General features: G+C 31.6%; 5 protein-coding genes across 6 annotated transcripts in view; 3 read left to right on the top strand and 2 right to left on the bottom strand.

Annotated features, from left to right (window-relative positions):
- Positions 1–485: 485 nt before the first annotated feature.
- Positions 486–22,500, bottom strand: LOC127721806 (ras-related protein rab7). Its single transcript, XM_052228616.1, has 5 exons — positions 22,388–22,500; positions 15,652–15,704; positions 8,467–8,593; positions 6,736–6,954; positions 486–3,612 (listed from the first exon to the last, which is right to left on the bottom strand). Exons 2-5 carry the CDS (start codon positions 15,702–15,704, stop codon positions 3,394–3,396), a joined length of 618 nt encoding a protein of 205 aa, XP_052084576.1. The 5' UTR covers positions 22,388–22,500; the 3' UTR covers positions 486–3,393.
- A 9-nt stretch (positions 22,501–22,509) lies between these two features.
- LOC127721803 (EEF1A lysine methyltransferase 2-like) lies at positions 22,510–37,889 on the top strand. The gene is made up of 6 exons (XM_052228605.1): positions 22,510–22,610; positions 30,649–30,714; positions 31,372–31,489; positions 32,614–32,721; positions 34,347–34,581; positions 37,758–37,889. Exons 1-6 carry the CDS (start codon positions 22,555–22,557, stop codon positions 37,853–37,855), a joined length of 681 nt encoding a protein of 226 aa, XP_052084565.1. The 5' UTR covers positions 22,510–22,554; the 3' UTR covers positions 37,856–37,889.
- Positions 37,890–39,705: 1,816 nt separating this feature from the next.
- Positions 39,706–68,600, bottom strand: LOC127721760 (copine-8-like). Its single transcript, XM_052228560.1, has 21 exons — positions 68,497–68,600; positions 67,306–67,346; positions 61,819–61,865; positions 61,329–61,432; positions 58,951–58,990; positions 58,579–58,652; positions 56,551–56,582; positions 55,994–56,022; positions 54,966–55,069; positions 54,380–54,484; positions 53,364–53,405; positions 51,894–51,969; positions 51,009–51,074; positions 50,325–50,386; positions 49,841–49,993; positions 49,013–49,088; positions 48,529–48,656; positions 47,395–47,497; positions 46,801–46,858; positions 46,089–46,162; positions 39,706–45,109 (listed from the first exon to the last, which is right to left on the bottom strand). The coding sequence occupies exons 1-21, from the start codon at positions 68,568–68,570 to the stop codon at positions 44,909–44,911; spliced, it is 1,689 nt and encodes a 562-aa protein (XP_052084520.1). The 5' UTR covers positions 68,571–68,600; the 3' UTR covers positions 39,706–44,908.
- An 85-nt stretch (positions 68,601–68,685) lies between these two features.
- LOC127721627 (constitutive coactivator of PPAR-gamma-like protein 1) lies at positions 68,686–103,171 on the top strand. 2 transcript variants are annotated; one of them, XM_052228411.1, is made up of 17 exons: positions 68,686–69,586; positions 70,704–70,792; positions 72,122–72,216; positions 72,542–72,639; positions 74,967–75,034; positions 77,739–77,868; positions 84,700–84,821; positions 85,379–85,510; positions 87,712–87,868; positions 88,257–88,518; positions 89,266–89,374; positions 90,004–90,210; positions 91,442–91,742; positions 93,107–93,278; positions 97,076–97,364; positions 97,854–98,014; positions 98,735–103,171. In XM_052228411.1, the coding sequence occupies exons 1-17, from the start codon at positions 68,869–68,871 to the stop codon at positions 98,904–98,906; spliced, it is 3,282 nt and encodes a 1,093-aa protein (XP_052084371.1). In that variant the 5' UTR covers positions 68,686–68,868; the 3' UTR covers positions 98,907–103,171. The 2 variants fall into 2 exon arrangements, with proteins under 2 accessions (XP_052084371.1, XP_052084363.1); XM_052228403.1 differs by having other exon boundaries at positions 91,442–91,760.
- Positions 103,172–111,313: 8,142 nt separating this feature from the next.
- LOC127721773 (OTU domain-containing protein 5-B-like) overlaps positions 111,314–121,896 on the top strand; it is an 11,247-nt gene continuing 664 nt past the window's right edge. The window contains exons 1-10 of the mRNA XM_052228568.1: positions 111,314–111,863; positions 113,243–113,336; positions 113,857–113,921; positions 114,479–114,635; positions 115,545–115,693; positions 116,794–116,856; positions 117,407–117,538; positions 117,978–118,194; positions 118,512–118,643; positions 119,954–121,896. The exon at positions 119,954–121,896 is cut by the window's right edge and continues 664 nt beyond it. Coding sequence (XP_052084528.1) covers positions 111,453–111,863; positions 113,243–113,336; positions 113,857–113,921; positions 114,479–114,635; positions 115,545–115,693; positions 116,794–116,856; positions 117,407–117,538; positions 117,978–118,194; positions 118,512–118,643; positions 119,954–120,066 — 1,533 coding nt within the window. The 5' untranslated portion in view covers positions 111,314–111,452 and the 3' untranslated portion in view covers positions 120,067–121,896. The remainder of the gene's footprint in view (positions 111,864–113,242; positions 113,337–113,856; positions 113,922–114,478; positions 114,636–115,544; positions 115,694–116,793; positions 116,857–117,406; positions 117,539–117,977; positions 118,195–118,511; positions 118,644–119,953) is intronic.

Raw genomic sequence — 121,896 nt, 5'->3', positions numbered from 1 at the left:
TTAATGGCCCCCTCCACTATGGCGGAGGCATAAAAAAACTTTTATATATCCAATCATGATAAGTAAATCAGGCAGCATATTCGGCATGTGCACTTTTGTTCAACTTATTTGCCCTTGATTACCTCTGTACTCATAATTGCAACATCCATTCCTTTGTAGCCCATATGGCCCTCCTTACTTTTTTAAACTGCCCCCCACCTGAACTGTGTTGACAGCAGGGATTTCAATGTTGCAATTCGTGGTCCATAAAGTCTTTCCAGTCTGATCTCTAAGAAAATTTAATGTCTAGAATATTATCTTTGTACTTATGTTACTACCATTGTGATAACATATAACATTTGTAAAACAGCAATTTAAAAAGACAATGAAATATGCCTTAACAAGGTGCTGGCAATCGTGTTGACCTCACCTTGAGGTCGATCTCATGTTCAACCATTTACTATTCATATTCTGATGGCAAAATCATGAAAATAAAACAACGAGGATGAGTTCTTGATTTTTATTCATAATTATCACCTTAAATATGACAGATACAGTAGCATTCCTTTTAGAAGAAATTACTGGTGTTGATAAATTAAGTTTCAACATAAAAGTTACACATAGTAAATAAATATGTATATGTTGGCATCTTTCCTGACAATGAGGCTATATTTTTGCATGACTTGACTTAATTTTACTGTTGGTGGTAAAACTGTTATTCAAGAAATTATCATGAAATATGAAAATAACTGAATTTATAAATTATTTTTACTGATTTTTTTAATAATCAAAACCGATAAAAACTGTATATATACAACAGGAAATATCTCAATAAAATTTTTTTTCTTAAATAGTTTTATCTATTTCCAAAAGATAGATATTTTCCCATCTGATATTCAAATGATTTCAGATTATATAATCAAATACATTTATTACCACATAATTTTATTTCTTACTTTCTATGATTCATGTCACTGCTCAAGTGTGACTGATGTTATCAATTTTACAGTGTAAATTCTAAATTTCCTTTCCAATAAAGCAAACTGAAGTCTGGTCCCAGAAAAAAATACCATGCTTCATGAAAATTAGAACGGGAAATTACACAGACACATTTCACAACACTTAACATGAAACTAAAGACCTGAAATATGTAAAAAGCACTTAGTTTGATGCACTTATATTGCTTGCCAATTCTAAATTAAAATTGAATGGATAAATTTCTTGAAACTAAACAAATATTATTCAAAGCATAAAGCTACAAACTGAATAATGAAGTGTGTTGAAAAATGCCCATCAATTACTATAATCAAAATACAATGTATGTCATTTATAATTAAAATAGTTTTCAATATTGTGTCACCTTATATATGCTTTCCACCTGAAAGGTCCTATAAATTGGTGGAAAACTTAAAAAACACCAATTTGAAAATGTTCGTCTGAACCATTATCAGCTGTTCTGAATGATCATAATAATGTTAAACCAACTGCCTGTCCAATAATTATCTGCCTTAGACAGAAACAAATTATATACAGTGTAGAAGATTATTTTAATTTAATTTGCATTACAAAATCAAGCACAATATATATTTATAGTCCGTGGTATAGGACTAATATTATTTAGGGCAAGTACTTTGATTACATAGTCTAAACATTGTCAAATGACATTTATTCTAAAGGTCTTTTCAACTTAAACCGGACTAATGTTCCAATATAAACAAGAACACTTTGCTATATTTAGGACTGCCAGAAAGAAATTTTGAAAATGTTCAGTTTCTAAGAAGTCATCATTCCAATGAAACAATATCCCTTTCCTTGACTGTATATTAATATAAAGAAAATTTTTATAACAATAACTAAATGTACAATTATTGCCACTAGAAGCATTTTATATATAACTGTATCCCAAACTTGTAAGGAGGAGAATAATAAGACCTAGGCATCATTTGAATATACTTAAATTGATCCTGGAAAAAGATAAACAACGATAAGAGCTTTTGTTTTAAGGGTTATTACAATTAACCACAATCTAAACCCAGGGATGGCCCGAAAAAAAGCTTTCCAAATGTAAGCATAGCTTCTACAGAAGAATGGCCCATTTGATGAATGGAATCCATGAACCATGTATGTTTAGGTAGTACAATCCTTCAAACATTTTAAATAATGTAAATTCCAAGGAATAATGAAACTATAGCATACATAAATATTTTCTATACACAAAATATCATCAATTGTGTTCAAAAGATTACTGACATTAATTAATAAAATAATAATTATTACAAATACAATTCACTATAGGCATGGTAGAGACAATTTATATTCTATATCTGTCATAATAATATTAAAAATCAAATATGTACATTCAAATTTTGAATTGTATACAGAACTATATCTATAGAGAATTGACCAGGAAGAAATTTGCACAAGATCGACATTGCTTACTATTCCTTAACAAACATGCAGCCATACACTCATTTTTTTAAAACTTAGGGATTCATTTCAAATCATGCCCAAAATTTGATAACATCCCTTATAAACACGAAGAACAAAAGTCCCCATTAGTTCCCCCTGTTCTATTAATAGTATGGACAATGAGGTCAGTATCAAGTATATTTTACTTCAAAACTGAATGAAATATTTTCCTCTGTAAAATATCTTTATCATCTTCAAAGCATTTTTGTGCCATGATGGATCAACAAAAGCAGGCATTGTACAAATTCATATCTGATATGATATATATGAAGAGAATATATTATTTAGTTAAGATACTATTGGATGATTTGAATTAAGCATTTCTCCATATCAGCATTTAATAATGGATTACCCATTTATACCAATCAGGATCATTCTACTGTCTGATTCAAGAAGTTCATACGAATGTTTTGCTCTTTTTGTTCTTAAAACTGTCATGAGTTACACAGGGGCAATCTGTTATATCTAGCATTGTCAAATTTTTGGGGAGGGGTGCTACATGTGATGATGAAATATTACAATGAAGACAAAGGATTGCAATATAAAATCAACTAAACCCCAAACATCATAATCATTATTTTATATTTGTTAAGCTTTAATCATCAATATGAGAACTGCAATGATTGCATTACCTCGCAGAATTTGACATATTAAAGCAGAACTATTTTTTTCCTTTTTTAACTCTTTGAAAATTAAATTAGACTATAGGAATAGAAGTCTTGGTCATACTAGGTATAAAATGTTCTTAAATATCACATGAATCAAATATTTTTACTACTGCCATCGCAGGACAATGTTTTTGTTATCTTCCTATGACCTGGGTGCATTTGACCCTGTTTTAATAAAGTTTTATATATCACATTCTATGCTTGCGTTTATGTTCTTCAAGCTGTACACATAATTCAATGAGTTATTTTTCAGAAATAAAAATTATCCTAATAGATATTAACATCCACAACCCTCTTTGGGCTTACCACTGTCATTTGTGATTTTAATTTGATCGGGAAATTCATTATAAAGTTCTACTTCTGTTTCTTGCGCTAATGCATTCTTGGCTACAGTCTGGAAAGCTTGTTCTACATTGATGGCTTCTTTTGCACTGGTTTCAAAGTATGGTATATCTCCTTTACTCTGACACCAACCCTGTGCTCTTTTGGCTGTAACCTAAAGAGAAAAGACCAGTATTAGAACATTTTCAGTTACTTTTCAGGATAAGTGTGAAGGATCTATTGACATGTCAATAGACATACTGTACAGGGTTTTCATTTTTTGTTTTGCCATAAATCAGGCCATTTGTTTTCTCGATTGAGTTGTTTCACATTTTGTTATGTTAGTGCCTTTTATGGCTTACTATACTGTATGAGATTTGCTTGTTGTTGAAAGTCATACGGTTACCTTTAGTTGCTTACATCCACACCATTTGGTCTCTGGTGGATAGTTGTCTCATTGGCAATCATGCTAAATCTCCATGTTTTTATCATAATGGTTGAATAGCATTCAATTTTTATTTGAGAAAAAGGTATATATATATGTATGAATGAATAGTCCCCATTTTGCTTAAGTGCAGAATGCCTGAATGACCACAAGTTATTTCCTTATAAATACAGCAACACATGAAGAACTTATTTGTTCAAAAGAAGAGTGATGGTAAGAAGTCTATTTTAAGAATACTGTAAATTCAGAAATTATTGTGAGGTTTTATTCAATGCCAATAATGGGACTGGATGAGTATCTCAATTAATAAGAACTCGCATTCTGATAACTGATACATATATCTGTATTCAGATTTTTATTAAATCGCAATAATTAAACTTGCTTTTTTGTCCATTTTTCGAAAGTCGCAATAAATGCACGAATATATTTCTGAGTTGACATAAATACTTCTCAACTTTTTCAATAGAGTTTGGCTGGCATTATGTTTAAAATAAATAAATGGAGAATGTGTCCATGGGACACAGAAAATGCCCACACTTGCATATAATGTTATAAAGGGACACAACTAGAGAACTGTAAAAGTGACACCACCCAAATTCGTACTTGATCTGTGTTTTATGGTAATAAGCATTGTGTATATTAAGTTTCATACCATTTGGTTGAGGCAAACTAAAGTAAGAGAACGGAAACCAATTTTGGGATGTGCAGATGAACAAGGGTAAATTTTAATGCCCTCTTTGCCTAGCGGCGGGGGCATAAAAAGTCTTATTAGTTTACAAGTTTTAACAAACTGACTTTTACATAAAAATTCACTTTGGAAAGGATTTTCTGGCAATGGATGTACTCAGTAAATTTTTATTTATATTAGCCCTATTAAAACTGAACATAAAGTACAATGAATTGGTTAATGGGGAATTTCTGAATTAAAAAAAATTTTACACAATTATTTAGTAAGTTCCCTTCAAATGACCATCATATTTATACCTGTAATTGATATAAGGCAGAATAGATTGTTAAATTTGTATTATCAACAGTAAAATTGAATAATGCAGGAAATTAGTTCCAACAATGAAAATGCATTGATTTATAAAGCTTTTGTTAATTTCAAGAAAAATTTCACAAGTAAACTTCCCTCTTTATAAAATATTTTGCATAAACAAACAAGTTTTAGGGTAACATATATATCTATTTAACAATGCATATGTAAATAAACTACTCTGTAATAATATTCAACAATGTAAATAAACTACTCTGTAATAGTACTTGTAGTGACAAATAAAAGGTAGAATTTAAATCAAGTAATCTTTAAAAATAGTACCATACATAAAATCTACTTTAAAGGGATATGGTCTAACTAATATCTTCGTTGCTTCCAGCAGAAAAAAAATTAAATCATTGGTCTATATCAGTTCACAAAAATAAATACAACAAGCATTCTGAGAGTATTGCATGGCAATACATAGTCCCCTACCGGGTAAAAATTCGTTATATGATTATACTGGAACAAAAAGCTAACTTGTTCTATAACTTGTCATGGTGTAAACAAAAAGAAAATATCAAGTCAATATCTTCAAGCGTGGCTAAAAACAGCATGGAAAACTGATTAAATGAGTGAATTTTCAAGTCCAAGGACCATAACTCTGCACAAAATTATCAGACCGAAACAAAATTTCGAACTTGATCTGTATAACTTGTCATGATAAAACTATATATCAATTATCAATCAATATCTTCAAGCATGATGAAAAAAAGTGTGGAAAACACTTTAACATTAGATATGATTAATAATTCTCTAAAAATAGATATGATGTAATACAGTGTATATCTATTTTCCAATTATAATCAAATATAATTAATAGTTCCAAATATTTTTTCTTTTATTTGTCACAAACTAATATAGATTTGTAACTTATCTATAAAATGTCAACAATTTTAATCTACACAATAGAATGTAATATACACATTAATAAAATAAGATTATTATCCTAATTAAAGGATTTCACTTCATAATTTTTTTATATTTATATATAGCATTCAAAAATTAGCTTATACAAAATAACAAACAACCTGCCAAAAAATTCTTCAAATAATTTACCAAAAAATGTCTTTTAAAAAATGAGTTATCTCCCTTCGTACAGAAATATGGTTTAACATAGTACTCCAACATTAGATATGGTCCAGAGTTATGGTCCATAACTCTGGACTAAATCATCAGACCGGAACAAAATTCGAACTTGATCTATTACTTGTCATGGCAAAACTTTATACCAAATATCAAATCAATATCTTTAAGAACGAAGAAAAAAAGTGTGGAAAGCTGATTTGCCAGACTGACAGATGGACAGACGGACGGACAGACAGACGGACAGAGTGCAAACCTAAAGTCCCCTTCGACTTTGTTGGTAGGGGACTAAAAAACAATTGCTAAGTTTGGATTGTTGTGTGCATCCAATTAAATACATTTAAATGTTTCCTACTAAAGACAGTATCAATGGTAACTGAGCATTTCCAAATTCAATAAACTACAAGTTATTATCAATCAATTCATGCAAGATATATTTAAAAAATCTCCGACAATTTTATGTAAATAGTTTTTTGAATAGGTGATAGCACTAAGAGGAGAAAAGCATTGAATTTTATGTTGATAGTTAATTGAATAGGTAATCAAATGTGTTAATATCAGCCTTAAAATATTACAAAATGTTGCAAACTTACGAGACCTTGTGTATTTAAGACTTCTTTTCACATATAACAACTTGGTTTCAATCAACAACAAAAATGGCAGACCATATATGCCATTCTACTAATTAATTCTAAAATATATATTCCATATTCATAATACATTGTACTCACTGCTCTATTTTCTAAATCAATTTTATTTCCTATAACCACAAAGGGAAAATTTTCTGGGTCTCTCGGACTAGCTTGTATCAAAAATTCATCACGCCAACTGTCCAACTGTTTAAATGTATTTGGCACAGTAACATCAAACACTAGCACACAGCAATCAGCTCCTCGATAAAAAGCTACACCTAAACTCTGAAATCTTTCTTGTCCAGCTGTGTCCCATATCTGAAACAAATGGAAAATAGCATATTTAATAACCATTATCATCCTTCCCTTCACCTATATCATCCTGCTCAGTCGCTTCAAAATTTTTGAATCACTGCTTTCTTTGAGCTGTGAGCAGCTTATCAGCAATGTGTGAAGAAACTTTAACAATTTTACTTTTTTTAAACGTAAAACTGTCTTAAGCAGGGTTTTGTGGCATTTTACGAAAAAACAAAAATTGTGGCGATTAAAATTCATAATTGGCGAAAGAAATATAACAGTTCGACTTCTTTTTTCTTGTTTACTTTTTTCGAGTTTCTCAGACTTTTTCCCTGATCAGACAATACTGGGAATTCACCTTGAACTCGTTACGATTTTGAAGGTAAATCAATAATCACCTGATTGAATTTTATAACAATCGTTTAAGCGACGCACATGTTTGAGGCATATATAGTTTAACAACCAAACTTTTTTTAACGATGGTCTGGAAAAGAAAACTATTGTTAAGAAGGAAAATATTCAAAAGTTAGAAAAATCTCTAACTTTAGTCAATATCCTTCAAGTAGACAGGAAGCATCCAATAAACTATTGTAGATGAATCCCATGTTCCCAGCAAAAGTCAGAAATGATGATTTCATGATCTATATTGCAATTTTACAGTATCTTTTAAAAATTAAATGTTTGTTATTATTGAGTATTTATTCATTACAATGTAGATTAAAAAATAAATATTAAGAATTATAATCGACAACAATGTGACAAACTGATTTTTTATTTGTTAGAAAGCAAGGAAATTTTTAACAAAAAATATGTTTATGTTAGTTGGCGAAAAAAATTGAAAGTGGCGAAAAATATATTGTTTAGGCGAAAGAGGTGGCGAAGAAGAAAATCGACCCAGGGGAAACCCTGGTCTTAAGAGTGGGGGCAAACACCAGAAAAAAACATAATAAACAAATAATCTGATTTTTTGCAGAGAGATACAGTAGAGTAGCAGCCCCTTCAACACATTGTGAAGCTTCTTTGCTCATTCCATGCTCTCACTCACCAAAAAGGTTCACTGTGTGTCTCACAGCTTATATTGTACAACATCAATGTGCAGAAAACCTGCTAATCGATAATTATATTAATTGAAACCTACTGAAAACAGTCTTTATACTGATGTAATTCAGTTCTCAAAAGATATCACTGCTGACAACATTCTACACTGTGGTGTCAGCTGTAGAGGAATAAGTGTACTTTAACATGTAATATGTTAGACTCTGATATTCATAAAACTATGGAAGATCACATACCAGTAATATGTTTTGACAGAAAGAAATATGAACACTAAGCCATAAAATGTATATCATTGCAACCAAACCTTTATTGAGATTGAAGTAACCATTACATTCTGATCTTTTTAGGTAACCATCCTATGTAAATTAACAAATTATCTCCCCATGTTTCCTTGTCTTCATAGACATGTACCAATACTTCAAGCATAGTAAAATAAAGTTTGAATTGCATTTCAAGTTAGTGCTACTACACACATACCTGCATTGTAACTAATCTGTCATCTACCATAACCTCTTTTGTGAGGAAGTCTGCCCCGATTGTGGCTTTGTACTGGTTACTGAACTTTTTATTCACATACTGATTCATTAACGATGTTTTTCCAACACTGAAAAAAGATACAATGTTTTAGTTTTAAACAATGTGACATGTTACACAGATCTCTATATTTGTCCTAAAAACAGTATGTACAGTACATGCTCTTGTCTATGACCAAACAATAGCCTTTAACCCTCTTTATACTAGAAGGACATGCCTAGTTGTATTTTTAACATGCTAATTCACAAGGTAACAGTCCACGCGGAGACATGTCAACCTTCAAATGGCACATTATTTTGACTCCAAACTGAACCATCTTTGCTCTTACTCCTAAATGATCCGTGATTAGTGGAAGAGAAGCAGCAAATACAAATTTTCAAGTCCTTTGATTGACCTAACCCCAAAACCACTGAGCCTGTTAGTAAAGTTTTGAAAAATTTACAATATTTCCCTATATCTGTTACCCTCAAAATTCTTTTCCAAAAATCTTGTCTGTAACTTTGAGGCATTGTTTAAGAATGATTATGCCTTATGATATCAACTTTGATCCAGTACTATATCAGCAACATCATAATGTTTTGACCCTACTTTATCAAGTATAATCAGACCTTACACTAACAAAGCCAGCTTCAATAACCTTGCAACAACTATGTTTTTGATCAAGAAAATGGGGAATGTGTCCATGGGACACAGATGATGCCCCTGCTTGCATATCATAAAAAGTTATAAAGGGACATAACTGAAGAACGGTAAAAGTGACGCTACCCAAATTTGTTATTGGTCTGAGTTTTGTAGTAATAAATATTGTGTATAAGTTTCATAACATTTAGTTGAGGCAAACTTAAGTTGATAACGGAAACAAAAAATTCAGCAATTTTTCCTTTTGTAAAGGGGCACAACTCTAGAACAGTAAAAGTGACACCACCAAAAATCAAACTTGATCTGTATTTTGTAGTAATAAGCATTGTGTATAATTTTTATAACATTCAGTTGAGGCAAACTTAGGTTAGAGAACGGAAACAAAAAATTCAGCAATTTTTCCTTTTGAAAAGGGGCATTACTCTAGAACGGTTAAAGTGACACCACCAAAATTCAAACTTGATCTGTATTTTGTGGTAATAAGTTATGATGGGGGCATAAAAACACCAAAATCAATATGTATACCTTCCAATTATTTTATCAACTGTTTATTGAATTCAAAATTAACTGACCAGGTTGTTATTTAGACAATATTTAAAATATATTTTAAAACTAGTTACAACACAGATCTATCTATACACAAGATATACATAACATATGATTGCCACATCAGAGGTGCAGCATTATTTATCAGTTCACATACCACATGTACATGTATTATGACCTTTATCTATTTACATTGCAGACCTGATAACACATTTATTGACACGTTTTATTCCTTTACACCTTTATACATATGTATATTAAGTCATGTATATATCTAATTTACACCATGATATACATGGTTAATGAAAAATGATTGCTTCAAGAATTTGACCTCACTTTAGGATAAAGTGGAGGACATATAATTACATTTAGTGACACACATACTTATATCACATGTATGTTTAAAATTGATTATCACTTTACTAAAACAAGGATGTATAATGGCAGTTCCCACATTCAGTCACTGGCCCTTAACTTTCATCTGCCTACTTAAAAGTTTTTAGTGTTAGAGAGCTCAGTAACTGAACATGAAAGTTCATCTGGACACCTTTTAGTTTTTTTGTCTGTGGAGGCTACATGTAAGTTGCTGACAATGACTCAGGATAAAAATTTAAATTTAAATACAGACTGAACTCAACTCAGATGTAGCTTAGAACATGACTGACAGGAAAATTGTAAATCTGCATCAATGCAAAAAGGTGTCACCCTGTAAACTGCTCATCCATTCATGCAATAAAAATTAAATCAGCAGTACAAAAACATATAGAAGAAGGTTGAAAAACATTTGATAAGTAGTGTATTTTCATAGACTCTGAAATAATGAAAAAGTACAGAAAAATAATTACCCTAAATTGATATTTTGATGTAGGATAACATCTTTTTTTGACAGTTTTTCTTAAAGGGTAATGACCTAAACATGTACATTTGTAATTAAAGCATATTAAGTATGAAATATACATTTACATTATAAAATTTAACCATGCAAATCACATGTCAAACAGGTACAATGATATAGGTGTAGCTTAGTAATTATTGTTTGATGGATATCTTATAACACCTACAATTCTACTAAGTGAGTGGTGACAATATATGTACTATTCTTTATACATAAGAAATTACCTGTCATTTTATTTTTAACTTAAAAAGAAAAATAATTTTAAGAATTGAACATGAACACAAATGTAGGTGTTCAATAAACAAAGATTCAAAACATTGTGCTATGTGTATACAAAACTAGCAATAACTGAAAGTATAACATTTTATATAGGCACATTTAAAATTATGACCAAATAAAAATGTGTTTTCATATACATGTAGGACATCATGCCCTGCTTGCACTATTACTTTTCTTTGTTCAGTGAACTGTAAATTAATATTGATGTGACCACAAGTTCATAGCAAGCTATCTGAAACCAAAACTTGAACCAGAACAGAACGAATGAACATACAGGCGATCAGATGGATGCACAGACTGAAAAACTTAATACCCTCTCTATTATAGGTGGGACATGAAATTAAAGTATCCATTTAACTGATCATTCATCACTCATCAGACATTGTAATTGATCAAGTTTTGATAATAATCTATCATAATGAAAACTTTTAGTTACCAAATCTATTATTTTGTTTGTAATAGTGAAACTTAAAGGGTCATGGTTTAGATGCAACAATCCTTTTCACTTTATAGATATGACATCATAATGATGATTGTCAATGACTGTCATGAATGTAGTTAAAGCAGCAAAAGACAATGAAGTTCATGATAACAAAATTCGCCTAATTTTCACAGTTTTATAGTCATTTAAACTGATGTGGATGTATATAAAATTCAATGTAACATATGTAATTCCATAATCATAACAATTACAAGTACATCTAATGGATTTTAGCAAACATCAACCAATAAACACATTCAAATTATTTATGATGTACGTAAAAAAGGAAGTCTGATTATAAAATTCTATCAAGTTCAGATATCAATAAAAAACAGATTATGGTTGCCTACATTTAATTTTAAACAGATTGTTTTGCTTTGTAGATGTCACATGTATTTTACAGCTACAAATGTAGTTTTGATCATGATTGTAGGTCATTTACTATAGAGCTAAAAAAAAAATTGACATTAAACTTTTAGGACCAACATGTACATATACCAGTAATTATTTCAATAAGGCAAGAAAATTAAAATGTAGGTCAGAATTAACATTTATTGGTTGGGGGTGCTTCCTCTTACAAATTTACATAAATCATTGCACAGGTCTCTTCAATATTGAAATGCTTATTTCATGAAAATGTGATTGATGATCCTGTTTGTATTGTAGGATAAACAAAAGTTACATGATTATTTACACATATACAAATAGAAAAAATATATGTATTGTATATAAGTATGCATAAATAATAGCATTTGCTTACAGCTAACTTTAATCAAATATACAAATGTACATGTATGTATCATCTATGTGTACTTTGAGAGCAAACACCATTTATAAATGACAACGGATATGTTTCAATTGTCGTAACCACAACCACATCCTCTTTTCCTTGAATTTGACATCACCTAATAAGAGTGGTACCGAAATTTATACATACATGAGCAACACAACAGGTGACATATGTGGAGAAGAATCTGCTAACCCCTCTGGAGCACCTGATATCAGTTCATGTTTCTCAGTTATTAGTTTTCTATGTTGTGTTTTGTAGACTTGTCTGTTAATTGTTTTCCATTTTTTGCCATGGGCTTCAACTTATGAGTTTGAATAACCCTTTTGTACAATGTATATTCTGCTTATCTTTTACATATATGTCACATCTGTTCATTTGTGACTTTAAAATATTGCTGTGTCTTGCCTGCGACTGCTGCGGTCAGTGTTAAACTAGAACTTTCACTAAGCAGTACAGATACCCTCTGTATCAAGGAATGACGTAAGAATGTGCTAGTGGATGAAATACAGCATATCAACGATGTTAACATCAAATTTAGACTATTTTCTAATGGTTCATTTGATTTTGTCTCGGACACATGTACCCCTTTAAGAATCATTTGTAGCCTGAATGGCTGTTTTTCTATGAAAGAAATAGATTTCTTCATAACAAGGTTAGTTTTAACAACTTTGGAAGTTGAAAGGGGCATGCCGCCCCAAAATATTTGCCAGACCAGAACATCCTTCCCACATGTACATCTGCTATGTTAGGATCTAATAAAATGCTCCGCTGGGGCGCAGCTTGATACGACCGCAGAGGTCGAACCCTGAACAGTTGGGGCAAGTATGGACACAACATTCAAGCTTGATACAGCACTGAATTTGGATTGTAATTAAATATTTGACACAGCATAGGTTTCTGACACAGAATGAAAGTGGTCTAAGAACTTAAAAATTTTCAATTTACCTATTCATACATGTGATGGACTGTGAAACTCAGATCAGGAGATTGGGAAATTTTGGTCAGGAGATTAGGACTCAGATCAGGAGGTTTTTAATCGACATTAATTTTGTTGTAAATGTAACCGTGTGCTGTAAAAATGGTCTTTTAAAGTGTGTTTTCTTCAACTTTCCATCCAATTTATTATGTTTATAGTACCCTTGTACTTATAAAGTTTCTCCATCTTTATATTCTACATGTTCAATCTAACATTGTATTTTTCCAGTATGTTCTTTAAATTTTTTACTTCATATTCTATAAAACAATCATTGCAACCAGAACATTTGTTTAGCTATCTGCAAATAGTTTTTATTTTTTATTTTTTCTCTTGCAAATAGTTTTTATTTGCAAACTCAAAAAATAATTTTATCTGTAAAATTAGGGTCATAGTTATTATATAAATTTCAATTTAAGCCTTGAAAGGAAGTCTAGAATCCTCAAATAATTTTCAAATTATTATTTTTTTATATGTCCTAAGACATTTAAAATCATTTAATAACCATCCTTTTATGATTATTTGTTCAATTTATATTTTATTTATATTCTTTTAAAAATTTTCATTATTAAAAGGAAAGTAACTTAAAACAGGATAAATCAAGGGAAGTAACCCAATAAATACACAGTTTTTGTTACACAACGGCAGTTAGCCTGAGGTAAAAATCGTTGATTACCTGTATGTTTGACACCCAAGCTGACAAGTGAAGCCATATAATTATGCATGTTAATTGATTTACAGGTAAAATATAACTTCAGGTAATGTCAGTTACACCAGATGCCTGAGATGATATGTTGGGCAGAAATTTTTCATTCATGAAAAATTTCATACACGGGATTTTTTCCTCTTCAACGGGAGGTCGGGAGGAGACCCCTGAAAACGGGATTATTGTACTCCCGTCGGGAGGTTCACATGTATGCCTATTCAAACCATATCATTATTATTTGCTTTTATATATAAATCAGAAATAACCAATTTAAAATGGAAAATGTTAAAGAAAAAAAAATCCCCCCCCAATTTTTTGAACCCCCTTATGATTCATCACCCCCAAACTCAATCCCAGCTTTCCCTTTGTGGTATGGTACCTTGCAGTACAATTTCAGAGAGATTCATACACTTGAACACAAGTTATTGTCTGGAAACTAGAAAAATGCTTGTTTTTTGGCCCCTTTTTGACCCCAAATTCCTAAACGTTTAGGGCAATTACCCCCAAACTCAATTCCAGCTTTCCCTTTGTGATATGGAACCTTGCAGTACAATTTCATAAAGATCCATACACTTACACACAAGTTATTGTCCTGAAACTAGAAAAATGCATGTTTTTTTTGCCCTTTTATGGCCCCTAATTACTAAAATTTTGAGGGAAAACCCCCAAAATCAATCCCAGCCTTCCCTTTGTGATATGGAACCTTGTAGTACAATTTCATAAAGATCCATACACTTACAAACAAGTTATTGTCATGAAACTAGAAAAATGCTTTTTTTTTGCCCCTTTTTTGCCCCTAATTCCTAAAATTTGGAGGAAATTACCCCAAAAATCAATCCCAGTATTCCCTTTGTGATATGGAACCTTGTAGTACAATTTCATAAAGATCCATACACTTACAAACAAGATATTGTCATGAAACTAAAAAAATGCTTGTTTTTTGCCCCTTTTTGGCCCCCAATTCCTAAAATTTGGAGGCAATTACCCCCAAAATCAATCCCAGCATTCCCTTTGTGATATGGAACCTTGTGGTACAATGTCAGAGAGATCCATACACTTACACACAAGTTATGTCTGGAAGTTACAAAAATGCTTATTTTTGGCCCCTTTTGGCCCCTAATTCCTTAACTGTTAGTACCATAACCCCCAAAATCAATCCCCACCTTCCTTTTGTGGTATTGAACCTTATGGTAAAATTTCATTGAGATCCATTCACTTAAACTAAAGTTAGAGTGCGAAAACTAATGTGTATTCGGACGACGACGCCGGACGACGACGACGACGACGACGCCGCCAACGTCATACCAATATACGACCACAAAAATTTTTTTGCGGTCGTATAACAATGTACTAAAGTTTCCTTGTCAATAGGATAAAACATGTAGAAGTTGCCATGAAAAGGCTGGTTCAGATGCTATTTCTTGATCACAAAGAAGTTTCATAACATTCCATGATGATTTGACAAAGTTAAATAATGTTTTAAAAAAAATATTTTTCAATGCTATTGCAAAAAACTTTGCTCTTCTGATTTCATACTGGTTTTTGATCATATACATGTAGATTAATCTTCTGTCAAACTTTTGAAAGTTTAGTAAAGTTCCATCAAAGTTTGACAAAGTTATTGACCTCTTAAAAAAACTTGAACCTCTTACTGAACACAAATATATGTTAATGACACAAACTCCCAGGACAGAATGTGAGATCACTATGTCTCGCTTCTGCAACAAAAAAAGACTCTTCGTCTTTTAGAAAAGTTGAGACTACATACAAAATTATTTATTTGCATTAAAATATTGCTTAAAGTCTTAATTTAACTTACCCACTGTCCCCTAATATAATAACTTTAAGCAAAACCTTTTTTCTTGACGCCATCTGAAAAAATAATAATCCATTAATAAAAGATTGAAATGTTTTTTTTTGTCTACTTCCATTAATATCATATGCATATATTTTTGAACTGGCAGTACAAAGTATCAATCCTTATCTTTTTTTTATTCATGTTTCAACAAGGAATTATTTGAATCTGGAATAATTTTTAATTCTGGAAAATTGATAAATGTATGATGAAAACTAACCCAACCAAATAGAGTTAGCCAGCCATGCATGCATGGATAAGAGGGGGGTTAGTTAATACTGCAATATCAGTGAAAGTAAAATTAACCTTAGCATGGCTAACCTTACATGTATTTAGTTGGGTCAGTTTTCATCATAGTTTTCTTACCAAGATTCAAATAATTCTTTGTTTTTTCTATACATGTACATGTGAGTGTTGATTCTCCTTAAAACATTCAAATTGCAACATTAAAGAGACAGCAGCAACCACTGACCAAATTCCTGACCTTTGACAGGTATACATTTACATGACATGTTTACATTTAGTATATTAGTATCATGAATACAATAATATAATGATGTAGCTACATGTAAATCAATGTCTTTTCAACCCACTCACATTAATTAACAACTAGAGGCTCCTAGAAACCTGAATTAGCTTACCTGGCAAAAATATGCCATATTGATATATTCATTTTTTAATTTATATATGCAGCTTCTTTTTCAGTACCTGGAAGCAAGTATTTAAGGCCAATAAAACCTACATCTTTATTCAGTGTCAGGATCATATTCATTTTGATGAACATACCCAGTGATCGGGAAGGTCTAGTGACATGCGCAAATTGCGCATTTTGACCAGAAATGGCGCATAGAGTGATTAATGTCAGCGCCAGTTTGACGCACAATATTTTTTGCTTCGTATCTAATTGTTTAGATATCATAAAATGTATTTCCGATTATGTTTCGTGTCGCCATATTTGTGTACTAAACTGTGTTAATGTGTTTGCTCCAATGACAGGAGCACCACCTACATTTTTGGGCTGTCTCGGGCATTTTCCTTCATGTTGTGAATAGCAACATGCGGTATATCTGATTACCGAACAAACGTAATTAACCATCATCCATGATCTAAATTTTCAAAGTAAACAACTTTAATTCTGTGAAAGTTGGCTAGTACAGACGAGAAATTTACTCAAATTATAATCTTTTAAGTAAACTTGCTATAATTTCAATTGAAAAACAAAAAGGCTTTTTTTTTTAATACAGTATTTGTCTCCATAAAAGGTGCTTAACTGTCCTTGTCAATTTTTTGGTCTTTGGTTAATTTGTAAATTTTGTAAACATGCCTACAGGGAATTGTTGTTTTGTTATATCAAATAAATGGGGAATGTGTCCATGGGACACAGATGATGCCCCCGCTTGCATATCATATAAAGTTATAAAGGGACATAACTGAAGAATGGTAAAAGTGACTCTACCCAAATTTGTACTTGATCTGAGTTTTGTGGTAATAAGCATTGTGTATATGTTTCATAACATTTGGTTGAGGCAAACTAAAGTAAGAGAACGGAAACAAAAAATTCAGCAATTTTTCCATTTGTGAAGGGGCATAACTCTAGATAGGTTAAAGTGACACCACCAAAATTTAATCTTGATCTGTTTTTTGTGGTAATAAGCATTGTATATAAGTTTCATAACATTTGGTTGAGGCAAGCTAAAGTTAGAGAACGGAAACGAAAAATCCAGAAATTTTTCCATTTGTGTAGGGGCATACAGTACATTCATGAAATTTGGGACTGTTAGACCAGAAGATATTTTGATCATATTCTTACATTTAACTGATATATAAATGTTGCGCTAGTGATCTATTGTAACACTAGAACGGTTAAAGTCACGCCACCAAAATTCAAACTTGATCTGTGTTTTGTGGTAATAAGCATTGTGTATAAGTTTCATAGCATTTGGTTGAGGCAATCAAAGTTAGAGAACGGAAACCAACTTTGGGACATACGTACGTACGGACAAGGGTAAAATTTAATGCCCCCTCCGCTCAACGGGGGCATAAAAACGTTACTCTCTTTTGTTGGTCGCGATAAAATAATAATTATACATGAAATGCTGAGGAAATGTTTGAAACGTCCTCTGATAAGGAACTTCGAGAAAAAAGTATGGCAGTCCACAAAGACCGAAATTTATTGTCAAAGTACCAGTATTAACATTGTAAATAAAGATTCTTGTAAATATCGCCCGGTTTGGGAAAAGTTTTGGCCCTGGTTAAGGTATGATGGCAGCAAAGTGTACTGCAAATCTTGCCAAAAATCATTTCAACTAATTAGGAATTTAATTGTTCTAGATTTCTTATTAAAGATTCATTTCTTCTTTCTTCAATCTTGTGCCACAAAATCTAGATCAGCTACTTTTAGTCTGCCATTGCCATAGTTCTAGTCACTCAGTTTATTGTTTTTGCCCAATATTTATACAGAATAACAGTTGTTCTTTTATCTTTTATTATTTTATTAATTACTACTATGATTGTTCATGGTGTATTGTACTGTATGGTTTTCAGTTTAAAAGAAGTCTGAGTCGGATGTTAGAATAGGTAACAGAAGATAATAAGCAAAATGACAATAATTGACATAAATTAACAAAGGACTACTAGCAGTTACTGACATGCCAGCTCCAGACCTCAATTAAACAGATTGAAAGATTATATCGTCATCATATGAAAATCAAGCACAATCCCTATGGTAGGGGTTTAGTATCATACCATCATAAAATATACGATATTAGAACATAACTCGTATCATGCAAACAACTGGTTTTAGAATAAATGTGTTTATTTCCGATGAATAAATTAATATTAATTCCAAAAATGCCATCTTTAATGACCTGACAACAGTATCGTAACTATATCCATGCATTTCCCTCCCACCATTTAATCATTTTCAGTGTTCTCCCCAGAAATTTCTTATACATGTATCATCCTGGTAAACAGGAAATTATGAAATACCATCTTGTTTCTAGAAACTATAGCATCACATCCATAACACTATCTATAAGAAACTAATTTCAGATAGCATCACATCCATAACACTACCTATAAGAAACTCATTTCATATAGCATCGCTCTCTAGCAATTTTGCATCACATTACCATGATCATGATGATGCGAAAAGGTCCTGAGGAGAACACTGATTTTGCCAGCATTCTTACAAGATGACAAATGTTTTTCTGATCAATTTCATCACCAAAATTTGTAAAAGTTAGAAAAAAAATTCCTCCAAAAATCTGCAATTTTACACACATGACACAGGTGCTTGGGTACAGGATTTGGATATTTTTCTTCATTGTATCCACTGTTATCCAATTTTGTATTTTTATATCATATACTGAACACTATTAACCTTGTCTAACCTTGTTTTAGGCTAGTTTATCCACTCTGAAAATATCCCTTATTTTACTATCCATAGATCTAGAACATACTTAAAAACAACAAGTTAAACAACAAGTTTCTGTAAGTAATTCAGTATTCTCTCCAGGCCGATATGACGCTGCGGTACCGCAGCGCCTTCATAATATTTTTGTAGATCCCGCAGCGTCTTAATTGGCCGCTGTCCATTAATACTTGATCCTGCAGCGTGTTAATTTTCACATTTTCATAATAAATGTTGGTTAAAATTGTCAAGTAACTGATCACCGCTGATGGGTCGGTCAGTGTTACGCAATAACTGATAATTAGTTTTACCTGAGCCACGCTTATCTCAGCCTTATCGGACTATGTTATCAGGTAATAGCGTAAGTGATCATCAAGAAGATAGATATTTTTTGAAGAAAACAAAAAATTTTAAAAACTTCAGTGCAGAAATTGAAGAAATAGATCGCAAATACATTGTATTTACACATCGTGTGTGTGATCACTTGACCATTTATATAACGAATTTTTTCATTGGTCGAGAAGAAGAATCTATTTAAACACGACCAATGAACGTGTTGAATACACATGATAAATTTGAATACACATTGCTAAAGATATTTACGATGAAAACTATGAATGAAAGTATTATTAATTGAAAAAATTAAAATAAAGTTTGATTAAAGATAACGAGGAGTGATTTACTTTAATAGAAAATGAAAAAATGTTGCTTGCAAGGTAAATTCGTCTGAAACTGTCATATTTTTAGAAATAAAATGATCATTGAACATCGATCGTGAATCCGTGCGTCGGGAAATATGTGACAATCAAAACGGGTACAGTATCGCCACAGCTTCTGTATAATGTCACTGGTAAATAATTTCAATGGTTTTAACTTAAACGAATTTGTAAAATTTCGGTTATATCTATCTGCCAAAGATAGTATTAAACAATAATACGCACGGAAGCGTAATGTGAAACTACGGAAACTGGTCAGCTGTTCATTTATAAAAAAAAATTGTTTTAAAAAGTTGTATACCAAATATCTTAACCATATTCCATTTTATTAATTCTGAATGAACATGTTCTCTGCAAATAACAAAGGGGTGACTTATAAGTAAAAGGTAGATGATGGAAGTAGAAGTTTTTTTCAGACCAATGACTTCTAATGAAAAGGGGAATACACCTCCGTCTACACTGTCAGTATAAGCAGATTTCATTGCTTCTCCTAATCCCAACCAAGCTCAAGTTTTAGCAATTGATAAAAGCAAGCACCATGTTTCTGGTTTCAATGACAAGTGGCTGACTGAGTTTTCATGGCTTAGAAATGTTAAAGGGGGTATAAGCAAAAGTTATTGTGAGTGGGGGTTTAATTTTTAACCCTGAAGAGGATAAAGACAAAGTTGAGGAACAGACTGTCCAACAAAATAACACTATCTAAAAACAATATCCCTAGAAGGAGCAGAGAGTAGAGATGAATATTTATATTTTGACTTCTTTAATTGACTGAATATAAATAACTTTTGTGTTTAAAATCAATTTATTTCATATATATATTCTTGTAATTCATTAATACTCTGCATTATTAAACACATAACACAAAGCATTATAATTCATATTGCAGGTCATGATTTATGACTTATTGCTTCAGATCACTCTAAAAAAAGTGTTACACGCCCTTGAATTTTGCGCCTTAAAAATATCCTGGGGAGAACACTGGTAATGGTAGTATGAAAATATTTTTTAATATATATGGCATTTTTTTCTTTCCTAGTCAAACATACATGTACTTGATAATGATCACTTATGAGAACTTTGCAACATGTAATTCTAGTATCAAATCCTTGATAAACATGATCAATATTCACAATAAGGGTACTTGAATCATGAGTGACTCTTAAAAGATAATTGATTTTTAAGTGTAGATCTTCCCATAATTGTATTTTGGAGCTTTTTTCAGGATCATGGTATCAGGATAAGGTGTCAAAGTCATGTAGTTCATCCCTAAATAAGTTGGCGGGGAATTATAGTTATCTCGTACCATTGTAAACTCGTACCAATGTCAACTCGTACCACTAAAAAATAACTCGTACCAATGCTAACTCGTACCACTGCTAACTCGTACCACGGTAAATTCATACCATTGTAAACTCATACCAACTTATTTAAATGCATTCAATTGGTGTTTAATGATGAATATATACTTTAATTTCACTCAATACCTCTTAAGTCTGTAAAATGTATATTATTTGAAATTACAATGACCAATTTGTAGTTCATTTTCCTTGTCTAATTGGATAAATAATGGTAGTGTTGGCAGAATAACAAAGAATATGTTTCATTTTTATGCTTTATTTACCACAATTTCAAAAACATTCATGTATAAAAAATTAACAAAACATCAAATATTACTATTTTTTCTCTCAAGAAAAACACCTTATGTTTTATTCACATATATATCATATATTATTTTGTCTAAGTTTTCATTAAAATCTGGTATAAAATTTAAAGATATTTTAATTTTTTGTATAAAGCTTAAAAAAAATAATCATAAAACATTCATATTTTTGTCTAAGTTTTTATTAAAATCTAGTACAAAATTCAAGTAATTCAACTTTTTTTATTAAGTTTACCCAAAAAAATCTTAAAACATTCGTATTTTTTAATATATTTTAATGGTACGTAACGAGTTTGCAGTGGTACGAGTTCTGATTGGTACGACTTCCAAGTGGTACGAGTTTACGTTGGTACGAGTTAACTTTTTTGGTACGAGTTTACATGGTACGAGTTTACAATGGTACGAGTTAACTTGCTTCCGTTGGCGGGTATGATAATGACTGAAATATTCTGGTTAGACTTGACTACTGAAAAGCTTATGGCACCATACTTAACTGTAAGCATTTTCTCCAATTGTCATAGTCTTTCTTTTAATGTCAATCTTTCATTGCAGAAAAAAGAAGAAACTAATATATAACCTAAGCGCTAATGATCAGGATCAGCTGATCAAAATCAAATTATTCAGGTCAAGTTTCTACCATGGGTAATTTATCGTGATTATAATTTTGGTATTTAATTTTGATAGAAAATATCTCCCTCGCTTGCAAAAACTATAGATATTAACGTAGTCTAATGAATACTATGATGTTGTATAGTTTGTTGATTAGTTTATTTGTCCTGTTGATCAACATTTAGTAAAATAAAAACTAGGTGTCATTGAACAGTGGTTGTTTGTGTTCCTGGACTATTTCATGACTGAAATTTGCGGTTAAACTTAAATATGAGTACAGATCTAACTTCTGAATGAAATTACCTTGTTTTTGTATGCGAATAGATAGGTTACTTCAGCTGTAAGATCTGTTAATAATCAAAACTCCTACAAAATGGCGCAGTCGCGTGACCCATATTACGTCAAAATTTATTTACTTCCGGAATTTTTTTTCGGAAGGTCTCTGACAATATCGCGTGTATGTTGTTGACATGTCAGGTCCTGGGCAACGTGATTTTGAATCATCATCATTAGGCACTATTGAACAGTAAGCACGTGTGAACAGTAGCAAATGCGTATTATATAAACATTATGATGTCGGAGGTTGTCACTTTGTAATTTTATTGATTACATGGCCCAATTGATGAATTGTTATAATTGGGCGAATTATAGTTATCTCGTACCATTGTAAACTCGTACCAATGTCAACTCGTACCAATGTCAACTCGTACCACTAAAAAAAAACTCGTACCAATGCAAACTCTTACCACTGCTAATGTAACAGCCACTATGTTCCGTCGGTTACTTTGTTCCGGCGGAACTTTTCAACTACTTATTTCGTTCCGATGGAACTTTCCAACTAGTTGTTTTTATTCCGAGAGCAGTCGAAAAGTTCCGGAAAAAAATAGCTAGTTGAAAAGTCCCGGAACAATGTAGCTAGTTGAATAGTTAACCGTAACCCTTACCCTAACCCTAACCCTAACCCTAACCTAACCCCAACCCCAACCCTAACCCTAACCCTAACCCTAACAAAGAGGATCTTTGTGACTAGTTGATAAGTTCCGTTTGACTTTTGTGGCTAGTATGTTTATTCCCCTTTGAAAAGGTTCAAAGATAATATGTTGCGCTTTTACTTTGCATCAATTCTCCAAATGGAACTTTGTGACTGGTGATAAGTTCCGTTGGAACTTTTGGGCTAGTTTGTTAGTTCCTGTTTTGACTTATTTGCCAAAGAGGAACTTTGTGGCTAGTTGATCAGTTCCTTTTGACTTTTGTAATCAGTATCTTGGTTTCCCTTTGAAAGGTTCAAATATAATATGTTGCGCTTATACTTTGCATCAATTCTCCAAATGGAACTTTCTGCCTGGTTGATAAGTTCCGTTGGAACTTTTGGGCTAGTTTGTTAGTTCCGGTTTTGACTAATTTGGCAAAAAGGAACTATCTAACTAGTTGATATGTTTTGTTGGAACTTTTCAACTAGTCACTTTGTTCCGGTGGAACTTTTAAACCAGAGGAAGAACAAAGTAACTAGTTAATATGTTCCTCCGAAACTTTTCGGCTAGTTAGTTCTTTCCGCCCGGAACTTTCCAACGTCGGAACAAAAGAGCATTTACACTAACTCGTACCACGGTAAATTCATACCATTGTAAACTCGTACCAACTTATTTAAATGCATTCAAATGGTGTTTAATGATGAATATATAACTTTAATTTCACTCAATACCTCTTAAGTCTATAAAATGTATATAATTTGAAATTACAATGACCGTCTAATTTTCATTGTGTAATATTGGATAGAGAAAACCGTGGCAGATTGGCTTTGTTGTCTCCCTTGAATAGACTCTTTTTTAAACTTTTACTGACCACTATTTGATATAATTTTTTTATCATTCCAAATCAGTAACATTGAATGGATTTGGGTACCAAAAAAAATCATAAAACATTCGTATTTTTGAATATATTTTTAATGGTACGAGTTTTCAGTGGTACGAGTTCTGATTGGTACGAGTTTACGTTGGTACGAGTTAACTTTTTTGGTACGAGTTTACGTGGTACGAGTTAACTTGCTTCCATTGTTATGATGCCAATATGGTAAAGTTGTCATTAGACAACGAATGATAGAAATCAGAGACATATAATATGTATTATATGTCTCTGTAGAAATCGAAGCTGATGACTCTTCCAGTTTTTCATCCTCCTGCACATTAATTCATATAGACGACTTTAGCACTTTCCCATACATTTCCTACGTCACATGTTTTTATGTCACAGTAAGCCGTACTGAGAATTGATTGTTCAATGAGAATTCTAGTCACTTCAGCACCTGGTTAAATCGGCACCTGGTTAAATCGGCACCTGGTCAAATTGGCACTTAGTCAAATCTGGAATTGGTTAATTTCGGCATCCACAATTAACATTATGTTTTGCAAGTAAACCATAAAGTCTCTGTTTTTCATGAAAAAGAACAATTTAAATTACAATGGTAAAATCAGTTTTTATCTGCATCTGTGGATTTTTAACAACAGCTTGTGTAATGGCTTCTTTGTTTACTTTTTTTTTTTAATTATAAAAGATCAAAATCTATCTGAAAATTGTTAAAACAATAAACAGATTATTGTTTGTAATAGATAAATTCATAAGTTTTTTAAAGAAAGCCAACTGATTATTGCTTATTGTGTATTCTTCCAGCTTAATAACATGTGCTGAATTTTTTAAAATGTACAAAATAAACCTCTGAAATTTTGCAAAAAAATATATTTTAAAATAAAACGAAAATCTATTCTCAACTAGAAATGACAGATAACGGTAAAAATAAAATAAGTGCCAGTTGCATTATCATTTGCTGAATTGACTTTAAATAAGTGTCGATTTGACTAGATGCTGATTTAACCAGGTGCCGATTTGACTTTTTCTATAGGTGCCGATTTGACTCGTACCGTTCAATGAAGGGTCAACCAGTGCAAGGACAAAAGCGGAGACAACTCTGAGTCAAATCAGACCAACTAATAAGTCAACTAGTTGTCTATAATGACAATTAATTCAGACAAAATATTAAAAAAGGATTTGAAAGAACTATACATGTTATATATAAATGATTATCAATTATTAAATGACTTAATGTTATATTTTACTTGATAATATCATTTGAATTTGCAAAACATATTAAAAAAATGTTTAATGTGAATTCAAATTTTTACTTATCTTTATCAATTTATTATAAAACTTAATTTACACAAAAAGTGTAGTTCTTTCTTTGATTTTGTGTGTCTTGGGTTTTACTTAGTGCTAAATTTATATGTAGCTTGTGTAAATGACATACTTGTTACTAATGTTACCTGACTTGAAATTATTTCTTTGATGAAATAAAGACGTGTTTGTGTATTATATAGTTATAGTCTTATTTTAAAATTGGAGTATGCTTGGACTAATAACAGTCCTTTAAAAATAGTAGAGGATATAACATATGTCAAGCAGAAAAATAGAATCTACCAAAACATTACATTTAATCATACAGCTTTCATACATCAGAAATAAAAAAAATCAAGGGAGCGTCATTCAATCTTCAACAATAGACAGATGCATGTCAATACAAATTGTCCCAAGTCTAAAAATTGTGATATTGAATTGTCTATATAGATGTCTCTTCATAAACAGTCCGAGTTGTCTTTTTCGTCATTTGTATACTCTTCAGACACAGTCTTTTTCATTAAATTATTTATATAGCCAAAACTCTATAGTCTAATTTTATACTTGTTTGAATTGGCATTATAGACGGTCCAAGTTGACTAATTGGCAGTCCGAGTTGTCTTCATAGACGTCAAAGTTATACCCGTGCCGAGGACGTATATTAGACTCCTTGAACGGTGTAACTCATTCATAGAAAAACTCAAGATTGTTCTATGCAGATTGTCATTATCAATGAACATCAAAGTACAAATTACAGTAATATTAAGTGCTGTCTTGGCTGCAGAACCGTAGCTCTTAGGTTCTATAGATTTTTTTTGACAATTTGGAATCATTTGGTCCGCGAATTGTCAAAAAATATCGAAAGGACCTAAGAGCTACAATTCTGCAGCTAGTGCTGTCTAATCCACATTTTGGATTTAGAGTAGAGTAGTTTTTCCTCAAAGTGTTTAATGATTTTGTAAGACCAAATAGCATTGGAAATAAGTTGTGACAATTGATTTGAATATTGCTGAAAATGGTTATAATGATCTGTATATAAGCAAACAGCTTTGCCTTCAAATTCCAACTGAAATAAGCTGTTTTATCTCAATGTATAAACCCTGTTCTTAATTACTGAATTCCTTCTAGCTACAGTCACTATGAAGAACAATAAAAACGCTTACTTCATCATGTAACATGGAAATAAGTAATGCATATTCACTTGATGACTTTAAGGCATGGTGAAATATGAATAAAGGGGTATATGCCAATGAGAAAGAAACCCAATAAAATACAATAAGTAAAGACATCTAGAAGTCAAATATTACCTTCAACAAGACTGACAACCTCTAAATTGTCTCAAATCTAGACAATAGAGATATCAAAGTGTATCATTTTGCTTCAATCAGAAATGAAAAGGCATTTTATAAAGATGTGTTCAACAGTGTATATAAAAATATGGAGATGTGGTATGATGATCAATAAGACAAGTATCCATAGACCATATGTGTGAACAATTACAGGTCACTATCTGGCCTTCAACAATGAGCAAAATTTATGATGTTTAGCAATTAAGTCATATGTATAAAAGGCCCCAAATAGGAAAAAAATGTAAAAAGAGAAGACCAATGGTCTGATTTAATTTACAACGTGAACAAAAAATCAAATATTGCAGACAGCAACCAACAAAACCACTGGATTACATGTTCCTGACATGGGACAGACACACAAAGAATGCGACCAGGTTTAACATGTAAATGAGTGCACAATGCTTGGCTAACCAGGGACAGTGATGTAACAACACTTCATACGAACAAACTAAAAATCAGTTTGATACTTAGTACAAATACAAATAACAAAAAGACAAAAGACACCTGGCACCTTTTAAGAGCACTTGCAATTACTGAAAACAAGTTCTAATATAAGCATAATTTTAACTAATGATTAAACAATGTAGGTCCTATACCTATCTGTTAAGATATTTCTTATTGGACAGGATGATACCATATAACTGCTAAGAAGCAAAAACTAGGTAATCGCCTCATTTGTCTATTTAATAGTAATATAATGATAATAATAACGATAATCATTTTTGAAAGAAAAATCAGTTATTGATTTGGGGATGTACGGCGGGCGGGAGGCTGCCAAACAGTGTCCGTTCATTAACATGAAAACGCTTTGACGAAATCTTTTAAAATTTAGATATGTTGTTTCCTGTGACTAAATGAAGGTCAGGTTCAATTTTCCTGATTTTAGCTGTTCTCGTTGTTGAGTTGTAGACCTTTCAGTAGCAAAAGTGAATTTTATTATATCAGTGTTCTCCCCAGATATTTCATTTAGCATCCTGGAAAACAGGGAAATTTGAAATACCATCTTGTTTTTAAAAATTATAGCATCACATCCATAACATAATCTATAAGAAAACCAATTCAGATAGCATCATATTCAAGAAATATAGCATCACATTACCATGATGTTATAAGGCCCTGGGGAGAAAACTGTATATGATTTTGAGTTATTTCCCTTTGAACAGAAATGGTGGAATTAATAAGTATTTTTTTCTATGTCATTTGGTCTCTTGTTTATTTTGAGTTATTTCCCTTTGAACAGAAATGGTGTAATTAATAGGTATTTCATCAGAAATTGAATTCCTGTGTTCTTTGATATGCTGATTCTAATAATGTACTTAGATTTTGGATATTGTACGCGGGTTATTCAGTGTGCACCACATTTTTGATGTTATTTCTTCATAGACAGAAAAAATATTACAGTCATTTCTTATAATTTAATTCTAAATTCCATTTTAAACCTGAGTAAACCATGAAAAAACGTTGATGACGTCACCGTCACATGACAAAATAATGTCTATGAGCTAATAAACAAAACAACGTCAGCCAATCAGAATACGCGTTACATCCAAAATTAAATTATTGGACTATAATAGGTAAATGTCCAATTTCAAATTTTTCAGTTGTTTGACCACATTCCTTTTGTGTCACAAACCTATTTGTTTTAAGCTTAAATGTTGTGTCCATACTTGCTCAACTGTTCAGGGTTCGACCTCTGCAGGAAAATCCCGTTTGCTGTCACTCTGACAGCCTCTTGTTTTTTATTTAAAAAGGATAAACACAGTAAAGTTGAAAAAATCAATCTTTCCTTAGGCCCAAACATATGGGGTCTCATCCCAGATCCCACTTATTGTTTTTGTCAGATTCCTGTTTCGGGCTTATCACTGTAATAATAGCACTTGTAATTTAACTTGTCCAGCTCGTCTTTGTTTCCCATTTTCACGCACAATAATTTTACATTCAGGAGTCATGCTCACAAAAAAAATCGGCCAATCCTGCATCACACTAAGACCCCAATGAGACCCACTACATATAATATAGCCAAAAACAGATGTTAGCACATAGTTAATTAATAGTTCAATGTTTCATAATTAATTATAAAACAGTTAGAGATGTACATGTAATAAAAAAATTGTGAAAAAGATATTATATACATATCAAAATAATACATTTGGTATTAAAAAAAAAAGCCAGCATCTTATCACCTCATGGTAGTGTGCTTGTCTCAATACTTAAGTTCAGTAATAATCTGTTTTACCATGTCTGATTTCATTTTACACAAAAAAGTCATGTGATAACGTCAGAAATCAATGAAATGTTGGGATCAGTATAACATCGTCTGCATCAAAACATCAACATATGGGTGCTGTCACCTTACAGACTTAGGTTTTCATCAGGGTGAAGGGTTCAAACTAGTAGTGTGGTTGACTATTTGAAGTGGAAATCTATTTAATATATTACATTAGTTTAATTTGCCTGTGTAAAAAATAGGCTTGTACATAGAAAATGTCATGTGATACCACTTTTTCAATCTCCACATTGAAACAATAGTGAGTTTCCTTCGAAGATGGATCAAGCACAAGACTTTAAAAAATGACATTTGCTGCTTTTCAACCAGGCTAACAGAATTGTTTAGTAAGAGCAATTGGTTGCCTGGGAATTAAGATAGGGTGACATATGTTGTTCATTGTTGTTTGTGCATTTAATTTCCGAGTGGTTGGTGTGTGTGGTCTGCTGAACGTTCAAATATTTTAATTATTTTCTGTTATTCTTTTCTAAATGATAATATGACAAACATTTGCAAACTTTAAACAATTTTCATGCCCCCCGCTGTAGCAGAGGGGGCATTAAGTTTTACCATTGTCCGTCTGTACATACTTCCCAAAATTGGTTTCAGTTCTCTAACTTGAGTTTGCCTCAACCAAATGTTATGAAACTTATACACAATGCTTATTACCACAAAACACCGATCAAGTTTGAATTTTAGTGGCGTCATTTTAACCGTCCTAGAGTTATGCCCCTTTATAAATGGAAAAATTGCAAAATTTTTAGTTTCTGTTCTCTAACTTAAGTTTGCCTCAACCAAATATTATGAAACTTATACACAATGCTTATTATCACAAAACACAGATCAAGTTTGAATTTTGGTGGGGTCAATTTAACCATTCCCGAGTTATGCCCCTTTATAAATGGAAAAAAAATGCAAAATTTTTAGTTTCCTTTCTCTAACTTAAGTTGCCTCAACCAAATGTTATAAAACTTATACACAATGCTTATTACCACAAAACACAGATCAAGTTGAATTTTGATGGCGTCACTTTAACCATTATCGAGTTATGCCCTTTATAAATAAAAAAATTGCAAAAATTTTAGTTTCCATTCTGTAACTTAAGTTTGCCCCAACCAAACATTATAAAACCTATACATAATACACATTTATCATTATTGAGTTATATCCCTTTATAATGTTGTATGCAAGCGGGGGCATCATCTGTGTCCACGGGGACACATTCTCCATTTATTTTATATATTTCACTTGCTGTCTAATACGTAAAAAAGTTACCACATTAAATGCTGCATTGATTTGTTTGTCTTGTACAAAGCATGGCATATTCCTATTAAATAAGTGTGATCTATTGGATGAATAATCATGATACCTTATCTTTTAAAGCTTTACTGGCAATGAACATCAAAGACAGAATTAACAACTCATCAACACAAGTTATTAAAAAAAATGAATGGATGTTTGAAATTAGAAAGACAAATCATAGCATCATATGTTATTTGGGATCTCTACAAGGGATATAATTTCTGGTAGTATTTTATATCCCCATAGCCCATATTCCCTGAGAACCCTGAATAACAATTATATTATACTGGAGTGTAATTACGATTCTTATCTTTGTTTTCAGGGTTTTTTAAGTCATTTACCTTATCAAGGTAACCAATCAAGTTGCAGGATCAGCTGGTTTAGTTCTCTCCAGTATAATATATATGAATGTATGTACCAGTTCATTTTTCATTCATATTGATACATATGGATAAACTGGCTTCCTCTTATTTCTTTTTCAGCTGGGATTCCACATATGAAATAGAACTAGAAGCCTTTAAAGATATAGGTGATGTTGGAGAGATATGGTACATTTTTATGGAAAATATAGGTTTAAAAAAGTTCACTTTTTGTAGGCTTTTGATAGGACCAGGATTATGTTGTGGTATATTTATATACTTATATTTGATATACATTTTGTACTATGATATTCATATATAGAGCCAGGAAAAAGATGGCAATAAATGAAGATGTTCAGTATTGATGATTGAGCCGACAAACCAACAACACAAATGAAAACAAAACTTTTATGTATGTCAAATATATTTTAAAAGTTTAATCAAAGCTTTTGAAGGTAACTTGCATATTGTTTTATTTCTTGAATGAGAAATAAATTCAAACATTATGTAAAAATAAGGAGATGTTGTATGATTGCCAATGAGACCACTATCCACCAAAGTTCAAATGAAGTGGATGTAAGCAATTATAGGTAACTGTACGGCCTTCAACATGGAGAAAAACCCCTTTTATTGAAAGATACAAATGAATGAGAAATGATAAGCTGGCCCTGATATTCCCAAAATAGTAACAAATGCAACCTTTGTTTATGTACCAGCTTTTTGAATTAATAATGCAAACAGCAGTATTTTAAGTTCTCCCATAAAATGCTTTTGATGGAAGCAGCAGGTTGTAAAAATAAAGATTCCAAAAAATCAAGAACTTTTAATACCTGTTTAATATTCTAGGTTTGGAGAGGATAGCCAGGAAAGAATACTGGATTGGATTGAAGATAATGAGGAAATAAAAACAGATAATTCCATAATAGATTTAGGCTGTGGCAATGGAATGCTTCTTGTAGAATTGGTAGTTTGCTTATTGTCGTGTCCATGAAAATTGTTTTACTTTATTCTTCTTTACTGATGACTAACATGAGTAAAAATTTCTACTATACTTTTCACTTTCTTTAAAGTCATGAATGATATTATCTCCTTCAATATCATTCAAATCTCCAATAATTTTTCAAACACAGTTATTTGTTCTCATCATTAGAATTTTTGTTTTCAAGAGTACAATACTATCAGCACTGACAAACATGACATCACCGCTCACTCTTGAAAATATTCATGGTTTATGTTTCTTTTAAGTTACATATAATGCATTTCCCTAAATTTCTTATTAAAGATGACAATGCAAAATGTGTAACAGTATCTTTTCTATATGATGAGGATACAAATACTAATATACTGTAAATTCAGAAATTATTGCATGCATTTATTATTGTGATTTTTGAAGAATAAACAAAAATGTGAGTTTATAATTATTGTGATTTTAGGAAAAGCTACATACAGATACATGTATTTGATATCAGAATGCGAGTTGTTATTATTGCGATACTAAAGTAGTCGCATTATTAGCATTGATAAAAACGTCGCGATAATTTCTGAATTTACAGTACCTACATACTTGTTATAATATATCTTTGAAACTCAAATGTAATAATGTACTGGAAGAGTCAGGATCTTCAAAGTTTTAACTTTTGCTCTTTTATTAGGACCAAAAAGATTGAATATTTACAAATGCTAATTGACAAAGTATGCTAGAAGCATATGAAAAATACACTTAGTTGTAACAGACAAGTACAAAATGGTTTGCTTAAAATGTCTATGAGGATATCCCCAAACATATCCTAGGCTCTTGTCTGAATACCCTATTTATATGAACAAAGTATGTTGGATATACATCATTCAGTCAGCAATCAAAAGAAAACATCATAAGACACTCCTTTCCAAACCTAGAACAAATGATAGCTTGATTTTTAACTATCCATCAAACCCTTATTTGTATTAAGATAGGAAATTGGAATCATCTTCATGTATAGAAAATATAAACATTACAATTTTAAAATAAGCCATGGAAATCATATTAGATATAAAATGAAATACACTAACTATATAAGTGATATTAACAGATTTGTTTTAATACTTTAGAGCCAGAGAAGTTACGGTAATTTGACAGGAGTGGACTATTCTGCTGGTGGAATAGAATTAGCCAAGTCTATAGCTGAAGGCAATAATGCTGAAAATATAAAATATGAAGTAAGGATATTTAACTTTTTATTTTTATAATATAATATCAAGCTGATTAATGTTCAAAGATTGGTTAAAGCAGTTTACAGATTTTACAATCAGTCAAGATGTCAGTATTTAGAATTTAGCTTTTTGCTATGTAGATGTTATTATTCGCTCTGCAAATACGTTTTAGGTGAGTATATAGGAATAGCCATGTCTGTCTGTCCATGTACCTTGTATTAAAGTGCCAACTCCTCGTGAAAGGTGAGATGGATATTGATGATCTTTACACAGTTGATTTTCATACATTTTTAGATCATTTAGAATTTATAAAGGTTAGAAAAATAATTTACACTTCAAAGAGATCTGCTGGAAACCTCATACACTGGACAGAAATATTTTAAATCTTGCTTTTTGAAATTACTCAATGCCCCTTCTCTTCATTCTTAACAAAAATTTCTTGATGATATATTTTTAACAGTTTTTTTATGCAGATCATCAAATTTTAAAATTAACTAATTTCCTAGTAACAATGATTTCATTTTCAATGTCATATGATAATTGATGCACACTATAAATTTTTGCTTTCTGATAGTTTTTCATACATGCAGTCAACTAATGATTATCTGCTGAATCTTAATTGGTACACAATCTCCTTTTAAGAAAATTTGTTATGAATATAATCCACATTTCATTCTAGTTTTAATATTAATACAATGCATTGATTAGTCATTTATTTCCCCTGTCACAATTGATTGATTAAGTTAAACGCATTGCTGAGTTATTTTTTCAGTCTTTTGCATTATATTTTTTAATTAAATACATTTGTTTTCCATTGTTGGGCAGTTATCTCCCCTGTCACAAGTATGTTACATTGCAATCCCAATACAAGCTTCTGTCACAATCTATTGTCTGTTCTTATTGCAACTCAAGTTTAACTCTTTGCTGTGTTATCTTTCTCAGCCTATTGCATTATACTTTTTAATTTAGTACAGTAACTGTTGTTGTCCCGTATTGAGTCAGTTACCTCCCCTGTCACAAGTATGTTGACTATTTTTAATGCATTAAAATCCTGTAACAAGCTTTGAAATACAATATTTTTTGTCACAATTTGTTGAATGTAATGATTTAAATGGAAATTTCATCTTTTATATCAGTTATTATTTTTTCAGGTACGTGCATGTATTATGATACTTTTGGAAACACAATGTTGATTTATTTTCTTAAGAGATTATCTCCCTTGACACAATCTGCAATTTATCTATTTGTAAAAACGTTAGTTTATCTCTTCTATCATCATTTTACTTCATAGATAAATCTTTAATCTTATTGGTTAATTTTCATCCCTGTCACTCTAGATTTTGTACTTATTGGATAACTAGATGTGTTGTTATTCAATTCTCTCTTTGTGACAGTCTTACTTTCTGTTCAAGTCTTACGTGGAGTAAAGAAAACTTTATTTTGAATCAATCAAAAATATTCTGGATTAGTAAAATAAGATCACATAACTTCCTTCATTTGAATGAAAGTCGCAGAAATTAACTGAATTTTTGTTTATTTTATTGAAATCTTGACGGACCATTTGCTGTTTTTTTGCAATCCAACATGACATAAGACCCCCATAATAAGTATCATGTTTACCTTTTTTTCAGGTGGCAGATTTGATTTGTGATGATGCAAACAAGAAATACACATGTCTTGGTCATACATATAAAGTATGTGTAGATAAAGGTACTTATGATGCCATCAGTCTGATGCCTTCAGATGAAATACCAGCACGACAATCCTACCTCCAAACACTGAAGAGGTTAATGACCGATGATAGCCTCTTTATCATTACCTCTTGTAACTGGACACAAGATCAGCTTGTAGAGTTCTTTGGATCAGGTATGAAGATATCTTATATTTTTTGTATGCAAAAAACTTGTAAATAGGAAGTGTCAGGGTTTTAATATTGATGTACCACGGATTCATTTATTTTCATAGGTACCAATTTTCTTTGATTGAGAGGAATTTGTATATGTTGAACATTTGAATTTGTGGTTCAGCTTTACCAACAAAATATGTGAAAATTGGTATCCCATAAATATCATTGAATCAGTAAGTGTTTGGCGTTATTTTCTTGTATCTATACATGTGTAAATATATAATTTTTTGTACATCCGCAAAAAATTTGCGTTCGTATGATGCTATCGTCGTCGTCGTCCGAACAAACATTTGGTTTCCGGACAATAACTTTAGTTTAAGTGAATGGATCTCTATGAAATTTGACCAGAAGGTTCAATACCACAAAAGGAAGGTTGGGATTGATTTTGGAGGTTATGGTACAAACAGTTTAGGAATTAGGGGCCAACAAGTGGCCAAAAACAAGCATTTTTGTAGTTTCCGGACAATAACTTGTGTGTAAGTGTATGGATCTCTCTGAAATTGTACCACAAGGTTCCATATCACAAAGGGAAGGCTGGGATTGAGTTTGGGGGTAATTGCCCCAAACGTTCAGGAATTAGGGGCAAAAAAGTGGCCAAAAACAAGCATTTTTCTAGTTTCCAGAAAATAACTTCTGTTAAAATTTATGGAACTTTCTGAAATTGTATATTTTTCCTGAAAAGAAAAAAAACTTCAAAATTTCAAAAAAAAATGGGGGGGGGGGGGCATTTTTTTTTCAAATTTTATTTTGGGGGTTCATATTTTTTATTCTTCAAAATTTCTGATTTTTTTTGAGATGGGGGACAAATTTTTTGGGGGGATTTTTTTTCCCAAAAATTTTCCATTTTACATTGATTATTGTCCCGACTGCGACGAAAGTCGCAGTACGCAAGACATAGGTATTACTATCTGGCGGCGGCGTAAACTATTTGTATAAAGCTTTATATTTCAGAAGGTAAAAGACCTGGATGCTTCATACCTTGTATGCAGATACTTTATGTTACGAAGTTTCCGTCTGTCATATGCCCATTGTCCTTGACCTCATTTTCATGGTTCAGTGGCTACTTGAAAAAAAATTACAGTTTTTTTGTCATGTGAATTTCTCACTTATTATGAGTAATAGTATATGGGTTCCTTGCATCGTCTACATGTCCATCAGACAGGGTTAACCTGACCTCGACCTCAATTCATGGATCAGTGATCAAGGTTAAAGTTATGTGATAAGGTCCATTTCTTAGATACTACAAGTCACAGGTCAGCTATATGTGGTGTATGGAATGATTGTATGGGGAACATGTCAGACTGGCAGGTTTCATCTGACCTTGACCTCATTTTCATGGTTCATTGGTCATTGTTAATTTTTTGTGTTTTGGTCTGTTTTTCAAGTATTGTAAGCAATAGGTCAACTATATTTGGTGTATGGATTGATTGTAAGGTGTACATGTCTGTCTAGCTAGTGTCATCTGACCTTGACCTCATTTTAATGGTTCATTGGTCAATGTTAAGTTTTTATGTTTTGGTCTGTTTTTCAAGTACTATAAACAATAGGTCAACTATATTTGGTTTATGGAATGATTGTTAGGTGTACATGTCTGTCTAGCTGGTGTCATCTGACCTTGACCTCATTTTCATGATTCATTGGTCAATGTTAAGTTTTTGTGTTTTGGTCTGTTTTTCAAATACTAATAGCAATAGGTCAACTATAATTGGTGTATGGAATGATTGTAAGGTTTACATGCCTGTCTAGCCAGTATGTTCTGACCTTGACCTCATTTCCATGGTTCATTGGTTAACATTAAGTTTTTGTGTTTTTACCATAAGCAATGGGTCAACTATATTTGGTGTATGGAATAAATTGTAAGGTGTACATTTTTTATCTGACCCTGACCTCATTGTCATGGATCTTTAAAAATGTTAAGTTTATGTGATACTTGTAGTAAAATCTTTATCTTTAAGACTTTCAACATAAAATCAATGGTCAGTAAAACAGGAGAGACATTTCAGCGTGTGCACTCTTGTTTCTGATTTATATATAAAAGCAACAAATACTGATATGGCAGGAGATACACACCAAATGGTGTGTAAATTATTATATATAACAGATTAAGTATTGTGCAACAGCACAGTATTGCGCAATAGCAAGAAATCTTCAATTGAAAATAAATACAAATCTTTTAACCAATTTCAATGGGATTAAATTAAGTCTTTAATTTTTGGGGGTTCTAACCTTGTATTACTATTTTGGTTATTGGGCCCCATTTTTAAATTGGTCTACATTGAGATCCAAAGGGTCCAAAATTAAACTTTGTTTGATTTCATCAAAAACTGAATTATTGCGGCTCTATGATATGCTGAATCTTATTGTGCATATAGATTTTCTATTTTGGGCCCTGTTTTCATATTAGTCCATATTAAGTTTTGAAGGGTCCAAAATTAAACTTTGTTTGATTTCAACTAAAATTAAATTTTTGGTGTTTTTTATATGCTGAATCTAACCATGTTGTTAGATTTTGGATATCAGACCATACTAGGTAAATTAAATGTCCCATTACAAATTTTTAAGATCTTTGACCACATTTATTTTGTGTCAGAAACCTATATTATGTCAAAAATTTGATCACAATCCAAATTCAGACAGTATCGAAGCTTGAATATTGTGTTCAAACTTGCCCCAACTGTTCAGGGTTAGACCTCTGCGATTGTATCAGGCTGCGCTCGGCGAAGCATTTTATTAAACATAAAAGAACAAGTTAAAAGGCAGGGTTCTTGGTCCAACAGATATTTCATTAAGTCTGTATAGACATTAACTTTTTTTTCAAACATGAAAAATTGAAAAAGACTTTTTGGTAATCATGCATAATGTTCTATCATCTAACATTTTTTTGAATGATAGTTGACTCATAGATACCACACCTCTTTTTAGTCAGATGAATGATAGTTACAGAAGAAATATATTTCATTAAAATAACTTCATCTTTTTTGACTTTTGAATGTACCAGTCATCTATGGTGAAACAACATATTAAATAAGAAGATCAATCTGCATGTGCAAAGTTTAAGATCTGAAATTAGTGGTCTCAATGTAGATTTTCAATAATTGTCTTCCTATAATGACTCGTACAATTTTTTTTTTTTTAGATTTCAAGCTGCATGACAAGATAAAGACTCCAAGTTTCCAATTTGGTGGAAAAACTGGAAATACAGTGACATCTTTGATATTTAAATTGAAATCATGATATATGTGCAATAAATATATCAGTCTTGTTTTTACATACAGTGTTTAAGCCATTTCAATTGATATTTTATTGTGTGTCTTTTTATACTGTAATGTTACACCATTATTTCATGTTAGGGTGAAGGTTGGCGCCTGTTAAAACGTTTAAACCTGCTGCATTGTTTTGCACCTATCCTAAGTCGGGAGCCTGTTGTTCAGTGGTTGTCGTTTGTTGGTGTGGTTCATAAATGTGTATGTTTCTCATTTTTTATATAGATTAGACCATTGGTTTTCCTGTTTGAATTGTTTTACTCTTGTCATTTTGGGGCCCTTTATAGCTTGCTGTTCAGTGTGAGCCAAGGCTCTGTGTTAAAGGCCGTACTTTGACCTATAATTGTTTACTTTTTACACATTGTGACTTGGATGGATAGTTGTCTCATTGGCACTCATACCACATCTTCTTATTTATATTTAAATTAGTAGTGAACATGATCTAGGACATCTTCTTGAGAAAAACAATACTGTAAATTAACTTATTTTCGTGATATTTTATTTTGTATTTGCCCATTTCTAGCCGACTAGGCAGTGATTTAATTTCATGATTTTCAGATTTACTGATGTAGTTAAACAAGAAATGATCCTAGTTTTACAGATTTGAGACAATTTATATTTGCGTTATTTTCCCTGTTCATCTGTCCTTCCAACAAATTTTTTCATCACTCTTTTCTCAGAAACTACTAAACAGAATGACTTCATATTTAGTTAGCAGGTTGACATCGATGAGTTGTAGTAGTTGAGCACTTTTCAGATCTGTCAGACAACATCTTCCTGTTTACCGTTTCATTGTACAAGTATTTTAAATTACAATTATGGGTATGTACCATGTGCATTCTTGTTTTTGTCTCACCTGCAACAGTCATAGAATGCATAAAAAAGGAATTACTATCCAGCAGCTGTGTAAACTATTTGTATAAAGCTTATTTTTTAGAAGGAAGAAGACCAGAATGATTCATATCTTGCATGCAGGTTTCTTATGTTAAAAAGTTTCTGTCTGTCATATGTCCATTATCCTTGACCACATTTTCATTGGTTAGAAACTGCTTGATAAAAACATTCTGACTGTAGACAAGTATGTATCACAGACACTTTAAACTATAAGTCAACTATATTTGATGTATGGAATGATTTTGAGGTGTACATGTCCCACTTGCAGGTTTCATCTGACCTTGACCTCATTTTCATGGTTCTGCAAATAGTACAAAAAAATTTAATAAATTTGAAAGCAACAATATAATTATTAGATATTTAAAATAAAGCTATGAAAAAATAAAAAAAACACGGGTAAAGTTGAAATTTTAAAACATTATATATTCTTGTTGCTCTTCTCAATTATGATTGAAATAGATCGCAAGTTATACTTAAATATTCATGACTTAAATGAGTATATTTTCTAATTTTTTGTGAAATTGGTCCCTGGTCTAGCAATTTCATGGTCAGTTTTGATGCTTTGTACTTACAGAGGAATTCTTTCAAGAGATATCAGTTTCCAGATGTGGAAGATTTCCTGTTGATCAGGCTACATCAAAGATATAGTATGAAATACTTGATTTACATGGGAATTTATAAAGATAAATCACATCCCACTTCCAAAGCTTGTGCTGAGTATTTCTGTTTTTTCCAACCGGAAAAGATTTATACAACACTTCAAAATTGTCTCTATATCCTGTGGATGCTTTGCTGCTACACCAAATGGTCTTTAATAGATAGTTGACTCTTTAGCTATCATACCACATCTCCTTATTTTTGTCAATCTGAAAAGCTGGCTTTTGATTAAAATGCCCTAAGAAGAAGCACAAAATACAAATTTCCACAATATTTTGGTATACTTTATTAAAATATTGTACAGATAAAAACAATACAATGATATTCAACAGTATACGGGTAAATATTGTATGGTAATGTAACACAATCAAATAAAATATAAGGATATTCAACAGTATAAGGGTAAATATTCTACAATAGTGAATCACACAACTGATAACAATGGACACTATTTTAATAAAAGGAATTGATGAGCATTATGGAGTGGATATAAATAACATCTACAAACAGTACTAAAGTTTGACATTCAAACTTCACGAAGTAATAAAGGAATATGATTTTATTTCAAAAATCTTTAATAACTCTAAGCTGTAAATCTGAATAATTGGATCTACATTAGTATATGTAGTTTAAATTTATGCTTATACATGTAGTAAAAGCATGGTTCTTCAAATAGATATACAACCAAACCTGTTTAAACTAAAACTTGCATGTTTACCAAAAACATGTCTAAAAACATCTTTTTTATATTATTTCTGACATGATCTGACCACCTGTCTAATATGGACAACATTGTTAGTCCTAATAAATTCTGTTCAGAAAAAAAAAAGTTTCACTGTAAATGAGTGCTTCCAAAAATAGATTATGATGTATTGCGTATTGTTACATATTTGTGAATGCTAGTCTTTATTTGTTTACGAATAGCAGTTTGATAACCAAAATATCATCTGAAATTTAGGAATCTAAAAAGTTGTATCAAGCCTAATAATCAATCTAGTCTATTACAACACTGTTTAAAATGATATGACTTTCTCTACAACCTTAAAAAATAATATTTAAAAAAAAAAATCTTTACCAAGACAGTGGATTTCACAATGGTTGTCTAGCTATATAATCAAAGTAGTTAACTGATTACATCTGACAATCACCACTTTGGAAGGTGTTTTAAAAGTCTTTCTCCAGTTAGTTGTCACACTAACACAGTACACTAAATTTACTGACAAACTCAATCACAAGCCATTTTTTCTTCTTTTTTTTGACAAACCATCAATAAGTTAGCAATATAAAACTGACAGCCATGAAATAGAGGGAATCTATAAAGAGATGCATTAAACCCCCAACAAACAAATAAAATACTGAAAAGTGTCATGGATGTTCTTAGTTTTAAGTCCTTCATATTATTGACTACAAATAATAAGAGCCCCTTTCCCCTGAATAAAATCAATTAAAATTGAAATTTGGCATTGCACTACATAAAATCCAACCGAAAATTAAAATGGTTAATTAAATTTTCATTTGACGTGGAAAAAAGCTAGGTACAACCTTGGAAATTGGAATGTGAAACAAATACAAAGGAACTAACATAAACAAAACAATAATATTAATTAGAAGAGTGACATAATTAGAAAGGTTCCCATTCACTACACACCTTACTACAAATAAATATTTTCTAAGAGCTCATCTTCCATTCTTCACTACAATTGCTAGCTTTTCTGCCAAATGTCAATATCTTTCCCTAACATTAATAATCTTATTGTTATTATTTTGAAAAATGAAATTTAGCTATTGAAAAATGATTTCTGGAAAAATATTGGTATTTTTTTCACACTTACATAGCATTTAATCTACAATGATCACAATGCCCTTTAAAGTGTAAGATTAATATTCTGAAACCGTAACTGTAAAAACATCACTTTTGATAAAGCTTTAAGTAACAGTCATAACAACATTGCATATGCCATGAAATTCACCACCATGTGTGACTCATTATAAAAATTAACAACCTGTTTAACAGCTGATATAAATACTAATGATATATTACTGATAACATTTTTAAAGAGGCTAAAAATAGCCTTTATAGTCAAGAGTCAAATACCTCATTTTCAATACGATTAACCTAAAAGCCTAAAATTTTATCATCATGCATCGGATTGTATTTTTGAGCTACAGTAAGCATCAAAATGATAAAACTGTTCATTGTTTATGTTATTTTAAAAGGAATTTTAAAAAAATTGTCATGTAGGCTACCCCATTCTAACCGTCTTTAAAAAGCATTCATTTAAATGCAACAGATGCACACTTCAACAAATGAGGTATATTCAGTGAAGCTGGAAGACAAAATGCTTGCGAATTCAAAACCTAAATGTTACGAGTTGAAAAAAAGAAACTAAAACTATAACACAGAAATGAAATGGTGTATGAATAAATTAAATTTGGTCCTTTTACAATAAAGAACAAATAAGAATACAAAATTAGAAAACTGATTCTCTATAATTGTGTAAGTAAAGAGGTAGGAACAAACAAATATCAACATACATAACAGGGTTTCAAAAAAATAACTTGAGTCAGGCAGTCACTTTTTTTAAATTCCATTTTTTTAAGTTCTTTTGTATTCATAACTTAAGACATTCAACTCAACAAAAGTAACCACCGGGGAATCCAGGCAAGAAATTTAGACAAAACAAATGAAATCGATTAATTTGAATTAAGTCATTGGTTCTGTAAACTGACTGTAGCTTGTATTTTGATGGGGAGGTTCTGCATTTTTTATTATTACTTTTATATACCAGATGTTGACTTAAAAGTGATTACCCTTGGAACAGAGACGGAATCTATGAAATCTGTGAAAATTTTTGTCAAGGTTCCTCAATTTTTTCACATTCTTTTTTCAGTAAATACTGATTAAGATAAGCATACCTTTGCACATGCTCTATTTTTGGGCCTATGTTAGTAACATGTTTTTGCTTATTTTTCACTTCAAATCCTTATTAATATATATTTCAGTCTGGACATTGTTTTGACAAACTCAATCATAAATTCCTTAAATTACCATTTAAACATGAGAAACAACTTCAAAAAGTTTGATTGATGTCTGAAGAATAGGTAAAACTCAGTTGTCTGCCAACCTAACAACCTTTGTTAGTAGCTGTTTAATGACCGGGTAATTTAATAAGGGCTTGTTTGTATGGTAAATACTATCTAGAAATTAGTTGATGGTATAAAAATCAACCCATTTCCAATTATTCATTGATTATTGTAAAGTGAATAATTAAATCAGCAGATTTAAACAAAGGACACACAGTACATCAATATGAGTTTTATAAAATATTTTGAAAAATTAACACACAATAACCTTATTAATCATTGACACATCATATTTACAAAACTGATTTCTTTTTTAACACAATAGTAGCATAGCATGATGAAAGATTTTGGATAATAATTATAATTTGTTATAAGAAACTTATGCTTTCATTCAAAGTTTATACATTTATTAAAGTTTTAGTTTGTTAAATGTAAAATAGTATCAAAATTTTACGCAAATTCATCTAGGATTAAAAATTTTCTATACAATTTATACACAAATATAATGCTAAAGGGGCATTAGCTGTCAAATTCATGTTCACCAATTTTGACTCAAATTTTCATATTTGATTAATAACATACTAAAACGTATATACAAATTACGAACAGTCTGGTATATACAAATTACGAACAGTCTGAAATAAACAATTAACGATGATGGACTTGATTACATGTATAACGTGTGTATTTTAGTCTAGACACCATCTTAACCTTCGAGATGACCTCTGAAGACTGCCAACGGTCATATAACCTGATATAGATATAAATATAAATAGATATCCATCACGTGCAATTGGTTTTTTCTAGGTCTGTTTGATTTCATGTTATAGGTTAGAAAATACTTTAATCATTGATTGATTTTTTTTGTGGATTGAATTAGACAACAAAATGGTTTACACTTGTTTCACTTTCAATTTTGACATTCTTTTCCTTTTGACAATTGAACACACCAAGTACATGCGTAACGAATCTCCAGCTAAGGGGTTAAACTGAAGGTCACATGAATACAGATTCAAAGAGGTTAAATTATTGACTTGCAAGTTTTAATAATTGAGCCAAACTGACTGCTTGTAACGAATTTTATATAAAAATTCCACTTTTATGAATACTTGAAACAAAATGGAATCATATTCTATTTTTTGGTGTAAATTGTAGCTTATGCCCCTTTAAAGAAATATATAATTTTTATTAACTGAGACTACAAGAAATGCCCTAAAACATTTTAAAAAGCTATTTAATTTATAGGTCATTGTTCTGAACTTTCTCAAAATTCATACTGCTGACTGTCGTTTCCATGTAGAGTCAATTTATTCCTTCTCACAGCTAAATAATTAAAATTTCAAAAATCAACATTTGCTGTGATTTTTCAGTACTTTCACTTTTCCTAAACTTGCTCCTAGTTGACAAGGAAATAGGTACTCTAAAACACTGTCTTACCAATAAGTGCTTACACATGATAATATTCAAATGATCTTATATTACAAAACAGGAAACTCTAAGGAAATCGACAAACAAACATCTAATTCTTGGTTATCTGTTCACAATTCTTGTCATATTCAAAAACTGTACAAATTTACATTATTATTTGGCACACCTATTAAGATTGTTCTTTTAAATGACAATTCTATTACAAATATGCACCTTTTTAGTCTACATATATGTGACCTATGTAACTAACTTATAACAAAAACTTAGCACATAAATAATATTTAGAAAATTGCAAAAAATATCATTGACTGATCTACAGATCCATTTTATACTTCATTTCTCTATCAATAGAGATGATTTGATGCACCATACAGTTCATATACTTTAAATAGGACTAAATAAATAAATAACAATATTTCTTATTATATTTATAATAATATTCATTTCATTTATTATAATATCTATAATATTAATTTTATAACAAAATGTAATTAAAAATGTCTTTTGGATTTTTTTTGTGTTGTTTCATTGACATATACCCCACATATATTAGTAGATTAAAAAAGTAAAAAATAATTGAAAGGGGGAAAAATTGCCCATGTCATTGTAAATAATTTAATGAAAATACAATATTAGTAGTCTGCATTAGATATTTAAACAACTAATATGTGACAACCTTATTTTGTAAATTTTCGCCTTGAATTTTTTTCAAATATGCTCACTTAAATATGACTATAGACTATAATTCATGCATTACAATAAAAACATATTTTTTTCATCCCTTCAAAATCATATTATATTATCTTAGTTGCAAATCACCACCATCTGAACTAATATGAGAGGGATCAAGATCAAATGGCACTAAATCAGGACCAGCACTATTTATATGATACTTCAATATATAACGAACATTTTAAGATCTATTTCATTGACCTGGATTTTTTTTTTACAAAAGTCTAAATCATTGCTCGGATGCTGGAAGAGATGTGACTGATGATATTGTCAGTTGCCTCTGTAGTGGTGGTTTCGGTTTGATGTTGCGTGTTTTCATGTACGACAAGAACTGGTCAGGAATTTCTTCTAGTACCTCCTTAGCCAACATAGCCTGAAGAGCTGCAGGACTGTCTCCTTGACGACCAGTAAAATTTCTCATTGGAACAAACTGAAATGATAATTACAAGGTATATTTGAAGCATAAAATTTAAAATTTGACAGCAATAATTCAAACTGTGATTATGACTATCTTTTTTTAAGGAGTCCGATTAACAGGTCTGTCTTAAATTTATAAATAAATTCTTGTCATACAAAAATATCAGTTTAAAATCCCTAGAAAATGAAAGGACATCTGATTATATAGTTTAATTTATCTTAAATGTGATTAAACATTACCAACTGCATATGCTGTTGACTTACAGTAAATTTGAATTGTTGTAATTGATATTTTTTCAAGTCAAACATTTTTACTCAAAATAATATTTTTTCTGTGTGGAAATATATGAAGGAAAAACATATGAAGAGTCATTTTTTATATAAGATGTATGCCCAGAGTCTATATCAAACCTCAAGTCTTCAGCTCTTTGGCTGATATCATGACACATTACAACCATTCAATACATTAAATATAGTTGACCTCTTGCTTACAGTATCTGAGAAATGCACTAAAGCCAAAAAACTTAACATTGACCAATGAACCATTAACAAGAGGTCAAGGTCAGACAAAACCTGCCAGACAGCCTTTCTTTAAGCAATCCCCTGACCATGAGAATGAGGTCAAGGGCAATGGACATATGACAGACTAAAACTTTGTAACATAACACATCTGTATACTAGGTGTGAAGCATCCAGGTCCTTTATCCCTTGAAATATAAAGCCTTATACAAATAGCTTACACTGCCACCATTGTTGACACCTTTGCCGCTGCTCTCTTGTAATCCCTGTGTCTAGCGTTCTGTGAATTGTGTTGCAGGCAAGACAATAACAATGTCATGAAAATATCCTGCTTTACACTGACCAAAATTGTTTTAAGTTGATTGTCTCATCATTTATTATTTTAATGATCAGTGAACAATAAGTTATCGTCATTACATTATCAATTATTCAGTTATTTATTAGTTAGGAAAGACTGACAACCTATATTTTACCTGCACAATATCTCTTTCAGCATGTTTTCCTCTTGATGATAACCTTACATCATCTCCATCTAGAATATCCATTGCTAAAATGATATAAAAATACTATTATCACTAATGCACAGTATTAAACAACAATATTCCAAATTAATTTGCAGACATATCAATGTGGTATACGTTCAAAGAATTCCTGATTGAATCAGAAAAAAAACATGAAAGATGACATCTCAAAGCTCTGAAACTTGCAAGCGACCACAAATTCCATCATCTATTTTGGACTCCAATGCCACAAAAATTTAAAAGCTCTTAGTAATAATATCAATTCAGTGGATTCACTAAAATTTGATGGGTACTAAGATTTGTTGACATTTTTTTCAAGCATTCACTGAACCATGAAAAAGCAGTCAAGGTCAATGGACATATGACAGACAGAAGCTTTGTAACATAAGGTATCTGCATACAAGGTATGAAGCATCCAGGTCTTTTACCTTCTGAAATATTATGCTTTATTCAAAAAGGTTAACTTTGTTAACGCCACCTGATTGTAATCCCTTTGTCTCACATTCTGTTGCTAGTGAGACAAAAACTGCAAATTCAATTATCCTAAACCAACAAAAAAAAACAGATAAATCAAGGGTATATCAATTTTACAACTGAATCCCTTTTTTTCAATTTCTAAATGAACCATGTTCATTTAAAAATTCTTAAATCTGTATAAACTAACCTTCAAAATCAGCATCACCTACACCAACAATAATTATGGACATTGGAAGACTAGCAGCCTGAAATAACAACCATGTAGTTTATTACAATTATTTCTTATTTGCCTGATCGATTTTTCTAATTTCATGTTGTTTGCATAACTTCAGTAATAACATTCAAATTTTAATGTGTGCATTGTTAAATTTTATGTAAGATATATGAATAGACAATAAATTTGTTTTTAAACTTTTCAAAAATACATGTCAAGAAGTTTTTCATGGATGTAAAAAGGCTTGTTCTCTTCTCTTAATTGGTCAAATTTCATAACAACATCAAATTTTGTTTTTCTTTTCTTGTTTTGCCCATGTAAAGCCTCTGCCCATCATAGAAATTAACTAAGTACGATGATCTCACAATAAAACACTACATTTTTTGGTAGATAATAAGAGTTCTACCTACATATAAAACATCATTTCAAGATTCTATCACTACAATTTGTACCATTTCTACATTTTCATCTGTTAAATAGCAATTATATAGAATGATTACAGAAAGTTATGTTTTAAAATTTTAAAATTGTCTTTAAATGGTAGATGACACTTATGTAAACACTTACATGAACTATTGCTTCACATGTTTGTGGCATGTCAGTAATAATACCATCCGTTACAATGAGCAGAATAAAATAGTCACTTCCTCCTGCTTTAGCTTCAGCAAACCTAAAATAGATATTTTTGTTGGTTATAAATGCCACTTTTCACACATTAATACAATAAATTTTATGACAGTAGGTGTTGGAAGAATCTGAAGTGCCTCAGAAAAATCAAACACCTATGTTAAGTAACTGAAAATTTTTGTCACACATCAGTAGATCAAGTGCACGATGCCAATTTTGCAAACAAATGCAAGGTATAGTTATAAATAAAACTGTTAATACACAGATGTGTTTCAAACACTGTCCTCTGCTTTTTGGACTGCAAAAGTGTCTGACATATTACTAAGGGGTGAAAACCTACTTTCTGAGTGAAAATGAGTATAGATGATAATGTACAATCATACTGTATATCAATTTTTTATCATAGATAGTTTTTCATAAAAAAACACAAAATAAAGTTAATTAAAGTTTTTAAACATAATTTTTAAATTAACTAATGCATGACTGAGTGGGTTGGCCTCATATTTTGTGAATAGATGAGATGCGTTGATGGTAATGCAGCTGTATACCAAATGTACTTTTGTTTTGCTTATTTATCAAAATTTTGTTTTTATAACTGTAATTTACTTATACACTATATTCTTCACATACAAAACAACGAACTGCTTACAAAATGGAATCAACTAAACCTTTAGGAACCTAGAGTCTATAAATTTTTCGTCCCGAAAATGCATGAAATATTTGCCACTGGATGTTAAGCAAACATCAATAAATCAATCTATTAATTTTTTAACTTTATTTTTGTAGATGATTGGAGTAATTCAAAAAATATTAAAAACATCAGCTAGAGTCTTTGACTAAACAGAATGTATCTATTATGTGATATACAATGTAAACAATATAAGAAACTACAGTAAAATCTGGCTGAACAAAACCCTTCAGGGATTCAATTTCGTTAAAAGAGGTATTCCTTTTCAGAAAGCAAAACTTTTCTCTGTTTCTCTTTTTAATACAAAAGTCAAGCTTGTACTACATTTTCTGATTATTCAAGATTTGGACAAAACATAGTCAACTGTACTTCATAATGGAACTTACCTGGACACATGATTGATACATGGAGCAAAGTTCGTAGGACCATATAACTGTATTGAATGTAAGGCTTTATTGTAAGCTTCTAAAACACCTTCTATACCTGTACAGTAAGGATTATTTGGGTTACCATTCTGAAAAAAAAAATATTGCTTCATATTTTTATATATGTAATAGTCTAATGCATGAAAAAATTCATATGAAATTATAACGTTTATTATTTTCGTCTTTGGGCCAGGTGAGCTATAAATGAAGATACTAATTGCTAAAATTGCGACAGGATAGATTTTGCAAAAATGAAAATTGGCATTCTAAATTATGATTGCTTTTTTGTCCGTATAATTTTCTGAAATCCAAATAATTCACCTCACATTTTTGTCAATTGTTTAAAAATCGCAATAATATATATGCATGCAAAAATTTCTGAATTTACAGTATGCATCCCTCATCAGTTTTTCTTACATCAAACATAAAAATATTATCAACTTACTAATGCAAATTCATGAGAAACAACGCCATCTGGAGGTAGACGAGCACCAAAACCAAGGACTGGAAATAATTTATCACTGAAAAAAATCAAAACATACATGCAATATCAAGTCTAGGTCAATTGTGAGACTAATAGAATATCAATAGGCCACTTCATGGTTACTGCAGCCATATTGAATAGGGGCAGATTTTTTGGATAGAGTTGGAAATAGTTAGAAATTTTGGGAAAACCTATGCATGTTACCAAGCAACTGTTCTATTTCAATGATGTCTTCTCATATTTTTTAAAGCATTTTCACTTCCATTATGAAAATCTGCCCCTTTTCAATATGGCTGCAATAACCGTAAAAAGGCTTATTCCTTTTTGAAAATATAAAATCTAAAGTCATGTGAAAATATGTTGGATATTTAAAATTGACCATGTAAAATGGATATTTTCATTGTTATTGTTACAAATTCATAACTTGAAAAGATATTCCAGGTATTTTTTTAATAAGTTTCTGATCTTTCAATTTTCTATTCTAAACAGCAAATACCACATAAAAGCAGAAAATATTAAGGCATAAGTAAAATAGATGAATATATCCCCTGCATTAAAATTTCTACATATGCAGTATATCCATATCATATAAAGTGATGTTACTAAACTTAATCCAATAATTTTCCATCATTTAATATGCTTAAAGCCTAAAGTATTTCTTTATATTTCTGCATCAATAAAAGATAAAGGTATTTAATATAAAAACATATTTTTTTTCAATTTATCACAAATACAATTCATTTCTATATACAGACAACATATCTTTATTTGTGGAAACTTTATACTTACCTATCATAATCTTTAATTATTTCCCCAACAGATCTAAGTGCTGTTTGATATGAATTTGGTCTGTATGGATTCATGTAATGTAAAGATGAAGGAGATTTTGGATCCCCATTAGAAGCTGTAAAATCTACCGCAAATGAACAGTTTAACTGTGTCCTGTAATAGTAATACAAAATGTAGATACAAAGTCCAGTTATAGACAAAACTGAGGAATTTACAAAAAACTGTGCCCATAGATAGATATGTATTCAGTCTGTTTTACAGCAAATGATTGAAGACAGCAATTCGACAATTTATCTAATGTATGAATGTATTTACAAAATATAGTGCAATTGAATAACAGATAAAATTCATTCACCATATAAATTAACAGACTTATAAATTTTGATAGATTTAAGGCATGTACAAGTATGAATGGCAAATTAAATAATAGAAATATATATTTTCCTAACTTATTAAAAAAATAATTAAGAGTATAATAGCTTACCCTCCTCTAACATAATCCAAAAATGTATAAACTTTCTCCATTTTACAACTCATTAATTCTATCTGAAAATATATAATTCTTACCATTGTAATAATCTTTTTAAAACTAACTGATATACACTTGGGCCATTGGTCTTTTTATGGAAAGTTGTCTCATTGTCTTCTTTTTAATTACAAGTCAATCAACTTTCCATATCAAACAGTGGTTCACATATTAACTTGAGACTTGAGATAAGATTATGCAAACTATGTGCTTCAAAAAAAGGAATTATAATGTTATGGCATATCTGATGCAAAACCTTATTACACAAAAAACATGATATATATGAACCATTCTTATGACATCATTAGTCAGAAATGTGGATGCAACATTTTTTTATGTCTTACAAAAAACAATTATAAATGAGAATTCTATCATTTTCATATACCACTGAACAAGCCCAACAACCAAATAGTTCACAGTGTTCAATAAAAAATTCTTGATCACAATTTTCTTGTACAGTTAAAACCATTTTGAAACTGAATTTGTGATAAAATCAGCTTAAAAGATTAATGTTTCGACGTTAAAGCCATATGTCAGGTTCCATCATGTTCAGATCATTTCGCTGACTCAACATAAGAGAAGCAGTTGTTATGTCACACTGTGTTCAACATATTAACAGTGCAAATATACTTGTAAACTCACCACTCCTGAATTTGTATATGACTTTCCCTTCTTTAGTTTTTTGTCCCTCTTCTTTCCATTGATGCACTGTAATAACATTAAGACAGATACAATGGCATGACATTTTGTTTTGAGTAAGTTTATGTATGTATTTGAATAAGGTGTTTTAAATGTAGCATCTATGTAAGTTTTCCTTTTGTTTTTAAATTTGTAAAATACTGAAAGTTAAAACCCAAACCTAAAGGGAAAACTATTACCCTATAATTTACAAAATTATGTATGACGTACATATATAATGTATCAAATTATCCAAGATGAAAGACGAGTCATTACACTTTAATTAATAAAATTGTATATTATACATGTATATAAGTTAGCAAAGGACCAGGGATAATAAAATCCCTTTTTGTTCTCATTTTATCAATATTCTCAAACTTTCATTGTAATTAAACTTATTTTAAGATGTTAATATTTTTTTTTTAAATCAGTTTTACTTCCAAAATGTTTCAATTCTGACATGATGTAATATTGAAGTGGTATTTGCCAAAATTCCCTAGAATAAGATAAAAAGAAGCAATTTTTCAGGTTTGTAACAAAATCAAGTGAGACCAAAAACTTGCCCTTCAAAGACATATTTTGACAGCAAAATTAAAAGCATATTCAACTTCTACTTGATGATGGAAAACCAATTTTTCCATGAAAATACCACAAACAATAACATACGATTTGATATTACCAGAGTTTAAGGAACGTTTTCACCCAGTTTCAAAAAGTTTTTTACCTGAATTTTCGTGGTGAGAAGGGGGTACAAACTGTGTACCAGTGCGAACTATACAAGGCTGATTTTTATCTATAGTCCTCTTATGACTTTTGAAGGAAAGTTCATATGCTTCAGTAGGAAATTACCTCAAAAATATTTTGCTGGCTTGGTCCTCTTGAAAGTTCTCTCAATGTTGTTTGGAATTCTCCAATAAAATCATGGCTGAAATATACAAATATATGCAATAAGCAAACAATTCAATAGTGGTTTCAAATGATTACAATCAATTGAATTGTTGTATTACACAGATAGTTAACTTTCTTAATATACAAACACATTTTTTTTCAGATCACCACTTCCATTGAAACTAAGAAATATTATCACAATAATCTTTGTAATATGTATACAAGTAAAACCAATTGGAATCAATCATACTTGATCTTTACTCTATAAAATATGAACAAAAGTGTCAAAGGCAATTATACATATATTTGTGTTCTACAAACACAGTATTTTAGTAGGTACAGTCAGGATTCTACTTCGTCAAAATTATCTCCCCATTACACCACCTAATTTTACAATCGTTAAAATGGAAGCCATTGTAGGGATGACGTGCTGTCAATTAAGCTCTTGAAAACTGATAAATTTACCCACATAGCATCATTACGTTCCTTGTATGCCAGTTGTATTTTCAAAGAAAAATGTATCTACTAGCTATTGAGCATCAATCAATGTGCTTTTATGCCTTTAGTCAACTTAAAACTATTGTCTGATCGGTTGTCAGGGAGAATTTTCGAAAGTTCAAAAATATTTAAAAAAAAATCTTATTAGATATTCAGTGGAAGGGCAGACTAAAAATGTTCAGACGTTGAAGACTAATAACCCTAGATAACACACACAAAAAATTATGTGTTTTTTTTTAAGTTATGCATTTTTAAGATCCACTTGTAAAGTCTGTTGTCAAGTACTTTTTAGTAAAAATTTGTTATTCAAACACACCTATTCTGTTGTTATGACTCATTAGAAAGGTATTTCACTTGACCAATATATTTCATTTTTAGTACTGTGAATATTTAATGTTATTATATCAACCTGTAGCCTAAATATATAAAAATAATAGAACCTGAAGCAAGATAATGTATCAAATATTTTTTATTTATACGTTATCAAGACAAAATTGTAAACTCAAACACGCCTGAACATAAAAAGGTATACTCGACTTTCTCTATTCAATGAAGTTTTTGCCTATATGTAGGATTTTTTCTAAAAAAAAACTGTCGCCAGGGGCAGAGATGCAAATTAATGCTTGGAAAAGGTCCATCTTTTATCTTTCTGCAGAATTTTTTTCGACAGATTTTTTTTGGCGGAATTTATGCTAATGCACAAAAAAGATCCAAATGTATTTGCACCTACCATAGTGGACTGTTTTGTGAAAATTTGAATTAAACAAACATTTTTGTGTAAAATCCTTAAAAGCTGGTGCCATCTGCGCTGTAACAGCTTCAAAATATTTTATAACTGCTTTATCTTTGAAGGTAAATTACAAGTTGATTGTTTTTTTAAACAATTCTATGTAAAAAGATAGTCTACAAGTATCTTATAAAATAAATACCTACCCTCCATCTGCATCCCAGTCATAGCATTCAACTTTTATGGACCTGTGAAAATATGTAGCATATTCAATGGATGTCAAATATATTCAGTAGTTCAAGTATTGTTCTTTGTCAATATTTTGCAAATCTGTAATGACTTACAACTTTAAAGAATCATGCCTTTTACCACTAGTTTAACTGGCCAGGGACTATTTGATCAGAAATTTTTTAAACTTAAGAATCATTCAAGTAAAGTTTTGCTTAACTGATCATTATTACTTTTTTTTTTATAGTTTTCATGTAAAACAAACACCATAAACACAAACAAAATCTGCATCATTTAGACTCTGTTTGATATTCATACCACATCTTTTTATTTCATAACTAAATAATTTAATTTTGGATGTAACACGTCTTCTGATTGGCTGAAAGTGTTTTGTCTATCAGCTCATAGACATAATTTTGTCATGTGACCGTGACGTCACCAACGTTTTTTTTCAAAATTTACTCCTTTAAAATGGAAATTAGAATTAAATTATAAGGAATGACTGTAATATTTTTTCTGTCTATTCGAAATAACCTAAAAAATGTGGTGCACACTTTTAAATAACCCGCTACGCGGGTTATTCAGTGTGCACCACATTTTTGATGTTATTTCTTCATAGACAGAAAAAATATCACAGTCATTCCTTAAATAAAGGTTCATTTCATTATGGGAAAGAGTTGAGAGGAATATTTACAGCAGATTAAAGTTAACACTCATTCTTATAGAAAGAAACATTTATGATTTAGTATTCCCCTTTTTTTCGTGAAAAAACAGTTCTACCTCAATTGGTAACTAGAGACTTATAAAAAATTAAAACAACACTTTATAAATACTGGAGTTACCTCCATCAGGAATGCTCAAAGCTGAATATTTGAAAACCAAGGATGTATAAGAACTGAAACAGTTGAAGAGCTATATTACCAAAAAGTGCCTAAAAATAATAGCCAAATCCATCCAAGGTCAACTATTTCTGAGGGACTTATAAATGTATTACCTGTCATAATCCCCATTACAAAGTGCTCTGACTGATATAGTAAAAGGTTTCCACGTTGGATTCAGTGTCTTTTTAATAACCTCAGTTCTGTGAACGACTGTAAACCTAAAATAAAAACGTTGAAGTAATAATTTCTCATCAATTTCACTTGAAAATGAATCCATGTAGTTCTGTGGAAAAACTTTAAAAAAACTTGCAGTTACATGAACTGAAAATGTTGAAGACTTGAAGTTTGTACTACAATATTTTTCTGACATTTTTTTTCCGGATGTAATTGGCCTCATCTTATAAGCCAGATCAGCCTATCTAAGATTAAAGTATTCAATGCTATTTTTTTTATCATTATTTCTAAGTTTTAAAATAAACAGTGACTGTTGTGATCTAAGTGTCCTGTTCAAAAAAGATCTTGATAGCTGTCTTCTTACATCTGACCTTTAGCTGAAAAATCTGATCATGTTGTTTTTTACTGATTAACAGCTGTTCTTCTACTAAAAGACTACTACTATAAAACTCAGTCTTCTGTCACATTTCCTTTCAAAGTTATTCATCACAAACCTCTTCTATACCTGAATAATATGTAACTTACGAACGGTCTTCATTTGCCCTTGAAAAGGTCAGGAAAGGATCTGATTTTCCAAAGAAATCTTTCTTATCTAACTTTGAAGCTCTAAACTGGAAATTTCCTTGTTCCTACAACAAATCAACAGAAAGAATAGTTGAAATTCAAAACAATTTCCACTATTTTTTTTCCCTGCAGTAATAGAGAAGTGATACAGAAATAACTGACTTCTGTCAACCTACATTCAAAGAACTCCATGCAGTAAACATGGTACTTTTCCATACCATCTGCAACTACCCAGCAAGAGTATCATTGTCCGGATTCATTGATCCTTCAGCAACAACCCAATGTAAAGTTAAATAATTTTGCTTAACATTGTGTTACCAGATAAAACTTGTATGACAGGGAACATTACACTCCAATTGTGCTAAAACTGAAATGAAGCAGTTCTTAAATCTAAAAGTAAGAAATCTTTTTTTTTATCACCTTCTTCTCTGTCCTGATAATCTCCATCTTATAATTTATAAAAAATTCCTCTGAAGTAGTTTCAACCTAGATAAGGTATCCTAAATTTTCCACATGGAAAATGATGCCCAAAATCTTTTTTCCTTAAAGGTTCTCTAATTACATAAACACTTTTAGTTCAACTGGTCAAAAACCAGGTGAATATTGTCATCATTAAATTCTTCTGTTTTCTGTTACTTGAGATTTCACATTTTCATCTTCTTCTTGATAACCACTTTACAGAATAAAAATTAACTTGGCATCTAACAAGATCATATCCATGTGATTTTATTTTGTGGTGTTTTGTTAACAACATTCATTGGCATATTCTAATCTTTGATATGGAGTCAAGGAAGTATCGATCATTTTATGACTTCACTAACAGAACCTCTTATGAAGTAAATACTCTATTCAGCTATGAAAAAGTAGCTTTCCAAGGTTATCAATTCAAGCTCATGAAAGCCTCTTGTTTTAAATAATGATAAACAATTCTAATATACTATCACATTTAGCTTTTTTGTGTGCAAGTTAAGAAAATCTCATATTTTTACCTTACAGCTGCTCAATTCTTCTACACCAACTGAAATAATACAATAGTATTTGTGTTAACAATAGAATGTCAATAATATTTTATCTAATAATCAAATTATTTCAATTACTATATTAAATGTAGCAGGAAACTAAGTGTGATACCTTATATGAAAAAAACTGTTTTACAGATCTATAGGTAAACTGCTACAATGCAATATTCTCACCCAAACACACCTTCGTGCCTCCACTACCCAGTGGCATTTAAAATAAAGTACACTTACTTACTAGCTCATTGTATAATAAGTACTAATTATTCATGAAACTTTTGACACTGGAAGCAAACCACTATCAATCTTAATCTCTTTAAATTCTTTGTTATTTCAATTTTCTTACAAACAGCATTTATATTATTACCACATTCTCATTTACCAAGCTTTAATAAATATCAAAATTCAATCAGCAGAGTTGACTTTCACATTTATTTTAATAATACGAAAATCTCGATAAGAATAATGGTGTCGAACATCTCTTGTATTGTAAATACAACAATAATTCTGAATTATTTCTATATGCTTACCAATTATAGTCCCACTGTTTTTCTTTGGTCCCCTGAAAAATTCAAAAAGTTTTCAATCATATTAACTACCTCATTTAAAATAAAAACAATTCCATGAATGAAACCTTTCCAAGTAATTAATGTGTAAGATGTTAATGCAATGAAAAATGAAGATAAGTAGTTTCATTGCATTTCACTTGTAACAGTAATTTTCATTGGATGATCTCAAATATTTTTAGGGAGTATAATATTCCATAAATTTCCTTCGATTACTCTGGGCTATGGTAGATGATGTTTCTGTTTATCTAAACATTCATTTGACAGGTTTAATTTTAGCAACTGCATTTAAAAAGGAATGATTGAAATCTATTTTAATACTTGCCAACATCAATCTAACAATCAACAGTTGAAAATACAATGTTGTAGTTTGCCAACATCAATCTGACAATTTACTGTTGCACAAAACATGTTCCTTCACTCATTCATTATTCAATATTTTCATTTTCATTGAAAATTAAGCCTTTGAATGAAATAAAAGGGGTGAGAAAAAAAAATTTTGTGGGGGGAGGGTTTGGTCTTATAGGATGACTGGGTCTGGCAGAAATTAGAGCAAAATCTTGGTAAATTTAAAGCAGTAAAATGTGACTGATGTCTAAATTTAAATCGGTGTGTGAAAAGGGGCTTCTTTGAAATTGTCTTTTTTATGGAAGCTTATCAAACCTCACTGAATATTTTGTCAATGTGTGAGATCCTCTGGAAAAAGACTGTAAACATTAAACCTATACACTTTCAAATAAACAAGCATTCTGTGAGTATTGCCTGGCAATACATAGTCCCCTACCAGTTAAAAATTCATTGTACTGGAACAAAATGCTAACTTGATCTATAACTTGTCATGGTGTAAACTATATAACAAATATCAAGTCAATATCTTCAAGCATGATGAAAAAAAATGTGGAAAATTGATTATTTGAGTGAATTTTCTAAGTCTAAGGACCATAACTCCGCACAAAATCATCAGACAGAAACAAAATTCGAACTTGATCTGTAACTTGTCACGATAAAACAATACACCAAATATCAAATCAATATCTTCAAGCACGAAGAAAAAAAGTGTGGAAAACTGATTTGCCAGACTGACAGATGGACAGACAGACAGACAGAGAGTCCCCTTCGACCTAGTCAGAAGGGGAATAATAAACAACATCACCAGACAAATTTGTAAAAGCATCAAGGAAGCAATTTAAAGCTGAACAACGCAGACTTAAACTTTGTCAGGAAATATGTCATATTTGATATGATCAGATATGGATTGAACTACTTTATTCTAATTGACAGTTTTGCCTGCTATTATAAGGATAACTGGATGTTTGCAGTTTACTTTTAAAGTAATCTACTCTATTATAAATTGAACTGCCTTTTTTAGTAAAATCTAAATGTTATCAATTTTTATTATTGCGTCCATTTTTGTGGCTTTTCAACTAAAGGCAACAGTCAATTTTCCTGTGTAGTATATAATTAACAGATCTGCATTATTATCGCAGGATTCTCTTCTCCTTGTGGCTAATTATCTATTTCCTGCATGAAGAGATATCTCTTGTTTCACACTGAACAGAGTGTGATATCAACAAGTGACAACATAAATGCATCAATTTGTGGGCTTATATTGCAATATGAGATTGTGACATTACCACTGATTGTAGGTGTAAATGATTACTATTAAAGGTCACAAAACACTACTCTGTCTACTAGGCAACAGTTTATTTACTTCCTGTTTTTGTGATAGTGTCTGCATTATCATTTACTAGATTGTCAGGACACGGTAACTGAATTCTCATATCAGTCTGACCCTGACAGTTGATGTGTAACAACAAAATAGGCCATGCAAAGAGACATTTACAATAAGAAAAGTTTGTTGAGCATCTCATAAAATAGATATATCACAAAATATATATTTTGTGTGGCATATAATCATTTCATTTTTTTTGCAACAACCAAATCTGTATCCCTTCTGTTTAAACAAACAAAACATTTGAAAATAAACCTTACAGAAGTCTCCTGGTGTATCTGGTCCCTGAAGCAACAATCTCTCCAAGTGTACATTCCATTCTTCCTAAAAAGTCCTGCAAATATACAAATTCAATCAATATGTATGTTGGAAAAAAATAATTTAACTTCATATATTATAATAGTATGGTACTTTATGAATGTTTTCATATTTTAAATAAAAAAGAAAATGATTTTAAATCTCTGAAACAATTTTTTACAAAGTTTGGTTGATTATATAATAACTTCAGCAGACTTTTTTTCTGTGCTAAAATTTCTCTTTATTGATTTCATTTCTCAATTTCTACTGATCAATCATTAATGATAATTGTATTATTTATAGTTGCACTATTAATTTCTGGTACAAATACTTACATGTTTCGACAGGTCAGCTGATTTGGAATCAACATCATATCTGTAATGTAAATATAATCAATCATAAAACACAAAAGGGATCAAGGTCTTTACAGAAATATATGTACTGGTACATTATAGCACAGCTGAATAAATTTAAAAGCATGCTACAGATCCCTTAAATATATTTTTGAACCTGCTTATTAATTTTCCCACTGACATTACTGACAAAAGTCAATTCAATGAAACTATGGCAACCATGAGACAGGGGAAAGTCGGGAATGTCGTTAGTGCTTTATTAAAATATCTGAGATAGAGGTATATTTACCTTTCGAACATAGTGCTCTTTTGGGCTTAGTAAACAAAATGAAGTTATCTGAATAAACTTTTAAATACATCAAGCAAATAAAATGCTCCGCTGGGGCGCAGCTTGATACGACCGCAGAGGTCGAACCCTGAACAGTTGGGGCAAGTATGGACACAACATTCAAGCTTGATACAGCTCTGAATTTGGATTGTGATTAAATATTTGACACAGCATAGGTTTCTGACACAGAATGAATGTGGTCTAAGAACTTAAAAATTTTAAATTGGACATTCACCTATTATGGTCCAATATCCAAAATCTAAATACATGGTTAGATTCAGCATATCAAAGAACCCCAAGATTTCAATTTTTGATGAAATCAAACAAAGTTTAATTTTGGACCCTTTTGACCTCAATGTGGACAAAGTTGATAACGGGGCCCAAAAATCAAAAATCTAAATACATGGTTAGATTCAGCATATCAAAGAACCCCATATATTCAATTTTTGTTGAAATCAAACAAAGTTTAATTTTGGACCCCGATTTGGACCAACTTGAAAACTGGGCCCATAATCAAAAATCTAAATACATGTTTAGATTCAGCATATCAAAGAACCCTAAGAATTCAATTTTTGTTAAAATCAAACCAAGTTTAATTTTGGACCCTTTGGACCTTAATGTAGACCAATTTGAAAACTGAACCAAAAATTAAGAATCTAAATACACGGTTAGATTCGGCATATCAAAGAACCCCAATAATTCAATTTTTGATGAAATCAAACAAAGTTTAATTTTGGACCCTTTGGACCTCAATGTGGACCAATTTAAAAACGGGGCCCAAAATCCAAAAACTTAATACACGGTTAGAATCAGCATATTAAAGAACCCCAAGAATTCAAGAATAAAACCCCATTGAAATTGGTCAAGAAATAAGCAATTTATACGAAGTATCTTCTTTTGCAAAATACTGTGCAATTGAATATTTCTTGCTATTGCGCAATACTGTACAATTGACAATTTCTTGCTATTGCGCAATATTGTGCTATTGGATATTTCTTGCTATTGCACAATACTATGCAATTGAATATTTCTTGCTATTGCGCAATACTGTACAATTGACAATTTCTTGCTATTGTGCAATACTGTGCAATTGAAAATTTCTTGCTATTGCACAATACTTATTATATAATAATTTACACATCCTGTTTGGTGTGTATCTCCTACCATATCATTATTATTTGCTTTTAAATATAAAACAGAAATAACCAACTTAAAATGGAAAATTTTAAAAGAAAAAAAAAAGGAAAAAAAGAAAAAAAAAGGAAAACCCCCCCCCCCCCCCCCCCCAAATTTTTCGAACCCCCTTATGATTCATCACCCCCAAACTCAATCCCAGCCTTCCCTTTGTGGTATGGTACCTTGCAGTACAATTTCAGAGAGATCCATACACTTGAACACAAGTTATTGTCTGGAAACTAGAAAAATGCTTATTTTTGGCCCCTTTTTGGCCCCTTATTCCTAAACATTTTGGGCAATTACCCCCAAACTCAATTCCAGCTTTCCCTTTGTGATATGGAACCTTGTAGTACAATTTCAGAAAGATCCATACACTTACAAGTTATTGTCATGAAACTAGAAAAATGCATGTTTTTTGCCCCTTTTTTGGCCCCTAATTCCTAATATTTTGAGGCAATTACCCCCCAAAATCAATCCCAGCATTCCCTGTGTGATATGGAGCATTGTGGTACAATGTCAGAGAGATCCATACACTAACACACAAGTTATGTCTGGAAGTTACAAAATTGCTTATTTTTGGCCCCTTTTTGGCCCCTAATTCCTTTACGGTTGGTACCATAACCCCCAAAATCAATCCCAACCTTTCTTTTGTGGTATTGAACCTTTTGGTAAAATTTCATAGAGATCCATTCACTTAAACTAAAGTTAGAGTGCGAAAACCAATGTGTCTTCGGACGACGCTGGACGACGCCAGACGACGACGACGCCAACGTCATACCAATAAACGACCGCAAAAATGTTTTGCGGTCGTATAAAAATGAAAAAATAATAATAAAACAATAACTTTTAAACTTACATTTCAAATTTCAGTTTTTGACTTTGTTCAAAGTAGTAATGCATCACAAATTTCTTTACAAAGTCTGGATTCAAGTTATTCCAGATAATTTCAGTTCTTCCCAACTGAAAAAGAGAAACATTATGTCATGTTGCAGAAAAAAAAAACTAAATAACTTCTAGTTGCTCATTAAAAATGTGTTCAAACATAAACAAACAGATCAGTTATTAAAGTTTAAGTTTCACGGGGAAATTTACAAAATTCCACTGAAATGTATTTCACATTTAGAAGCTGACACTTTCAAGGTTGTAGGACAAACTTTGTTGTCTCATATAGTGTTCTCGGTGCAAAATTGACATTTACTTTATTTATAATTATAATATTTTTTATTTGTTAGAATCTGATACTCCCTGAGTACTAAACTTTTTTTATAAATTAAAATCAAATCTAATTCATGATTGTTCATGTTTTAGTGTTCTTGTAAAAGATTTAATCTGAAATATATGCATACTTCTCTGTATTGTTTGTTGACATTATCCATCTCAAACACCACACCAACTAAAATAAAAAAATTTAGAAATTAAAACATGTTAAATGTAAAGTGTTTTCATTGGCAGCCCAATTTTTTCAGTATACCATATATCGAACCAGTCTATATTGGCAAAAGGAAGAACTTGTGTTTAAAGTGTTTAATAACCAAATCAAATTGGTAATTGGCAAATAGACTTTTGTACACCCAATAACGTCTTTATGTGATGCATATATGTGCCATATAGTAGAAGCATATGTCAAAGGATAGAAAAACAATTATGATCCTGTCAAGAAACTGACCAAAAGAATCTATAATTTAGACCTTAAGATCAAAGGTCAAAATAATACAGGACAAAACGGCTTAAGGGAAAAAAACACTTTTTTTACAAGGTATTTCATTTAGCATCCTGGTTTGAACAGGGAAATTTGAAATACCATCTTGTTTCTAAAAGTTATAGCATCACATCCATAACATGATATATAAGAAAACCAATTCAGATAGCATCACATTCAAGAAATATAGCATCACATTACCATGATGCTAAAAGGACCTGGGGAGAACACTAAATTAGTCAATATAAAAAAATAATCAACTAACTAGTAACTTAAAAACTGACACCATAAAAAACTTAATGCTGATCACTTAACCTGGAAAACGAGGTCAAACTCAGGTGACTCCTGTCAGATGAAACATGTACAATTTACAACCATTCAATAGATAAAAAGTCGGCCACATTATTAATGAATAAATGGGTCACTGTTCGCAATTGTTTCTCCATAGGCGGTAATGGTAACATTTTCTTCTGTTGCTCAGTCCATATCGTTAACTTGGATATGTATGATGCCTCGTCTCGAAGCTGAGACATTTTCACATATGTGGTTAAATTTTCGGGGTACAAAGTGAGATTACTTTTTCCGTAAATTAGCAAACCCCGAGAATCCTTTCGTGATGCGGCTCCTCGTGATAAATAAAATGCTCCGCTGGGGCGCAGCTTGATACGACCGCAGAGGTCAAACCCTGAACAGTTGGGGCAAGTATGGACACAACATTCAAGCTTGATACAGCACTGAATTTGGATTGTAATTAAATATTTGACACAGCATAGGTTTCTGACACAGAATGAAAGTGGTCTAAGAACTTATAATTTTTTAATTTACCTATTCATACATGTGATGGACTGTGAAACTCAGATCAGGAGATTGGGAAATTTTGGTCAGGAGATTAGGACTCAGATCAGGAGGTTTTTAATCGACATAAATTTTGTCGTAAATGTAACCGTGTGCTGTAAAAATGGTCTTTTAAAGTGTGTTTTCTTTCCAATTTATTATGTTTTGTACCCTTGTACTTATAAAGTTTCTCCATCTTTATATTTTACATGTTCAATCTAACATCTTTTTTTTTCAGTATGTTCTTTAAATTTTTTACTTCATATTCTATAAAACATTTATTGCAACCAGAACATTTGTTTAACTATCTGCAAATAGCTTTTGTTTTCTTTTTTTATCTGTTTTTTTTTTTTTTATCTTTATAGCTTTTGTTTGCATACTCAGAAAATCATTCTAACTGTAAAACAAGGGTCATAGTTATTATATAAATTTCAATTTAAGCCTTGAAAGGAAGTATAGAATCCTCAAATAATTTTCAAATTATTATTTTTTTATTTGTCCTAAGACATTTAAAATCATTTATTTACCATCCTTTTATGATTATTTGTTCAATTTATATTTTATTTATATTCTTTTAAAAATTTTCATTATTAAAAGGAAAGTAACTTAAAACAGGATAAATCAAGGGAAGTAACCCAATAAATACACAGTTTTTGTTACACAACGGCAGTTAGCCTGAGGTAAAAAATCATTGATTACCAGTATGTTTGACACCCAAGCTGACAAGTGAAGCCATATAATTATGCATGTTAATTGATTTACAGGTAAAATATAACTTCAGGTAATGTGAGTTACACCAGATGCCTGAGATGATATGTTGGGCAGAAATTTTTCATTCATGAAAAATTTCATACACGGGATTATAATTTTCCTCTTCAACCGGAGGTCGGGAGGAGACTCCTGAAAACAGGATTATTGTACTCCTGTCGGGAGGTTCACATGTATGCTATTCAAACCATATCATTATTATTTGCTTTTATATATAAATCAGAAATAACCAATTTAAAATGGAAAATTTTAAAGAAAAAAAAGGAAAAAAAAATCCCCCCCCCAAATTTTTTGAACCCCCTTATGATTCATCGCCCCCACACTCAATCCCAGCTTTCCCTTTGTGGTATGGTACCTTGCAGTACAATTTTAGAGAGATCCATTCACTTGAACACAAGTTATTGTCTGGAAACTAGAAAAATTCGTAAGGGTTCCGCGGAACCCAGTGTCTCGCCTACTTTTGCTGTTATCTATGTTTTCAGTGTGATAGGGGAATGCACATAATAGATTTACAGTTAATGAAATAAAACGTTTGAAATGTATGAAAAAAGTTATGCTTGTAAAAATGAATACAGTATGGAATCAAATCTATAGATTTAAAAAAGAGTTGAAACATAAATTGATTGAATGAACAAATGATAAAGAAGATAATTTTTACATTGTTTGATGATTTATCCCTTAATTCAGACGACGACAGAATGTAGGATCGCTATGTCAACAAAAATGGGGAAAAATTATTTAAACTTTTCCTCTAGATACTATCTTTTGATTGTAAGAAGCTTCTGTCCAAGTTTGGTAAAAATCCAGGATGGTTTATGAATCTAATAAATGTTTTAAAAACTTTAACTGGAGACTGTATGTAATGTTAACTGGAAGAAAAACTAAGTCTATTTATAAGTAATATACGGAAAAACAGGAAATAAATTTTTACAAAATTTCCTTCTAGATACTAGCTTTTGATCATAAACAAGCTTCTGTCCAAGTTTGGTAAAATTCCTGGATAGTTTAAGAAAGTTATAAAAATTTTAAAAACTTTAACCACAGAGTGAATGTAATGTTAACTGGCAGAAAAACTAAGTCCATTTATAAGTAAAATACGGAAAAACAGGATTTTTTTTTTCAAAATTTACTTCTGGATACTATCTTATGATCATAAACAAGCTTCTGTCCAAGTTTGGTACAAATCCAGGATAGTTCAAGAAAGTTATTAAAATTTTAAAAACTTTAACCACAGAGTGAATGTAATGTAAACTGGCAGAAAAACTAAGTCCATTTATAAGTAAAAAATGGAAAAACTGGAATTTTTTTTTAACAAAATTTACTTCTTGATACTATCTTATGATCATAAACAAGCTTCTGTCCAAGTTTGGTACAAATCCAGGATAGTTTAAGAAAGTTATTAAAATTTTAAAAACATGAACCACAGAGTGAATGTAATGTAAACTGGCAGAAAAACTAAGTCCATTTATAAGTAAAATACGGAAAAACTGGAATTTTTTTTTTACAACAAAATTTACTTCTGGATACTATCTAATGATCATAAACAAGCTTCTGTCCAAGTTTGGTACAAATCCAGGATAGTTTAAGAAAGTTATTAAAATTTCAAAAACTTTAACCACAGAGTGAATATTTGTGGACGCCGCCGACGACGACGACGACGACGACGCCGACGGAATGTAGGATCGCTATGTCTCGCTTTTTCGACAAAAGTCGAAGGCTCGACAAAAATGCTTGTTTTTTTGTCCCTTTTTGGCCCCTAATTCCTAAACGTTTAGGGCAATTACCCCCAAACTCCAACCCAGCTTTCCCTTTGTGATATGGAACCTTGCAGTACAATTTCATAAAGATCCATACACTTACAAACAAGTTATTGTCCTGAAACTAGAAAAATGCTTGTTTTTTGCCCCTTTTTGGCCCCTAATTCCCAAAATTTGGAGGAAATTACCCCCAAAAATCAATCCCAGTATTCCCTTTGTGATATGGAACCTTGTGATACAATGTCAGAGAGATCCATACACTTACACACAAGTTATTGTCATGAAACTAGAAAAATGCTTGTTTTTTGCCCCTTTTTGGCCCCTAATTCCTAAAATTTGGAGGCAATTACCCCCAAAATCAATCCCAGCATTCCCTTTGTGATATGGAACCTTGTGGTACAATGTCAGAGAGATCCATATACTTACACACAAGTTATGTCTGGAAGTTACAAAAATGCTTATTTTTGGTCCCTTTTTGGCCCCTAATTCCTTAACTGTTAGTACCATAACCCCCAAAATCAATCCCCACCTTCCTTTTGTGGTATTGAACCTTATGGTAAAATTTCATTGAGATCCATTTACTTAAACTAAAGTTAGAGTGCGAAAACTAATGTGTATTCGGACGACGACGCCGGACGACGACGACGCCGGACGACGACGACGACGACGACGACGACGCCAACGTCATACCAATATACGACCACAAAAATTTTTTTGCGGTCGTATAAAAATCCCTTTTTTAACACAATAAGTTCTTTGAAAATTTAATACTTTGAACACATTTAATTATAATAGCTCCATAGTTTTTACACATTTATTCTATGTTCCCCTACTTTCTATATCAACACAAATGGTTAAGCTCAGTCACTTGTTTATTATAGAAACGTGTCAAATATCACTACACAGAGATTTTTTGTTTACACAAAACTTTTGAGTTCCTCATTTTGAGGCGCATTAGGGATATTGACCCAAATGAGAGATTGACCTTAACAAGAAAACCATATGATGACCACTGAACCATGAAAATATGTCAAGGTCAGGTCACTCCTTTCTGATGGACATGTGTCATTTGGTCTCTTGTGGAGAGTTGTCTCATTGGCAATCATACCACATCTTCTTTTTTATATGTACACATAACAACCATTCAAATAGACAAAATAAAGTTCACATGTTACTGATAGTAAATAAGAAATTGACCAAAGCATGAAAACTTTAAATGTTGATCAATAACCATGAAAATGAGGTCATGGTTGAGAGGATCATCTATATATGCAAATTGAAAATATATCTCGTCTTTTTGAAGCATTATACAATTATTTGTCTTTGTTGACACCAAGGGACTTCAAAATAATACACTTTACAATCTGAAACTTTTATCTAAGGGGAGACAATAAAGCACTGTTAAACATATTTCCATTCATCATGATCTAAAAACTTATTTAACATTCTTCCATGTGTTTATCTCCCCCTTACAACCCCCAGTAATTACATTTTTTTTATATCTCCCCCTTAATACCCCCTGTAATTACATTTTTTTCCTTAAAGAGGGGCGAAAGATACGAAAGTCGAAAATAAACTGACAGCACCATGGCAAAAATAGAAAAAGACTAAAAGACAAACAACAGTACACAAAACACAACATAGAAAACTAAAGAATGAGCAACACAAACCCCACCAAAAACCAAGGGTTATCTCAGGTGCTCAGATATATGTTTCAATACTGCTTATTCTTGAACATTAATATATTTTTATTCATTAATACAACATGTACTTACTTGGGTCTGATTTTGAAAATACATCTGAATCTATTAGATTTCTGAAATGACAATATAATTGTTAAGAAAAAAATCTAAAAAGTGTAAATTGTAACATATAATCTTCCTGGTATAGAAAAGCTTGTTAGTCTTCCTCATATAGAAAAGGTTGTTTGTAAGGTTTCAACTTTTAAGATTTATTTCTGTGTACATGTATTTACATTTTGAATTTTTTTTTAAACATTTTTAATATATGCTTTTGGCTTTCCAAACTTTTGGTCTCAAACTACCTGATGATATGAAAGTTATTTCAGAAACAGGACAAACATGGAAAAATTAGAGGATTGGAAAAGACTGAGTTGACAGTGCTAAATAAACATTTGGTCAACTATTAATATTTAAAAGATTACTTCCAGACAGATTCATTGTCAAGAAAATATTTAGGGAAAACTTAAATCAGAATTTATGGCAGTATAGCAGTACTGGTAATCTATCAGTAATAAAACAAGAGGGCTGAAATATCTCACCTGCTTTGTTTATCATATTTGAACTTCATACCATACACCTAATATTGTGGAAATTGAAAATTCCCCAATGAATCATAAAAATGAGGTCAAGGTCAGATGAACCCTGCCAGACAATATGTACACCATTCAATTATACCATTCATCAAATAAAGTTGACCTTTTGCTTATAGTATCAAATAACAGACCAAACCACATAAACTTAACATTGACCAATTCAATGAACTATGAAAATGAGGTCAAGGTCAGATGAAACCTGCCAGTCCAGTCAGGCATGTAGGCGGTACAATCATTCCACACACCAAATATACTTGACATATTGCTTAGAGTATCTGAGAATCAGACCAAATCAATAAAAACTTAACATTGACCAGTGAACCATGGAAATGAGGTCAAGGTCAGATGAAAGCTGCCAGTCGGACATGTACACCTGGTAATCAATTCTGTGATTATTGTCATTACACCATGTAAGTTTAATTGGTGGCCTTTAGAATTTATTAATCTAACTTTTAAACTTGTCTTTTTACGCATTTTTTAATTCATTTGTTTATGTCAAATCAGAGATGTTGATTTCGAAATGTTTATTTTGATGCACAAATAAAAAGATGCATTCTCTAAACCTTTTTCTATAATGAGCTTGGCGTACATTTTTTTAACATTTGTGAGTATTAATGCAGTTAATCCTTACCGACAAGAAATCGACAACTCGACTAGAGTAGCAGGAGCTACACCTGTTCCTGGTTGAAACGTATTCTCTGCCATATTATTTTTGTTTACAATTTCACTTTTCAAATTCTCTAGACTTTACTGAAAGTTGATAGTACAAGTCAATTTATACCGAAAGATTTCGAAATGCAACATGGGAAATCCATCCGGGCCTTGCGTCATCAACACGCATGTCAAAGGGTGTCAGAGCCGCTAGGAAGAAGCACATGGCCGCTGAATGAGGTCAAATTCCTTTCATTTTCTTCAATTTTAGTGCTCTGTTTACGGAATTTTTTCTTTTGGCATATAAAAACTAATGAAGTAATCATTTAACTTTGGAAATAAGGTAGCAACTATGGGAATTAAATCTCTGCAAGATTATATTGAGACGCACTGCTCTAGTGCCTGTGTGTCAGTTGATTTGCTGAAAATATCTAGGGGTTTTGTACCAAAAAGGCGTGGCAGGTATCCAGGTTCATCCAGATTCTGCCTTGTTGTAGATGCAGAGAGCTGTTTAGATCGACTTTATGGAGGCTACTTTTCAGACTGGGTATGTGGGGGTCAATGGAATAGGATGACATCTTATTTAAACAGCCTAATCCAGGCTTGTCAAGCAGCTAACATGGAACTGGTAGTTTTCTTCAATGGATCCTTGGAGAGTCAAAAAATGAATGATTGGTTTGCAAGTCAGAGTATGGAAAAGAAGAAGGTACAGTCCATCTTGCGACATGTTAACAACAAAGGAACACCACCTCCCAAAATTTGGTGGATCCCACCAGTGTTCCTACATGGTGCGCTTAGAATGGCATTGCGACAGCTAGGTGTTACTGTTGCATGTTCCATGGATGACCATGAGCAAGAGGTTATTGGTTATTGCAGAGAACATGGGCTTCAAGGAATCCTTGCACAGGATGCAGTATACACAATATTTGATCCACCACGCTATTTTTCATCACACAACCTGAAACTGACCTATAAAGGTTCTTTAGAAACCAAAGAATACATCATGGATGAAATTGCAAAAAATCTTAACCTGAACCCCAACAGATTCTGCATATTTGCAGCATTATTGGGTAAGTTTAGGGGTATGACCACTAATCTGAAACTTACACAAGAAGCCATTTTGAAAATTATACACATACAAAATTTGTACACTGAAAATAAATATTGATGGGAGCTAGATCAAGCTACAGTATAATAAATGCATAATGATAATTTTATTTGCAAAGTAAAACTGTAACCCCATATAGGTCAAGCAAAAAAAACATAAAATATAACACAATATTAATGCAACAGTCAAGAGTTGCAAGTTAATATAAAACTGAAACATAGTTATATTAATTTAAGTTTTGATGAACATGGACCGTATATTCGCAACAAAAGATCGCTTTATAAAGGTATCAACTAGTACTGCTGAGTGCTGTCAAAAGTTTAGATTCAGTATGTAAAAGTTGTTTTAGCTGGAATAGTGGTTAAGAATTGAAGTGATTTTTTAAAATAACTGATCTCTTAATGTTGAGTTTACATTTTGTAGTTTACAATCTAGAAAAAAATATATTAAACATCAAGTTTATTACAAAATTTATATAACCTTTGGTCTCTATATACAGATGGGAGACGAAGGGAATGGGAAGAAGCCTTTAATTTTAGGCGAATACAATAGGTCAAAGATAACTGTTGCAAAAAATGAAAATATAAAAATGGTTTCCAGATGTTAGCTTGATTGGAAGAAAATAATATAGGAAAGGGATGGACACCTATTGATTTTTGGGTGAAAGGTCAAGGTCTCTGTTACTAAAAATAGAAAAAAGAAGTTTGGTTGAAGTTCAGTGATTTATATATATATTTTTTTCATTCTTTAGAAGTAGTCTGATGTTATAGTTCAGGTAAAGTCATTCATTCTGTAATAATTTTATAACAATATTGTTCACTCTAAAAAAAATTAAGAACCAGTTACTGTGTAACAGTCGATTCCGTCCGGTTTTCTAAACTTTGAACAAGCTATATTGATGCAAAATGAAATGAGCTTGACATTATTTTTGGCAGAGATAGAACTGTAATTGAACATATATTTATGATTTTTTTTGTTATATTTGTGTACTTCATGTACATGTTTATCAGTTATCAGACTATTGTACACGTATTAAAGTGGGTATTAACAGTTAGAACTATATGTTCCATTATTTCCAGGAAATCACATCCTACCAGATGCAGACTTGTATGACTTCTACAGAAATTTACTAAACAGCACACAGCCAGATGGTGGACAACCTATTAAGGTATATTTTCAGTGATGTGTTCATATTATGAATTAGTCCAAAACATTGTTTTGACTCTACCTATTATTTCATTTATTTAGAGGATGGTATGATGTTCGCAAGACTGACTTGTCTGTGGTTGGTGCTTACATTTAAAGATAATAGCTAATCAGTCAAGTTATGTTCAGATGATAATAACAATATCCAGAAGAACAAATTTTATTGACATTTTTCATTTGGCCTGTGTACACTTAATTAAAGGAACGATAATGCAATCTTGGGTCATTCAAGCTGGTGTCAGGGTGCAATTCCGGCTTGCAGCTTTCAATGCATTCAAGCACAATTCATTATTTAAATGGAATAATGTTGTCTTTTTCCATAAATATTGTTTTGCACATTTACATATAATTTTATTGTTTACAAATATTTCTATTTAAATTTTAATGATTATTTTTTGAATTTTGAATTTAAAACTTTTACCAAATAAATTGTTCAGCAATAACTAGTGCACATTACAGTATTCATAGAATAATGGAAAAATTAAGTCAGACAGATAATCAGAGTTTGCAAAGGTGTTTGGTGTGAATATTTGGTCCAGGTGACAGTTAAATTTCTGAAAAAAAAATCACTATCAACATAAAAAAGACAAATTTTTCGGATCATTTTGAAATTATTGGTGTTTTACTTGTTTTGACTATCACACTGGTGCAGTCAGTAATCACCACAGGCTATTTAATTGGAATGCTCCTCCCTTTTATTTTTTTGAAAATATTTCTTAATCAGTATAATTTTCATTGAATAAGTTTGAATTTTTATTCAGATTTTCCTATGGAATTCCAGGTATTTATTTGGGGTTACAGTTGTTTCTTATGACTTATGAACTGTTAAGCAAATGTGTTTCAAATTTAAATATCATGTTATTACTGATGACAAAATGAGGTCAAGTTCGATATTGAGGATTTTCCGTTTTCCTGTTCTGTCATTGATTGGTTCGAAAATGACACTTTTCAACTTTAATATATTGTTACTATTAAAGTCAAGTTTGATTGATGATTTTAACTATTGCCATTCGGGAGTTGCGACCCCACATTGCCTTAAAAATTACACATGTAAATGTAATAAAAATTAGTCGCGTCATTCTGACAGCCTCTTGTTTTGTCATAAAATTAAGATACATACATATATAATCTATGAGTACTGTATCGCAAAATGTATGAAATTTTAAAATATTTTTTAAAAGTTAAAATATAAACTCCACCGTTAAATGTTATCTGTGGTGATCCCTGGGCCATCATGTTCACAAACTCTCGAGTTGTCAGTAGTTGTATTCTTCAAACTTTTGTCTTGCAGTTTACTCCAGAGAATTGTATTGAAGCAGCTGTAAAATTTGTTCGTAATTTAGCATCAGTAGATAATTTGGATACTGTTGGAGAACAGATTTTCAGGTATTTGACTTGTCTCTGATTTATTCCTTTTTCCAATGTTTTTTTTTTTGAGTTGTGTTTAATTTTATCAGCATTAAAAAGAAAGCATTCTAGTCTTAGGTTTAACCAAAATCAATCTGATAATGTTCACAGTATTAATTCTGAAAATAATCATTGTTTAAACTTTTAAGAATTACCCTGTCATATATATATGTATATGTAATATCTAAACAAATTTCCTATTCATTTGAAAAATTTACTGCAACAAATGAAATGAAAATGTGTTAGAAATTTGTGATGTACTGACTGATTTGCATTTCTGAAGAAAATGAATTTGCTTTTGCAGGAAGAAGACAGAATTAATTGCTAAATTCAAACAGTGTGTTCAATATTACCTGAATGGTACCCAGGATGGCTTTCTCAAATACAGACCACCACAAAACAGTAAGTTCTGTTGTTTATATGCAACAAAGTTGTAGAAGTGTATTGTAGTATATTTGTTTGTGGTTTCTTTGCATAGATGTTACAATTTCTTTCAGTTAAAACAAGGATTTTAAGACTTTATAACCACTGTTTTAGCCTGTTTCAAAATATACAGTAGTCCGCCAACCTGAGGCTTTTGAATAAGTAATAAGAGTAAGCCTGGTATAAAATTTTGTTCAGTAAGGAGACAGGCTTATTAAAAGATACTGATTACCCTCTACAAAAACGCAAGTAAAGTGGAAATAATTTCCAATGAGAGACATAAAATTGACTGGTCTAAGGAAAAAGGAAACACACAATAATGAATAAAATATAAATTTGTTCTGACTGATTTATCTCCATGTTGTCATGGTTGTGAGGGTAAATAGTATTTTTGGTAGTCTAGTGGATCATTTTTAATCCCACTTAGTAGTTATGGCTTGAATTTTAGTTTGTCCCTCGAAGCAAGGTATTTCATGATCCATTCAATCTTCAAATATCCTACAATGGTTTTTTATGGTGAAAATCAGAGGAGGAACGACACCTAGGTGCTTTGTGCAAAAATTTTCAGGTCACATGGTACGATTTCAGCTTCTGTTTTGTCAATTTCAAATATTCAAAAAGATTGATTTGTACATGTCTTGATATCAAATGTACTCTATTGCAGTCATATAAAATATAGCAAGTTTTCTCATACAAAATTTAACAATGATCGAAAATTACTTTGACATAAAATATTTAATGTTTTTATGCCCCTGCCGTAGCGGAGGGGGCATTAAGTTTTACCCTTGTCCGTCTGTACGTCCCAAAATTGGTTTCTGTTCTCTAACTTTAGTTTGCCTCAACCAAATATTATGAAACTTATACACAATGCTTTAACCACAAAACACAGATCAAGTTTGAATTTTTGTGACATCACTTTTACCGTTCTAGAGTTATGCCCCTTTACAAATGGAAAAAATTCAGAATTTTTCATTTCCGTTCTCTATCTTTGGTTTGCCTCAACCAAATGTTATGAAACTTATACACAATGCTTATTACCACAAAACACAGATCAAAAATTTTAGTGGTGTCACTTTTACTGTTCTAGAGTTATGCCCCTTTACAAATGGAAAATTTGCTGAAATATTCGTTTCCGTTCTCTTAAGTTTGCATCAACTAAATGTTATGAAACTTATAAACAATGCTTTTTACCACAAAATTCAGATCAAGTACAAATTGGGTAGCATCACTTTAACATTTCTTCAGTTATGTCCCTTTATAATGTTATATGCAAGCGGGGGCATCATCTGTGTCCCATGGACACATTCCCCATTTATTTTACTTCTTTTTGGTAAATTATATCATTAAAGATTATGTCCCATAATGGCGGGAATTTGTATTTGATCTCTGTAAAAATACAAGGCACAATTTTTTGTTAATATTTCATTAATTCGAATGTGAAAATCATTGACATTTATAGCAGCTAAATAATATTGTTTATACAACCTTGCACATAAAAGGTCTCCTTAAGTCTCCATCAGTTGCTGCATAGTAAGTCGTTAAAAAACGACGATTTTCAAATAAATTGTCCAATTATATTTGTCAGATCCGTGAATAAATACGTAAAAAATAGTCACAAAAACCATTGTTTTGTGTATTTTAATTATATTAAAGACAAAATGAAACTTGTTCACCAGAACCATGTAAAATAGCTTTTAAATTTTTTTGTTATGTATTTTTTGCATTATCTTTAGTATTTTCTCAGGTTTTTTTTTGTACTGATAAATTAAGAAATTCCAATGCAAATGTATCGATAATTTCGTATTTAATAAAATTTTGTCCTGAATAAAAACTGAAAATCAATTAAATGAATTCATTAAGGGAGTATTCAATTACTGTACATGCCGTACGAAATAAGTCCATGGGAATTAGCAGAGTTAATAAAGGAATAAATATGTATATTCCCAACAAATAATGACAGTTACCAAATTTGTTTATTATATACATGTAAGAATATTGTATAATAATTACAATTGTATATTACTGCTCATGTTTATGATCTCATTCAAAAATTTCGAGTGTCCAGATGTTCACACCATGACTGGTTGTAACAATTACAAATGACACATTATCACTGCGACCGATAGATAATATAAGACAAATCTGCGTGCAGAGTGTCGTCCCTCCTCTAGGTGAAAATGAAATATGTAAACATTCTTTGTTTTTGGAATTTCACAATCACTTATTTTAATTACAAAATCTACAGTGCAAAAGTTTTTTGATATTTTTTTATTGATATGCTTGAAAAAAATAATCTGATATTTTAGTTTCAGGCATGCCAAGACAAAGTGGTTATCCTGTACAGCATACTGTTCAAACAAGAGCACCAGGACAGGTATGCTTATAGGTTGCAATTCTGTAAATATAGACAATGCAATTTCCCATAGGAACTCCCTTTGCGGCTAAAACTGTGACACTTTTACTATGAAGTTTCGTGAAAAATAATATCCCAGAACGGAAAGTTTATATGCACTACTATTTTATTCAAAGGTCAAAATATAGGGCTGTGCGGCATATTTTCAACATTTATATGCCCTGAACTTCTTAGAGTTTAAACTTATACTAAAATTCTATACTACCCTTACCTTCATATTTGGACCTCCTAAGAATTAAAATTTAGGCGCTACCATGTTTTTCTATACTGGTTACATTCCCAAGTGATGTCTCTATGAGATGAAACACACAGATCATAAATGGGATTCAGTACATTAACAAATTAACATATCTATGAATATTATATATCTCCCCAAAAGAGGCGTGGTTTGAGAAACAGCTGTATTTACAAAGTGCATCCTATAACTTGACTTGACAAAACATTTCAAGCATTGCAATTTTGAATTGTACAATAATACAATTTTCTGAAAACTTAGTTATTGTGAATAAAAAATAATGAGAACTATCAAAGCTGTTGTCAAGAATGCATGTCATTGAGACTAATGATATTGCTGATGAATTTTAATATTTTTATACGACCGCAAAATTTTTTTTGCTGTCGTATATTGGTATGACATCGGCACATTGGTTTTCGCACTCTAACTTTAGTTTAAGTGAATGGATCTCTATGAAATTTTACCCTACGGTTCAATACCACAAAAGGAAGGTTGGGATTGATTTTGGGGGTTATGGTACCAACAGTTAAGGAATTATAGGCCAAAAATAAGCATTTTTGTAACTTCCAGACATAACTTGTGTGTTAGTGTATGGATCTCTCTAACATTGTACCACAAGGTTCCATATCACAAAGGGAATGCTTGGATTGATTTTTGGGGTAATTGCCTCAAAATTTTAGGAATTAGGGGCAAAAAACAAGCATTTTTCTAGTTTCATGACAATTACTTGTGTGTAAGTCTATGGATCTTTCTGAAATTGTACTACAAGGTTCCATATCACAAAGGGAAAGCTGGAATTGAGTTTGGGGGTAATTGCCCAAAATGTTTAGGAATAAGGGGCCAAAAAGGGGCTAAAAATCAGCATTTTTCTAGTTTCCAGACAATAACTTGTGTTCAAGTGTATGGATCTCTCTGAAATTGTACTGCAAGATTCCATATCACAAAGGGAATGCTTGGATTGATTTTGGGGGTAATTGCCTCAAAATTTTAGGAATTGGGGGCAAAAAACAAGCATTTTTCTAGTTTCATGACAATAACTTGTGTGTAAGTCTATGGATCTTTCTGAAATTGTACTACAAGGTCCATATCACAAAGGGAAAGCTGGAATTAAGTTTATGGGTAATTGCCCAAAACGTTTAGGAATAAGGGGCCAAAAATAAGTATTTTTCTAGTTTCCAGACAATAACTTGTGTTCAAGTGTATAGATCTCTCTGAAATTGTACTGCAAGGTACCATACCACAAAGGGAAGGCTGGGATTGATTTTGAGGGTAATTGCCTCAACATTTTTGGAAATAAGGACCAAAAAGGGGCAAAAAAAACAAGTTGAGTTTGGGTTGATGAATCATAAGGGGGTTCAAAAAATTGGGGGGGGGGGATTTTTTTTTCCTTAAAATTTTCCATTTTAAATTGGTTATTTCTGATTTATATATAAAAGCAAATAATAATAATATGGTTTGAATAGGTAAATTAAAGATTTTTAAGTTCTAAGACCACATTCATTCTGTGTCAGAAACCTATGCTGTGTCAAATATTTAATCACATTCCAAATTCAGTGCTGTATCAAGCTTGAATGTTGTGTCCATACTTGCCCCAACTGTTCAGGGTTCGACCGCTGCAGTCGTATCAAGCTGCGCCCAGCGGAGCATTTTATTAAGACTGGAATGTTAAATGGTTTATAAGTACTAGATATATACTATATAAATAACACATAGCTGAGAGGGTGATAGAGCAGATTGTTACCCCGAGAAAACATTATCAACTGAGGAAAGCCAAGGTTGACAATGTCTTTTCGAGGGGTAACAATCTGCTCTATCACCCTCTCAGATATGTGTTATTTAATTTATCATACTGAATGTTCTGTTATTACTGTCGATTAAATTTCAAATTCAAAGTAATAAACTATGACGTCTTGTACATAACCATCCGTATTTAATAAAGCGCACACTTGATCAAGCGTCTCCGTGAAGGGTAATAGAGTATTTGCCATAGGATAGAGTCGTATTTAATAAAGCGCACACTTGATCAAGCGTCTCCGTGAAGGATAATAGAGTATTTACCATAGAATAGAGTAAATTAACACCCTCATATAAGCCAATCAAAATATTGCATTTTTACGTGAAGTATAATAAAAGGAAATGTCACATTTCTATGAAAATGAAAAAAATATATATATTGATTGTTCAAACTTTTTTATAACAAATTATAAAATTTTTTGATATATGGTTGTGTGATTGCAAATTCCACTACATACTTGGAATGAATTTTACATGTTTGTTTTGCATTATAGTCAAATATGCTTATCATACAGTTCCGTAAATGGTCTGCAATATGACCATGTATTAGGGCTCTTCTTCTTGTATTAGTTTTCTAGGTTTATCTGTCTTTCACAAGTAAGAAGGGTTGTTATGTAAAATTATATGTATTTCTAGGAGGGACAAGGATATGCAGGAGACCAAGGACCTGCACCACAGATTGTTGTTGACCCTCCAAACCAACAGAACTTAAACAGCATGCAGTCAGGTTGGTCGTCTGATAAACCAACAGAGAAAGGTGATGCAGGTTTGTTTTCTTTATTGCTGTTTTGTTCATAAGGCCAAAATAAATAAATAGTGTGTTTTCGGTATCCCGACCCTACCTCCGTTTCCGACACCAACCCTAAACATTTCATTGACAAAAATGTTTAAAAATATTAAAATTCCAGATTTTTCGGTCTGTCCGGATCCAATTATTCGTTTTGAATACTACAGATCTTCAAAACGTTTGATAATAACAACCAATATGGATAAGTAAAGTGTTTCAAGGACCAAGATTTTAGATAAACAAACATGGCTTTTTGACAACCGTGCAGTGCATTAGCTGTAAAATATGTGAAATGTGATCACATTGGTGCAAAATATAACATTGATTTTATGGATAATTACGATATGATGAATTTTTTTGAAGAACATCATGAATCCTGATGGACCAATGGACGAAAAAAATATGAAGTTGACGCATTTTGCTCATTTTCTATGCACAGGTACAAGACGAGATTTTGTATATATACTGAATACTGTATTCAGTATATTTATATAATAGTTATTGAAGAACTGGTCATTATCGTGATATATAGACTGCCCACAGGACAGTGGTATTGACTAAGACAGCGATAATGACTGAGCCCTAGGCGAGGTCATTATCCCTGTCGCAGTCAATACCACTGTCCTACGGGCAGTCCATGTATCACGATAATGACCAGTTCTTCAATAACTTTTATGTTTATTTCATTGAGGAACCATGTTTTTAAAAATTCTCATAAATTCAAATTGTTCAAAGCAAACTCAAGTTATTGTACGATTTCTATAGGAAAGAGTGAAGACCAGTCATAGTGATAACTATAAGTCACTGCCATTCATTTAAGTGCAATTTTTCAGTATATGAATACAAAATAAAGTTTTCTATAATTTTATAGTTCTTGTTGCTGAGTAGTTTTTTGTCGAGCCTGCGACTTTTGTCGCAGAAAGCTCGACATAGGGATAGTGATCCGGCGGCGGCGTTAGCTAACTTCTTAAAAGCTTTATATTTTAGAAGGTGGAAGGCCTGGATGCTTCATACTTTGTATATGGATGCCTCATGTTACGAAGTTTCTGTCAGTCACATGTCCAATGTCCTTGACCTCATTTTCATGGTTCAGTGACTACCGTAGAAAGGCTTGTATAGTCCGTGGTTTTATTCTCCAAAATTGGACCTTCCAGACGGGGTGCGGACTATAGAGTACAATAAGCAAGAAATAAGAGAAAAATTTCAATTTCGCGGGCGAGGTGGTTTGTTTACGTTCCGCCATCTTTGTTATTTATATTGTAGAGGGCGCTCTTATCATTTTTCAAACTAATAATTTTAACTCATCCATATTAATAAGTTATTTCTATTCAATATCAAATTAATACTGATAAATATAAAAACTAAACCTTTCATTACAAATTTCTCGTTTCTTTTCAATGCATTGGTTGAAATAAACTGGTATCTGCTTGATTGAAACGATACAAACATAGTGAAAAAGACAACCGTAAACCAGTTTAGAATTTGTAAACTACAAAACGTAATCGGTCATTGTTCGTTCCGTTTTGGTGTTTCATACTGACTAATATGGTTTGTATTAGCTTAAGACCCTTCAAACATTAATGTGATAGATATATTAAAGACTGTTTTACAAAAGGATGGAACTGTTTTACTTTCAAAGTCGTATTATAGTGATATCTGTTATGTACGGATTTCGACTCTCACCGGTTAATTTCTTCTTTTACACGTGCTTTTTAAACTTCCTGTTTAAACATACACAAGTTTCTAAATTGTTTTTTAAGTGAATTAAACTTATTTTAACAATCATGAAGCGTTCTAGAATCATTTACAAGCAGTTTCAGCTTCTGTTTGATGATGGGAAACAGGGTTTTCCAAGAAAATACCGCAAACGACCGCACAGGATTTGAAATTACCGGAGTTTCATTAGACCTTTTCTAACAGTTACAAAAAGTTTTTTTACCTAAAATTTCGTGGGGAGAAGGGGGTGCGGACTATGTACCACTGCGAACTATACAAGCCTTTCTACGGTACTTGAAAAAAAAGTACAGATTTTTTGTAATGTTAAATTCTCTCTTATTATAAGTAATAGGATAACTATATTTGGTATGTGCGTACCTTGCAAGGTCCTCCTGCCCTTCAGACAGTTTTCACTTGACCTCGACCTCATTTCATGGATCAGTGAACAAGGTTAAGTTTTGGTGGTCAAGTCCATATCTCAGATACTATAAGCAATAGGTCTAGTATATTCGGTGTATGGAAGGACTGTAAGGTGTACATGTCCAACTGGCAGGTGTCATCTGACCTTGACCTCATTTTCATGATTCAGTGGGTTATAGTTAAGTTTTTGTGTTTTTGTCTGTTTTTCTTATACTGTATGCAATAGGTCTACTATATTTGGTGTATGGAATGATTGTAAGGTGTACATGTCCAACTGGCAGGTGTCATCTGACCTTGAACTCATTTTCATGGTTCAGTGGTCAAAGTTAAGTTTTTGAGTTTTGGTCTTTTTTTCTAATACTATATGCAATAGTTCAACTATATTTGGTGTATGGAAATATTTTATGATCTATTTGTCAGTCATGCAGGTTTTTTTTTTACCTTGACCTCATTTTCAAGGTTCATTGCTCAGTGTTAAGTTTTTGTGTTTTGGTCTGTTTTTCTTAAACTATAACCAATAGGTCAACTATATTTGTTGTAAGGAAGAATTGTTAGCTGTACATGCCTGCCTAGCATGGTTAATCTGACCTTGACCTCATTTTCATGGTTCTTTGGTCAATGTTTTGTTTACTTGGTTAATGTTAAGTTAATGTGACAGTTGTAATAAAGCTTTATATTTAGGACTATCAACATAATATCAATGATTAGTAAAGAAGGCAAGACATTTCAGCGTGTGCACTCTTGTCTGTAGCAGACGTGCCTTTCAGTTCACCCATGTTCCAAAAGTCTGAATCGCGATTGCGTTTTATTAAAGGGACATCACTCTAAACAGAAACCACGCCCCACTGGTCATTAACATGTAAAAGTCCATTAACGACCGGTTTTCTGGTGCGTTTTTTTTTTTTTATACGACCGCAAAAATTAAAAAAAATTTTGGTCGTATATTGGTATGACGTTGGCGTCGTCGTCGTCGTCCGAAGGCACATTGGTTTTCGCACTCTAACTTTAGTTTAAGTGAATGGATCTCCATGAAATTTTACCATAAGGTTCAATACCACGAAAGGAAGGTTGGGATTGATTTTGGGGGTTATGGTACCAACAATTAAGGAATTAGGGGCCAAAAAGGGGCCAAAAATAAGCATTTTTGTAACTTCCAGACAATAACTTGTGTGTAAGTGTATGGATCTCTCTGACATTGTACCACAAGGTTCCATATCACAAAGGAAAGACTGTAATTGATTTTGGGGGTAATTGCCTCAAAATTTTAGGAATTAGGGGCCAAAAAAGGGGCAAAAAACAAGCATTTTTCTAGTTTCATGACAATAACTTGTGTGTAAGTGTTTGGATATTTCTGAAATTGTACTACAAGGTTCTATATCACAAAGGGAAAGCTGGAATTGAGTTTGGGGGTAATTGCCCGAAACGTTTAGGAATTGGGGGCCAAAAAGGGGCCAAAAATAAGCATTTTTCTAGTTTCCAGACAATAACTTGTGTTCAAGTGTATGGATCTCTCTGAAATTGTACTGCAAGGTACCATACCACAAAGGGAAGGCTGGGATTGAGTTTGGGGGTGATGAATCATAAGGGGGTTCAAAAAATTTGGGGGGGGATTCTTTTTTTTTCTTTTTTTCCTTTTTTTTTTCTTTTAAAATTTTCCATTTTAAGTTGGTTATTTCTGATTAATATTTAAAAGCAAATAATAATGATATGGTAGGAGATACACACCAAACAGGATGTGTAAATTATTATATAATAAGTATTGTGCAATAGCAAGAAATTTTCAATTGCACAGTATTGCACAATTGCAAGAAATCTTCAATTAATATTGCACAGTATTGCGCAATAGCAAGAAATCTTCAATTGCACAGTATTGCGCAATAGCAAGAAATATCCAATAGCACAATATTGCGCAATAGCAAGAAATTGTCAATTGTACAGTACTGCGCAATAGCAAGAAATATTCAATTGCACAGTATTGTGCAAAAGAAGATACTTCGTATGAATTGCTTATTTCTTGATCAATTTCAATGGGGTTTTATTCTTGAATTCTTGGGGTTCTTTAATATGCTGAATCTAACCGTGTATTAAGTTTTTGGATTTTGGGCCCCGTTTTTAAATTGGTCCACATTAAGGTCCAAAGGGTCCAAATTTAACTTTGTTTGATTTCATCAAAAATTGAATTATTGGGGTTCTTTGATATGCTGAATCTAACCGTGTATTTAGATTCTTAATTTTTGGTTCAGTTTTCAAATTGGTCTACATTAAGGTCCAAAGGGTCCAAAATTAAACTTAGTTTGATTTTAACAAAAATTGAATTTTTAGGGTTCTTTGATATGCTGAATCTAAACATGTATTTAGATTTTTGATTATGGGCCCAGTTTTCAAGTTGGTCCAAATCGGGGTCCAAAATTAAACTTTGTTTGATTTCAACAAAAATTGAATATATGGGGTTCTTTGATATGCTGAATCTAACCATGTATTTAGATTTTTGATTTTTGGGCCCCGTTATCAACTTTGTCCACATTGAGGTCAAAAGGGTCCAAAATTTAACTTTGTTTGATTTCATCAAAAATTGAATTATTGGGGTTCCTTGATATACCGAATCTAACCATGTATTTAGATTCTTAATTTTTGGTTCCGTTTTCAAATTGGTCTACATTAAGGTCCAAAGGGTCCAAAATTAAACTTAGTTTGATTTTAACAAAAATTGAATTTTTAGGGTTCTTTGATATGCTGAATCTAAACATGTATTTAGATTTTTGATTATGGGCCCAGTTTTCAAGTTGGTCCAAATCGGGGTCCAAAATCAAACTTTGTTTGATTTCAACAAAAATTGAATATATGGGGTTCTTTGATATGCTGAATCTAACCATGTATTTAGATTTTTGATTTTTGGGCCCCGTTATCAACTTTGTCCACATTGAGGTCAAAAGGGTCCAAAATTTAACTTTGTTTGATTTCATCAAAAATTGAATTATTGGGGTTCTTTGATATGCCGAATCTAACCGTGTATTTAGATTCTTAATTTTTGGTTCGGTTTTCAAATTGGTCTACATTAAGGTCCAAAGGGTCCAAAATTAAACTTAGTTTGATTTTAACAAAAATTGAATTTTTAGGGTTCTTTGATATGCTGAATCTAAACATGTATTTAGATTTTTGATAATGGGCCCAGTTTTCAAGTTGGTCCAAATCGGGGCCCAAAATTAAACTTTGTTTGATTTCATCAAAAATTGAATTCTTGGGGTTCTTTGATATGCTGAATCTAACCATGTATTTAGATTTTGGATATTGGACCATAATAGGTGAATGTCCAATTTAAAATTTTTAAGTTCTTAGACCACATTCATTCTGTGTCAGAAACCTATGCTGTGTCAAATATTTAATCACAATCCAAATTCAGAGCTGTATCAAGCTTGAATGTTGTGTCCATACTTGCCCCAACTGTTCAGGGTTCGACCTCTGCGGTCGTATCAAGCTGTGCCCTGCGGAGCATTTTATTTCAGTTAAAAGACCAATGGAATTTTTTACTAAAGAATAAAGAATGTCATGTGGCCCCTTGTTATCAAATAAGAGAAGCTTATTCTTGACCGATATGAAATAAATTCATATATTAACAAAATCTCGTTTTGTACCTGTGCTTCTTTGGACCTAAAGTCAGAATCGTTTCAGGTTGGACAGACTGTATCTGTTGGTTTAATAATAATTGGCAAATGATTTTAGAGTAAAATGAGTTCAATTTACTGCTAAAATCAATCCAGCTTCTGTTGTAAAACACACGCTTACAAATGTTGTATAGAATTGTGTGTTGACGCAACATAAACGACTGTTAATGCTTTTGAGTTAATGACGGCAAGGAGGCAGACAATGTAACGAGAAAGAGAAAGCTTTCCCCAATAGGCAGACATGGTGTATGATTCATGTTCATTTATAAATGAATCTGACCCAGCACCATGTCTACTTTTATTCTTTTTTATTTTCTCTGGCTGGTCCCATAACAATTTATACAAAAAAAGGAAAAATTTATTTTGATTTTATCAAGAGCTGTTGAAATATTTGAAGACGTTAAACCAAAATCTCTCCAGTTGAATTTGTAAATTTGATTTAAAGTCAACCGAACCAAGCTGTTTTAACTGGGCAATGTTATTTTTAAATGCCTAACTCAAGGGAGAATTCAATTAAACTGACTTATTGCAAGAAAATGGGTTTATAAACACTTGTATGATTTATAATGTAAGCCTTACTTTAATGTTGATGGTGTATATTTTTAAGCAGAGCTGTTAAAAATTATTTGTCCTTATTTAAACATCAAAAGAACATATTCCCAGTGTGATTTTGCCAAAATACCATTTCAAATTAAGATATGAGCATACAACAGATTGAATTTTAAACTTTATGTCACTAAATGATATTTTTATTTTGGAAAAAAGTATTGATAATTCCTAAGCAGACTCAAAATTTCTGTAGTTTTTACACTCAAAGATTCTTTTTAATGTTGGCATGACGACTGACAACTAAACTTGAATGATTGAATGCAGGGACTCTTCATGCTATGTTAGATTATTAATAGTATTAGTAACAAGCGAACAGCGTTATTTTGGTACAAGCAAACATTTATATTTTGATGGGGAGGTTGACTGAGTTTACTTAGACATATCTGAACTTTAATCTTTTCAGGTATTCCATTAAAACCAGAGATGTTAGCTGCCGCTTCCTCTTCTTCCAGCAGCAGTAGTGGATCCAGCCCTAATCGTAACAGTCCTGAGGTTGGTTGGCCTCAAACTACCAAAGTGCAGGGGGTAAGCTTCATAGCAAAGGGGAAAAAAACAATTAAACAGCAAGTTCTTATTTCATGTTAAAATTGATCTTCCTTCAAGTTTCATAATTTGCTACTTTATGTTAGAGTTGAAATAATATAGCATGCAAATCAAGAGTTTAAATGCCTTACTTGCAAACTTTGTTTGGTTGTTTGCTCAGACAATTGCTTTACGTTTTTAATCCATTTCAAAATTGGTTAACTTTACCTTTCCTGTACCCCCTTTAGCCCATGCTTCTTTTTATCTTTCAAGTGCCTAACTGGAAAAACCTTTGTATATAGTAAACCGACTGTTACTCCACCTACCCATTGAATTTAGGTGTCAATCTTAATTACAATTGTCTGAGCAAACAACCAAACAAAGTTTGCAAGCAAGGCATTTAAACTCTTGATTTGCATGCTATATTATTTCAACTCTAAGCAAGTAACTATCAGTCTAGTTTCATATTTGTTGATCATCATTCTTATAATTAAAGCATTTTCATTCATTTGAATTAATTTGGAGAATTTTGACTTTTAAAATAAATATATTTCATTCAGGTTCAGAAATCACCAACAGGACAACCTTCCGACTCTAGAATTCCACAAGTTCTGCCTGAAATAATGAGAGTAGCAAGTGAGAGACATCAAAAAGGACTGATGTGTTCTTGGATTTACCAATTATTATCCCAGGTGAGATGTTTGCACAATATCATGCATACTTGCAAAAATTCCATGTAATTTGTCCGTATACTTATAAAAAGTTTTCTTATTTCACATCATATAAACTTTTTTTGAATATCAGTTTTGTTATTTATTGTTAGTTTTAGAAATGTTTCTGTTTTGGAAGTTGAAATTTATTTATAGTTAAAATTTGAAGCATAAAACAGGCTATGGTTCACAATATTTTATATAAATATCTTGGAAAATATGAGAGACATATATTTCTATAAGGAGCAAACTATTGTTTGCCTGAATTGACCTTTAAATAAACAAATGAATTTAGATCTTGGTGGGAAAAGTTGTACAGTGGTACATGTACATGTTAATTTTCCACAAAGATGTAATTTCAACAACAAAAATATTGCAAAAAATATATTTTGCCCTTTAGCATGTTTAGGGGCTATATATTTCAAATGGAATTGGGTAGGTAGGAAGGGACATCCAAAATTGCCCCACAACCACTTGCCTTTGTCACGGTTTGTGTAACTTTACAATCATAAATGATATCAAAAAATAAAAATTCCTTTTCTACCCTCCCATATCCATTTAAATGGAATAGCATTTATAATGGTTGTACGACAATGACAAGATTGCATATTTTGAAGAATTATCCAAAATTTGTAATATATGCTCAATTTTTACACATTGATTGTTTGGTGATTGCTGTACACCGCATCAGCACAAAAAAGGCTATATCGCGGCGAGAGCTATTTCAAATATTAAAACATGATCTTTTTTTTTTTAAATCCAGCCAAAAAAAACAAATATTTAATAGGGGAATTATCCTAGCATACACGAATCAGCTTCATATTTGACAAAAATAGATATCCAAAATAATTAGTTTTTATTGTCAAGCCTGCGACTTTTGTCGCAGAAAGCTCGACATAGGGATAGTGATCCGGCGTCAGCGTTAGCTAACTTCTTAAAAGCTTTATATTTTAGAAGGTGGAAGGCCTGGATTCTTCATACTTTGTATATGGATGCCTCATGTTACGAAGTTTCCGTCAGTCACATGTCCAATGTCCTTGACCTCATTTTCATGGTTCAGTGACTACTTGAAAAAAAAGTTCAGATTTTTTGTAATGTTAAATTCTCTATTATTATAAGTAATAGGATAACTATATTTAGTATGTGCTTACCTTGCAAGGTCCTCATGCCTGTCAGACAGTTTTCACTTGACCTCGACCTCATTTCATGGATCAGTGAACAAGTCCATATCTCAGATACTATAAGCAATAGGTCTAGTATATTCGGTGTATGGAAGGACTGTAAGGTGTCATCTGACCTTGACCTCATTTTCATGGTTCAGTGGTTATAGTTAAGTTTTTTGTGTTTTTGTCTGTTTTTCTTATACTGTATGCAATAGGTCTACTATATTTGGTGTATGGAATGATTGTAAGGTGTACATGTTTAGCTGGCAGGTGTCATCTGACGTTGACCTCATTTTCATGGTTCAGTGGTTATAGTTAAGTTTTTGTGTTTTGGTCCGTTTTTCTTATACTTTATGCAATAGGTCTACTATATTTGGTGTATGGAATGATTGTAAGGTGTACATGTCCAACTGGCAGGTGTCATCTGACTTTGACCTCATTTTCATGGTTCAGTGGTGAAAGTTAAGTTTTTGAGTTTTGGTCTTTTTTCTTATACTATATGCAATAAGTCAACTATATTTGGTGTATGGAAATATTCTATGATGTACATGTCAGTCTCGCAGGTTTTATTTGACCTTGACCTCATTTTCACGGTTCATTGCTCAGTGTTAAGTTTATGTGTTTCAGTCTGTTTTTCTTAAACTATAAGCAATAGGTCAGCTATATTTGTTGTATGGAAGGATTGTAAGCTGTTCATGTCTGCCTGGCATGGTTCATCTGACTTTGACCTCATTTTCACGATTCATTGGTCAATGTTTAGTTTCTTCGAAACTATAAGCAATAGGTCAACTATATTTAGTGTATTGAATGATTGTAAGGTGTACATGTATTTCTCGTTTGGTTTATATGACCTTGACTTCATTTTCTTGGATCATGTTAAGTTTATGTAATAGTTGTAGTAAAGCTTTCATTTAGGACTATCAACATAAAATCAATGATTAGAAAAGAAGGCGAGACATTTCAGCATGTCCACTCTTGTTTACATTGAACATAAAACTTACTTGCTTTTTGTACTAATAGGGAGAGATCAAGATTGCAGTTACCCTCGAAGATGACATCAGTCGAGAGTTACCAACAGGAGTAGAACTTTACAGACCTATCAGACAAACTGTTTACTCCGTCTTATTTAACCTCAACAAACAGAAAATTATTCATGATAACCAAAACAAAGAACAAGGTAAAATATATCTGTTCGGGATCGATTCTGACAAAAATATGTGTCAACTGTTTCAGTCCTATCCACCGGTATTTTTATCTCTCTTTCAACAAATTTTCATTGCAAAACCAATCACAGTTAACATATAAATTGAACAAAATTTGACAGCTTTCATTCATACAATTAGATTTTTAATGTGACTAATTTTCAGAGTTTCTCATATTAAAGCATATACTATGCAGTAACTTAATATGTAAAACATGTCTAGAGCTTTAGGATACAATTTATAGAATCTTTGTGGTTTTGGGAATTTTGTATAAAGAGAAACAGTCCTTTGCTACTTATCTAGGATGAAAAGGAGTAGACTTAAAAAACGTACTTGCATTATTTTTATTGGATTTTTTTTCAGCCCCAGATTTTAAAAAGTTTGAAGTACCAGTAAAAGAGTGGATCATAAGACGTGGAACAACGAAGATCCAATGTGAAATGGTGACAGCTTATCCAGTTGATTGGAAAACACCAAGTATTGAACGTATGTGGTTAGGAACCAATGTAGAAGATAAAACAAGAAGATTGAGGGCATTCCTTACCTGCATGGAGAGTGACACTCCTCTGATGCTGAACACACAATATGTACCTCAACAGCTGTTGTTGTTATGTTGTGTCTTGAGGTACAATTTTGTAAACAACTGTCAATTTCATAACAAATTCAGCAATTTCCTACTTCTAATCTGAAATTCAGAATACTTTGAATTTTGCTGTTTAACATTGGAAAGGGTGAACATGGCAAAAAAAAATTTACAATTGTATTTTTGCTTATGATATACCTCTATAATATATACAGGAATTGAATTGAGTTTTCATTTTTATCAGTAGGAGATGATATTAAATCCCACTTGAAGAAATATGAAACTTGAAAAAAAGAGAGAAAAAACATAAACAAAAGAGATGATTGATGATTGTATCCATTGTTACAAAGAATGATTTTAGACACTGGAAACATCTTTCTATAATTAGGTGCATTTGAACTATCTCGGATCAATTTGATAAACCAGTTGATTTAAATTTGTCTTGTATAATACAAATTTCTCTTGACACCAAATCCTTTAGGAACATTGCACTTGGCATTTTACATTAAATTAATAAAGAGACTGAACACTTAACCTTGTTGACAACAATGTTTATATGCCTTAGATAGTTTAATTTTGACCTTTTACAGTTTTGTTTATGAAAATTTAACTGTCTTGAGTGAATACCTAACTTTAACAACAGGGTAGTGTGGTAGAATATAAATGTCTTAGATATTCTAACATCGTTAAATGAGGACAGTGGAAACTTTGATATTAGTTGTTACTACAGTTATATAAAAGCACAAGTAATTTAAGTGTCTATAAGCTGGATTTGATATTTAATAACAGGTTTATATTGACAAGAGGAAGAATTTTACAGAGACAAGAATTAGATGCTTTCCTTGCCATGAGTGTATCTCCATTGTTACATGATGTACAAACCATGCAGGATCTCAAGGTAATATTATTAGCTGCAGAATATGCAATCGAAACACTAAACTTTGTAGTTTTACCTTTACCTAGGAAATCAATAGTGTAACTGATTTGAAACCTCTACCCCCAAGTTTCTGATAAAGAGAGGAGGTTGCTAGATACTATTAGATATCCTTAGCTGCAGAATATACAATCCAAACACTAAAATTTGTAGTTTAACTTTACCCAGGAAATCTATAGTGTAACTGATTTTTAACCTGTAACCCCAAGTTTGGATGAAAGGGGAGGTTGCTATACTGGTAGACCATGAATTTTTGCTGCATTTTTCTCAAACTTCAAATCTGTGCTTCCTGACATTTTTATCATGCTTAATATGAGATGCGATTTCGTTTGGGTCCATCGCTCATCGATTTCCTGTTTCACTTATACTTGTAGTGGGGTCACGAACAATAGCTCACAGTACATCTTGTTAGTTCAATTAGCCAAAACAAATTGAGATTTATAAAAAAGAATGAAAAAATTTGATATTGAAGATACAGATAACTAGGCTTTATTATTGAAAATCCCTTTGGATGTGGAAATCAATAAATGCAATGGTTGGTTAGTGATTTTCACAACATGTAGTTTTATAAATTTATCATTTTTCTGTTTCAGTTGCCAAATGTGTTGCCAAGAGGAATCCACTTAGCTTCATTGTTTATGTCAGGAGTGGAGACAGCAGTCTTTGCCAATGATGTTTGTGGTGCACCAATCCCATGGAATATGTGCGCTCCATGGCATTACTTTGATGGCAAACTTTTCCATTATAAATTACTCAAAGCCAACAACAATACACCATTGATAGATATGTGTGATGGACAGGTAAGATAATCAATTGTTCATAGATGAAGACATCAAAGTGGTTAATAAACAAGGATCCGGAAATTTTTCCACACAATTTTGGTCATTTTGAGATGATTGAAAAGTTGGTGCCCCTTTCCAAATTGTCGATGTCAACTTGACTAGATTCATAGCATCAACGAACTTGTATTGCTGTATCATCGCATTTACTAAGTAAATGTCTTACCATTACCATGAAGAACATTTTAGGGAAGGCAATAGTTTAAAATTGAAATGATTTTAATGACTCAAATTGGTTAATCTCTCTGACATTGCTTACGTTTCTTTCGATTTGACAAAAGTTAAAACCGGAAGTTTGTGATAAAGTTAAAGAACGAATAATTCCGGATTCATTTCTGGGATTTGTTTTGTTTATCAAATTGACAGGAAATCGCAGGCTTTTTATGGCTTTTTATTCTATTACCTTTACAAGTGTTTGAATGTAACAGACAACAGTTGCACTTGTTTAATTTAGCATGAAATCAATTTGCATTTTATGATTAAATATTAAATTTGCTGAAGACAATTTTACGCATGCGTATTATATAGTAAATAAAGCACATGAAAAAATACTTTTTTCTCCGTAAATTTAGGTTTAATTTTTAAATCAGATTTGATGATTGTCTTTGCTGAAAAGTAATTAAATAATGAATACACTTGTCAGGGAATTTCAATTTTTGTTAAGATATTATTCTGAGCTTGTGATCACTGTCAGGAGTGAATTAAAACCACAGGTAAAAAGTGATAAGTGATCATTAGCCAATGTTTCAAGGAGGCATTGATATAGATATTAGGAGGGCCCTCAGGATTATCAAACAACTGGAGTGGCAGTTTTATTACAGGAAAGGGATTATAAACAAAAACAAGTGATAACAACTTACACAAGACAGTGCAAAATGGTGATTAAGAAATCCGATTTCAAACATTGAGTCAATGAAATGACCGAAATTACTTCTTTAAAAAATAAAATTTGTCCTAAATCCCAATTACTCATTTAGGACAAATAGTTTCATCTTAGGACATGACTGGCATATATGACCGTTTCCGGACCCTTGTTAATAAATAGTGTTGTATATTTTACTGTGTTCATGGAAAAATCAGAAAAGTACTTAAGTACAGAAAAAGAATTACAAATTATATTATATATGTTCATGAATTTGATTTTTAACTTTTATTGCTGAATTGAATTTTGGAATGATTATTTATTTTAAAGGTTGACCAAGTTCTCAGAGTGGAAAGAATGCGTCAGGCCATTATGGAAGGCCTTAAAGTGGAGTTTGCCCGTCCCCTTCTTCCTTCCGCTGCTATGTCCATGTATACCAACTATCCATTCAATCAATTCGCAAATCCAATGGGCATGTCACCTGCTGGTATGCGAGGTGGCCATGGAATGCGTGGTGGCCATGGAATGGGTGGTGGTCATGGAATGAGTGGAGGCCCAGGCATGCGTCCTGGTATTCCTGCTGGTATGGGACAGCAGCCTAAGTCTCCAGGAAGAGGGAGGGGAATTCTGGGTAAATATCAAACTAAAGGTGCGGTATATACCCTCTATCATTTAGTTGCTTTCTGCAGTTGCTGTGTTTTTTGTTTGTCTTTCTTTTTTACTCATCCGAAATTTTCTTCATCGCCTTATTATTATTCTTTCTAGAAGTAAAGCCAGTGGTTGATATAACTTTAAAACAAATAAGATATGGGACAGAAGTAAATGAATTACATGTATTACTAGTTTAATGATGTTCTAAAATTTAAATCTTACTTATCTTCAGAGTTTAGTTTATTCTAATATTTTCAGATATGCCCATACACTTGATAAGTAAAACAAAATCAGTAAGGATACTGTGGATTCATTTAAATTCCTGGGTACAAATATTTAAGAATTTAGGAAAAATTGTGTTTTCGTGAACACTTGATTTCATGGTTCAGTCAAATTATTCAAACAAACTTGTAGGAAATATGTTTTTTGTTCAAAACTTGAAGTTGTGGTTCACCTTTACCCAAGAAATATTTAAGAAAAAAATATTGCTAAACACAAAGTAATGAATCCACAGTATTTTGAGTACAGAAATTTCTGATATTATTCAATGGACTTTTCTGAAATAATCACTCCAAAATTTCATGTGTACTGGTATTTTAAGTTACCTTTCACTGGCATTATTTTCATCAGTTTCTAGTTCTTGCTTGTTTCATGTTTTTATAAGATATACTACAGTGTTTCGTCCACCAATTCTTACAGAAATTATTAGTTATTAAAATATGTGTTTGACATAGAGATCCATTTGTGTGAATCAGTGTACTCACTATTTTTTTTTTAGAATTTATTATTCTATTCATAAATTGTAAAAGTATAACACCAGTAATTCTAGAATTTAGCATTTTGGAAAATTCAGGCAAAAACACTGTGGTCAAGTATTTTCATTTGCTTAATTAGTTTCATTATTTGCCTCTTTTTTTTAATACTGTTAAGGGCTGTACCATAAAAACATACACGAGACCCAGGGAAGGCACTTCCAAATCTCAACTATGGGTGGGTGTCATCTATGTTTTTGCATAGTGGAAATGTCATCGAAATTTTAATTTGCCTCTACAGGTGGTTACCCCATTTTTAAAGTGCCTTCCCTGGGTACCATGTATGTTTTAATGGAACAGCCCTAAGTATTTGAACTGGCTAGATGTGGTATATTATTTTGTCTATTGTCATTATTTTGTTTCCTTTTATCTTTGATAACAATGTGAACAAAAGAAATGAAATAATTTTCTATGCACTTCACAACTTTTCCAGACAACTGCAATTTTAAGTGTCAATAAGCAATTTAATGGTTCATAAGTTGCTCTTGATGTTTTAACTCACTTTATTAAAAAAAAATCATGTGCACTACAGGACAGTCACCAATTGATGCTCGAGGTGGACAGCTTGAAATAGCTGGAGTAGTTGTCGGAAGCTGGGGAGCCAATATACCAGGCAGCAGAGGAGGTAATGGTGGAATGGGATCTATGTCACCTAGGGTAATGTCAGTTGGAGGTCAAGGTCAGAGAAGAGGTTATCCTCCCAGGTAATATTAATGGAAGAATAAGTGTAATTGTTACTTATACAATCTTAAAAACTACTTTTAAACATGATTGTCATTATAGTCCTCTGCAGGGGACAGAGAAATACCATCTGCCCTGGCTTTTGAATGCTCTCGCATGTTTAATTCTTGCTAAATTTTATATCAGCAATGTCTCATACAAGTTAAAAAATCTGTGCCAAACAACTAATTTAAATGTAGTTATGCCTTGTGAAATATGAATATGGGAAATTACATTGTTCAAGCTCTCTAGCATACATTTTTTATACAACCGCAAACAAATTTTTGTGGTCGTATATTGGTATGACGTCGTCGTCGTCGTCGTCCGAAGACACATTAGTTTTCGCACTCTAACTTTAGTTTAAGTGAATGGATCTCTATGAAATTTTATCATAAGGTTCAATACCACAAAAGGAAGGTGGGGATTGATTTTGGGGGTACCAACAGTTAAGGAAAAAGGGGCCAAAAATAAGCATTTTTGTAACTTCCAGACATAACTTGTGTGTAAGTGTATGGATCTCTCTGAAATTGTACCACAAGGTTCCATATCTCAAAGGGAATGCTGGGATTGATTTTGGGGGTAATTGCCTCCAAATTTTAGGAATTAGGGGCCAAAAAGGGGCAAAAAACAAGCATTTTTCTAGTTTCATGACAATAACTTGTGTGTAAGTGTATGGATCTCTCTGACATTGTATCACAAGGTTCCATATCACAAAGGGAATGCTGGGATTAATTTTGGGGGTAATTGCCTTCAAATTTTAGGAATTAGGGGCCAAAAAAGGGGCAAAAAACAAGCATTTTTCTAGTTTCATGACAATAACTTGTGTGTAAGTGTATGGATCTTTATGAAATTGTACTACAAGGTTCCATATCACAAAGGGAAAGCTGGAATTGAGTTTGGGGGTAATTGCCCTAAAAGTTTAGGAATAAGGGGCCAAAAATAAGCATTTTTCTAGTTTCCAGACAATAACTTGTGTTCAGGTGTATGGATCTCTCTGAAATTGTACTGCAAGGTACCATACTACAAAGGGAAGGCTGGGATTGATTTTGGGGGTAATTCCATCAAAATTTTAGGAATTAGGGGCCATAAAAGGGCCAAAAAACAAGCATTTTTCTAGTTTCAGGACAATTACTTGTGTGTAAGTGTATGGATCTTTATGAAATTGTACTACAAGGTTCCATATCACAAAGGGAAAGCTGGAATTGAGTTTGGGGGTAATTGCCCTAAAAGTTTAGGAATAAGGGGCCAAAAATAAGCATTTTTCTAGTTTCCAGACAATAACTTGTGTTCAGGTGTATGGATCTCTCTGAAATTGTACTGCAAGGTACCATACTACAAAGGGAAGGCTGGGATTGATTTTGGGGGTAATTCCATCAAAATTTTAGGAATTAGGGGCCATAAAAGGGCCAAAAAACAAGCATTTTTCTAGTTTCAGGACAATTACTTGTGTGTAAGTGTATGGATTCTGAAATTGTACTGCAAGGTTCCATATCACAAAGGGAAAGCTGGGTTTGAGTTTGGGGGTAATTGCCCTAAACGTTTAGGAATTTGGGGCCAAAAAGGGGCCAAAAAACAAGCATTTTTCTAGTTTCCAGACAATAACTTGTGTTCAAGTGTATGGATCTCTCTGAAATTGTACTGCAAGGTACCATACCACAAAGGGAAGGCTGGAAATGAGTTTGGGGGTGATGAAAATCATAAGGGGGTTCAAAAAATTTGGGAGGGGGATTTTTTTTTCATTTTTTTTCTTTAAAATTTTCCATTTTAAATTGGTTATTTCTGATTTATATATAAAAGCAAATTATAATGATATGGTTTGAATAGGTAAATTAAATTTTTTTAAGTTCTTAGACCACTTTCATTCTGTGTCAGAAACCTATCCTGTGTCAAATATTTAATTACAATCCAAATTCAGTGCTGTATCAAGCTTGAATGTTGTGTCCATACTTGCCCCAACTGTTCAGGGTTCGACCTCTGCGGTCGTATCAAGCTGCGCCCCAGCGAAGCATTTTATTGTTTGTTTTGAAATTTATATAGAAAGTTTATATCAGCAATGTCTGGGATGTGTTTGAAAATTAGCGCTTAACAATTATTTTTACAGGAGTTTTCCCTTAGAAATGTGTATTCTTTAGTTATTGCATTGTTAGCAAACTTAAATGTACAATCCTTGCCAGATATTTATGAAATTAACATCAAAGTTTTATATTAGCAATGCCTCAGACAAGTTTGAAAATCAGTACCAATAAATATTTTATGCCCCTTGTAAATATAAATATACTACAGAAAATTGCATTGTTAGTACTCTCACATGTACAATTCTTGCCTGATTTTTGTGAAGTTTAAATCAGCAATGTCTTGGACAAATTCGAAAATCGGTGCCAAATAAATATTTTTAAGAGAATTATGCCGCTTGGAAATATTAACTATAGAGAAATTTGCATTGTAAGCATTCCTGTAGGATGGTTTTGAAATTTTGATCATAGATTTATTTAAAGAATGTATTGGGTGAGTTCAAAAATCCGCACTGATCTATTATTACAGGAGTTATCTCTTTGAAATATAATTTATATTAAACATTACATTGTATTAAAGCACTCTCACACCTATATTTCTTGTTGAATTTTTATGAAGTTCATATCAAAGGCTATATTGGTAAGGCTTTGAAATAGAAATATATATATATATATGGAAAATAACATTGTTAGTGATCTCATGCCTACATTTCTTGTAAGATATTTATTAAAAAGTTAAAAGAATTGTTTTCTCCTATTTATTGCTTTTGGACAGATAAGATATGTGAAACACAGGGACATTGGAATAATGTTCTTTTATTATTAACATTTCAATTTAAATGTTCAAATAAAAGATCATTAGATTGCACAAATTGAACACATTAGTTTTCGCGAGTAATTTATTTTCACAACTCTTGCATGTAGCAACATACCATGAATACATATGGACATGAATAAGTCAAACTGTAATCTCCTCTAGAATTAATACATCATCAAAGAAAATTTCAGGGGAAATTGTAGAGAAGTCGGTGGGAAAGAGCTAAACATGAAAATATGTTGGTGTACAATAACCAATATCAGATAATGTACTTTCAGTGTTCATTATAGGGATTAATCTATATCACAATTAATGGGCAAATATGTACTCATTCTATAAACTTTCTTACATGAAAATGTCACCATATGGCATGCACTTGTGAAGAGCATGCCAGTCATTTGAAGGTGTAATACCACCATTGATTTTCCCCTATTAGTCTTTGTTAAATTTGCACTTTTCAAAAAATTGTGCAGAATTTATCTTTGTTTCAAATAAAGAAATACTTGGCATGAGTAAAGTTTTATCCTGTCCAGTACTATAGAAAAAAATTCACATAACATTTCATTGCATATAAGAAAATAACCATCACTGGAAGTTAACCAATCAAATTTTCCCCCTTTTTTAACCTGTGTACAAGCTTTAGTAACCATGTAACCTCAAGTTTCCAAAATATTCTATAGAAACCCCAAATAAAAAAATAATGGTGCTTTGAAATACCCAAGATATATGTTTATGACCCAGAAATGTTTTACTGCAATGAAATGTAGGATCAATTACCTACAACTGTCAAATTCAAGGGAATATTTTTTTTCAACCTATTTTCATATGCAACCGGATGTGACGTACTATGATTTGGTGGTATTACACCTGAATGATAATATAACTGTCGATCAGTTAAAAGAAAGAATTATTGAGACTGCAATAAATTAACTTTACTGCTGATTAATTTCAGGGGAGGAGGAATGATGGGTAACAGAGGAGGAGCAGGAATGATGGGTAATCGTGGAGGAGGCATGATGGGTAATAGAGGAGGAGGAATGATGGGAAACAGAGGAGGAGGTTTGATGGGCAATCGAGGTGGTGGTATGATGGGTAATAGAGGAGGTGGAATGATGGGTAGACCACCTCCATTGATGGGACGTGGCATGATGTTCAGAGACCCAGGCTTTGGTAGAGATGGAATGAGGCCCAGAATGGGTTATCCACCTGCTTATGGAAGAGGAGGGATGAGATACCAAGGGGTAAGAAATTCACATACAACAGAAAAATAGCCAAACTATTATTACTAGTACTTTGTAGAGGAAATAAATTAGGTCAACATTTATTGTGTACAATTAACGCTTTGTTGCTGCAATTTAAATGTAAAACATGGCAGGTGTAAAAGCACAGATAAAAATGATTAGTGATCATTAGCCTGATATGCCTAAATCAATTTTCAGCTCATTCTTGATATTGTGTAATCAATTCCTCATGTATTTTTTCAACCCACAACCTTCAAACTTGGTTGAATTTTGGTATGTTCATTTAAGATGTTTAAATTTTATGATTTTTATCTGTTTATCTAACATCTCATGGGAGACTGCAGTTTTGCTAGCATTCAAAAACATGCTCTCTAAAAAGTATATTAAATACTAGAGTCATTGCCATTTACACAGCATTTCAAGATGTACTGCAATCTAACCATTGAAGTCTTTCAATTCTTATTTTATATTTATTTTCATTTTCTACAGATGATGTCCCCTGAGCGAGGTTACTACAGAGGAAGAGGTGCTATAAGTGGAAGAGGAGTGAAAAAGATCCGAGTCAGACCAAGGGTTTACAATAATAATAACAAGAGGGGTGGGAAACCATCAGGAGGAAGAGGAAGAGGTGTTACTGTGGAATCTGATGGGTAATTGACTAAAGATAAATAACAAAATTCTAAATGGAATGTCCCTTATCAAGTGGCAAAATCAAAAGCTCAAACATATCAAAGGAATGGAAAACAACTTGATGATTGATTAAAGAATAACTTAATCTGCTTGCTTTGTTCTGACTAAAAAGGTATAAAGGAGATTTGTATGATGACAAATGAGACAACTGTCCACCAGAGACCAAAGGACGAGGAGTAAGCACGGTATAGGGTTCAACAATGAGCAAAACTTGTACCTTTTAGTCAGCAATGAATTGTCCCAACAATTTAAAAGAGAAAATTAAAAGCCTTATATATGATAGTATTTCCTATACTCATAACTGGAAAAGAAAATAATAGAGAGTGGATGTATATGAAACAACAAATTTCTGATATACTTGAAAATAACCACCATAGTAATAGAACTGTTCTTTTATTGTTGTTCTTCTATCAAAGAAAGCAATAAAAAACAGTGTTAACAAGAACAAATTTATAGAACTATTAGACTGTTTTTAGACTCATTGAAATATGCATTTTAATGACACTTCTTCCTTAACTGTAAAAAATGAACTTTTTAAAAAAAGGTATTAAGGGGCCATTAGTAGCTAAAAAAAAAATCCAACATAGAACCTATGAATAATACAGCTTTTGCATTTAACCTCATCGGTATCAAAATTGTTATCTATTTTTGAATAATATAAAAAATTCTTTATTTGATAGAGAGAATGGTAGCATTACCATAGCTGTAAATGGCGATAACAACAAAATAAATGGTGTATATGATGATGCTGAAGAAGTGACCACACCTACTGCCAAAGGATTACCAGAGGGCATTCAGAGCCCAGATAGTGGCATTCATGGTGACAAATCCTCAACAGATATCACTGCCTGATTATACTAATGACTGTTCAATATTTTGTGGAATTTAAGTGTTACTGATGAAACTTATGGACTTATGATTATGTTTTAGTTTCTCAAGGCCAGTTCTTATATATTCTTTTTGTATTTGTATTGATTTCTGTAACTTTTCATAATTTATTTTCAAATGTTCCGTTAACTACTGATGGAAAAAAAACTTGTACATTGGTAAATGGTAGACATTTAGTAATGATGTATATTTCTTATTTAGTTTGTCAGTTTTATTCTATAATTATCTTTTCAAGTATGGTTAAAACTGTAATTTAGCTCTGATATTTATTTGGTGAAAGTTGATCATTACTGCTAATGAATGTTTCTTTTGCAACACTGCATTCAGCTTGAGAAAAAAAAACTGTAATTGGCAACTTCTGAGAATAAAGGTGTTTTTATTAGAAGATAACTGAAAAGTTTACTTCTATGTTATAATATGAAGATAACACCTAATTTTTATTTTTCTGTTAAATTAGCAAAGATTTGTTTGAAATATTGGTTTCATTTCTTTTTAAATTGACAAATGGTTGATTTTGAATTGGTTATTTTGATACTGGAAACAATGATTAATCTATTATTTTTGTCTTTCTACTGTTAAAAAATTGGTAACACTTATTTTCATTATAGTACTAAGTTAACTCAATTAGAATGCACTTGCCGAAGAAATTTCTCTCTATTTTTTCTTGTTTTTTGTTAAATTTTTTCATATATTTACATTTTTATAATGAACAAGTGCTTTCTAATTGAATATATATACATTGTTAACGTGGATGTTGATTTCGATCAAATTTATGAAATTTCCCTAAATCAGCATTCAAGTAACATGTTGAAGACGATATTGTCAGATCAGCTCTTATGTCTTTCAGTCATTTTTGCCTTTTTATCGCAAAAAAAAAAAAATGCTGTGAACAGTCTCTTCATCAACATGTTCAAAGTTTGAATGATATTTGCAATAACTGTCTTTCAAATGTCATTCAAACCGATTCTTTTTTGTTATGGCATGTTTACTTTTGTAGCATTGCCTTGTTGCATTTATACATATATTTTTTTTTTCAATTGTTGTCTATTGACAACGCAAGTCCTCGGGACTAAAATGCCACAGGAAACAAACGCAGTCATGTTAAAGATTGTTTGAAGTGATCCTGCATTTGTATGCATGTGATGAATGTCTTTGTCAGCCAAAATTTGTGTTTTTTGACTGCATTTTACAAAGAAGATATTTTTGTAATTTCATATATTTTTTATGGAAACAGTCTGAATGGAGATCGCTGAAAGACTTGAAAAAGGGATATTGAAAGATTGTTTTAGAATTTTGAATTAATGATTAATAACACTATAAAATATTGAAAATAAAATTTCCCAAACTTTCAAACATTGTTGTTGGGTAAAAGTATTCTTAAATAAAGTTTAATCAGATAAAGCAAGCTAAAATTTTAAATTAATTCACTTAAATATCTTCCTTGAGTATTTAGTAGGGAAAATGCATCACATTGAAAAAAAGAGTAAAAATGCTGTAAGGCTCTAAAAACATAATTTAATGTTACTTCAGGACTGGAGTGAACTATGTAATTTAAAAGTTTTAAGTTGAATATCACAAGAATGGAGTTCCTTCTGCATCATTTGAAGCACAAAGGTATATTTGTGCTATAGAAAACCTATTGGAGATTTCTTGTAATCAAGAAGTGGTGCATAGTGAAAAAGTTAAGGTGTAAAATGGGAGGTTGTATCCTTAATTGGGTTGAGTTTGTTCCTAATGGCTATTTAATATGACTAGGTAAAAAAAATACAAGTAACGCAATATTAAGACAAAAAGAATATGTAAAAAAAATGTCAAGATTGCATATTTGATAACCTTAAAGGGGAAGTTGGTCAAAAAAAGATTTTTACTTCTCGTCTTAAAAGTTTGAAAATTGAAAAACTGATCAATGGTGAAAATGATGGTAAAGAGATATTGATCAGTGTGGGCAGTTAATGGGAAAAAAAACATTCTCAGTTTATTTTGTCTTTGATAAAGCACACACAAGATTTCAAGACAAAGGCAATATAATCTGATAAATAGATATTTGCTAATGCCCATTATAAAAGTTTTTCGAAATCCAGTTCCATAATGGATTGATATCAAGACACTAGTAAGGGTTGGTCATGCCCGTTAGTCTTGACTTTGTATATTTTTTGGGGACATAATTGTCCTCTTTTATTTCTTTGTATTAAATTTTGATGAACTATATTTGTAATGATATGAAGTTAAAACATATTCCTCATTGTATAAATGATTAAAATCTATAAATAGATAATATAAATATTTTAGCATTTCCAATTAATAAAATGTTTGCATGAAATTTTTTGAGGAAATGCCACATGAAGCTAGAAATTTGGCATGGCAATTTTTTGTAGCACCTTGTTTTGAACATTTTTCTAAAAAGTGAAGAAAAAGATTTATTAATCAACGGGTCAGCTTAATTTCTAGCTTCTTTTTAATGGTTTCTTTTTCACATGTTTGAATATTGAAATTTTTTGGTTCGTTTTTAATGGCTTGCTTAAACATGGACACATTTCCATGTTGATTTATTATGCTTAGGAACAAGGTACCTCAGGAATAAAGCAATGTTTCAGAATGGAGAGTTGAGAGAAATTAAGGGTCACTGACCCTTGGGCAAGTGTATTCCTGATGTATAAAATGTCCTTTAATAGGAAGAAAAACAAAAACAATTTCATTATTCTCATTAAGGTACCCCTATTCATTGTTTATATTAATCTTTAAAATGGCTCTTTATAAAGCCATGATCATGTATTTCACTAGAATTTGGTTTATTATTATAATACATGTTATATTAATAGCTCATTCAATTATCTTGTGTACATTTAAGTAGGGATGTAACTGATAATTCAGTTACTTACTCTCAATCTGAAGTTTTTTGAACAAAATGTTAACGGAATACTCTTGATGCTAAAATATCAGATTTAATCTTAAAACTTAAAGAGAATGTTCAGCAAGAAAGAAATATATATTTAAAAGTAAATATTATACGTAATGTTATTGATAAATTTCAATTCAATTTAATTTTAAGAGGATTTTAGAGTAAATAACTGAATTAACAGTGAAATAAAATATTTTTCTGTGGAAAATAAACTTGCATGTATGATTACAGGTTTGAATGAAAAGGGCCAAATACATTTTAAACATGTTTGTTCTGTAGTTTGTGAGAGTTAACCTGGGCAGATTGATGGTTTAGATCTTGTTAGAAAAGGGATGGAGCTATCACCTATCCAGACTTATCTGTCATATTACATAACTAACTAGAACACTAATTCTTACATGCAATTGTTATGCAAAAGGTTGTAAAAAGGTTAAGTCTTTTATAGTAATTAAGATTTAGATAAATTAGAGTTCTTGTTGAGTTAGGGTTTTTTAAGAGCGCTCCAAAAAAAATATAAAAAGGTAAAGTGAAACTACTCACAGAGGAACAAAACTAAAAATGGTCAAGAAACTAAATATTGCAGTTGTTTTTCCATATTAATTGTAAATATTTTTGATTTGGAAGTTTTGAAATACTGGAATTTCTTATGTATTCCTATTATATTGATATGACTGATATCTTTTGACAATGTATACTATCAAATATTGTACTTTTGGAAAGCTTACAGTGTTTAGATAATAGTAATCAATTATTGTATTATTAGAGTTTGGTGGCTTGTCAAGTGGTAAATTGCAAAATATTCAGTAAGGGAATGACAACGGAAATGACCCACAACAAATGTTTTAAGGTTGAGTTAAATTTTGAGACCAAAATATATTGTGGTCACATCCAACAAGCATGGAAGTTCTATTCATGAAATATTAACTGCTGGATGTAAAGTAAAAAAAACAACCAGTCAATCAATCCAACAAGCATGATACCTTAGGAAAATATATATATACTTATTAGTTTAAAGAAAATGTTAAGTTATTGTTAAATGTATAATTACATAATGGTAATTGGGTAGTTGATGAAAAATTACTGAGTATTTTGTAACAAAAATTGTCTTGTTCTGTGAATTAATCTGTTAATTGATTGAATATTATACTTTAAGGTGGGATTTAATTAGGAAGGAGTTAGCACAAATGCATAAAGTAGGGATATACTGCTTTAATGAATATTGATTCCCTATCATATTGGCACAAAAAGTGATTAAGGAAGAAAAGATGGTTATGGTTTTGATGTTAAGACATGGACTGCGAGTTTTTGAATAAATGTTGTTTTTGTGGAATTGTTTTGTTTTTTATACTAGTGACATGCAGTCAATATAAGCTTTGACATACTGTCCATGTTAGCTTTGTTTAAGGCTCTCACAACAATTGTGGTCATTCCAAAAGACCAAGTAAGGTTACAAATATTTATTGTATGAAAAGAATGATATATAAAACAGGTACAATACACTCTAGGTATGACAAGATGATGCTCACTGGTTTATCTTTATCCATAATGTTGTTCAACCTTGCATCACAGTTTAGCTCACCTTGCACATGGGAAGAATTTGAGCAATTGCCATCACTTGTGTCGTCTATTGTGTTTAACCAATTTTTTTTTTTTGTCAAATCCTCTAAAAATTCAAAGCCAACTTAAACCAAACTTGGCAGGAATAATCATTTAAAGTCCTTTTTAAAGTCCTTTTTAAAGTCCTTATTTTGTTACACTTGGATGATTGACTACAAGAGGTACTTGCTATATGATCTATCCCTGCTCAAAAAGAGGTGAGTATATTGGATTATTTGTGCTTCTGACATTAAATCTGTAGTTTCTTCATTTATTGCATCAAGATTTGTCAAGTTGTGCTATCCTGTATATCATGTTTATACAGTTCTTTGATATTCTACTTTGCCATTTGTTTCATTCAACTGCAAAATACTAATAGTCAAAACATTGATCGATGGTTTAATAAGAGAGCAAATAGTTCATAGTACTTCTTACCAATTCTGATCAATCCATTTTCAAATTTTTTCATCTTTGAATTTACCAAACCAATTCTTGTGCAAGTTTATAGGAATGTTGATTGTATAGATTGCACATGGTGCAATGGTTACATAACAAAGGTAGCATCATTGAATCCTTTGGATTATCAGAGAAACTACAGGGATGATATGAAACGATCTTGCCAGGAATAATGTGCTAAATTTTTATTTTTACTTTCATGTTTGACAACCAAAAAAACATGGCCTAACGAATTTATCTTGCCGACTATCTTTAACACGTGGCATTTAGACTAGTGGCCTATCAAAGTGATCAAGTCTTCAATATAAAGATCCTACTTCCATTGGTCACAACTTGTTAGCTTTTAATGTGTTTTCTGCATTTATTTCAATCATTCATAAATCAATTTCTTCTTCTGTTGTCCGGGTGAAAAGTTTCAGATTTTTTAATGCCATTTAGTTTTTATGAAAGGACGTAACACCACTACTAACCATGTATTAAAATAAACCATGCCTACTAGCCCAATATTAAATATACAGGGTCTCCATGAGGTCGCTTTTAACCAATGATATTCCTAGAAATGTATAGGAGGTAAGATAATACCCTGTATGAAGGATCACTTGTACACATTCCTTGTATAATTCCAGTCAAGTGAATAACGGTGCACTACCATCATTGCCATAGGTAAACCATCTTCTAATGCACCAAAAATTATGAAAATCGTTGAAAAGAGAAGGATATACTGATGAACTTGGGGATGTAAAATACATATACAAATGTAAATTTAGAAGACAGGCTTTCTCACTAATTGTGAATGCCATTGATTTAACTTGAATTTAACGTTACTTTAGCAGGGTTAAAAAAAATCATAGCATTTGGTCTCCTGATTTCTATATGTTGAAACATAATTCACTGAATCTTCAAGCGAGGATATATATAAGTTTAGCTCAGTATAGCTCATTTGACTTTTGAATTCTTTGAGGATATCATGGAACCATTTACTACTTTAGAATCTTTTATGATTTGTCGCATAGTTTGATTAGTTCTCAATAGAAAAGCTTTTTGCAATAGTTTAGATTTGTGTTAATCTTTAGCCACAGTTGCAAGTAACCCACTTTTCACTAGGATTACCAAACATTTGGTCTTTTTGTCTCGCCTTGACGGAGTCAAAAAGCTAGACTTGGGTATGCTGTTTCCAGCGGCGGCAGCAACAATGTATTAGTTTGTGATTAGGTCTAGTTCATGGTTAACCATTAGTGGTAGGTCAATGATATTTGGTATGCAGATATATTAGCATTGGCACATCTCATTACCGTGGAGATTATTTGGCCCCGTCCCCTCAGTCAAGGTCTATTCACTATGAAACTTTGCTTAGTTTACATGTATTAGTTTGTGATTAGGTCAGTTTATGGGGAACCGCTAGTGGTAGATCAATGATATTTGGGATGCAGTTGTATTAGCATTGGCACATCTCATTACCATGGAGATTATTTGGCCCCACCCCTTCAGTCATGGTCTATTGACTTTGAAACTTTCCTTAGTTTACAGGTATTAGTTTGTGATTAGGTCAGTTTATGGGGAACCTCTAGTGGTAGGTCAGTGATATTTGGTATGCAGTTGTATAAGCATTGGCATATCTCATTTCCATGGAGATTATTTGGCCCCACCCCCTCAATCATGGTCTATTGACTTTGAAACTTTTGCTTAGTTTTCATATATTAGTTTGTGATTAGGTCAGTTTAAGGGGAACTGATAGTGGTAGGTCAATGATATTAGGTATGCAGTTGTATAAGCATTAGCACATCTCATTTCCATGGAGAATATTTGGTCCTTACCCTCAGTCATGGTCTATTGATTTTGAAACTTTTGCTTAGTTTACATGTATTAGTTTGTGATTAGGTCAGTTTAAGATGAACCACTAATGTTAAGTCAATGATATTCGGTATGCAAATGTATTGGCATTTGCAAGTTTCCTTTCCATGGAGATTATATAACCCCACCCCCTAATTATAGTTCATTGACTTTGAAACTTTTACATAGTTTACAAGTTTATGTTTGTGTTTAGGTTTGTTTAAAGGGAACAACTTATTAAAAGTCAATGGTATTTGGTTTGCACTTGTATTAGCATTGGCACATCTCATTTCCATGGAGATTGTTTAGCCCTGTACCTTCAGTCATGGTTCATTGACTTTGAATATTTGCATAATTGCATAACTTAACATGTTAAAGTATTGCTATTTTAATTTCAATATTTGCATTATCAAAATAACAAATAGGCGAGACATATCTCTGTGTTAACAGTTTATTTATTGTACCATGTCTTCATTTTCGTCCTCGTTCTGAACATACAAGAAATATTTGCCACTGGGTGTTAAACAAGCAGCACATAATATTTTGTCCCTCTTTTTCCTGCCTTTTACATAGTTTTTATATCACTGCTTTGTCTAGCGAGACTTATGGGTAATTTACCAAGCAGTAACAATGACGTGAGCCATAACTGTGTGCACGGTCAACAAAAAGACAATTTTTCAGAAATCAGTTTGGCATCTGGACTTGACAATTTCAAAATCCCAATGTTCATGATTAGGTCTATTTCTTGGTAACTATGCATCATAGGCCAACAATTTATATTTGGGAGTCTTTTTGTCTAAATATGTCTTATGACGTTGCCTTCAATTTTACCCCCAGTGGTTTAAAATCAAGTCGGTGTATCGTGTTCCAACAATATTTGGAAGGAGTTTGTCTGTTTGAATTGGTACATGTCTGCACCTCATTTCCATGCTGAACATGTCAAGATAAGTAAGATTCTCTATTAACAAATAATAACATGTTGACAGTATTTGGTTGTAACGATCGAGTTTTGAAGTATGCAAAATGGCCTTGTCCCTCTCTTCATACTCTTTACTTGTTGGGTTGATTTATCTGAAAATTATATGACAGTTAACAGTATTTTCGTGATTAGACATTAAAAGTGAATTTGCATCTTATTTTTATTTGAACTTGACGTCGATGCCAAAGCCCTTCGGCCTTGAAAATGATTCTAATATTGCAGCATTTCAGTATTTTAACTTTCCTCCACTATCGTCTATAGTTACATATTACATGTACGCAAGTCTAATTCTGGTTAACCTTATTGTTTTACCTTCTTACGGTCTGTTCTTGAAATATCATGAAATGACATACTAGTATGTTGTTTTGCTCTGCTGGCAACTGTTCTTGTGTAGATTTATAAAACATCGCTTATTTATCGTGTACGGTAGCAATTGAAACCACTAAAATACTACCATATATTGTTTGAAAAGTTTTGATTAATAACACCACTTTTGCAAAACATATTTTTGTATATTTTAGTAGAAGACCATTTGATATTCTGGGGATGGGGAGACTTTTCACTTTCATCTGTTGGTATGCATGCTTATTTTTTCCAAGGCAATGCCGCGCAAAAAAAATATTTTAATTTTGTTCACAATAGTTTCTTGCATTTTGTGTTGCAGAATATTCATTTTCAACCAAACAAACAAAACAACCTTAACATGATATATATCTTATGTTACGTCAACAAATTGTTGCAATATTCAATTCAATTTCAAATTGTTTGTAGATTTAAAAGAGTCCAAGGACAATCGATTTTTCGCTTTTTGACCCACTAACGATCTTGCTGTATTTTGTAATTTAATAGGGTTGTAAAAGCGTTGATCGTGTGGTATGAAAAATGTGCTTCGGTCAATGTTTGTACACTGCAATAAAATTACAGTCAGAAAGAAGCATTCAATTCTTAAATATTACCATAAAATCTGAGTGCAGAAAATAATTTACTATATTTGTTTGCAATGGGTATCATTTTTCCACGATACGGGTTATACCCCCTAGATTTGAGATTATAATTTGTTAAAGGCTTTGATCAATTTATGGCAATTATAATTATCCCCGTTGAACTGAAAGCATTTTGGAAATGAAACTAATACATCTTTGAAATCTTAGAATACTCATAAGTACTACAAACAGTATGCTTTGAATTTTATACTGTCAACAGAATATCAACATCAAGAAAATGATAATAATTAACAATGACGGCCTCTATTACCTACCTTTTGTATTTATTGTTATTTTGTTCTTAGTGTGAACATGCGTGAAATATTTGCCACTGAATGTTAAGCAACCATCAATCAATCAATGCACTCTGATAACTTTGAAAGTTGGATTTAGCTGGGAATAATACCCTTCAAAGTACGTTAAAGGTCAATGTTCATATTAACTTACTACTTTCTTGAAACGATTGTCTTATTAGAACAAGTGGTGATTGACTGTCATACCCTGACTTGGTACAGAATAGTGGCTGGTCTAACATTTGTTTATAATGAAGAAGGTGTAAACTAACCAAGCTCTGTTCTTTGCCTGTTAATAAATTACATCAAATTTTGGAGGAATGCACCCCACAATTCCATATTGCAGTCCTAAGTATGAAATCGTCCAAATTATAATTGCATATTGTTATTCTAAATTGTTTCCCAAAATTGATCGCCCTGAAGATCACAAAAAACATTTTATTAAAATTAAATATGTCAATAAAGGTTTTGATTTTGTAAATATTGGCAGTATTTTTAATGATTATTCTGTTAAAGAAGAAATTCCTGGCTATTTTGATAATACTGAACTCCCTCTTATTTGTTATGTTTACAAAAAATCTACCCGGAAATATGTGTTTAACTACAGCGAAGTGTGTAAAGATGTTAATATCAGTGACAATACACCTACCTCATGGAATTGCCCAGTTCCCATGTTATAACAGGAGACCTTAACATCGTTCGTGACCGAGAGATGAAATCATTCCTCAGTAAAGGACCTAAATATCGTCCCCCGTCAATTATTAATTGGAATGAGTGTCGTAACATCATTCACGACTCACTCCGTACTTACTGCTCTAAATGGATAAAACGAGAAAAAGCTGACAAGAAATCATTACTGATTCTTTTTTTAATTCGGTAATGAACAGAGCCCAATTTCCCGTATCAAACATAAGCTAAAAGAACTCGCCAAGGAATATATTTTTGTCACGGCTGATAAGGCTGCTAACAATATCATTATTGTTTGACGTAAATTTTACATTGATGTTCTACAAAAGGAAGTCACGAATTCACCAACATTCCAACTGACTCCATTTTCGGAAAATGACATCTGTATCAAACATAAACTTTTAGCTACCTCTTTACAAGCAGAACCAAATACAATGAAAGTTCCAACTATGTACTGGCTTCCGAAGCTGCACAAAACTCCTTACAAAGATAGATTTATTTCGTCTTCAAGCCGTTGTTCCACTACTAAACTATCTATTCTACTTACTAGTACACTTGGTACAATCAAAAACCTGGTAATAAATTATTCAAATAAGGCCTTTGAAAATAGTGGAATTAATTACTTTTGGAGTGTCAAAAATTCGTTGGAAGTACTTGATAAATTGCATGCTTATATTGGTGATTTCGAATCTGTTCAAAGTTTTGATTTGTCTACCCTATATACCACGTTGCCTCATAATCTTATTAAGAAAAAGTTCACACACCTGATGAAATGGTCATTCAAAAAGTCGGAATGCGAATATATATGTTCAAACTCTTTTAGGTCATTTTTTAGTAACAACAAATGTTCAATGTCAATTGGACCTGCTTTGATACTGCAACTGTCCTTGAATTTTTACTAGATAACATTTTTGTTCGCTATGGAGATTCCGTATATCGTCAGGTTATCGGAATTCCCATTGGGACTAGCTGTGCACCACTTATTGCGGATCTGTTTCTGTATTGTTATGAGTTACAATTTATGACTAAACTCAGCAAAGACCCATCGAAACAACATCTGATTCAAAAATTTAATAACACTTTTAGATAGTTAGATGATATATTGGCTCTCAATAATGACGACTTCAGTATGTACACTAGAGATTTATATCCTGCCGAACTAACTTTAAATAAAGCTAATACTAACAATGAACACTGCCCTTTCCTTTTAACGGGAAGCTTAATACCAAAATTTATGATAAAAGAGATGATTTTTCATTTCCTATTGTTAATTATCCATTTTTAGATGGTGACGTTCCCTTGTCGCCATCTTATGGTGTTTATATATCTCAACTTGTTCGATTCGCTCGAGTATGCAACAACGTACTTGATTTCAACGAAAGAAATCTCTGTATTACTGAAAAATTATTACACCAGGGTTTTCGATATCACAAACTGGTCAAAACATTTACTAAATTTTATCATCGGTACAAGGACATCATTCGTAAATATAAATCAACATGCAGCTAGACATCTTATACGTTTATGTATTTCACACCCAATATTTTATGGTAATATTCTTTACAAAGCACAAAAATGTCGGCATTCACCTCAAAAGCTAACCAAACCTTTAAACAGACTTATTCGGAAAGGATATAGTTACGTACGATACTGTTATCGAGTCATTAAGGATTGCATATTTTGGTATTAATATTGATTTCTTTTAAACTGAGTTTTACTGTGCGTATTGCTATGTGTTTCTTTATTCTACATTGGCTAGAGGTATAGGGGGAGGGTTGAGATCTCACAAAACATGTTTAACCCCGCCGCATTTTTGCGCCTGTCCCAAGTCAGGAGCCTCTGGCTTTTGTTAGTCTTGTATGTTTTTAAATTTTAGTTCATTTATATGTTTTGGAGTTTAGGGTGACGTCCATTTTCACTGAACTAGTACACAATTTTATTTAGGGGCCAGCTGAGGACCACCTCCGGATGCGGGATTTTCTCGCTGCGTTGAAGACCCATTGGTGGCCTTCGGCTGTTGTGTGCTCTTTGGTGGGTTGTTGTCTCTTTGACATATTTCCCATTTCCATTCTCAATTTTATAATTTCTACAGCGACAATAGCGGAAGAAGATTACTGAATATGAAAAAAATATATATTTAATATCTCAGGTTTATATTTACAGACACATTTTTGTTCCAATATAAAAAAATTAAAATAAGTCATTAAAATCAAATTATATTGTTCAAAATCAAACTTACAAGCAGACCAACTTTGGTTGAGTTCAAATCTAGAAAAAGGTTTTAAACATTATTAATCAATAAAAATGTATCTTCATGCTTGACCATCATTCATTCCGTTGGTTGATATAGCCGAGCGTTTGATTTTGTCTGGTTTTATGGACTCACGTTCCCATTTTTGAATTTACCTCGAAGTTCTGTATTATTATTAATACTTTTTACCATCAAACTGACTGAAAATTAACGTTTTATATCAATTAATGACACAGGTTTCGCTATTTTATTTTATTTGAGTTAGACTTACTATTAGCACAATTTTACCTTTTAGTTGAATAAAGATACTTGCTGGCGACTTCTGATAAAATATTCTTTTCTGGAAATATGATAGACCAGTTTACCGGAAATAGTTGAAAACCAAAATATTACGCATGACGTCACGTACCAGACGCCATTGTCAATATGCAACTTAGACGAAGGGCAATATAATTTTGATAATTACGGGAATTAAAGGGAAAACCAATAAATAGTGAAATAAAATTTAGTTACACAGATATATATTGCACTGAACAATGACTATTTTACCGAAGAAAAAGCCAAATAAAGATAAAAATGAAACGGAAACTACTGACCATTCATCACTGGGTCATTCACATACAACCAGCGAAAACCGACACGAAAAACCAAGTCGGGGCAGAAATTCGCCAACAAGATGGTTGCCGTCCACTTCACGGGACGAACTTCTACCTGGGCAAGATCCAGGCGGATCTTACGAAGGGTTTGATGCTTCAAACAGCAATAAGAGGCGTCACAGGTCATCGCCCCATAGAAGTGTAAGAAAACACAGACTACATAATCACCAAAGATCAACACCACATGCAGCTTCATCCTCTTCACAGGCAAATGAGTATGAAGAAACAATTACTGGACATAATAGTGATGATGAATATGTACCACCAAAGTGTCCAGATAATATAGAAGAGGTGTGCAAGTTTTTAATATTGTAAAAATTGATGTGTCTGTTGTCATAACAGAAACTTGACCAATCAATCTTCTTACAGTGAACTTTTGGGGAAGATGGCACTATATTGCTATTTTGTTACTTTCCCTTATTATTATGATAGCACTATACTTCGTCCAATTCTAGAAATGATAATGTAACCTTGTCATGCTTTTGACGAGTTTTGTCCACTAGTTTATCATGAACATGGTGATTGTTATGATATTGCACCTTAGTCCAATTTCTTTATAATAAATGGGTAAATCTGGTTGACCCTAAGACTTATTGGTAAATGATGTATTTGAACAAAAAAATTTTAATGTGATTATAAAATGTGAGCAATGTGACATATAGGAGATTCCAATTTCAATTTCATAAATTAAATGTCCAAGTTGACCTAGGGTCATTTGGGAGAGGGGAAACACATCATACATGTAGGACATTGTGAAGTATAGATATATGTTTTGTGACATCAAATTTTTCTGGGAAAAAGTAACAATCATGACAATCATGACAATTGGAAGATCATGTATTGGAAGTAAAAATTAAAGGAAAATGTAGAAATTTGAAAGTCGTCTCTTACTGGTAATGGAGCAGCCCAGGTGTGAATCACTTCTGGCAAACTTAGTACAGAACATTGTACTATAATCTCAGTGTTCTCCCCACAAACTTCATAAAGCATCCTGATAAACGGGGAATTTTAAAATACCATCTTATTTCTAGAAATTATAGCATCACATCCATAACACAATCTATAACATAATAATCTCAGATAGCATTAGTATTTACATTCAAGCAATATAGCATCACATTACCATGATGGTAAAAGGCCATTGGGAGAACGGTGAATCTTTTTATGTTGGAAATTTCAGGAAAGGATCAAGACATCAAAATTTGAGAACTTGGTCATATTTTGTGTAAATCATAATGCAATGCTTCAATTGACTTTGTTCTATCCCTTTTTGAACCTGTTAATTAATTATGAAATTTGTTTCTTTTGTTGATGCAAACAAGTTACAATCGTAATGCATATTGTGTTTAAATTTTTTTTTTATTGCATACCTTTCAGTTTTCTCATTGAAAAAAAATCAAAGCTCAGGATGTCTCAGACAAACCAAATTGACCCGTAATTACAATTTTTTTAACCTAAGATTAAAATTGACAAGCTATTAGAATTAAAAAGGCTTAATTAATCCAGGAAGCAGCTCATTGATATGGAATTACGGAGAATGTATTACATTAATGATCCAAGATTTACATGTTGTGGAACTTCAAATAACTGTGGTTAAAAATTCTAAATTACTAGATAATCATTAAACTGTAATTTTATTATATTTTACATAACAATTTTATATAATTTAGCTTGAAAGTTGGTTTGAAACTTCATTAAAAGAACAGAAAGGATTTGTTATAAAGAAGATGGGAGAAGATGGAGCATGTTTATTCAGGGCAGTTGGTTAGTAACATTTTGTAACAGAATTTGTTTACAATTTCAAAGAATAGGAAACAACTAGGGAGGGTTTAATACCCAAAATTTGCCCTAGCTGCCAAATCTGAAAGTAGTGGCCCACAAATTCAAGATCAGTTAACCCAAAAAAAAAATGTCAGTGACCATGGCTGCTGACCAATGCACAAATAACTGCATGTCAACTGATTGTTTACATATATAATTTTAAAACTTGTAGACTGGATCATGAAATCTTGAAGATGACACATGTACCATAAATGTTATAAAAATAACTTTAAAATCATAATTATTATTCATTTCTCTGTTCAAATTTCAAATTCACGCTGTAAATGGTTCACAACCATACCAGTAATAAATCTATTATCTGTTTTTATGAGATATTTTCACTGTTTGAATTGAATAGTTTTACAATTATCACATTTTGACTATGCTTGCAATTGCTACAGCATTTGTTAAGTACTATAATAAACTCTACTAACATGTCTAATAATTCACTATTTTGTTAAAGCTGACCAGATTTATGGTGACCAAGAAATGCATGGAGCTGTCAGAAAAAATTGTGTTGATTATATGGTAAGTAAATATTTTTTGGTTAATTGTGTCACTGAGTTTCTGTCTCATTGATATATGTCATGTTTTACCTTTCATTCAAACTAATTTTGATAATTCTAGAGTTAAAACTGAAAGTGCCATACAATTGATAAAAAATCTAAAGATGACCTAAATCTTTTGTGAAGTTTTAAATTGAATATTATATGGATGCTCAAACAGTATTATATAGTTGTTTGAATTGTCATATAATTGTTTGTTTGTGTTGAGGGTTTTAATACAAAAAATAATGGCAGGTTGGACTGCAAAGGAAAAGGTATGATAAGGCCACTTTTTTAGCCTCTTGAATTTAAAACCATAAAAGGTGTATGCATTATAAATATTTTTAAACATTCAAATTCATGGGTTAGTTATTAATTAATTGAAATACATTTAGCTAAATCCAGTAACTTTAGATAAGATTTTCTACACAAAAGATTCCAAGTCTTTTTGAAGGTTCCTGATTAATGTTATGTATACTGAACTAGGGGAAAAGGTGTCTTTTGTGATCCCTACAAATGTGTATAACATTTTTATTACAGGCAAAGAATGCTGATTATTTTTCACACTATGTCACAGAGGACTTTACAACATATCTAAATCGTAAAAGACTTGATAATTGTCATGGGAATCATGTAGAAATGCAAGCAATATGTGAATTATTCAATAGATCTATTGAAGTTTATCAATATAGTCTAGGTTTGTACTGTAATTATATATTAAATAGTCCTTTTTCCAATTACCGGCATCGTTTCCAATTTTAAAATATTTTGCAAAAGCAAGGAAATTGTTTTTCCTACCTATGAATTGTTTCTGTTTGAAATTTTTTTTAAATTTTGGAACAAATTTGGTAATTGGAAAGGTGCTATTAAAGAGAGTCAGTAGACTTCCAACAAAGTTAACTCTTTGCACAGTGCTAATTTTCAATATCCTGTTTTTAACAATATTGCTTAGACGATATGATAGGCTTACTATTAGATTGTGTTAAACACTAAAATTTGACAACAAAAAGGTAGCAATAAATTATTTTCAAAATAAGCTGCAATTGAATTATTTTGTCTGCTGGAATGAAATGGAAGGCAAATATTTTCCTTTTTTTGCACAGTTATTGCCTTCATTTGAATTGCAAGTAGAATTTGTTAGACGTCACCGAATACTAGTTGACTTGCCTGCAAAATATAGGAGTCATTCGATGTCATTTAGATGGAAATTTGTATACACTTCCATAAAAATAAACAATACACCAACAATAAAAACCAGGACACTATGCAGAGGTATATGAATAATTTTTAAAATGTCAAGCACACTGTATAAAGTAAAGAAACAAACAGTTAAAAGCAGAAATGACTCAATTTGCAAGAAATGAACCAAGACCGATATACAATATATAATATGAAGAAACAAACCAATCATAACAGGTTTTTTTTAATTTTTATTTATGTATTTGGTTTGTCCATAATAAAAAGAGTTTTATAATATCCAATGAAGTCAAATATTGAAATCAAGGATTCTCAGCTGTAAAAACAAATCTCAAAGTTATATTTTAATAAATTGACTAAAAGCTTTTCTTTATTTTTCCTTCTGTATTTGTTCAATTTTCTATTACAGAACCAATAAATACATTCAGCTGTTCCTACAAAACAGATAATGAACCGATTAGAATAAGTTATCATCAGAATACACACTATAACTCAATAACGGATCCATATAAAGCTACCATTGGTGTTGGTCTTGGTCTACCAGGATTTCAACCAGGGGTATGTATAAATAGTAAGGATATAAACATTGTATGATGAAAAAGATGGATATGTTTTATAATATTGGTTATTAAATTTGGATGGGTAGAAGTAAGCTACATGTACCTTGTGAAATTGAAAGTTTAAAAAAATCATATAGTTATAGGACTTTAACATTCAGATTTTGAGGCAATTTTGCTCATGTCCATACTAACTAGAGTATGCTGGTATCAAATTACTTCAAACTTTATGTTGTAATGATTTGTAAAAAAGTAAGCTCCCTTTTGAACATATTTAGATTTGTCATTCCATTTTTATGACTTTATTTGTCAATTTGTCAGACATCAGACAATTTTTCACATAGTCATACACATAGTTTGAGTATGCTTAAATCATTTACTTCAAACTTTAAACTGTTGAATGGATTGGTGAAAGTATTCACCTTTTCTTTTCAGAAAATTTTTGGATAGCAGGACTGTTGTGGCGTAGGGGGCATTAAGTTTTACCCTTGTCAGTCTGTACGTCTGTCCTTCTGTACGTACGTACGTCCCAAAGTTGGTTTCCGTTCTCTAATTTTAATTTGCATCAACCAAATGTTATGAAACTTGTTCACAAACCTTATTACCACAAAACACAGATCAAGTTTGAATTTTGGTGGTGTGACTGGTGTCGCATTAACTGTCGAGTTATGCCCTTTTACAAATGGAAAAATTGCTGACTTTTTGTTTCTGTTCTCAAACATATGTTTGCCTCAACCAAATGTTATGAAACTTATACACAATACTTATTACCACAAAACTCAAATCAAACACAAACACAAAGGGTAGTGTCACTTTTATCGTTCTTCCGTTATGTCCCTTTATAACTTTATATGATATGCAAGCGAGAGCATCAAATGTGTCCCATGGACACATTCCCCATTTATTTATTTTTTTTTAATTCTCATGCTTTTTACAATGTTTCATTTTATTCAAATTTGATATATATACAGCGGTCATATCTTTTGCTGTTGGCGCAGCTGTTTATTATACTAGCTCAACTAGTTAAGCAAACATTTGCTGATAACAGTCAAATTTATTTTAAATATTATAATTTCATCTTGTCTTAATTTCTGTTCACAGTTAGCTGAGAAAAATCTTATGGGTGATGCTGTACAACAGTCTGAAAACACTCATATAGAAAAGGTATGGTCTTCATATAGGTTACATTGTATGTACTGTATAAGATAACTTCTGTTTTAATAAAAAAACAGTCAATAAATATGAATTGATGGCGATGTTGGAGTAACAGTGAGTACTTTCAGTATTTTCAAATAGCACCATGGGAATTGAAAAAAACATTATTTCCCTAAAACTACAGCACCACATTTATAAAAAATCAGATAGCACAATGGTAAGTCAAAAATTCCTGTGTAATTTGTAAGGTTTGACTATTTTCTGTTATGTACTATCAGCTGTGTACATTGGTTTGTTAGTTTGTTAGTCGATATGTGTTGTTAGTAGAGTTACTGAGGGAAAAAAGAGAAAGGACAAAGTATTACATACAGACTTGTGACAAATCTTTGTTTATATGTTTTGATGATGCTTATGTTTTATGTTCTTTGAATGATAGCCAGACAGCAGTTTCAGATTTGTCTTTTAACAATGGCTGCTCTTTACACACAGTGTGACAGTGCAAATAGTAATACAAAATGTATGTGTATAAAAGGTTGATATATTTTTTTAATATTTTCAGTGTATGTTAGAAGATAAACTGAAAGAAACAGACTGGGAAGTTACCCAAGAAACCATAGAAGAACAGGTGGCAAGAGAGTCTTATCTCCAGTGGTTGATGGACAATCAAAATAGGGCAAAATCTCATACTTCTGTAAGAAACTGGCAAAAAATGACATTTAAATAAAACAATAGGTGTTACCTTATTGTTTGGGTAAATGTTATTTCTATTGCATTGTTTAATTTTCATTTGAAAAGATATTGCTATTCAATTGAACAAATTATAAAAGATTTTGAAATTGACCCTGTAGGTTCCATAAAAAATTTCTTGGAGATATCATCTACTTTGAAACTGTGTGAATTAGATACTTCTACATGTATATCACAATGCAGTTAAAACATTCTGTTGATCTGTACATTTATTTCCCAAAATAATGGACAAAAATCTATAAGGTGTATAGACTTGATTGATATTGACACAGACAAATCTGTGGCAAATATTTATATGTAACACACGTGTATGAACTTATATTTCTATCACATATAGAGTACATCTTAAGAAAATTTTGAAAATGTGTTTTATTGTATTTTAGACAAGATCAGCAAGTGCTACATGTACCAGTTGTTTACCAAGTGCTACCTGTAGTTCATCCTGTGATTTAATGTACAGTGATAAACCTAGCTCTTCTGAAGGGAGGATGGGAAGATCTCCTCGTAACCGTAGTAACCCTAATTCACAACAAAACAGCCCACAACAGGTTGATATTCCTGAACATCATTCTCCAAAACTTAGCGAACAAGGACGAACAGGTAAGTTTAATTGCAAATGGGTCCCTTATAAAACTTGTTTCTAGAAGTAATTTGCATGCTACAGTTATAATCATGTTAAATTTGATAGAGTCTCCCATAAATAGAACCAAAACAAATCAGTGGGTATTGAAGTTGTTATGCTTTCTCTGTGTAAAACAGCAGGGAATCAATTTCCGGTGAAAGCAAAGTTTTAAGTCTAATAATCTACCATTTTGATACTCAGCTGTCTCACACATAGAACTTATATTTTAAACAAGTCATAATCAAAAGGTAATAATGTACACAATTTCTATAATTTATAACTTTGTTGTTTCAAGGTTCACCAAAAGCACATCCTGAAGTAGAAGCTATGGAAGCCACAGTTTCTATACCCCAGGGAGCTGTTGGTGGTGTTTTTAGCTTTGATGAAACCAGTTCTTTGATGAATCACCAGTCTTCACTGCTGAGTGGTTAGTATAGACATTGCTATAAGTGCTAATATCTTTTCCCTGTTTAGTTCAAGTATATATATAACTGTTATGGCACTTTCTTGATTGGATATAGGTTTTTAACAATTTTGATTTCTTTTACTGTATATTTTCGGAATAACTCGGTGGGAGTCAGCAGAAAAAAATATTTTACCAGAATCACAATTAATGTCAAGAAAAATTTTCTACAAATCTCCAAGTTGGTATAGCATTCCAGAGCTTGTTTCCTACAAGAATTTTTTTGATAGAGGGTTGCTGCTCACAAGGTATCTTCTAAATTAAGGGTTCTAAATGATTAAGTTGACTATTGTATTTTAAAATGCCATCTGTTCTTTTGGGTTGGAGGTGACAGTGGAGGGTTGATTGCTTTAAAAAATAACAGTCAAACCTGGATAATATAAAGGTCTCCCTTTGGACCAGATAAAACTGAACTTTTACCAGGTTTGACCTTTGAATTGATGTTTAAAATGCAACAGTATTTCTATAGTGGGACATGAAGAGGGTGACCTGACAAGGCAGGTTTTCATTGAATAGAGGTGACCTTTATAGCAGGTTTGACTGTAGTTGATTCCCACTGGATATTTATATACTTTTACCTAGTCAGGAATCTAATTAAAGGTTATTATTCATTTTGAAATTAGGTGTTGATGGCTGATAAGTGTCTGTTGAATTCATTAACAACTTTTGTAATGATCATTGATGAGATACCTGAGAAGGTACAAATATGATAAATAGCTGGTGGGGTTCACCTAGTGTCATAAGCAATCAGCCTTTCTTTGTTACCTCCAGCAATAAAAGACCAAACTGCACTTTAAATTAAGAGTCAACTTAATCATTTAAGGTCCCCTCATTTTAGAAGCTTCTTTGAATGTTAATTTTTTGTTAGATTGCTTTCTTATTCATGTTTCTCCAACTGGTTTCTTATTCATGTTTCTCCAACTGGTTTCTTATTTATGTTTCTCCATCTGCTTTCTTATTCATGTTTCTCCAACTGCTTTCTTATTCATGTTTCTCCAACTGTGCTTTCTTATTCATGTTTCTCTTACTGCTTTCTTATACATGTCAATCCAACTACTCTCTTATTCAGGTTTCTTCAACATTATTTCTTTCAGAACAAGTATAATTTTAACATCTAGAAACATGTGAAATTAAAAGAGAGGTTTTCATAACCGACAACAAACTAAGTCAGTGTCGCCATGGTAAACACAACATATATTCATTCAATGATTGACAATAGCCAGAATCTTACTGTACATTTTTGTATTTTAATGAAAAAAATAAATATTTTTCAGGATATCAAGACTGGGATGAAGATGACATCCTTGCACAAGTTCTTGCGCAGTCCCAACAAGAATATTTAGACAGCTTGAGGAAAAACTCTGATTTGTCTCCCTTTAACAGCTAACATGTAGTTTTCAATAGATTTTTTTAATTTTCAAATTTTTGCACTTCTCTAAACAGCAGAATTATTAAATAAATTCTCAGTTATTTCTCACTACAGAAATATATTGGTCAAAACCTATTGTTGACATATTCCTGTTGAAATGTTTCAGGGTGCGTAAATTTTAGAATTGTTTTGATTATGAAGTCTTATGTTTTATTTAGATGTTTTTGAAAGAAAAAGAGAATTTTTTGTATGAAGTGCAAAGTTATTTGTATCAAAAATGCCAGGAGCAGATTTACAAACCTTTTTAACAGTCATTTTATATTTGTTATGACCAGTTTTACTGCCCTTTCTGTTTTGCACAGTCCCGATATTTTTACATTATTTCATTGTGCTTATTACAAATGTACACTTAGAATTATAGCTATACATAATTATATAATGGTATAAAGAAACAAATTTGTACAATAATTTATTTTCAATGTTAGTTTCATCATGTTGCACATCCTTTAAATAAATATATTTATATATATTGAAAAATATTGAATTGTATTTATTTTATTAGACAGAAATTAGATAGGAACACCTCTAGTGAGGAATGTGAGAGGAGCCAAAACAACTATTGGTTTCTCAGATTTTTTTCTTGTCAAATATGTTTTATTTTCAAACATGTTCTATATGAACAAATAAATAAGCTTGTTTCATCACTTTTGTACTTAAAGATATTCACTGGTCTAGTGAAAAAAATCTTAAATTCAAATTTTGCAACCTCAAATTTTTGTATTTGACACATTTAAAAAAGTCCTTTCCTCTATCTTTTTTTTTGTAATTGAACATTGAACAAAATCAGAGAGAGAAAAAAAATGACCAGAATAATTCAAAATCGTAAGTCTATCGGGAAGAGGCCAGGAAAATTGGACCTTGTTTATAAAAAAAAATGTCCCATTGAAGGATACAAGTACAATGGTTCCTAACATAAAACTAAGAACAAAAAAAGTAAAAAAAGCTATTTTCCAAGAGGACTAAGACAACATATTAATCAGAGCATATAGTAATATGATTGATTTTTATATAAGGATACCATTTTGAATTTTTCATGTTGTTTTTAAAACTATAACTTGCCTTATGAATTTTTGTAGTACAATATATTAAGAGATTTGTTTATATTGTGATAATTAGAGAAACAAGTCTAGTGCTGATGACTGTTTTTTTTTCTTTTGCATTTATCTTTGTTTTTTTTTTCTTTTATTCCAAGACCATTTGACAGGCATAGCTTCTTATATCATCCTTTAAATTACTTTGATTACATTTCAAATTGAATATTTACAACTCATGAAAAATCTGTTGACATATGTTATTGGTACTTTCAGCAACAGTAAAGATTAATTTTCAAATTTCCATAACCCTTTTATAATTATGCAAATTACCCTTGAAACCGATAAAGTCCTAAAGAAGATATCATGACTGTATAGGCTTATTTTTCTATATAGATTGCTCTATTGTCTCAAAGATTATACAAAGATTTTTATAACTTAGGTCAAACAGAAATGAATCTCGATAAAATTCTACCATAGACATCATCATCCATATTTTGAATACATCCACTCCTTCTGAATTGTTTGTTTAGACACATTTTCAGTTGCTTTCTTTAATAAAATTTGTAATGAAATGATTGCACTTCATTTCTTGAATAAAATGAAGAAAGAAAAAGAGGAAACATGATAAATTTTATTAAAATTCTAAATTCTCATCCTATTATTATCCCCAAAATTTTAATTTGGCAGGTATTTAGTTTTTTTGATGATCTATTTTAAATGTAGAATTGATTTATATAAAAGTATTTTTAATGGG

This window comes from Mytilus californianus, unplaced genomic scaffold, assembly GCF_021869535.1.
Source record: "Mytilus californianus isolate M0D057914Y unplaced genomic scaffold, xbMytCali1.0.p SCAF_1, whole genome shotgun sequence".
NCBI lineage: Eukaryota > Metazoa > Mollusca > Bivalvia > Mytilida > Mytilidae > Mytilus > Mytilus californianus.
Note: the sequence above shows the minus strand (reverse complement) of the source record. Positions and strands in the feature narration are given on the sequence as shown.

Excerpts from the sequence above, each read along its gene's own strand:
- LOC127721760 (XM_052228560.1), bottom strand. The coding sequence starts at position 68,570 with ATGGCAGAGAATACGTTTCAACCAGGAACAGGTGTAGCTCCTGCTACT. Across the intron at positions 58,991-61,328 it reads CAAAAACTGAAATTTGAAAT|ATATGATGTTGATTCCAAAT; the intron begins GTAAGTTTAAAA and ends TTTACATTACAG. Across the intron at positions 56,023-56,550 it reads AAACAGTGGGACTATAATTG|TTGGTGTAGAAGAATTGAGC; the intron begins GTAAGCATATAG and ends GTATTATTTCAG.
- LOC127721806 (XM_052228616.1), bottom strand. The coding sequence starts at position 15,704 with ATGGCGTCAAGAAAAAAGGTTTTGCTTAAAGTTATTATATTAGGGGAC. Across the intron at positions 8,594-15,651 it reads ATTATATTAGGGGACAGTGG|TGTTGGAAAAACATCGTTAA; the intron begins GTAAGTTAAATT and ends ATCTTTTTTCAG. Across the intron at positions 3,613-6,735 it reads TTGATTTAGAAAATAGAGCA|GTTACAGCCAAAAGAGCACA; the intron begins GTGAGTACAATG and ends TTTTCTCTTTAG.
- LOC127721803 (XM_052228605.1), top strand. The coding sequence starts at position 22,555 with ATGTCAGGTCCTGGGCAACGTGATTTTGAATCATCATCATTAGGCACT. Across the intron at positions 22,611-30,648 it reads TCATTAGGCACTATTGAACA|CTGGGATTCCACATATGAAA; the intron begins GTAAGCACGTGT and ends TTTCTTTTTCAG. Across the intron at positions 34,582-37,757 it reads TGTAGAGTTCTTTGGATCAG|ATTTCAAGCTGCATGACAAG; the intron begins GTATGAAGATAT and ends TTTTTTTTTTAG.
- LOC127721627 (XM_052228403.1), top strand. The coding sequence starts at position 68,869 with ATGGGAATTAAATCTCTGCAAGATTATATTGAGACGCACTGCTCTAGT. Across the intron at positions 88,519-89,265 it reads TTGTTATGTTGTGTCTTGAG|GTTTATATTGACAAGAGGAA; the intron begins GTACAATTTTGT and ends ATTTAATAACAG. Across the intron at positions 91,761-93,106 it reads GGGTAAATATCAAACTAAAG|GACAGTCACCAATTGATGCT; the intron begins GTGCGGTATATA and ends TGTGCACTACAG.